General features: G+C 39.2%; 4 protein-coding genes across 8 annotated transcripts; 3 read left to right on the top strand and 1 right to left on the bottom strand.

Annotated features, from left to right (window-relative positions):
* Positions 1-24,913: 24,913 nt before the first annotated feature.
* On the top strand, positions 24,914-85,183 carry bcl9l (bcl9 like). 4 transcript variants are annotated; one of them, XM_041804419.1, is made up of 11 exons: positions 24,914-25,709; positions 35,827-35,870; positions 49,051-49,141; positions 62,142-62,216; positions 64,091-64,503; positions 73,088-73,210; positions 73,569-73,743; positions 77,111-77,195; positions 77,525-79,940; positions 80,028-80,282; positions 82,835-85,183. In XM_041804419.1, the coding sequence occupies exons 5-11, from the start codon at positions 64,179-64,181 to the stop codon at positions 84,022-84,024; spliced, it is 4,569 nt and encodes a 1,522-aa protein (XP_041660353.1). In that variant the 5' UTR covers positions 24,914-25,709; positions 35,827-35,870; positions 49,051-49,141; positions 62,142-62,216; positions 64,091-64,178; the 3' UTR covers positions 84,025-85,183. The 4 variants fall into 4 exon arrangements, with proteins under 4 accessions (XP_041660353.1, XP_041660352.1, XP_041660369.1 ...); XM_041804418.1 differs by lacking the exon at positions 35,827-35,870; XM_041804435.1 differs by lacking the exon at positions 49,051-49,141.
* A 2,491-nt stretch (positions 85,184-87,674) lies between these two features.
* LOC121517006 (C-X-C chemokine receptor type 5) lies at positions 87,675-94,347 on the bottom strand. Its single transcript, XM_041798495.1, has 3 exons — positions 94,232-94,347; positions 93,441-93,522; positions 87,675-88,745 (listed from the first exon to the last, which is right to left on the bottom strand). The coding sequence occupies exons 1-3, from the start codon at positions 94,345-94,347 to the stop codon at positions 87,675-87,677; spliced, it is 1,269 nt and encodes a 422-aa protein (XP_041654429.1).
* A 2,798-nt stretch (positions 94,348-97,145) lies between these two features.
* On the top strand, positions 97,146-116,204 carry ddx6 (DEAD (Asp-Glu-Ala-Asp) box helicase 6). The gene is made up of 14 exons (XM_041801277.1): positions 97,146-97,267; positions 98,017-98,622; positions 98,731-98,794; positions 101,130-101,234; positions 102,582-102,711; positions 105,490-105,636; positions 108,150-108,244; positions 108,378-108,500; positions 108,635-108,763; positions 108,942-109,058; positions 109,355-109,418; positions 109,990-110,091; positions 111,054-111,233; positions 113,040-116,204. The coding sequence occupies exons 2-13, from the start codon at positions 98,420-98,422 to the stop codon at positions 111,227-111,229; spliced, it is 1,455 nt and encodes a 484-aa protein (XP_041657211.1). The 5' UTR covers positions 97,146-97,267; positions 98,017-98,419; the 3' UTR covers positions 111,230-111,233; positions 113,040-116,204.
* A 2,833-nt stretch (positions 116,205-119,037) lies between these two features.
* On the top strand, positions 119,038-142,265 carry treh (trehalase (brush-border membrane glycoprotein)). 2 transcript variants are annotated; one of them, XM_041796676.1, is made up of 15 exons: positions 119,038-119,311; positions 119,813-119,913; positions 119,999-120,140; positions 120,221-120,308; positions 124,594-124,694; positions 124,854-124,946; positions 127,840-127,956; positions 128,130-128,252; positions 128,356-128,405; positions 130,015-130,215; positions 130,321-130,538; positions 137,323-137,434; positions 141,020-141,132; positions 141,217-141,270; positions 141,626-142,265. In XM_041796676.1, the coding sequence occupies exons 1-15, from the start codon at positions 119,229-119,231 to the stop codon at positions 141,761-141,763; spliced, it is 1,734 nt and encodes a 577-aa protein (XP_041652610.1). In that variant the 5' UTR covers positions 119,038-119,228; the 3' UTR covers positions 141,764-142,265. The 2 variants fall into 2 exon arrangements, with proteins under 2 accessions (XP_041652610.1, XP_041652618.1); XM_041796684.1 differs by lacking the exons at positions 141,217-141,270; positions 141,626-142,265 and having other exon boundaries at positions 137,328-137,434; positions 141,020-141,123.
* The last annotated feature ends 1,914 nt before the right edge of the window (positions 142,266-144,179 follow it).

Genomic DNA, 144,179 nt, shown 5'->3' with positions numbered 1-144,179 from the left:
GTGGACAAAATCTGCCAAATTGACAGATTTTATGTCCTCTAAGTGGGCGAAGTTTGCCGAAATTTGCCAAAGTTTAAGACTTGATGTCTTCTGACAAAATATACCAAAGTACCAAGTTTGTTGCCCTCATTGTGGACACAAGTTGCCAAATTCACAGATTTGATGACCTCAGTGAACAAAATTGAGCAAAGTACTAGAATTGGTAACCTCACAGTAGAGAAAAGTGGCCTAAAAACCTCTTAGTTGTCCTCTAAATAGACAATATTCTCCAAAGTGCCAATATATGACAACGTGTCTTTAGGTAGCCTTTTAAGAGACAGTGCATAATACATTTCCCTCCATGCTGCCTTTCCAGTGGACAATAAGTGATAAAGTGCCCTCCAGGGTTGTCTTCCAGTGAGCAGGATGTCCTCTCAGTGGATGTATCCTTGTTCAGAGGTGTAATGGGTAAAGCTTCTTAAAAATGTTACATATATCCAGATTTCTAAATATTTCATTATACATTTTTGACATATTTTTTTAACGATGGCACCCCACTCTATAAAACAGAGGTTCTTTATACCGTTCGTGCCCCTGCCCCTCATATATCCTGACTCCACCACTGCCTCAAGTTATCACAAACTCAATTTGCACAAGGCTGCTCTGAGAATTTACTAGCTTTTTTAACCCTTCTTCACAGATTAAAGTGCTGATTTGTCCCTAATATAAAATGTTGCTCTTCCATTCACACTTACAGAAGCCACGAGTGCAAGAAGAAACTTACTTAAAGACAAACTAGCAGCAGCACAGGCCCACGACTTTACAGAGGGACAGAGAAAAGAGACAGGCCAGATCACGCTCCTGCAGCTTTCTCCTCTGGCTTCATATTTTTTGTAAGGTAAAGACATTAAAGCATTACATTTTTTTTTTCAAAAACAAACTTGAACCCTAGAGTGCCTTCCCCATCTGGAAGCAGTAGAGGGCTTGTCTAAAAGATAAAAACGATATGAATCGCTGCTGGCAACTCAAATGTCCAGTCTGGGATCAATTACATAGACAGGATTCAGAGTCAGAGAAAGAGAGGAGGGGGAGGACAGATTCTATATCGTGGTCTGCTGCAGCATACACCCACACTAAACAAACTGCTCTGTGACCTGCAGCTCTGTGCTCACAGTTCTAGTGTCTGCTTATGGATCGGTTGGGACCGCATGCTGCCATGTTCCCTCCTCGCTCGTTCTGTGCATTAAACAAGCGACTGATGGCAGATCCAGACGAGGCCGCGTTCAGCCAGCTGCTCTATCTTCTGTGGAGTTGGGAAAAGATTTCAGCTTGGATCAATAGCTTGTTGTCTCTTTCACAACTCAGTGTCGCCTCATAGAAGAAAAGAAAAATGTCACAAACACTTTTATTATTGAATTTGAGGGATTATTTCATCTTCAATGTCCAAGTTGGTCTGATATTTCTGCAGCCAGGATTCTTATGCTTCAGCACCATGAAACATCTGCCAAGCAGTCCAAGCGAAATGCATTGTGGGATGTTTGAGATGGAGGGGAGGAGGGTCGTATTGGAATGAATATGAATAACACAAAGTAAAAACAGACAGCGCAGCCAGGAGGGGAGAGAGGGAGAAAGACAAAAGGATTTAATAGGATCCAGACTGTTTGGAGCTCTGGCTGTTTCAAAGAGAGACGCTGCCACATGTACGTCCACACTTCGCTGTGTTTGTTGGAGTCCTGAGCGCGTAAAAGCAGGCACTCACAGGGTCACAGCAACACCTCCAGTCCCCATAACCTCCTTTAGGGTCAAGCTCCAATTCACAAATAGTGCGGGACCTCACCTCATGTGGCCCCATTAAAGCTCGGCAGCAGCAGCGGGGCCTGCTCTGTGTCTCCCATTACAGTCATACATGTAAATACACAGAGCCACAACTGCTAGCATGTTACACAGGGCTGACACTTAGCTTTACTTTATTATGACTTTGTGTGTATCAGAACAGTCAGATTGGTCTGAGATAAACCGATTCATTAGTGTCATTAAACAAACTTATTTCAACTAAGGTCATAGGGTTTTCAGTCAGTGTTTGTAACATACAGGGCCTTTTTCACATTTTCTACTTTCACTTTACTTAATAATATCACATTTCATGCCTCTGTCTCTGTGGGTTCTCTGTGGCTCGTGTGCAGCATAGATTCATCCTGATCTTTGGTGTGGATAGTCTGCTGCTGTCAACCCACCTGACTCCAACTACTACATTCACACTACTACTACTACTACCACTAATAATATAATGATAACCATCATCATCATCATTATCATTATTATTTTTATTATTTGTAAGAGCAACAACCTGAAGCCAGATTTATTAAGCATTTACTGTATATGTTATTGTCCCTAAGTTTTACAGAGTTGCTCGGGTAAATTCCTTCGAATGTTGAGAATTGGTAAGTTTCATGTGGCGTGTTCCTTTAAGACTGAGTGACATCACAGGCTGGGATGCAGAGTTGAGAAGGGGAGTACATAGTTTTCCCTACCATGTGACAGCGTATGTTTTCAACCTATTTTAGAACCAGATTAAATCTTCTGTCATTCTCGTCAGATCCAAGTGACTCTGCTGGCAGCTCTAGGACATTCTGAACAAATGCCATTATATTACTATTATCATTGTTATTGTTATTATTATTAATATTATGGTCTAGACCTGCCCTCTTTGTAAAATATCTGGAGATAACCTCGGTTATGAATTGGCGTCATACAAACACAGACTAATTGACTTCAGTCATGTGACCATTGTGGACTCGGCGCAGGACACTGAGAAGGGGTCGCCAGATGCCTTAAAAACCTATGAATATTTTTTAAATGATCTCAAACTGTATATTTTTTTTTTTTACCAATTTTTATGAAAATGTGTGCATAAAATGAGGTAAATGTAAAACAAAAACATGGTCATTTGGTGAGATTTATACTGAAATCAATGTAATGTTTAAAAACTTAGTAGAAAGTAAGTCTGCCCAGAGGCCTGCAGACAGATTTGGTGCATTGGTGTGAGCGTCCTGAACAACAGTTAGCTCATTTTTTAGCTGAAAAGTGTTTGAAACTATTGTTGGTTTCTCATGTATAAGAATTTAGTTGTGCCACTTTCTAGCCACCATTCCCACCCAATTTTGGAGCTATTATCTACCACTTTTCATCAATTTGTCCCTATTTTTTACCTCTTTTCAACCATTTTTGCTATTTCACACCAGTTTTCATCAATTTCCCTCCAATTTTCTTGCCTCCATTAAAACATATTTGCCACTTTAAACCCATTTCAATCCCTTTTTATTCCCATGTAACCACCTTTTATAACCATTTCTTCCACTTAAAAGCCATTTTTGTCACATTTAAACCATTCCCACCTCTTTTTCTGCCCATTTTAACCAGTTCTTTCCACTTTCTACCAATTGTTGCCTCTGTTGATCCATTATTGCAAATATTAACACCTGTTCACCACTTTTACACCAGTTTTACCACATTTCACTATTTGTTATGCCCATTTCTACAACTTTCTTAATTAACCCCATTAACTATGATATTTAATCCCATTTCATCACATTTTGAAGCCATGTGTTCCACTTTAATACTATTTGCCACTTTTGAATCCCATCTTTTATCTTTTTTGCCACTTTAACTAATTTTGGCTGCATTTGGCTATTTTTGTCACTTTTATCTAAATTTTACCATTTTTAATCCACTTCTGCTACTTGTGAAATCCCATTACACCACCCTACAAAAAAGATATCTGTTGCTCTGGTAAGAGTGGTCATTATTTAGGTAAAAAAATAAATAAGATATAGTTATCTCAGCTTTATTTTACAATGGCCCATGATTTTGCTAATTCTCTAGTCCCTCAGTTTGGCTGGGCCCCAGAAAGCTCTCCCCTTTATCCCCCTTATGGGCAGCCTTGTCTGCACATGACCACTCTTAAATGTTCATGACTGTGTTCAACCACCCTCAGGTACAGTGGGGGTTCCTGCTCTCAGGCAACTTTATTTTTAGGGTGGCGGGCTGAAAAGTTTGAGAACCACTGGCATAATAAGCAGAGAGAGCTCAGAGCAGTGGAGACTATCATTGACCACTATGTGGAGCTGCAGCACCAGCTTTTTGATTTTCCATCCCTTCAAAGACAGGAAACACCTGAAGTTCTTGCCAAACTTCACTTTGGTGATGTTCACATTCCTGTGTCTAGGTATCTAGTGGAGTATCCTTCCCCAAACATCGCTGCTAGGATGGAAGCCTACAAAAGTCAGGACAGCCTCATGTATTTTTGATGTGTTTCAGTCAACGCAGCAGTTGGAGAAGCAGTGTTAATTTCGTCAACCAAAAAAAAAAAAGGACTACAAACGCCCGTTCACAAAGTTGCATGATCCTTTCCCAGCTCAGTGTTAAACGAAACATTCTGCCTTTTCTCCCAGGCTTTGCAGATAAGATCTACCAGAAGTGAAATTCAAGTTTTTCATAATCATCCAACAAAACATTCAGCAATAATCAAAGCCACTTCCTCAGAAGTACATCCCTAACTCATCAAAGATTGGACAGTAATGCAGAAAATTACCCAAAGTTACACAACAAACTCAAGACAGATGAGAGTAAGACAACCAAAAAGTAGATCTTTGATCATGAAAACTTAGACAAATCCATATATTTTTCTACTGTGTATCAATCTATCAAAACACAAGCAGAGATGAGGGGAGAGAGCAAGATTAGCACGTGTTTGTGTATAGGTTTCTGTTAGGAACAGTGACAGAGAGAGCATGAGCTGTTAGGTAGCATGAATGGAATCTCTTCTGTGTATGGCTGGGGTAGTATTTGCATCAAATTAAACCATAATGTTGTACCTGGTTGAGCAAACTCAGCTCTGCATGCTGCTGGTGGTAATATTTAGACTCATTCCATTGGCTGCAGCTGCAGGACAGTCCGCTTCATCATCCTGGTTAGTCTGGTTAGTTAAAAGTATGAATCCAGTGGTAAAATCTGTGTTGAAACCAGCAGGATAAACAAATAGTTTAATCAGGACACTCCCTTAAGAAACACACCATCTGAGGTTATAAAAATGTTACTTATTAGCAGTTATTAATTTGCATGTATTAGTGTTATATGTGTTTGGTAATATGGCTGTTCTGGGATCCCCCTGCCCTTCCATTAGCTGACATGGAAGCAGGAACAGCCCTGCCTTTCCTATGCATACAAGGAAAGCCTGAGAGAGAGGCAGCAAAAACCCAGAGCAAAGCAGGAATCAGTGACAACAGAATGACACTGATGATGTCAAAAGCAGAATGAAGGAGGAGCTGGGGTGGAGGAAGGTTGCACAAAGGGTCTTGAAGAGGGAGCAGAAAACCTTAGGCAGGCTTGAGCCGTTAAGATATGGCAGCATTAGTGCAAATAGCCAGTAGTGTGCTTAGAACGAATCAGCAGGCTGCCAGCTGATGAGGGCTTGAGATCAGCTGATATTAATCATATGGCAGTGCTTCACTCTGAGGCCCGCCTGAATTAACACTATACGCTCAGTTTGGCAAACCATAGGAGGTGACATGTTGTGTCATGCTGTGTTCAAGGTCAGCTCAGTTGAATTACAAATAGAAGACAGTAAATGAAATGTCATCATGATGCATTCAAATGTAACCTAGACTAAATAAAAGTGGTTTTGGCAAGAAAATTATATACATTTAGTTTGGAGGAAAAATGTGCATGCTCTTCAATGATATAAAAACCGATAACTTTTTGCCACCAAGCACTGACATCATCAATAAAGATGACACACAACAGAAAATTGAAAGAAAATTACTTTCGTTCAGGGGTCAGTTTCATTAAGACTGACGTACGTAAAAACTAATAAGGGGCGTAGACAACTGAGTGGTCGGGTCATGCCCCGTGTGCAAGGCCGCCCATAAGAGGGGATAAAGGGGAGAGCTTTCTGGGGTCTGCATTGACCAAACCACCTGGAGAGTAATGTCAAACTTCAGAGCTAAGCCATGATGTGCACAAACTCAAGGATGCCAGAAAATAAAGTAGAAAGAACTGATACAACTTAAGGGAAATAATTATTAAAAAGTAGTCAGTAGTGGCAAAAATTGGTTAAATTTAGCAGAAAGTGGTGAAAAAAGGCTAAAATAGGCAAACATGGGTTAAAAAAATGCAATGAGGGGCAAAAATGGGTGAAAATTGGAGAAAATGTTTAAAAAGTAGCATAAAAGTTGCATTAATGGTCAGATAAAATAGGCAAATTGGTGGGAAAAAAGTGGCTATTGGGGCAAAAATAAGCAGAAACAGTTGTAAAAGGGATTTGGAAAAGCAAAAGTTGGATAAAAGTAGCAAAAATGGGTATAAGAATACAAAAAGAGCTAAATGGGTGGAAAATAGTGAAAAGCAGTTAAAAAGTGGCAAAAATGGGTTGTAGAGGCAAGCATGGGCAAAATTGTGACATTTGTATAAAAAATGTGCATCAATGGTCAGATACCATTAGGAAGGCCAGAACCATTAGCCAGGATGCTAGCAACAATGCATTGATATCATCATTAAATCTCAAGAGGGCCCGTTCTCTTGGGTTTTACGGGGGGCCAGCCATTCTGTGGACAGGCCTGCCCATGTTCCAAGGTCCATCCCTGTGGCTCGATCTGTCCACTGTCCTATCGCCACTATAAAGGCAGAAAAGGCCCAAATTAGTTAAGAAATAAAAATAAAACCTACGAATAAGGCACACAAAACCCAAACAGAGTTACTTCATAAAAATGAGGAACTAACTGCCAGTAAATCCACACTTAGAAGAGCTATCCTTACTTCTTTACAGTCTATAGAATTTATATGCACCTAAATTTGGGGCAGTTTCCATACCAAATTGATGCATTCTTCATATTTTCATTTTTTCATATTAGTTGTTTTATCTTTTAAAAAGGTTTTGGTGGCTCATCCATCCTGAAGGGACATGATGTTTCTACACTAATCAGAGACTAAACATTTCTGTGCTGGATTGTAAATTCTCTGCCAGTTTGGCAGCAAAGCTGCAGTTTTTCCAAATCTGAAACACCTGCAGACATTTAGGCTTTGGTGTTTATATTGCTCACCTCTTTTTGTTTCTTCTGCTTTTCTGTGAGTCACACCTGTGATTGTGCAAAGCAGAGCTGCTACTAAAGAAAGGGATCAGTGAATGTCTGCAGACATGATTAAAAGTCATCAGAGAAACTCTATTGCCATCTACTGTCTGCTCTGATATTACACAATAAGAGGGATGCATCACTCTCTATATACACCTCTTCTGAGGGAAGAGAATCAGATGACTACCTCTCTGAGGCTCATCGGATCATCATGCCTTTCAGGTGAATCTCATAGAACCTTGCTGCACCAGAGGCAGACAATCAACATCAGTCACTGGACTTTGTTGTTCCAAAAGGCTGAAGTGAGCTGGGACAGAAAGCTTCAGAGATTTTTCTCCTTTTGATTGAAACAATGATGAGGCACAATAATCACCAATCACTTTATCATGTACACCTGTTTAACTGCCCATTAATGCATTCATCTAATCAACCAATCACATGTCAGCAACCAATATATCTGAACATGTGGACGTGGTAAAGATGATCTGCTGCAGCGCAAATAAAAAATGTACGATGACAACTCCCTCTAAACAGCGCTGAATTGCAGGCTACGGTGTACGCCTATATGCAAAAAATAAATGTTGTTGCCATGGTAAATAATGAAGAAAAGAAAAGACAATGCCACTGAAACTGAGATCAAGATTTCCTCCTTGCTTTTATGCATCGTCTCCATTCTAATGCTAACTAATCTTTAGCACCAGTGTTGTGTTTATCGTTATATCATTTTCTCCCTGCATTCCTATTGGTAGGTTAGTCAATGTAGGTTGTAGCAGCAGTCACAATGTGAGATAGTCATCCAAAATTTCTGACACTGTCAGAATTTGATCCCTGTCTATCTTTGCTCGCAAGACCATGACAACAGCCCTCTGTCAGCCTGTCTCACTGTAAATCATAGGAACACCGTTTTAGAGTCACGAGCAAAGATATCACCACGATTGGTATCTTTTGTCTGGGACGGCCCAAAGTCACACAGTGTTTACCAGGCTTAACATAGTTAAGTAATGGTCAAAGAAATAACAACTAGACCACAGGATTATCTACTTAGTGCTCAGTTACACTATCCCTACAGTGGATAAAGGGTATTTTTCTTAAGGCCAGTTATTGAAAAATGCATCTTCTTTTAAAGGTAGGTATTCATTTCTTTAACCTAGAGGGTTAGCTTGATTTATTTGGGTTTATACCTCTGTTACTTAAAGCTCCAAAGAAGTTTTTGAAGGCTTATAACACAGATTGATATTAGTATTAAAACCTCCACATATACTACAAATGCAATTAAGTCCACAACTTCTACATTTTTTATGTCAGTACAGTTTTTTACACCTCTGTGCCAGGAATAGCCGGGCCAGAGGCGTTATGTTTTCTTGATGTCTGTACACCCATCTGCCAATACGTCCACACATCTGTCCAAGCCAATCTTCAGAAGAAGATATTTCAAGAATGCTTTAAGGGATTTTCTTCAAATTTTGCACATTTTTCCACTCTGACTCAAGAACGAGCTGATTTTATTTTGGAAGGTGAAGGTTAAAGATCAAGATCATTAAACTTTATATGCATCTTTTGGTTGTGATCATCACATCTCAAGGACAGTTAGTAAAATTTCTTCTTCACATCGTTCAAAAAATACCAATCTGCCTCAAGTATGAACTGATTACATTTTAAAGATTATAGGTCACAGGTCATGGACATTGGGCCTCATGGTCATCCTTTGCTTGTAAACACCTGATAAATGATTTGTGGTATGAATGTCCTGTCCAGTCTATGTCGAGGATGAACTGATTTGATTTTGGAGAATGTCATCAGACCTCATAGTCATTCCTTGGGAATGCTCAAGAACGCTTTCAGGGCTCTTCTTCAAGTTTTGCACGGCTCAAGGATGCACTAATTGGATTTTGGGCATTTAAAGTCAAGGTCACCGTGACCTTGGCTCTTGTGGACACAATAATTCACGAATGCACTGACGGATTTTTGTGAAATTTGGTACAAATGTATGCTATGACTAAAGAATGAACTGATTCAAGTTTATAGGTCAAAGGTCGCTGCAACCTTACGTATTATGGGGTTTAAGTAATTTAGTGCTATATATCAGCCTCCTTGGAGCTTCACTCTATGCATGTGAGCAAATACATGCAATTTCAGTCTGGGACATAAAAGAACAATACAACGGCAACAATACTTTGCAGGGTTGCAGACACATATAACAGCTTGGCACTAGTTCTAATTTAAAGCCTAAAACTGCTTCTCAAGAGGTGGGACAAAGTGATGTACAACAACAGATACGGACTTTTAATTTCATGATAAGATATGGCTTATCATTAAAAAGGCAAATACCAGTGTTTGATTCTGTTCAAATAAAAGACATGTAATACAAGGTTCTATCACTCTCTCCAAAGATGTCAAAATCATCACAAACAGGAAGCTGCCTGTAAGAGCTTTAGAAAGATTATTGTCTACTTTTATTTGTTGTATTTGTGCCAAAACATCCTGTCTTAATAAGAGGGTAAAAAATGAACTTTTGCATTGTCCTGATTTAATGGACTCTGCTGTCTGTGTGATAATTACCACCTAAACATTAACTGGCCTCCTTCCTGGACCTACTCCAACCTAACACGTTGGCCAGTCTCCCACACTGAATTGGCCACATGGGTATTTATCTGTGCCAACAACCCTGATCACAACACAAACAAGACTGTGGAGATCGGATTGACTTCCACAAGAACCCAGATGCTCGTCTCCTCCTGGTAATCAACAATAAATCCTCGTGTACACAGCTGAGTTGATTAAATGCTGCTAAATCCTCAGATCGGAGTAGAGCATTTCCAGCCTGACTACAGCTCAGACATGATACACCATCTCTGTTCAATGAAATCTTCCTCTGCATCCATCACTGCTCAGCCTGATTCTTTCTCCTCCTTTTCTTTAGTAGTTTGTCTTTTCTGTGTCTTCTGGCTGCCCTTCATCAAACAGCTGCAGGATTTCAAAGTAAGGGTGGGAGGAAGGCATGGTTGTTGCTGACTCTGCCCATCTGGGAAACCACCTGTTTGTGATACTGCTTCAGTGCAGCAGCTTTTGCACCAGCGGCCCGATCTCCCCAATGACAATTACGCTCTCACCTAAAACAAAAACACACCAAGAGTCAGACCTACAGAACAGACGCACACATCTGCACACAGCTGCTGGTGATTATACTGTTTGTGCTATTCATCAATGTCATCCACCAAAGCACCATCTCTGATTTGTTTTGTACTTCATTGTTGTATGTGTTGCATGTTTTGTATTGGTGATGCACGTGAGCAGAAGCAGATATCAGTTTATTTGTAAAACTAATTTTGAAAATACACAAAAAAATCAATTTGTTCATTTGATACATGTAGATATGGCAGCATGTGCGGATGGCACTGTTCTCACTTACAATCAGTTGTCATCTTTTCTCTTAATCTGCCTCAGTTTTACTGTGTTAACTGGTTAAATGCTGGTTAAAATGCATTCTAGGCAAACTTCTGGTGTTGTAAAATGAAGCCACTGCAAAGGTACAAGAAAACTGCAGTTCCATGAGTGTCCACAAGGGGCACAGGACGTCACATTCACATCCTATGTTAATCAATAAAATAAGTATGTACAGCCTGGTTAAAAAAAGTAATTCAGTCTGTGTTGCACTCTTCCTTTCCAGTGTTAATTTTGCTGACTAAAACTGACTAAAAATGTTCATCGACAGCCTTTTTTCCATGATGAAAACTCGACTACAACTAGCCAAAAGCAGATCTGTGAGGACTAAAACTGACAAAAAGTAAGTTTAGTTTTCGTCAAGATTACTAAAACTAGACTAAAATGGTTTTCGTCAGACATTAAAAATCCATGATTTTTCTCCACTGTGGGTAAATCTGTCAAAAAACAATGCAGCTGTAGCTATTCTGCCTCTCAGCTGTAGAAAACAGAGACCCCAGGTTTGGCAGAGTGCATAAAACACACTACCATGACTTGTTACCAGATTTAGGCAAGAGAATAAATGCTTGGACTAAAGTAAAGACTAAAATGTGAGGACTTTTTATGGACTGAAACTAGACTAAAATGTTTTTGAGTTTTCATCGACTAAAAATTGGACTAAAATGTTTTTGAGTTTTTGTCAAGTAAAACTAAAAACGGGTAGAAATGACCATAATGTGACTAAAACTAAAAGACATGTAATAAAAAGACTAAGACTAAAACTGAAATTAAAAATAGATGTCAAAATTAACAGTTTCTTTGTAAATGCTTGACCAGGTGTGTCAACACCTGCTACTGATTGGTGGGTCAGGTTCCCACTCCAGCAAGTAATAGGCTGCAGCGTTCCCTAATGTCGAGCAACTCTTCACACCAAGCGTTGCTTTGTCTGAGAGTTTGCATTTGTTTAACTTTATGTTGGGTCTCAGTGTGAATCTTCAGTTCATTCAGTCTCATTTTTCCTGTTTCTGTTGGTTCCTCAAATAAACTAGGACACTCTTCAGTAACCAGATGGGTGACATCACTCAGGCCTCATCCAATACCTTCTCGGGGTTCTCATGAGTCCACTGGGACTGAGTAACATGAGTGCCCTCTGCTGGGGCAGACTTCAGCAAGGAAGTGTCGCCAGTCCAGCTGTCCTTGTAAGGCTAACTGATTTTTAACAGTACATCCCTTTGAACACACACTAGACCAGGATTTTCCAAACTTCTTATGCTCAAGACCCAGATGAGAAGTTTGTGCTCTCCCTTTGACCAAACTTCCAAAAAACATGCAGCTATTGTACTGAAAGAAAAACAAACATAAATAAACTAGAAAAACACTCAGAGAGCGCAGACTTGCGCCATTAGCCCTATCTCCCAATAGTTAAGAATCCTTTAAAAACATTCCTGGATTCAGACGGTGATCTGGATCACTCCCAAAATCTAACCCGCCGATTACTCCCTCCCCGGTGGGGTGGAGACACAGTGAGGCAAAGCATTGGCTTCGCTACGTGTGGACTGTCATGGCAGAGGGTGAATATTCCTCTATTCCTCCCAGCATTGTGAGTATTCTCACTACAATTTCCTGTCTTTCTCTTTGTCACGCTCCGACTCGTCTCCTCGACCGGGCGTGCATCTTTCAAACTCTATAAACTCCAAAACTTTGAATAAGTTACTCATGTCCGCCATCTCCTGGTGTAAAGTGGTAACAGCGCAGATCTCTGCCATTAGCTCTGTCTTCCAATAGTACAGAATCCGTGAAAAAATTCCTGGATCCAGACAGTGATCTGGATCAGTCCCAAAATTGAATCAGTTCTTCCTTATATCATTTCTGACATTTCTTGAAAATTTCCTGAATATCCATCCATGACTTTTGAGTTATGTTGCTAACAATGCCATGACTATTGATTTTGTTTGAAATGTCTATACTGTGCAAAATGTTTGGTGTTGTGTTATGATTGAATAAACTAAACTAAAACAAACAAATGAATAAACAAACAAACCCATCCGATCACATAACCTCCTCTGTGGAGGTAATGAATAAAATTTGCTATGGTTCTGATCATGTACTGTTTAATTCTTAATTAGGAAAGGGCTGAAATTAAGTTACTATGGCTTAAAATCAACCTGTGTCTGACCAGTTGAAGTAGACTGGCTCTGCTGGAATACTTGAGTGAGGATCTTCTTAACCAGTATCATACATTTATGTGACGATGTATAAGTAATTTGACTCACCATGTTTTTATGCATTGCTAGCTAAAATAGTAGCTTATCTTGCCTGTTAATCAGGTGCAGTTCTTTTAAAGCAACAGTTAGAATTGTTTCTGTATCTTTAGATTTCTGTTGTTATCACACAGGGTTACCACTTTATTGCACATATTGTTATATACTGGCCAGTCTGTACTAAGCTGTCCCAGTGCAATTTTGATGCTCTTTTCTGGTAGAGTGGCTTTGACAGCCCTAATGTTCTTCTGTTGTTATCAGAATAAATGATGTGCTGGTGGCAGAACGCCCGATTCATCTCACAAAGCCATACAAAACAGCTGCACAGACACATTTATAAGATAGAGATGTCATTTAAGTGAGCTTGATCTGAGAAAACAGCCTGCAGATGTTTGACACTTTAGTAGAGGAGCTCACACAAACAGACGCTCTCACTCCAGCTATTGTCTTTGGAGTACAGGCTGTTCTCAGCCCGACTCTGTTTGCACTCTAAAAGCGCTGCTAGATACGGTAGGTGGGGGACTTGACTTCCTACGTCGCTACACACAATGGCAGGGGTAGTGTTTGTCACCACGGAAACCGTCCGTTTCTTGGCAACATTCCTATCATCCCCGGATGACTCTAGAATCAAATCTACTGATGGGATGCCAGTAGTGGTCTGAAAGACAAATGTTTGTGAGCAGAGAGAAAGCGGAGAGGTGAGAGGGAAATAATGACGAGATAAATAAAAACTTTGGACTGTTTTTGGCCTTACTCAGGATATTTCTAGCAGGTGGTTTTCTCTGTTTCCATTTCCTTTATCTGTTATTTTTCTGAAATATTTATCCATCATTATATCTTATATTATTGCATAGCCAAACAGTTGGCAAACACGCTGATGTCTCATGGTGCCAATCTACAAACAAAAGGGAAAATAATTCCAAAGCCTTTTCCAAAAAAGTTGGGACATTGTGTAAAATGTGAAATAAACACAAGACAGTGATTTGAAAATCATTTTTAATCCTGATTTCATTAAAGACAGCACACAGACAAGAAACTTAGTTTTCAAACTGATACCTTTTTAAAAAATATAAATATTCTGAATTTGATGCCTGTAACATATTCCAAAAAAATTGGGATGGGGCAATAAAAGGCTGGGATGCTCAACAAACACCTGAAGCATTTCACAGTTTAGTAACAGGTGGTAGTGCCATGATCTGATATGAAATAAACACTCCTGAAAGGATCAGTCGTTCACAATCAGAGATGGTGCAAGGTTCTCCACTTAGTGAAGACTGCAAGGGCAAATAGTCCAACAGAATAAGGAAAACTTTCCTCAATGTGCAACTGTAAGATATGTAGAGATTTCACCATCTACAGTCCATGATAATATCAAAAGATTCAGAGAAGCTGGAGAACTCTGCATGTACAGGAAAAGGCCAAAATCTAACACTGATGGGGTTTTTTTCATTACATTTAGCAGCTTGGCTTATCATGGTTTCACTCAGCATGGCACGGAAGCCGTTTGAGGGAATGTCTAGAGCTGATGTTTTGAGCTGATGAATAGCTGCGCTTCAGTAAGCATTGTTATGTAGAGCTGGCCGTTGCTCCTACTTCAGTTTCTTCTTCATCTTCTGTTGGTAATCCGGCAGGTATTTTTAATTTTGGTGCAGCAGTTGTCCCTGAACGATGACGAACTGCCATGAAAGCAACTCACCTGTTGAGCCCAGCGCAGCCCAACTGGTGATTGAAAAGTAAATCAGCACGGCTTTGTACGGATCGTCAAAGTGGAAAAGCCCCATGAATGCAGAGACCTTTGATCCCTCAGGCAGCACTGAAATAAAAACAGACATGCTGTAAGGCTAAAGAGGAACAGGACCCTCCAGACTGTTATCAAGATTAAATTCAAAAGCCAGCATTTGTGATGGTGTGGGGGTGTATTAGTGCTGATGGCATGGGTAACTTGCACATCTGTGAAGGAACCATTAATCCTCGTAGTCCTGGATCTGAGCACTGCCTTCAACACAGTCAATCACAGCATTTTTCTGGATTCACTGAGGTACTGGGTACAGGTTAAAATCCTATCCAGCTTATAAAAAGTTTATTGTACCTGTTAATAACTTTACCTCTGTGTTTTCTGATGTGAAGCATGGTGTGTCTCAAGGGTCTGTCTTAGGACCAATTTAATTTTCTCTACACATGCTCACCTTGGTTCACATCATTAATAAAAAAAGTTTTGTCATTTTTACCCTAATGATACGCAGTTGTACCTGCCCATCACGGACCCTTTTTTGTCTAGATCTTTGATAAACTGTTTATCTCAGATCATCTCTCAATTTTTTTACAGTTGAATTTTAATTGGACTGCAGCATATGACCAAAGAAATACTGCCATCTGTTGGTTACTTATCAGACCATGTCAAACCAGCTGCTACAAATCTGGGTGTCTGGTTTGACAGTGATTTATACTGAGCAGCACACAACAGAGCATATACAGTCTTGTTTTTGAGCTTCTTAGATTAATATATCTAATTTTCATCTTTTTTAACTTTTAACCCTCAGGCCCTCCTTTAAAAAAATCACACTCTCCCTCGTAAAGCCCTTTTAGGACATTGGATATATTATAAAGTAATAAAAATTAATAAAAAAAACTTTTTTTCCTTTTTTTTTTTAAATTTTTGGTCCTCAACTCTAGTCCTCTTCATGAATAACAGATGTGTATTATTTTTTTCATAATTTTAACCCTATAAATGCCAGTTTATTTACATAATGCCACATTTTCTGACACAAAAAATGAATTATTTCCTACTTGAAAAAAGGAAAAGCAGATGTTTTTTGTGCAGGGATTATCAGTCTTGGATATGTCAGTGATTAGCAGCAACACTGATTTTGACATACTCTTAAGTTTTGTGTAATATCAAAAAAATAAATAAATAAAAAAAAAATCACACTCTCCCTCTTAAAGCCCTTTTAGGTCATTGGATTTATTTGGACATATTAAACATGAAAGAAAAAACTTTATTTCAATTTTTGGTCCTTAACTCCAGTCCTCCTCATGTGTAGCAAATGTGAAATCATTTTCATAATTTTCATTTTTCACCAGACTCTGACATCCATAGAATAAAACGCCCAAAGTAGTTTTAGTTGAAATAATTAATTCCACTGGCTTACAGTCACTGATATATCCTATCAGTTCAAACAAGCCCATTATCTCCCACAATGCCTCTCTGCAAACACTGAAAAATGGTGAAATTTGGCGGCATTTTTTGGTGTGCAAATAATTTTACCTCTGAATGACTGAATTACAGAGGAATTAACAGGATTTCTTATTTCTGTATTGCTATGGTAATAGAATGAAAATAAGCTGTTTGAATGGTAGTCAGTGAGGCCTAAAAGGGCTTTAGGAGGGAGAGAGTGAGTTTTTAGTCTACACAGTGGAAAATTCTGTCAACACAGTGTGGGTAAGGACATTTCAAAAATGCATTAAAAAATGAACACCTTTGTCAAATATCATCATCTTAGCATGATAACTGCCAAAGTATGGGCTAAAAATACAATCAAAAAGCCCTAAAAGGGCTCTAGGAGGGCCTGAGGGTTGACGACACATAGACAGTTTTACATGCTTTTATCTCATCACACCTTGATTTTTCTAACAGTCTTTTTACCTGCCTGAGTCAGAAATCGATAGATCGACAGACAGTACAGAGCTGCCAGGATTAACCAGAACCAGAAAGTACAACCACATCACTCCTGTTGTAGTGTCTTTACACAGGATATCTGCATGTAATTGATTTTTAAGATTTCACTGACTACTTTAAAGCTCTTAATGGCCTCAGATAAAGGTTATTATTTGTATCATTAATACTGAGAGGTACATGCAGGTTTGGAGCAACATCTACAGCCATTCAGACATTTTTTCAGGGACACCCCTGCTTATTTCAGCCAGATAATGCCAAGCATTATTATGCCCAAGTTACAACAGCATGGCTTCACGGAAAGAGCTGCTTCTAGACTGGCCTGCATGCATTCTAGACCTGACTCCCATTAAAAATGTATTGCATATTATGAAGCCCTGCACTGTTGAGCAGTTTAAGATGTACATCAAGCAAGAATGGGTAAGAATCCCACTACAAAGCCACAGTCAGTGTCTTCAGTGCCCAGACACGAACAAGGTGTTGTTAAAAAGAAATGTGATGTAGCACAGTGGTAGACGTGCTACTGTCTTAACTTTTTTGGACTATGTTCCAGGTATAAAATTCAAAATGTATGTATTTTTCAAAAAGACAACATAGTTTATCAGTTTGAGCATTAAATAGCTTGTCTTTGTGTTGTGTTTCACTAATAAAGGCTGAACAGGGAATCACTGTGTTAGAATTGAAGCATGTAATATGAAGGGGTTAAGGGGTAAAAATGATAAATAAATGATCAATAAAACAGATTAAATTATAATCAAAGAATAAAAAGAAGTTATATATCAATAATGGTAAATAATACCAGAGTTTCAATGACATTTATGCCACAGAGAATTATCTAAGTGGCATTAATGTCATCATCATCAATCTCTATCAGTCTTTCTAGACACAAATATTATCTCAAGACACTTTACAAAGTGGGAAGGTCTAGACTGTACTCTTTGCTTACTTATTAGAAAGACCAAACATTAATCCATCATGGGCTCAGCACTTACGACATTTGGAAAAGTTTCACTGACAAGGAAAACTTCCCTTTGCCAGGTGGAAACCTCAAGCAGAGCCAAACTCATGTCAAACAGACACCCAGACTGGATCTGTGTGATGTGGTCTACTTAACAGGTTTTCAAAAGTAAACTCAAACTATTTGTTGTTTTTACACAAGTACAGTGCAGATAATAAGTATTAACCCCTATTTACTGATTTTACAAATCAATCATGGTCAATATCATTTGCTTTTATGGACCAAAAAATACACAAAACATCTTTCATGTCAACATGAAAACAGATTTTATCAAAGTGATGTCAATTTAATTAAAAAAATATATGTACAGTGCTTAACAAATTTATTAGACCACCACCCAAAGTAAAGTTTATGTCACAGCTGCCCTAAATTAACAGCATTGGTAATTACCAAAATCATTTTTATGTCTCTGCAATGGTTAATACACCAATATGTAGAAGCTCTTCAACCCAAATGATATTTTTAATGCTATAATGTAATTATTATTGTTATTCATGAATTTTCAAATTTACTGATTTACAAAAAAAAAAAAAAAAAAAAAAACCTGGAAAAAACAGTAAAGCACATTAATATTTCTTGATTAACATGTCAAATTATAGTTATTTACTTGCATTCCTGAACAGAAAAATGAGTTTTGTGGTTGAATGTTATGCTTGATTCATTTCTGACTTTTCAGAGAAGCCCAGTGAGCCGGCTCAAATCTGGGTATAAAAAGGTGAATTCAGTTCGAAATCCCTCATTCCTGTTCAGAATGGTAAAACGTGGAGAGCTCACTGAAAATGAAAGAATCTGCATTAAAGCACTTCATGATGCTGGATGGTCTCTGAGACAAATATGACAGGAGGTCTGATAAAGTTGTTAAGCACTGTATGTAAAATAAGAAACTGCGTAAATATTCACCCCCTTTAGTGCAGTAAATGTGTCTCAATGTGTCTGGAAGGTCCAGTCAATAGTTTACCAGTATTCCTGGCTACCATTACAACATGACGACAAAAGAACACTCCAAGCAAGTCAGAGAAAATGTTGTTTCCAAGGCACTTAACATCCCCTGGAGGATCATTGCCCGGGTTCTTCACCAGTCAAAACTTTATGTAAGAGTGGCAAAGAGAAAGCCACTGTTGAAGAAAACTCATTAAATCTAAACAAGAGTTCGCCAGAAGGCATGACAGAGACTCCATGGGCAAGTGGGAGAAAGTTCTTTGGTCTGGTAAGACCAAATGATGCTTTTCTGGCCATCAGACAAGATGCTACAACACTGCACATCACCACAAACACACCATCCCCACTGTGAAACACAGTGGTGGCAGCATCATGCTGTGGGGATGCTTCTCAGCAGCTGGCCCTGGAAGGCTTGTAAAGGTAGAGGGCAAAATTAGGGTAAAGTTTAGGAAAATCCTGAAGGAAAATCTTATTCAGTCTGCAAGAGAACTGTGGCTTGGGAGACAATTTATTTTCCAGCAAGACAATGACCAGATCTATAAGGTGAAAGCTACACACAAATTATTTAAAGACAACAAGGTGAATGTTCTGGAGTGGTCGAGTCAAAGCTCAGACCTCAATCCAACAGAGAATCTGTGGCTGAACTTGAGAGGGGCTGTTCACACCCAATCCTCATGCAACCTGACAGAGCTTGAGCAGTTTTGCAAATAAGAATGGAGTCAAATTGCAGTGTCCAGATCTTTTAGCCTGATGGATACTTATTTTACAGTACACATGTTTGGTAGCTGACATGACTTTGTGGAAATCTGTGTTCACTCTGACATCAAAGAGTTTGTTTTTTTGTTTTTTTTGTTTAGCCAAATTTATATTGGCCATGAATGATTTATAAAATCAATTAAAGGGTAAAACATCCAAAGGGATGAATACTTTTCATAGGAACTGCACATATTTCAGCCAGTGTAACCACTGAACCTCCCCTTGAGGGATTAACAGAGAATATCATCTTTTTCTTCAGTAAATAAGCGTGAAGAGGGCTAAAATGCATCTCTGTCACTAAATGTCATCCTGCAGCAGAAGCACAGCCACAAGTTGTTTATCACATTAGAAATTCACCCACTCAGACCGACCTCTGCTCCTCTCGCACTCAAACATTTTTTAATTAGTCATTTATAAGACATCCAGCCTGAAGACATGACGATGATGTCTCCATTTGCTTTGGAAAACATGCTTCAGAGTCTCCATTTAGGACCCATTATTCCTCTCATGTGTATGTTTTTGTTTGAAACGCCTTTTTCTTGCATATAATGTTTTGAAAGTCCTCCCTTCAAAACATCTATCTGCTTATTTCTTCCCCGTAGCGCCATCACGTTCCCTAAGGGTAAACCAATTTACATTCTTGTTTTGCTCTTCAGATCCATGCCAGTTTCCATGACAACATAGTTTCACTTTCTCATCCTCTCCATCTCCCTCCTCTCTCTCTGCTGATCTCTCATTCTCCACCGCTCCTTTCTTATGTTCTCTTGACCTTCCTCCAATGTTTCATTTTCTTCCTCTCCAAATACCGGGGGTCCTAATTCCCTCCTCTCGTCTCATTTCCTCACCTAATTGAGCTCATTCCTCTGCTTGCCATAAACCAGCAGAGAATAATGGACTCGGATAAAATATATCTCACAGGGGGATAGAACTCGCAGCATCTTTTTTGCATTTCCATCCTAATAACAAATGCGGTATACTCAGTCTGCAGGCTCTTAAATACCCCCAGGCTGCTCTATTTGGCTGGAAATTATTAAATCAAAAACACATGCAGCAGACTCTTCTTTCTTTTGATTAAAACAGAGCTATCATTTTGCAATTAGTGCCTCCATACAAAAACACACATAACTCAAAGGAAAGGCAGGAGAATTAGAAACAAGATGTCTCTATCAATAACTTATTCAAGTATAAAGAAAAGCTTTAAAAATCCAGCATGAGCGTCTTTCTGATCTGGCATATCACGACAGAATAATGCACGTCTCCTCCAAATGGCATAATTAAAATCTTAAGCCGTTTAATTACTCAATGATTAAAAATGTCTGGCACCAACAGGTGTGATTGTGCTCCCTTGGCTGATTAATACCGCCTCTGTTTGCCGTGTTTGAAAGGAGAAGGTCATGAAGAAGGCGGTCGCTCTCCTGCACATCTCTGACATGTCTGCAGAGTGTCACCTGAGTGCTTCTTGATCATTTTAACAACACAAATTCACAGCACATTTGGGTTTGATTCCTCTCCCACACAGTGTAAATCACTGCAAGTCACTTCCCCAAGGGCTTGGGACTAGCCCTGCATGTGTTCTCCGCTAATATTCAAGTGGTTGCATCATTAAAAAAAAAAATCAGTTATTCAGGCTTTTAGTTTAAAAAAAAAAAGGAAGAAAAACTTCATAGTGGGTGGTCTGCAGACCTACATCCTGGAGCTTCAAGAAGCAACTGTTGCTGGTGCAAATCTGTGCAGCAGTGGAAACATCTGGACAAGAAAAACACATGACATGTGCTCTCCCTCTGAACAGTTTCTCACATTCCCTTGATCATCGTTCCTCAGTGGAACACAGCCGGGGAATAAAGACATAACCTGTGATTGGGTTGAAATGGGAAACCGGGAAGTTGTGCATGCCAAATCGCATGTGCTCCGTCCGCTTTAGAGGTGAATAATCATATAGGCATGACTTGATCTCACATTTCGCATTAAAAATAGGCTGTACATATGCAGGAAATGCCTGCGTACAAAGTTCACATGAGGGTATGTAAAGCCTCTGCTACCCTCACCACCAGGGGGCGCATTCAGCTGGGAAAAGAGCAGCAGTGCAACAACTGGTCAGGAGGAACTTCCCCAGGTTATAAAGAGGCTAACCTTACACTGTACAGCCTCTTATGCAGATTTTAGTCCAGATGTAATACGGATAAGGTGATCTGGCACTGGTTGCAGGTTCAAATCCTGATCCATGCATGGTTACTCCCCATCTTCCCCACTTTCTCTCCTTATATATTCTGTCTGTCTTTAGTTTTGATTTCAAATATAGGCAAAAAGCCACTCAAAAATCCTTGCTTATGTCCCAATAAAGAAAAATATTGCAGAGTCCATGAGAAAAAGTGAAATATGGGTGTCAGCATCAATTATTGTCAGCGGCTGGGAGTGATATGGACTCGCAGAGAAATGCAACATCCTGCCCTTCTACATCTTGAATAGTGGGAGTCATGAACCGCTGCAAGGTGACGCGTCCTCTGATTTCAACCGAAACTTCACCCTAATCACCATCTGAACCTCCGTCAAACTGCACCAGCTCCCGTCTTATCAAACATCGGGATCGGGGCCATCTTGCGCAGTGATACAAATTGTGCGTTAATGATCACGTACACATCAAAGCGTCATAACTTTACTTTGATGATAATAAAGGCAGTTAAAGGACATCTGACGCAGGACTAAAGTTTTTGTCCTTACTCAATGAGTCTGCACAGATGTCTTAAAAGTGGCTGTGACTTTATTTCTCCTGTGCACCCTCAGAAAACACATTTAGGACCTCTTTATGGTGAAGTGGTGTGAAGTTGGTGCACAGATGACAAAGAAAGAAGAGAAAGAAGAAAGAGAAGGTACGAAGAAGGAGAAAGGACGTTTTAATAATGAATCCCTTCAACTTTTACACTCTTTTATTGGACATATAGGCTGAAATACATGCACAAACAGGCTCCTATGTACATGCACTAGAGCAGGGGTTCCCCGTACTGTTCAGTCTGTTTCCTCCAAAATAAAAGTGCCAGAGATCCCCAGTGTACCTGCAGGAGGTTGAAGCAGAGTTGCATACAGCCATGCACATTCAAGAGTTAATTTTTCAAAACATTACTTAGATTTCTGCATAAATCCCATCCAAATAACCCTGCTTTATTTCACATTTAACAAGTTTATGCATGTATATTTTTACTAAAATGGGTAAAACACACAATTTAAAATCATTTAAAAATATTTTGGGGTATTTGAAAGGCATCCCATGACTCTGACTTTGGGAACCACCGCACTAGAAGAAACAACGGAGTGCAAGAAACGCCATAACAGAGCACCACCAGGGGTTCTGTGCCATGCTCTAGTGATGGGAAGTACGGCTCTTTTCAGTGATATGGATCATTTGACTCGACTTGGAAAGAAGAGCCGGCTCAAGTGCAGCCAGTTTGGTTTCATTTGACCTGACATATTTAGCAACTTCATGACATATGGTTGATATTTGTGCTGCTTTTTTTTTTTTACTCCAACTTACTCCAACAAATCACTTTGCAGGTCAGATAAAATCTACTTATTTCCTGGGCTGTTGACACCCTGGATACAAAACATGACTGTTACATCATCAATCATGAGCCCCTAATTTGTTCTTCCCTACTAATCAATCATATAACACACAGACACACACAACATATATGAAAATAATAACAGTAATAATGATATAAAACAGCTCTCAAATTTGGATCTGGATCTTATCATTTCTGTAAAAGAGTCGGCTCTTTGAACCGGGTTGTTCACAAATGACCTGTCACTGCCATGATCAAGGGAACAAATGAAGGGAAATGTCCAGACTTGATCAGATCAGGACCTGAACTGGTGACACTTCAGTACCTGACCCAAGTCCTTGCAGACTGACCTGTTGCAGTCCAAATTCATCTTTTATAACTTTGTAGCATTGCACTGTAACTTTTACTCTCGTTTTATCAAACATAAGGGTATATAAGTGTAGTTTAAGCCTGAACGAGCATGAAGAAAGAAGATGATTTAAGCTGTTGTAGTTATGTTGTCTTTTTGATATATACAGTCAATGTTTACAGCTGATTATCAGATCTAAAAATACATTGTAAGCATAAATATCATGCCAATAATATTGTGCATCCCTATTTCTTTGTTCTTTTATATTTCTAATGTTTTTATTGGCTGTTCTGAAACCTTCTACACCTTTCCTTCTATTATGTGTCTCTTTTCCCTTTCAGATTTGCTGTGAGGAGCACTTGGATTTTCCTTGTTGCTGAAATGTGCTTTACAAATAAATCAACCTTACTTTGCCTTGCATAATAATAAAAACCATGACTATCTTTTACATTTAAAAAGACAAAAAAGGCATGAAACTCTGAATTAAATCACTTGAAATTAAGCATAAGGATGGCTAACAATACTAAAGAGAGTTTAAAAATGCCGAGACGTTTCATCTAAGACGTGATGAAATTTGAAGATGTTACATATCAAACACATAGAGATAAAATGCTGTATACAGTTCCTACACATAAAAAAGCATCATTTCCCTTTCACAACCAACTTATGCTGACACAGTTCTTCAAAGGGAGACTGTCTCATGAAATAAAAAAGTAGAAAATAAAATCAGAAACAGAACACATAGACACCTTTTGTCCTGGGAAGCGAGCATCATCTCCAGATGATGGTGGGTCCTGAGGCTCCAAGGAGACAGAAAATTAGTGGGTATACTCCGTTTATACATGTGTATACCCTGCACTACATCACTGGGCATGAAGGACTGAACCCTGTCACCTAAAAATAAATGCTGTATGGACTTATGATAATAAAATGAGCTTAAATAGTTCTGATAAACTTCACATCTGGGAAGAAAAGTTTGAAGGTGTCCATCAAAAATGAGATAAAATACTGTTTTTCTCACTAAAATAATCTTAAATCACATTTTCTATATTATAACCAAAATATCTGGACTCAGTTCTTCAAAGGGAGACTGTCTCATATGAAATAAAAAGTAGGATAAAAATCAGAAACAGTGAAAGTAAAGCTCAGACACATTGTGTCCTGAAAAGCATTATAAATATGTTCTTCTCCCTCTGTTAAATATAGTTTAAAAATTCACTATATTGCCCAGTCCCACTATAATTTTGTGCACCTTGCTTTGCCTTGCATTGTAAGAGAAATCAGGACTATATTTCAAACTCATGCAGACAAAAAGGCATTAAAGATCAAATCAAGTCACTTGTAAATAAGCATAAAGATGACTAACAATGACCAAGACAGTTTAAAATGTTGAGAAACTTCATCAAAGACACAGGAATGAAATTTGAAAGTGTTGCATGTTAATGAAATATCAGATAAATTAGCATTTTTTTTCTAAAATCATCAAAAAAAAAAAAAAAAAAATCCCATATTATTTATTCCATATTACTTCCAAAAAAAAGGCAAGAAGAAATTAAATCCTGTGTCCTGCAAATAAGCACAAAGAAGGCTAACAAAGAGAGCTTAAAGTGTTTAAAACTTCATCACATACACAGGAATTTGCTGCTCCAAGTCAGTCAAATATCAGATAAAATGCTGAATATGATTTCATACACATCAAAACAAACAAATTACATTTTCTATATTACATCCGATTTCTCTGGACACACTTCTGCAAATGCAGACTGCCTCATATGAAATAAAAAGTGGAATAAAAAACAGACACATTTGGAAAGTTTAATAAAGTTGCTCAGATCCAGTTGTTGCACTGCTGCTCTTTTTCTGCCTCCTCTGTTAAATAAAGCTTAAAAACTCAATACCACTCCTGTTTTTCATGCACATAGAACTATTTTTAATTTGACATAAGGTTATGCTTGTAGCCTTTGGTTATTCATCTTTAAAGCTGACTGAGCACATATGATTTGGCACAGAGAACTTCCTGCTTTCCCATTTTACACTTACAATAAGCTACAGTATTTTTGGGCTGTCTGCTATTATTGAGTTTCAGGGAATATATATATATATATATATTTGTCATGTGATGTTTGATTGATTAGCTGATTCCTTTACAGGAAACATAAACGGTAGAAAAGGTAAAATCAGTTCATCAACATCATGTCAAAATGTCATAAATCTGACTGATGATGATAAAGGGCGTAAAAAAACTGCACAGAAGTCCAGTGTGACATATCAGCACAGTGACATACGGATGCCCGTGTGGCCACACTAATTATTGTCAGCGGCTGGGAGTGATATGGACTCGCAGAGAAATGCAACGTCCTGCCCTTCTACATCTTGAATAGTGGGAGTCATGAACCGCTGCAAGGTGACGCGTCCTCTGATTTCAACCGAAACTTCACCCTAGACACGCCGTCTTATTAATCACCATCTGAACCTCCGTCAAACTGCACCAGCTCCCGTCTTGTCAAACATCGGGATCGGGACCATCTTGCGCAGTGATACGGCGAAGGGAGCAAGCGGTGGCGGCGGCCACTCCGGGGAATGTCGGCTGGCCGTCAGTCCTGACATCGGCCTCTTGTGATCTCAGACACCAGGTACAGTACACAGCCTTTCAAAACACTGACACTGCCCTGCCGAGCTAGCTCTCCGCTCATTCCTCAGCTGTCTTCTTTATGTGTGGACTCGTGTAACTTTCCCGTCTTTTTATGAAGTCTTCGGGTCGCTAGCAAGCCAATAACAAAGTTCAAATCCCGTTAGCTAGCATTGGGTCGCTTGCAGATGTGTGCTACGTCAGTTTACAAGAGAGTCAGCTAGCGGAGACATGAATTAGCATGCTAAGTTAGCCCGTGGACCTGGCTGGCGCAGCAAGTCTCTCCACTCATGAGCGCTGGGGTTCACACCAGGGGCATGTGTCCTTAAATTCTCCTCACAACAATGCGGTGCTTGCTCAACTTTATGTTTTCTCCTTCACAGTCTACCGACTCGGGTGTTTCAATCCAGATGTGTAATTACTTATATTAGCTCGTCAGCAGGCTAATCTGCCAGACGCAGCCAAAGCAGCGTTTGAATGGTTTTTGTGCTAAGCAGCTAAACCGTGTTCAGTAGGTGACAGACTGCGTAACGATACCTGTCACTTCATCACACAGTCAGCGTGGGCATGTGGAGAGCAACATGCAGCTAATACTGCCGCTACCTAACACTGTGAGACTCCCTGCTAACACTCTAATAGGAGCGAATATCACAGTGTTACAACAAAATAGTGTATTTAAGACGGCATTTCATACCCCACTCTGATTCTCTAACACAGCAGACAGGCGTCCTGTGAGGCTGTGAAGCTACAAAATCTAGGGCTGGGAAATGCATCGAATTTTTGTGACATGTCAGAATATTTCAAAAAGATTTGTAGGGTAGGACAATATAATTTATAACAAGATAGTCTGTGTTATACAGATGGATGCACAATATTGTCAGTATTATATTGATAGCAGCAGATATTAGCTTTAAAAATGAATTATCAGCATCACCAGATGTGAACATTTCTGCCGATATTTACAACCAATATTTTGGCTATAAAAATCTGCCTGTATCAGCTGTTAATATTGGTTGTATGAATGTATAAGTTAGTGGAGTTTTAAAGATTGTTTACACAAGTCTGAAAATAGATCCATGCATTATAAACACGACAACTGTCATTTCCCTTCTGCTATTGTGCATTATGTTGGAGTAGACATTGAAAAACTAGTCCAATAGAGGTCGCCGTCTCTCACTGGGCTGTTTTGATGCTGCCATGCACGTCCCAGGTGAGCCAACATCTTTGATATGGCTGTATTTGTAAAAAAAAAAAAAAAATTGACTCAATATTTGGTGGTACATCCTCAGAAAACTTGATTAAGTTCTGCCCTTTTCTTTCTACTCTCGGTTGAACCACCATGATTAGCAGTGTTATTGCAATGTTTGATCCGTATCTGTAGGTTTAGAGAGAACGGACAAAATGAACCCGTTTGGACAGAAAGGTCAGTACGTAACTGCATGTGTTTCAAACACAGAGCATAAATGAGCCTGAAACCAACAGACCTACATCAGCCGAAGTCTTTTTCTTTATTATTATCATTCCTTGCACTTGAAAGTGTGTTTCAAAGACTGAACTACATGAATGTCTGAACCACATTTACATATCAGTATCAATTTCAATGTCAGCTAAAATTCATTTCAGAATTTGGCGTATCAGATATTTTTTAATCATACATTTTTCAACAAGCTTAGCTTCTGTTTTTTTTACAGCAAATGTTTGCGAAATGTCTGTAGAAGTCAAAAAGAAAATACAAAGGCTCTGTGGCGTACAGTTTCTCCAAAACACACACGTCTCCAGTCCCCTGTTAGCAATTAAACACATGGAGAAACCTGTAGCGCTTCGGAACGTGTCAGCTTATAAACTTCTGAAAGTGCATTTATAAAGTTTCCATTCAAATGAAACAACTCTTTTGCATGTCGTATGTGTGACTGACATTGTTTTTCATGGTTTACAAAAATCAATAAATGCTAACAGTCAGCAGAGAGCTAGAATCCTTACCTTCTCTCAATGAGAGAAGTGCAGCACTGACGTCACATAAACAACGGTCTCTTAAAGTGATAGTACACTATTAACAACACTGATAGAGTGAGCCATAAAATGTGTTTTAAGCATAATAAAATGAACATTTCCCAGTTTCTGTCAGGTTTTGGTGAAGTGTCATTGATGAAACAGATATTATTTTAGCCTGGTTACATATGGTATGATATCCTATGAATTATCAGTATCAATCGTCACATGCATAATGTTCTTTTTCTTTTCTTGATATTTGAACTAGGGATGCTCGGTGGTGCAGAGGTTAGCGCTGTTGCCTCACAGCAAAAAGGTCCTGGGTTTGCTTCCCAGTCAGGGCCTTTCTGTTTCTGTCTTGCATGTTTTCCCTGTGCATGCGTAGGTTCTCTCTGGGTCCTCCGGCTTCCTCCCAACACTAAAAACATGCTCAGTGAGTCTAAATTGGCCGTAGGTGTGAAAGTGAGTGTGCCTGTTGTCCGTCCCAGTTCAGGGTGTACCCCGCAGCTGGGATAGGCTCCAGCCTGTTGATACCTGTTTGATACCACAGGAACAAAAATAGCAGTCCTGACACCCAACGTTGTTAAATTTATGATTTGTATTATCACTAGTAGTCATGAAACTCCTGCAGACGTTCAAAATAGCACAAATTCCTTAGCATTTAGAAAGGAGGTGCATCTCAATGCAAGTTCCTACCTTTTTTTCCAGTTGTTACAAACATACGGTATTTGTGCTTTTGAGACAACGCAATCTTTGTTTTGGTTTAAAATTTGACGTAAGATCATTGTTATTGCATGGTCACATATAGTGTTTTAGCAACCTCATCAAATTTAATGTTTCCTATGTTTCCTTGGATTTATATTTGTAGTTACCATAGTTTTGAACAGGTTTCAATATTGTTTGAGTGTTTGTAGATTTACATCACTTTTATAAATCTGGTATTGCGATGACCAGTGTTTCCCATCTAAGACAAGACAGTCTGGCTGCAGGCTGTTGGTTGCTGCTTGGTATTAACCTGTTTTAGAAGTGGTTTAACGAACAGCGGCTCGCTTTAGCTTTCTTAGCTTTGGCTAAAGCAAACATTAACATAACTATGCTAGCTACATAATAAACTTTACTACATAAGCCCATGTAGCTAAGTGAGCATTAGCAATGTCAGTCATGGCAAATGTGACTAAAGCTAACTTAGCTACGTAGATCAGGTAGATTTGTAGCTCACATAGCTGCTTTGCAAGCTTAGCTTTAGCTACATTAGCTATGTAGCTGCTTTATCTTACACAGCTAACAGAGCTACATAAGGAGGACGAGCCTGTAAGCAGACTGTTTACATGGCCTTATTGAACATTTTGTTGGTTTTGCAGGTCAGGGTTTTAACTTTTAACTCTTGGTATCCTAACTGTTACAAAGCTCCGATCCTAACCCTAAAAAAAAGTTTAATCTGATTTTATTTTGAAAGTTCTAGCAAGCATTTCTATTCTGAGATATAAAGCGTCTCAGATGAGTGGTCTGTAAGAGTGGCGGTCAGAGATGTACAGTCCACAACCAGAGCCCTCTCACATTAGACGCTGTAGTTGGGAAGTGGGGAAGGCGGCTCATTTCTGAGGTTTATTTGTTGTGTTTTCTGTTCTTTGACAGCATTTATTAGCGGTATGTTCTATAAAGATAATCAAATATCATGACTCAGCTTTTGAAATGTTTCACTTCTATTTTTGGTAATCAAAGCAGGTTTTCTACTGGCTTACTGTTGATGAGATATTGCATTGCAACTATAATCCTTAAGTGCAGGAGAACAGGATGATACCAGCAGCTGCAGCGAAACAAGAAGCTGCATTTTTAAAATGATCACTTTTCAAATAGTGCGTTGATGTGTAAATGGGCAACTCTCGTATGCATGAGGGGTTGATATATATATTTTTTTTAAAAAAGGAGAAAAAAATGGTTGGTAAATAGACTTTGGTGGCAGCAAATATACCTGGGTGGCCCCCCATTCATTAATAGAAAACACTGGAAAACCACTCACCATTTTTATAGAAGAAATACCGAGATAAATAGCTCATAGTGCTCTTCAGCTACAAAATACCGACATGCAAGTTTTGGTCCATATCCTCTATCCCTAAGTAGTAACATTAAAATTAATATGTTGACATCCCTAATAGACTCTGTTATTATTAACATTTAATTTATTAAAGATTTATAGCTTAATGCTTTCATGCAGCCTGTATAAAGTGCTTCCCTTTCTCTTTCATGCACCCTTCCTCCAGCATCTCTTTCTTCCTCTCTGTGTTTGTTAGGGTTGTTACCACATCAGTATTTTACACTTTGATATGATACTAACAAAATAAAATCATATACATTCAGTTGTTTCAATTCCACGGAAATGAAAGAAGTAAAAACCACCCAATACTGGGTAATTTCTTGTCTTCATTTTTAAAAAATTGCAGGCAAACTTCACTGTCATCATTTCATCTGTGTTTTTTGGTGCGATCAGGACAATGTTCCCTTAATTTTTGATTGATTGATTCCTCTCCAATGCATCTGTCTTTAGAAACTGATGCGGTTTTATAGAGCTTTGATGCTAAGATTGAAACATTTTAAACACATTTTAATGAAAAAGTATTGAAGCTTTTGACATCCTAAGTGTCTTTTTGTATGCTTTGTCTCACCCCAGGTAGCAGATCCACTTAGTTCAGCTTGTTGAATGTTCTTTGATAATGCTGCTCTTAAACCTGTTCACAGAGATACTACAGCTTGTCTCTGTTCCTGTGTGTGTGTGTGTGTGTGTGTGTGTGCACAGGCGCTTCATACTGTTTGTGTATCTACAATATCCTGGTGAGCTATATATAGCACCTAACAGAGTTTGCAACTTGATCCGAATTGTCTTTCAGAGCTACAGTACACTGTGCTGCTGCTTTCCACCTGAGGTGAAATATCTCCTGATTCAGAGCATCTTTTACTTTTTGGACTTCTTTTCTTTGAAAACATCAGTCCTCTCAAACCTGTAGGCCTTTGTGCAAGCCTGTCAGACTTTGTGCTTTTTTTGTGAGTTAGAGGTCTGTAAAATCAGGTAGTTTTTTGTTAGTTGACAGTTTATCTAGTAGGTCAGTGCCAAATACAGTCTTGTTTTATGCATTGTTTACATACTGTAAAGATTTTTCATTAAGCTATTGGGTGTATGTCTGCACGCTAAGATTGCCAACATTTCCAAAATGATGCCAAAAGTTTAAAATGAGAATTTTTGAATATTGAATTGTAAAGTAACAAAGCTTTAAAAATATGATTTCAAATCTTTACAGTCATGGATGAAAGTATTGGAACCCTGGAATTTTTCCAGAAAATAAGTTACACCATTTCTCCCAGAAATTCTCGCAATTACAAATGTTTTTGGTATACACATGTTTATTTCATTGATGTGCATTGGAGCAACACCAAAAATCAAAGAAAAAAGACAAAATTGACATAATTTTACACAAAACTTAAAAATGGGCCGGACAAAATTTTCGGCACCCTCAACTTGATATTTGGTTGCACACCCTTGGGAAAAAATAACTGAAACCAATCGCTTCCTATAACCATCAACAAGCTTCTTGCACCTCTCAACTGGAATTTTGGACCACTCTTCTTTTGCAAGGTGCTCCAGGTCTCTCAGATTTGAAGGGTGCCTTCCTGCAACAGCATTGTTGAGATCTCTCCATAGGTGTTCAATGGAATTTAGATCCAGACTCATTGCTGGCCACTTTAGAACTCTCCAGCGCTTTGTCTCCAACCATTTCTTGGTGCTTTTTGAGGTATGTTTGGGGTCGTTGTCCTGCTGGAACACCGATGATCTCTGACCCAGACCCAGCTTTCTGACGCTAGGCCCTACATTGCAACCCAAAACCTTCTGATAGTGTCCCAGATTTCATGATTCCTTGCACACAGTCAAGGCACCCAGTGCCAGAGGCAGCAAAATAACCCCAAAACATCTTTAAACCTCCACTATGTTTGATTGTAGGTACTGTGTTCTTTTCTTTGTAGGCCTCATTCTGTTTTCTGTAAACAGTAAAAGGTGCTTTTCCAAAAGCTCTACCTTAGTCTCATCTATCCACAAAATGTTCTCCCAGAAGGATTGAGGCTTTCTCAGGTACATTTTTGCAAACTCCAGTTTGCTTTTTTATGTCTGTTTGTCAGCAGTGGGGTTCTCCTCAGTCTCCTGCCATAGCGCTTCATCTCATTCAGATGATGATGTATAGTCCGAGCTGACACTTTTGCACCCTGAGTCTGCAGGACAGCCTGAATTTGTGTGGAAGTTGACTGAGGATGTTTATTCACCATTCCAACTATCCTGCGTTGCATTCTTTTGACCATTTTTCTCTTCTGTCCACGTCCAGGGAGATTAGCCACAGTTCCATGGGTTATAAACTTCTTGATTATATTACACACAGTGGACAAAGGGATTTCAAGATCTCTGGAGATGGTCTTGTAACCTTGAGATTGTTCATATTTTTCCACAATTTTGCTTCTCAAGTCCTCAGACAATTCTGGGCTCTTCTTTCTCTTCTCCATGCTTGGTGTGACACACACGGACACACAACACACAGGTTGAGTCAACTTTTATACGTTTTCACTAGCTTCAGGTGTGATTTCTAGATTGCCAGCACCTGTTACTGCCACAGGTGAGTTTAAGTAAGCATCACATGCTTGAAAAAAACAGATTTAAAAGGGTGCCAACAATTTTGTCTGGCCCATTTTTTGAGTTTTGTGTAAAATTATGTAAATTTTGTCCTTTTTCTTCAGATTTTTTGTTCTGTTCCAATGCACATAAAGGAAATAAACACGTGGAACCCAAAAACATTTGTAATCGCAACAATTTCTGGTAGAAATGGTGTATTTTCTGGAAAAATTCCAGGGGTGCCAATACTTTTGTCCATGTCTGTAAATCTAAAGGCTGTTAGTGCTAGCTCATGGTGGTTAACGTTGGGTCTTTATAATAATACACCAAAGAGTACAGTCTAGACCGCCCTCTTTGTGAAGTGTCTTGAGATAACATCAGTTGGCACTATACAGACAATTTTGATTGGTCAAGTCATATTATAACACAAGACCGCTGTGGGCGAATGAAGATGTAATGGTCCGTTCAAATTCACAGATCAGCTGACTGCAATCAGTCATCTAATAAAGCAAAGCAAATAAAGTCAGATTTCATAGGAGGTCATAGGGCTGGGCGATATATCAAGTATACTCGATGTATCCCGGCTTTTGCCACGAATGATGTATAAAATGATTATATCGCGAACATCCGAGTATAAATGATGTGGAAGTTTTGAGCTGTCGGCGTGCATTTCTCGCTGGAGTTTTGCTTCTCCCATTGTCCTTACATGCATCTTTCACAGCAGCTCTCTCTCTCACTCCCCCACCCATCCAGAAAATTCCACACATGCACATTTTTGTATCAGCAGCGAGAGAAGCAAGGGAGAGGAAGGTAAACAGAGCAGCGTGGCGAGTTAGCGGGGAGTTCTGTGGGAGTTAGCTGAGATTTGAGACGGACAACGAGAAAGAGCACTGGATCTGTAGTGTTGAGCAGTCATTCAACTTTGAAAAGGAAGAGGTCGAACTCATGCAGTATTCGTTAAAATACGCCGCAAGATGACTCCGGGATAATGGCGGCAGTAACACAACACGTCCCTAAAGACATGAGCCCAGTGTTGTTGAAAAGCCAGGATTTAAAAAATCTCATAAAGACACTTAACCCAGAATATGAGATTTGCCTGGGCGCAAACATTTTGCTGAAAACTTCCTGCCAGAGTCGTACACGTCAGAGAGAAGACGACACAGCAGTGGACAAATGTGATCGACTTCTCCACAACTACGGAGCCTTATCTCAGCCTAACAGCTCAAAACACTGAGGAGTAGTTAAAATGTCCCCGCCTCCAGACAAGCGTTTTTCTCCCCCATGATCACACAGGAGAGTTTATTGAATAAGGTCTAAAGATGCTCTCATGTTATGAACTTGTCAGAAAGTGGTCCAGCGTTCATCAGCACAGATAAGGAACTGATATAATCACCGCTGTGAGCCTGAATGGTGGACTAGACTGCAGGCATTTGGCCACTGGCTGCATGCAGGATTGGTGAGTTTTGTAAAGGTTTGCGTCACCCTTAGTGAGGAAAATAATCATTTTATAATCAGCAATAGTAAACATAACACAGAAAACATTTCAGGACTTTCCATACACTGTAAAATACAGAGTGTTTCATGATTTATGTAGTTTGATTTATTAGTAAAAGACTGAATGAAGTCCTTTTCGAAATTAAACTGCTAAATTTGACTTTATATTGATTTTTACCCTTTCTGCAAATAATTTTATTAAAAATCCAATAGAACAGTCTATTTTAATCACCAAACTAGTGTCATTTGGAGCTGAATTTAACATTATACAGCTGCAGAGAGGCCATTTCAAAATATCATGATATATATCGTGTATCAATATATAGCAAAAATATATCGCATATCAATTTTAGGCCATATCGCCCAGCTCTTACTGGTTATGTAAACTAACATTATTTTTCATCAACTGAGATCCACATTCCCAGTGTAAACTGGGCTGGAGATCCCTGCTGCTAAAATCCACTGTAGTTCCAGTGAAAAGGTTGCAAGATTATCAGTCCAGATGTAAAGGAAAAAGTTTAGGGACCAGGATACATTGCTGTCTCTCACCTCTGCTCTCTATCTGCCTGTAATAGACTAAGATTAAGGGCCAAACCCATTTCTACCTCTTAACCCTTCCCCTTAGCCCTTCCCCTTCGTCTTCCTCTTCCTTGAAACAGAGCGGTATGAGGTAGGGGTGAAAACCTTCCCTTTTAGAAATGAGACATCACTTGATTGCTTTTCATCATCACACATCGCCGATAAACAGTGCGTCATTGGAGGTGACAATAAAGCTTAGACCATCTTGTTCATACTATGGATCTCTGTGTTAATCTTCTCCATTTATTTCTACAGTTAAAAGCCCTGGTTTACATGTGTACGTACTGAAAATACAATAAACTCACATCCCCAGTGGTTAAAGATTGAATATATGAAGAAACACAACTGTTGTGTTTTCTTTAATCATTATGCCAAAAATAATTTTACATTTATGCGTCTCCTTCGTAGTCTGTTGTGCCATTTCGCAACTGAACACAGTGCATGGAGGGAAATTCATCATACCCCCTGTTTCAAGCAATATGTAGCTCTAGCCCTTAGTCCTTGATTCAAAAGAGAACTGGGACACCCCTTTACCTGATGTGAACGTGCAAAACCAAGTGGTAGGGCTAAGATAAGGACTAAGGGGTAGAAATGGAATTCCCCCTAAGACATGCATCTTCATTAGGCGCGTACGGGACTTAATAAAACATAGCCCATGTCTCCCTGAACATGCTGAATGAAGCCCCAAACTTAAAACATCTACCAGACTGTCTACTTCTCTGCTCCTCTCTCAGCTCCGCTTGACTCAGCCTCTTTTTGCACAGCAGACATGTGGCGTTTTTCTTTTTTTAACACTGAAAAAGTTACCGGAAATCAGCAAAACTACCATATTGTGCATCCATACCCTACATAAAACTAGTCAGCCAAAGGAATGTGGAACCACATTCAGGTTAGGCATATGTGTGCAAGGAGGTTAAAAGGTGGGCTGTGCTAGGCTTGCTTATGTTGGCCACACCTGCATAAAACAATTTCACATAATTTACATGCAAATAGTATAATTCTGTAAAATAGATGTTAAAAATTAAAATCAGGGACATCCTTAACAAACACTGGCATCTACTAGTCCTTTAATGTTGCGTTCATGTCTTTTACAAACAGAGGAAGAGTTTGCTAGCAACTTTTGGTGATTAAAAACAGGAAATCTCCAATACTGGGTGCCCAGGACTCCTTTTTGATGCTAGCTCCACAGCTCTACTGTCCTACATTTGAACGAAAAGTGAAAAAACTTGATTATAAAGCATTTATACGAGGAGGCTAATATATCACAGCGTGTTCGTGCCTCTTTTGTTTTGTCCAGAGTTAATTTGAATGAATAAGCACACGGCAGCAGCTGCATAGCCACACACGCTGCTCCTCTGCATGCAGGGACAGATTTGGTGAGCCGCTAACAAAGTGCTTCTTATCTGTTTAGGTGATCTGAGAAGTTTGGGGTGAGTTACAGCGAGCGCTGCTAAGGTGAGCTATGAAAGAATAATGTGATATTGAGAACATTTCCACACGACAGAAGACATTTAAGTACCTCTCTATAGGCTGAGTGTCAGAAGAAAGGCCCTCTGTAATCTGTAACTAGAAAGCACTTATGCTAAGCATTTTATGACACTTATGACACAGTCATTACGCTTCACATTAATCTCCCAGTGCGTGTTATTCTGCGTCCCTCTGTGTGCTCGACTTTTGCATGTTTTTGCATACAGTCTTTGCAGACAAAAGTTCTCTGTTCACGCTGCTGCTGCTCCTCTGCATTTCAAATTACATTTATATACTGAAGCACACTCAGAGCACTGTGTTCAGCCTCTTAACAAGGGCTTTTTCCAGGCAGGTGAGAACAATGCCATGTGAGCTCAGGTAAGCTCCAGCTCTCTAAACTGGCAGGTATGTTGCTATTTAGTCCTTTTACAAGCAAACTGTGGTGCTGCCTGCAAGAAGTGAGAACGTAATATGAACCAACCACAGGGTTTAACCTCAGATACTGTACACAGTTTCACTGGTGCAAGAGGACGGATGTTCACCTCTGTTTGTCAGCACTTAGTTATGCTGAGAAGGCTTTGTGTAACAACTGTCTCAGTGAAAGCCTACGTTTAGATGTAGTTTCATCAAAAAGCTCTTGTAAACAGAAGAAAACATGATTTAGCCAAGTGTACCTACGTGGTTATAGTCAAAGTTAGACTTTCATTTATGAGCTACTTCTGAGCTTGTGGGATATTTACTCACAAGCTTGAAACTGGTCTGTTTTAGAGACGATGACTCAAACAGGAAGATGCATCAAAAAGCTTTCGGATATTAACCAGGTGTGATCAAAGACTTTACAACCAATGAGCCTACGTTTCTTTATAAGGAGGCCTGAGCTCTGATCATACTTAACAGAAATCAAAGGTTTTTCACAGTGAGAATTAAGTAAGATAAAGGCTCGTGTTCTCCCTTAAATTATGAAAATAAATACAGATGCAGATGTGTCATATGCCAATATTTCCAGACTCATTTTTAGAGATGATTATCGAAATCTGGTACCAACACATTTGATATAATTGCAAAGCAGATGGATTCACCCATTTCCGTATTTCTCAATATCCTCTTAAGAACATGTTAAAGGTGTTGTATAGTTGTAGTGATAACATGGTTGTACAGATTCTCTCTCTGACACCTAGATTTACTTTTGAGCCTTGCCACACCATTTGAAAAGCACAGTCTACATGATGACCATCCTGTGAGGATGAAGGCTTTCAACAACTTAAAATGAAGAGCCTGACACACTGTAGCAATTAAAATATGAAGAGATGCTGAAAATCATTAACTTACTTCCTGGTAATCAAATGTTTGACTCTCTCACACATTTCTGGATCTTTGTTTGAGTTGCATTGCCAGCTGTATAAAAGCACCTTAGTATTTAATGCAGGAATGCAGCAAGGTATGAAGTGAACATTGGTTTTGGTCGATGCTGGCCCTGTAGACAACCAGAGCCACTAGTGTGTCTGTTGAGTTTCAGTTATTGTGTAGAAGTAGTCACCTGTTTGACATGCTCATTGGTTTTTACTTCAAATATACGCCTACCGGCCTCTTTCTTAGGTACACCTGTTCAATTGCTTGTTAACACAAATAGCTAATCAGCCAGTTACATGGAAGCAACTCAATGCATTTAGGCATATAAACGTGGTCAAGATGACTTGCTGAAGTTCAAACCGAGCTTCAGAAAGGGGAAGAAAGGGGATTTAAGTGACGGGCCAGATGGGCTGGTCTAAGTATTTCAGAAACTAGTGATCTACTGGGATTTTGACCCACAATCTTCTCTAGGGTTTACAGAGGATGATCATATAAAGGGAAAATATCCAGTGAATGGCAGTTATGTGGATGAAAAGGCCTTGCTGATGTCGGAGGAGAGTGGGCAGACTGGTTCGAGATGACAGAAAGGCAACAGTAACTCAAACAACCAGAAAGTACCATCTCTGAGCGCACAATATGTTGACCCTTGAAGCAGATGGGCTACAGCAGCGGAAGACCACACTGGGTGCCAATCGTGTAAACTAAGAGGAGAAGACTGAGGCTACATTTCACACAGGCTCACCAAAATCGGACAATAGAAGATTGGAAAAACATTGCCTGGTCTGATGAGTCTCGATTTCAGCTGCAACATTCAGATGATAGGATAAGAATTTGGTGTGAACAAGACTAAAGCATGGATCCATCCTGCCTTGTATCAGTGGTTCAGGCTGGTGGTGGTTTAGTGGTGTAGGAGATATTTTCTTGGCACACTTTGGGCCCCTTAGTACCAGCTGTGCATCATTTAAATGCCACAGTCTACCTGAGTATTATTGCTGACCATGTCCCTCCCTTTCTGACCACAGCGTACCCATATTCTGATGGTTACTTCCAGCAGCACCATGCACAAAGTTCAAATCATCTGAAACTGGATTCTTGAACACTACAGTGAGTTCACTGTACTCCAGTGGCCTCCACGGCCAACAGATCTCAATCCAGTAGATCACCTGTGGGATGTGGTGGAACAGGAGATTTGCATCATGAATGTGCAGCTGACAAATCAGCAGCACTTGCATGGGGCTATCATGATATAGCAAAATCTCTGAGGAATGTTTCCAACACCTTGTTGACACTGTGCCCTGAAGAATTAAGACAGTTCTGAAGGCAGATGGGGGTCCAACGCCTTACTGGCAAGGTGTACCTAATAAAGTGGCTGGTGAGCGTATAGGGCATGTTGGCAGGGTGGGAGCACTGCATTGTCTCTGAGAAGAATCAGTGTGGGAGACATGCTCAAAAGAGGGGGGTCTACTGATGATGGTTTTGATAGATGTAATCACATAGCTCATTTGAGAACAGATGAAGAATTACTGGTTTTGGCAGTTGGCTAATTGTTCCTCTAAACATCTGCATCTGCCCAGATTTTCACAATCAATGCATCTCTAATTTGATCAGGGTTCAGGGAGTAGTATGTGCCATTATTTCTTCTGAGTTGCGAACAAATCCTTTTGATTCTGCATCCAGATGCATCAAGTCATCACGTGAGCATCATAGCTATGTTATGTTAAAGTTAGATAACAACAAGTTTGAGAAAATCATTTTAAAATAAAGTTATTTTTACATTACAGAAATGTGCATACAAATGCCAAACATAAACAGACACTTTATGGTCTGGAGGTAATTTCCACTGTATTAATGTCCACTGAAATGTATATTCATTCCAGTTGAACTGTCCCTTTTTCTTTGCCCTTCTTTCATCTTTGGGTCCATCTGAAGTTACCCACAGCTTGCATCATTGCTTCACTTCAGGATGACTTACCTCTCACTCTGACCTTCACTGAACTCTCCTCAGTTTTGACCATCTGCTAGGAGCCATGTGTGGGTTTGGTGTAACTTCAGTCTGTTTTGATCTGGCTTTAATTGTAGTCCTTCTGTTCTCAGGGTAATGTGAGGCTGAGTGTCATGTAGTTCAGGTCAGGTTATGTTTAGGCTGAAGTGTTTGGTCTCTGTTTATGTTTAATTCACTGTTGTTTTGGGAAGATGATGCTGTGTACAACCCCAACGCTCCCCAGAGGAAACACAATTCCTTTTTTTTTTTTGTTCTGTAAGTTTTAGTTCACAGAATCTGTGGAAAAAAGGTCCAAAGAGAAACTAAGCAAAACAATTCCTGTGCACAAAGTGCAGATAAGTGCCGTCTAACTCCTCCTGACCTGTGGGAAAACAAGGCTCTGTGTCTGATTGATCACTCCGGCCATCCTCGGTTTAGCAGACTGTTAGGTTTGTGTTAAGCTTGAATTGCTTCTGTCCATCAGCCTGCTTTGTGCTGTAATGCCGTCTGTCTGTAGTGAGGCTGCAGTTTGGTCTTTTTCCTTGTTCGAGTTGGCTTTCTTCCCAGAATGTGTTGGAAAGGATGCAACCCTTGACCCTCTGTACAGAATGAGTCCACTACTTCCCTCTTTGTGCTGAGACTAAAGCATGAACGAGAAGCCTGCAGTCTTTTTTAACACTAAATGTTCAGAGGAGGCCTTTATCAGACTTGTCTGGAAAAGCCAATTAGTCCTGTTAAACTGGCCACATTTCAGTAATTTTCAGACTAGTCCTCCAGCTCAGCACCTGGGAAGAACATGGAGTTTGCAAACATTTGTAACGTCATGGTCATTGTTTAATGAAGTTATTTAATTAGGGCTTTCAGCCTTTACATGTGAACTGCAATATGATTGATTGATTTATTTGGATCCCCATTAGTCACCACTGAAAAAGCAACTCAGGCAAACTCTCAAACCCACATAAATCACTTTATAAAAGTCCAAATAGAAAAAATGTAGTTATGTAGAAGTAAAAAAATCACAATATAAACAAAGGCAATGTTAATAGTTAGAAAAAGTATTAATCAGACCAAGATTAACTCACTGGCAATCAAGAATATAATCTCTCATGTGCTCAAATGTAAACAAAATACAGTTTGAAAGAAGAAGAAAAATGGCTATTGAGGTCCAAAATGAATGCATTCAATTTTTGCAATCACATTGATTACTTGCTGTTTTGCCCTTTAAGCTACTATAGTGGGGAGGCAGCTGGATACTCACTATAGCATCTTCCTGCTTTCACAGTGCAGAGTGTATAGAAATGACACCACTGCCTCGCTGAATGTCTATCAAATATTTAACTTTTTTTACTATTCCCTTTCACTGTTTTTGTTTACTTTTTTTATCCATAGCAAGTTCTTATTTTCAGTAGTTCCTTATTTTTGTTTAGAATTAAAGCAGGTTGTTTTTTTTTATCAGAACAGGAAGCACTCTTAGCTGAAGAATGTAAACATTACAAAGTAAAAACATGTCAAAGAACAGTTTCTTGAGAATATCTTGTGCTTTTATTGTTAACCTTATACATAGAAAGCAAAAAGGTATGTGTGATGTTATCCTCATATCAGTGTTGGGTGATACCAGTATATTGGTTTATAAATAGCTGTACATATGAATAGGGATGTGGAGTTTAAGACAGGGCCAGTAGACCTAAAACACATGAAGTCTTCCTTTATTCATCTTCATTTATTTCTACATTAGAGTTGTCAATAAAAAAGGCAATACAAGTCCTAGCAAGGTGAGATACTAGAGTCACACGCTGTGGAGCGCCCCAGAAGTACTGGGTCTGAACTACATATAAGTGTCGGTACTGATATCAGTGTTTGCTTGTGGTGATTCTTGGCGTATAATTTCTCATCTGATGAATGCAAAATATAACCGTGTTTAGCTGCCTAGTCTAGAGTCAAATAAATCAATTCTGTAAACCAACTTCACACTGCAACAGTAAACAACATCACACTGTAATGGTGCGAAACTGTTTTGCAGAATGTGGCTAATGTTAGCAGTGCTAGCACCGCAGCTCTTCAATCTTCTTTGCAGGTTAACCTCCACACTTTTGAGCTGAATATTGTAACATGAGTAAATCTTATCACAGCCTCAGGACAACTTTTTGGGTGACCTAAGTAGGGCTGCAACTACGAATCGATAAAATTGATTCGTTGTGTTGCGCGATTATGGCGTCACTTGGCGTGACATGGAGCTGTTTATGTCACACGCAGACGGCTGAAAAACTTAACTTTGGCTTGGTTTAGTAATTCTCTGATTATAATCCTGTAATAAGCGGAAAAATTAAGTAGATATATTCATCCTCAACTGTGTCTCATGACAGAGGTGAGACGCAAGCGATCTAAAAATAATTCGTTGTCGTTAAAACTCCGGCGGAAGTTAAGTTTCATTTCTGTTACGATACGAGACTGGATAAAAACTATTGCGCTGGACTGTCAGGGGTTCATGTAATCCATGATATTTGCCCCGCTTTGTGTTCTAAATGTTTGCTAAAACAGGAGAGAGGAGGAAAAGCTTGAGCTGCAGTCACATGGCTGTTGGGTGTGTGTGTGTCTGTGTGACCGTCCTTGAGTGCAGCTCGGTCGACAACAAGCATGAACGAACTAACGTTAGCTTGTTGAATACGTGAGTGATAAATGTGTATAAGTCATCATAATATCAATAACTTTTATAGGCTGAGGCTGACCTTTGGCTCCTCTGGGATAAAATAATTGCAAGAGGATGCAATAAAAGCAGAATCCCACTATAAGAGTCTGTCATTCAAATCACATCCTCAGGCTGTTGTCATCAGTATGATCTTAAAGTGTTTATGTATTTTTGTAAGGAGGTAGGCAAAGTAATAACACAGAAAACATAATTTAAATTTTTTTTTAATAAATTATTTTTAAAATAATAATAAAATCATTTATTATATTTTTTGTGTTTATTCTGTAGAATGTTCAAGTTATTTAATTTAACAAAACTCAAAAAATGTTCTGTTTTAGTTTTTAGAATCAAGACATTTAACTCTTAACATTATTATTATTATTTTTTTTAAGATTTATTTTTGGCCTTTTTGCCTTTATTTTGATAGGATAGTGGATAGAGTTGGAAACAGGGGAGAGAGCGGGGAGAGACATGCAGGAAATAGTGCCACGGGCCGGATTCGAACCCGGGTCGCCTGCGTATATGGCATGCGCCTTAACCACTCGACTACTGGCACGCCAACTCTTAACATTATTTTGATAGCTTTTGAATATCCATGTTAAATTTTTAAATAAGGGACCTCGCCCCCCAGGAAACCTCCGATTTATCGATTTATCGAGAAAGTAATCATCTGATTCATCGATGATTGAAATCATTGTTTGTTGCAGCCGTAGACCTGAGCGACAATGAAAGCTTTCTGCGACAGAAAACGATGTTGTTGCTCTTCTGCCGACCTGCTTTGGCATGAGTATGTGATAGTTAAGGGGGAAGGGGTTAGAAGTTGTGAGTGATTGTATACAGGGCCTGCTAGTGGAGTGATTAGCTAGGACTCAGCAGCAGCAGCGGTTTTGTCTGAACTGGATACAGGATAAGCACTTGGAAGCTGTCTTCGACTTCTAAGCCATGATTTCAGGTCACACTTGTGTAGCAGTGCAGCACTCATTTAGATCATTAAAATAACAGTAAATATCCTAAAATGCAACTCTCTTCTCATTTGATTCACAAATCAAGGCACTGATGAGAATGGCTTCACATTGTCTCTCTTACTTAAGAAACCTTTGAAATGTAAAATAATCACATTTTTAAGATGCTATTAATCCAGTTTCTTCACTGCCTATCCCGTTCGGCAGGGTATGCCCTGAACTGGTCGGCAGTCAATCACAGGGCTTTCATATAGAGACAGACAACCAGGCACACTCACCTACAGCCAGTTAAGAGTCACCATTTAACCTAACAAGCATGTCTTTGGTGGTGGGAGGATGCCTGAGTACCCGGAGAGAACTCGCCCTGACCAGGAAGTGGACCAGGACGACAAGACCAGGCAACGGCGCTAACCCCTGTGCCGCCATGCAGCCCTATCAAAATTCTATTACTTGTATATAACTATCAAAATTCAGTAATTAAGATAAAATGATTTGACAGCTTTATATTTAATATCTTAGCTCAGATGTCTTTCTACCTCCTCTGCCTGTTTGGCTCTTTTCTCTCAGGCTCATAATGTTTTTTCTTTGGTGTGAAAAGAGAGCTGGATCTCAGGTCATCTCTTTTGTCATTACTGTGCGGCGAGGTCAGCTGCCTTAGAAGAAAGCAGTGCTTTGAGATCTTTACAAATGTTTTTTTCTTTGGCCTTTGCTGAATCGAAGGGCCGCCTCTCTCTCTTTTTCTGCACATCGCCTACTGGTTAGCCTATATTTACTCAGCCTTGTGACATGTTTTGTTGCCACAGCAACCTGTCACAACCCCCCATAGTGTGCTTTTTGTTGGCTGTCACCTGTGCTCTGTCCCACAATGCATTGTGTTAGTATTAGAAATGAGTGCTGTGAAGGCAGCTGTGAGGATCTAAGTAACACAGCCCCTCCAAATTAAAACCGTTTTTCTTGTTCAAGGCTTCCACTGAATCTTTCTTGTTCTCAGATGTTTATAAAATGGATGCTGACCTGCAGTAACCCCTTGTTATGCTTGTAGAGTAACACATTCCTACTACAGTAGGCTGCAGAAAAACAGAGTGCATGCTGGGAGAAGAGAACAAGCGTGTGATTGAAGAAAAAGTATAGGAAAGAAAAAAAGTTTGTATCAAGGGCTGTTAAAGGCAAGAAATAGATCAGTCTGTCTAAACGGCTGAATGTGGTCAATAATCATGAACAGGGTTTCCTGTATGTTACACCCTGACCTGGAACGCTGAGTGCTCCGACCAAAAAATCCCAAACATGTATACATGTTTTTCTCCTGTAAGTCTGTCCAACAAGCTCCAGTTGTAAAGTACAAACATTAAAGTTTTTAATCCACAATCTTAGAGGGACTCCAACACTTTTGATTTCTCAAAGATGAGCGCCAGTTCTCTTCATTAGCTGGAATCTGTCGCTATAATAACCAACATGAGTGGGTGGTGCTTTCCAATTAAGTGACCTTTCAGAGATCACATTGTTAAGATTCCCACGAGGGAAATATTTTTAACATCTGAAACGTCATTCTTCAGAGAGTCTGAAGGCTGTAATGTAGTGAGTGCTGGCACCAATAATCCCTCAAACTCTACTGATGGCTGTCACTTGGAAGTGGTTTCACATTATTTGTCTCAGTTGGTTTTCCATCACTAAAAGTTGGCACAGGCTTTAGAGCCAATTTAACATCTTTAAACCTGCTAACAAAGCCTGCCTGTCATCATTCTTGTTTATTTTCCTGTTTTGTATCGTTTAAGTCACTGTGGCTCAAAGTTTGCTTTAAATTTAAACTTATATTTCAGGTTTTAATTTAGCCAAGAACATTTATGTTTTGAAAGTCCAGCTTTCTTTTATTTGCAGACTTTTGCAAGTTTCTCTCTCTCTTAACATCCCGTTTTATACTTTGAAGTACAGTAATGCTTTAGTAGACAGTTGGATATGACTGTCAGGAAAAACAATCTGCTTTATTCTCTACTCAGACTCTTTATACCAACAGTATCCTTGAGCTGTTGGCGTTTAGCACCAAATCAGTTTTATCTTAAAGGGGACATATTACCCTTTTAAGACAAGTTTATATTGGTGTCAGAGGTCCCCAAAACATGCCTGCAAAATCTGTTGCTGAAAAAACACTCCAGTACTGGGGTTTCGTACATCTAAAACCCCTCAGTTTCAGCCCAGCTCAAAATGAGCGGTTTCTGTGTCTGTAGCTTTAAATGCTACCGCAGTCTAACTCCTCCCCTGACCACGCCCCTCTCAGGAAATGGATGTGGCTTTATGGATGTGAGAGGCAGATCAGGAGAGGAAGGCAGAACTTTCTACCAACCAGGGAGGGCCAACTCAACCTGGAGGCGGGTTAACTCCCCACATGACATCATGAGGGAAAAATCTGAGAACGGCTTCAATAGATTTTTCTGATTCTTGAGGGGATTGTGGACAGGCCAGGGGCACATATTTTTGCTAGAAAAGCCTGAAAAAGTGATTTTTGCACAATATGTCCCCTTTAATTTATGTAGACATCTGATGTGGCCATAAAGTTTCTTCCACATGTTGTGACCCTCCCTTTTTCAAATTACAACAGTTTCTCTCAAATCTCATTTGGGAAAGGGAAAATATCGATACAGCAGTGAGGTTTTGTGCTACCTTATGAGAGACAGTTCTTAGGACACGGCAGCTGCCAAAAATCCATATTTTAAAATTACTAGAACTTCTAACTGGTGGTTTTATTCCTACATGATGTACACAGTTAACTGGTCAGTGGAAGTACAATGGTGAGTCAAGCTAATGTGTACAAAGTAGAGATGCACACAGTGGATTTTTGCCGATATTTGCAAATTCATATTGGCCGATACAGATATCAATATCAATATTAAAATGTAGTTAAGACATAAAAATAAAGACCATAGAACCCCCTGTAAAGTTAAACCCTCCCAGCCTGGTGTTGTCATGTATGACATGAGGAGACACAGGTTGTTAAAAGTTTAGTAACTTTTGAATCAGAAATTATAGTGTCTTTCTTTTTTGTACCATTGAAGCTAGCTGTTGTGCCATTCCAGTGATGCTATCCAAGCCTTTAAATCCCTTATGGAAGCGTTTCCAATGATCCTGAAACTTGGAGGACTCTTCAGGGTCTTTACAGATTAAATCCACACCGGTAAATCTGATATTTAACTTCTTTTTCATCTATCTTTAATCTATTCTTCACCTTAGTTGCTAATGCTAATTGTGATGTTGTTTTCCCAGAATGCTTTGCGAGGGGCTGTCAACCAGTGGCAGGCAGCTCCATCATCACATTATGCCTAAACACTTGGATCATGCAGGAGACGACCTGAGTAGCTCATAATAGAGAGAAAGAGCAACAGAGAGCCTGTGACGTGGCCCGCTGTGCCACTGCAGACAGGAACTGCTTTGAATAATCACACAAAAACAGCTAATGTAAAAAAGCACAAACACTTTAGTTGTTTAATATACACAGAATGATTATTTTTTAAAACTTTTTGCTCTCCAAGAGATAGAAGTCTAAGTCATAATTTTTTGTGTCACACATAAAAATCCTTGAGTTTTAATTTCTGTTTATTTTTTTCTTTTGTCTTTATAGTCCTGTAACTTTTTTTTTTTTTTTTTTTTTTTTTTAATTCAAGCACCATTACTGCAGCACACATATTCTTTAAGTCTAGGTTGCCCTATGTTGTTGGGCTCACATGATTTGAGGTCAGAGTGACCCTGACCTTTGTCATCCAGTTTGCCTTCAGTTCATCCATGAGTCAGAGTAGGCATTTATGCCAAGTTTGATAAAATCCCTCAAGTGTTCTCCATTTACAATCACAAGAATAGCCTTGAATGGGGGTTAGGACACATGGAGGTACAGATAAATGTACATTTGTTTGGACACCCAGAAAGTAGTTCATCCAGCCGTGGCTGTCACTGGTACAGACATAATAAATATGGTCTTCTAAACAAAATTGTTTAAAACTTTTTACTTATCACAACACTGCTTCATGATCCCTAAATAAGGGTTGAGGTGAACAGAAGTTGATTGGCTAGGGTAGAAAAAGACAGGGTGATAAAGAAGAAGGAAACAGCTGTACAATGCCTCACAGTAGTGACTTCCTACCTTTTTCCTCAGGGCCCCTGTATACCTGTATCTAATGAAGGCTAGGGCCTCCAAGGACCAGCATGGAAAAATTATTTTAGCTGTCTTAATGATAAAATCCCTTATTTAGGTCATTGTATGGCTGTCAGTGTTTGTGTCAGTCATAATTAAATGATTACTGTGCCACATGCTGTATTAAACTCATGTTGTCCATAGGTTTATGTCATGTGATAAATGTTTCAGTATTTTGGCCATGAAAGTGATTGTTTTGTTCATACATTGTCATGGTTTGCCATTTTGTTATACATTTGTTTTTTTCCCAATCATTTATATTTTTTAATTGCTTGTTTCTCAAAGTGTCAAGAGTATTTAGATTCGATAAATGATGTAATGCAGATGTTTTAAAATCAAAGAGTAATTGTATTCCATAATTGTGATCTCACAAACTATGGAAATAATCATAATAAGGATTTTTGCCTTAATCAAGTAGTCCTTCACTGTAAAACTGAACAAGTTGAAAATACTCCAAATAATTGTTTGAATTGATCACATGAAATTTTTCATGTGGTAAATTAAAATATGTAGCTAATCCACACTGTAATTCTGATGAGTTAATAGAGCTCAAAACATTAGAGGCAGCTGATTATGTATACATTTTTAGTAATACTCGCGGACAATACATTATTTATTTCGTAGCAGGTACATTGTCATTTTAAGTTGCATCAGCTCAATTTGTACATTCATATTTGGTTATTTGCATTTTTTTTTAAGGTTAAACTACAATTTAAAACAACATTCAAGTATTTTTAAAGCTTTATGTTCTCCATCCACTGCAACTTTCACTTGTATCTTGTAGTACTTCAGTCATATTGCCACTCATTAACTGAAAGTTGGACACTGAACCAGGAAGTCCTCTTCCATCATGTTCAGTATCCCATCCATTACAGGATGTGGTTTCTCCCCACAGGCGGGACTTCTCCAACTGAGTCAGTAACTTCACTCATGGTGCAAAAGTGTCTAATACCCAAAGGCATTCTGGGAAAACAATGCAGATTAAGGGATGAATGCCAAATAGTTTAAAAGTGTTTACTTAAAACAAAAAAATGTGTTCAGTCAACTCAGAAAATGGAGCTACACTGTAAAAAGAGGATTGTGAAAAAACTTAGTTAACAATTTAGAACTGGGTTACGTGCTTGCAACTTGTTAACTTCAGTTGAATGAACTTAATTCAGTTTCTTATTGAAGCAGTTATTCATAGTTTTTTTTAAATTTTCTTTTAAGAATGATGCATTTTACAGTGTACCATAGCTGATGTGAGCTTTTAAGTTAACACACCTCAGTTTTTTAAAAACCCTTCAACTATTCAGTCCTAAATTTCTCTCCCACAGAATTCAGTATTATTCTTGCAAGGTTGGAACTGATCTACACAGGTGGGACTTCTCTAACCAAGTCAGCAACTTTGCTCATGGTGCAAAAGTGTCTAAACATGAAGCAGTCATTGATCCTTTGGTTTGGATGTAAACTTTCAGGGGCCAGGAGCCATCGCTTTCTCTATCCTCTGTTCTCAATCAGTCTGTAACAGACACTAATGTTAACTTGGGCATGTTCTAGAGATGTTATAGAGTCTTCTCCTGTGGACTGATGAACAGTTAGTGAGGATAGAGACTGTGATGAAGAGCACCAGTCAAATGCAGTCCTTACTCTTCCTTTGTGTCTGTGCAGAGGTTTCGGTGTATTTTTAACTTCTTTAGAGCGTAATTGCTGCAAAACATTTAGGAAATAACATCCTCTCCCTCCATATCGCTACTCTGTTTTAGCAACAGGACAACAACGCTTGCTCTCATTTGATCGCCCATTTCTGCTCTGACTCTCTCTCTCCCCATGGCATCTTGGGGTTAAAACACAAATTGACATTTGTTTTTCTTACCAAAGTTTCCAAATTAACAAATTCTTTCAGACATTTTTCCAACATTATATGATCCCTGTGTAAGATAGAGGCAGATGAGGGAAAACCTCATCAGTGATGTTCTTTTAGTTAATAGAAAATTTTTTATAATGAACATTAAACTAAGTTTCCATTACAGGAAAGGCAGAAAGATAACAAGGAAGGACCACAGCCTCTTCACTTGCTGACACTGTGGACAGATTGGCATGCTGGAGACTATCAATCACAAGGTATCCACACTAGAAAGCACACCCTGCCGTGTTGTGTATTCACCTAAATTGGAGCATAATTTACAAAATGAGCTGCATGCTGTTTTGAAGAAGACACAGAATTAGCAATTAAGACCATAAACGTATTAGGAAAATGTTTACTGAGGGAATAAATCAAGTGACAAGTTCTTTCATAAGCTTTTAAGCAGACTGGTTCTAGCATGCAGAGAGTCCTCTTATTCTGTTAGCAGTCATACATGTCGTGTTATCCATGGCCTTGTCCTGGATCAGAGCGTGGAGTAGCTGAGCACATTTAACTCATTTTCCTCCCTGGCTGGCGCCATGTGCAAATGCAGTTTGTTAAGCTGAAGTCAAAAAAAGAAAATTCTTGACTGTGAATCTGTGTGTAGTTGTGTGCTGTTCTGCGTCATACACATTATTCATTCATCAGCACTGTTAAACAGTTTGGCCTCAGTGTTTACTGCTGCCGGCCCACAGAGCTGCACTGTGGCATCTGTGTTTTGGACTTGGCGTCGTATTTTGTTCTCACTGCCGGCTCTGACTTCTCAGGGCTCTCGGGCTCTATTAATACCAGCTCGCTCTAAAAATACAGAGTACTGTGTGACCCACTGGGACTAAATAGGAGCTCAACCTCTTACCGGAGGCATACTGACATACACTCCCACACACACAGCAGTTACAAATTCACATTTTCTAAGAATTAAGCATCACATAGAACATCAGTATTTTCTGCTATCAAAGGAAATTAACTTCAGGCAGATTACTGTAAATCATTTAAACCTTCAGTCCTAACAGAGGCTCTACTGTTTATCTCCACTGATGGTGAAAGAAATTAGACATGTGTGTTTCCTTTACATGTGCAGATGTACTCATCATCTCAGCATTAAACATACAGACCACGTGTTTCTGATTTTAAACCCACTGAATTATCTCCATCATTTGTTTGAAGCAGTCGATGTTGATGCAGCTGGAAAAGATCCAACTGTTAAATCCAATCTGTTTCCCAAAGTACTCATGAAAATGTCAAATGAGAAAGGGGAAATAAAGAATATTTAATGCCCAAACATGCTTGGAGATTGGATAACAGCTCACCTTGTGTAAACATAAACCCATCTGATATCTGCACCAAAGGAGCAACTCAGCAAACATAAACGTGTTTGATTAATGGACCTAATAATTATCTGACATGATTAACAAAAGTTAGGGTAAACCACATCCAACAGAGTTGGATTATTATAAAACCAGACCATGTATTTTCCCTCTCTTTGCTGCCTCCCTGTCTCATGGGAGCACAACAGAGTGATTTCAAATAAACCTAAGAGATCAGACAGTTTGGTAATTCCTTTCAGCTACTTTGGTTATGAAAGTTCTTTAAAAGTTTAAAGGAGTCCTGTACCCAAAGAAGTTAGAAAGAAATCATATCTACAATCTGCTTCAATTTTTTTAAACATTGTTAATGGTATGATCCCTGATTCTCACAAAAATGGGTTAAAAGTGGCAAAAGTTGTCTGACAAAGAGTGGTGAAAAGTGGTTATCTCATATTTAATACATGACAAGTTTTCTATCGCTTGTAGTTGTAAACACAGGTTACAGAGTGGCAAAATGGAGAATAATGTCCAATTTCTTTGCTTTTTAATGGTTCAGACATATTTATTGCTTGCCCTGAACCTTTACCAAGAACCACAACAGTTCAGGAGGAATACAAATTCCGGTCAAAGAGGCAGGTAAAAGAGGGAAAATGGAGTAAAGATCAGCAAAAAATGGGTTAAGAATGGCAAGACAGGAGCAAAAATTTGTAGAAAATTGTGGAAAGTGGTTAAAAAGTGCCAAAATACAAGAAAACAAAAACTGTTACATTCCTAGTTAAAAGAGGGAAAAACAGGATAGAAATCTGCAAAAAATGGTTTAAGAATGGTGAGAAAGGAGCAAAAAATGGGCAGAAAATTGTGAAAAGCAGTTAAAAAGTGGCTAAAAAAGGTTAAAAATTGTAAAAGAAAAAAAAAAAAAAAAAAAATATATATATATATATATATATATGTATATCTGACAAAAAGTGGTGAAAAGTGGTCACAGAGTGGCAAAAATGGGTTGACAATGTCACATTTGTTTGTTTTTTTTAATGGTTCTGACATACACATCACTTGCACTGATCCAGCACCCAAAACCATCACAGTTGAGGAGGAAGGAAAAATACCACAACACCGCTGACAACCCTAGTTATAAGAGGCAAAATGAGATAAAGCTGCAAAAATGGGTTGAGAATGGAAAGGAAGGGCCAAAAATGGGGAGAAAATGGTGAAAGGTAATTAAACAGTGGCAAAAATTGGTTAAAAGTTGAAAAAATTGTCTGACAAAAAGTATAACTGGTTACAGAGTGACAAAAATGGTTAGAATGTAAAACTAGAATGTAAAATTTGTTTACATGTTTACATTTGTTTACATTGTTGGTTAGAAATCTATTTGTCGCTTAACCAGATGCACTGAACCTTAACTCCCAAAACATCACAGTTTAGATGGAATAAAAATACTGCAACGCCCCTAGTTCAAAGAGGCAAAATTGGGTAAAAGCTGCAAAAACTGGTCAAGAATGGCAACATGTGTGGAAATGGGTGGGAAAACAGTGAAAAGCAGTTTAAAAGTGCCAAAAATTGTCTGACAAAAAGTGATGAAAAGTGGTCACAGAGTGGCAAAAATGTGTTCCTCTTGCGATATTTGTTTGCTTTTTTTTCAGTGGTTTGGACATATTCGTCATTCTTCTATGTGCACTGAACCTTTACCCCAAAACCATCACAGTTCAGGAGAAATAGAAACACCACTCCCCTATTTAAAAGAGGCAAATGGGATAAAACTGCAAAAATGGGCAAAAATGGTGAAAAGCAGTTAAAAAGTGGAGAAAATCAGTTACAGAGTGGCAAAAATGGGTTAATAAAGTCACATTAGTTTGCTTTTTTCACAGTTCAGACATATTTCTCATCAAAATAGGGGTGGGTAAAAATATCGATTAATCGATGCATCGCAGTATTACCTCCCCCAATTCAATATCGATTCAGCAAATCCTCTGAATCGATTCACCTCCTGGCCAGTGGGGGTCGCTGTGTGTGTGATTTGCGTTGTATGGACGGAGGCCATACTCGACCAAACAACAACTAACCATAACCATGTTATGTGAGGTTTATCACAATTTCCAAGAGGACAGAAATATTAAGTTTACATGCACTTTACTTTTTCAGTGTTTATACAGAACTGTCATGTTTTTTACTTTTGTACTCTTTATGTACAAATAAGTTATTATTGTGCAAATTTTTATTTTCAGATGTTTTATTGCTCAAAAATGTAAGGTGACTTACCAAATATGCTCACATGGGCATGAAAATGATTATTAAAAAATCGTCAACAGGTTATTTGTGTATTTTTACTTCTTACTGAATCAACATTGAAGCTTTTAAATCAATATCGAATCGAATTGCTACCTAAGGAATCAAAATCGAATTGAATCGTGAGGTTCTTAACAATACCCAGCCCTACATCAAACCTTAACTGTAACACTGTTACACTCCTAGTTAAAGGAGGCAAAAATAGGTTAAAAGCTGCAATGGGCAGAAAATGGTGAAAAGGGGTTCAAAAAGGGTTAAGAAAGGCAAAAAACTGGCATAAATGGTTGGAAAATGATGTAAAGCGGCTAAAAAGTGGCAAAAATTGGCAAAAGTGGCATACAATGGTTAAAAGAGGCACAAATGGGTTAAAGGGGGAAAAAATGTATAAATGGAAGGAAACAGTGATAATAAGGGGTGTTTCTCATTTACTGGTCACTGCAGAAATTACCACCTACCATACAGCACTTGTAAGAACAAACCAGTATGTTACTGGCAGTCCTTTATCAAAACTGGTTTCACATTGTATCATCTATGAGTTTATTTTTTTATCCAGCTGTCTTTAGAGCAGTGGACATCTGAGTCCATCTTTAAGTCAGTCCCGACTCAAGTGTTCATTTTAAAGGAGTGTTTATTTTTCTCAAAGCTTCATATGCTGTTTGCCAGTTTTGATGAAGCCTTGATGAGTCAGCCTGAGTCCACATCAGGTTTGTGTCATTTGTCAGAGGAGCCAGTGACCTTTCCATAACAAGATTGACTCTGCTTTTTACTTTACACAAATGTGTCAGCATGTTTTTAACATACAACAATCTCTTGCTGCTTGTCTTCTTAAAAGTGTGGTTTAAAAGTCTTTAAAACGAGTCAAACTGAAATTTCAGAGCTTCATATATAAATGTTGGTGAGCGATTTACCTCTCTGTCCATTGAGAAGCTGTCGCAGCATAAATAAAAAACTGCATGAGTGAGACCAGATGGAGCGATGCAACCAGTGGACTTGAACTCAAAGCTGAAAAAGGAACATTCAAACCTGCTTCAGCAGAAACAGCTTGACTGGGTAAAGAGGAGGGAAAGTGGGAACACCTCCCTTAGGGGACATTAACTCTGATTTTACAGCCTTGATTTTATTGCAGATTAATTGCATAGCAGCCGGGCTGATTTGATTTAATTCCATCATTCAAATGTCACCATAATTAAGCACTAATCATTTCTAAACCTTGCCTGTTAAATGACTTGTTACGTGCGGGTGCTGAGGTTGGGCTGTAATGAAAGCAGATGACACCAATTAGGCTCAGTGTTGGCACTTTAGGTGTGTCTGATTAGTCAACACCTTTTTTATCAACGGAAATGAGAGCTGCTGATGAACATACATGCCAGAATGAGCAGAACAGCTGCTAAATAAACATTTCAGCAGTTTTTAACTGGTCTGATTCTCTGCACGTGCTTCTCTTTCCTTTTTTTAGAGGATAGAAATGGATGTAATTTAGCTTTTTTGATGCTGATCAAATAAAAAAAAATCAAAGAGCAAACAAATCATCACAAACTGAGCTAAATGAGATACAAATATTCAATACAAGATGTGAGTACTCCAAACTCTCAACAGTGACACTGCCAATTTAGCTTTCATCTGTCTGCATAGGTTAATAAAGGGCACACCAGTTTCATTTTTGAACCTGCCTCTTCATGACTCAGGTCTGATTGAAAACAGGGTTTTGAAATTTTAGTGTGCAGTTTATTTTAATCAGGGTAGCTTCTCCTGTTTGCAGCAATAGATTAAAAAGGGTTTAAGGTTTCTCCAGATGTTTGAACACAAATTTGATTCAGAAACTTCCAAAATAAAATAATTTTGTTGTCAAAAATGGAGCTTTACAGATAGTTTTTGTTAGGTTGGATATGTTTTTAATGTTTTAGTCTAGTCTCCACTAGACAAGCATGTTCAAATTGAGAATATCCAATCAATTCTGAATGAACTAATTTACTTGCTATTTAAAGAATTTGTGATGTTTTTTTCTGGCTGTAGATGCTACCTCCATGCAGATAAACTCCTTTGTCCGGACTGCTAGTTGCCTTTTAAATAACTCGGTGTGATTTTTATTTTTTGCCACCATTTTTTAAAGTAGGGGTACTCTGACTTAATGACAACTGCTCATTATTGTCAGATTTTAAAGATTTATCATTTTATGCCACTTGTTTTGATAAAGAAAAATGTACATAAAACACAAAAAGGAAAAAAAAAATGTTTACATAATGTGCATTAAATCACAGCTGCTGCTGCTGCAAAAAAAGTGTATTAAACTGGTATTATGACATATTCTAAGTTAAAGACCCTGTAAAGTGAAAACAAATCTTTTATTTAGGTTTGTTGTATGACAGGTCACTGTGCTATGAACCCCTGGGTCGAATTTCAGTCAGCTGAAACATCTCTAAGTTTTTAAAAAATCAATCTTGAAAATCATGAAAAATGAGGCAGTGAAATCTGCTCCAGGATGGTGTGGGCGTGTCTGTGGAATGAGCTGAAGCCACGCCCACTCAGGAGAAATATGGTCCTCTTGAATTTTGAAAATGCTGCAATCTGGATGAAGGAAAGCACTCATGTGGTGTTCTTGGCCTACGTAGTTTTGGATGCACCTATTCATACAATGACTTAAATTGTTCCCTTTCCATATAGACAAATGTGTTCTTATGCCTACTTAAAAAAAAAAAAATGCTGGAGATGTTTGCCTATAAGCAGCAAAAATATAATTGGGGTGTCCCTACCTTTTTTTTTATCAATTTCTTCTGATTTCTCATATTCCCTGTATTTTATTTATTTCTAAGTGAGATGATTGTATGGTGCAGCTTGTGTATATAACAATTCTTGGAGATAATAAAAATATCTTTTATCCTTTAGAAATTCAAGCCCACTTAGATTACACTATATAATATTATAATTCAAAGGATCTGCTCAAAAATCAGTCAGGACCTGATTTATTCTTACTTCATAGAGCCTGAAAACTCTGTGTATCCAGTCAGTGAAAGGCGTTAGCTGCTCTGAAGTCGCTGTAATGGTCCTTGTGGGTTGATTACATAAATTTAGACTGCCTACACATGGAAAAGAGTGGGGATAATGGCAGTGTAAGGCCTGACTTAAGGTTAACAAATGTTAAAGTGAGACCTACGATACACCTTCTTCACAGTTCTTCACAGTCCATACTGAACCTGTATAACTTCCTCAGGCCTTCCCCTCAAGCCACTTTGGTGATCAGATCTACTGGAGCAGAAATGACAGTGAGTGTCCCAGATATCCACCAGGCTGGTATTCACTTTAGATAGGCCTATCTTTCCTTAACTGTCCACTGGAAGGTCAGAGACCCAGCATATGATTAGGCTGCCTCCACTTTGAGTTGCACAAAGCGAGTGAGTCACACATTGTCAACAGAGCGATGCCTGACTGTCCCTGTTTGAGTTAATGAGTGATGAAGTCCCCAGCTAAAGAACAAGGCTCTCCTCTGTGCTGACTCCAGCCCGTGTGAGTTAATGACTAATTACAGCATTGTGTTTACGGTTACCTGTCAAGGTGAGGGAGCGGTGCAGATGGTTGTGTTAGAGCGGGACAGCTGACCCGACTGGCTCTGCTGGGATTGTGTCATCGGCCAAAAATGGACACCAGTGGACATGTTTACATCAGACCCTCATTGCATCTGCTAAGTGTCTCAGTTAGGTGTTTTAGGAACTGAATGTGATTGATATTTTGACTAGACAGCTATAGTTCTCCGGCATTAGGTGAGGAGTGGTCGTGTTGAAACTTGCAAACACTGTAGAACTCTTTCAGTATGGAAAGCTTTAGTAGGTACGGTAGTAGTGATGCACAGATTGGGAATATATGAGCTAGTACCGATATTTAAAATAACAGCGTAGCTGATTTCTGAAACTGATGTTCCTCTCTTCTTTACGTATCAGAGTTTGTCCAACAGGTGTTTTCTTCTGACCAGTTAAAAAATCTCTCATTTGGTTTTTAGTTTAGTATACAAAGAGCACCTTTCAGTTTATAAACATGAACTGCTGCTCATATTGTAACCTTGCAAAGCAGAGGGATTAGCTAGATTCCATATCTGTCATTGGGCAAATCCTTCTTACAAAGCTCCGATCTTAAACGATTGTACCCAGTCAGAATGACCAGACCAATCAGCGTGATCTGAGGAGAAAGAGGGGGTACCTATGGGCAGGTGGACTGCAAACCTGTAAACAATGGTGGTCGGTAAAGAGATTAGCTGAGATGTAGCCTTAGCAGCAGTTTGTCAAAACTAGACATTTCTATCTAGAAAAAATCTTTTGTTCGAAAAATATATTTTTGCTCTTCTCCTGACCAGAGAATTTAATTTCTCCACTGGCTCCACTGAGAGTGAACAATGATAACGGCTGCCTGTTGAGTTTCCATTATTCTCTGGCATGGTATTACATTATTTTTGTTGTTGCTTTGATAAGCCCATAATGAATGTGACAGAATATTTGCCCAATCACCTGCTGAGATTTTTTTCAAGGGTTTCTGCCCTTCCCAAACACCATGTATGGGCTGTTGCCCTGACGGATGTGAAACCAATGTGAGACAGACCATCCAGCATGCTAGGTTACTGATATAATAATTAGATGCCAGTACAAAAATGATGCATCCGTTCATGGCTGGTAAGAAGAAGAGTTTTGTACAGTCAGTTAGAGATAGGGATGAGAATCATAATCTGGTACCAACACATCTGATATCATACCGCAGTACAAGACAGATTCACTCCAAAGGAAGTACACTATGTAAATAAAGTGCACCCATTTCCCTTTACCTATTTGTTCCGTTGAGATTTATTTGTTTATTTATTTATGTATTTAACCAAGGCGATTTTTATTCAGCTGCACACTTTAAAACACATTTTTATATCGGTTAGGGCACTGGCAACTTTTAAAAAGTACTGATGTACCACCAGTATTGGAAAAAAACATCCAAACAATAGCTAACCCTATAGCAGGGATCAGTAACTACATTTGTATAACAGCCAGATTTTCCTTGACAGGCATTTGAGGGTCAAACTCTTGAATAAAATATAATAATAGTTTTTAAAAAAAAGGTCTAATTAACATATTCTTGTTTATTTATTTTCTTTTTTTAGCCTCTTACAGTGATATCAGTTCCTTGAAGGGGACATATTATGCAAAAATCACTTTTTCAGGCTTTCCTAAGAAAAATATGTGCCACTAGCCTGTCCACAATCCCCTCAAGTACCTGAAAAATCCATTCCCTCTCCCCTTCTCTTTCTCCACCTTTCAGAAAATGTGTGCTGAAACAAGCCGTTCTAAGATTTTACACCTAGTGACCTCACATGGAGAGTAAGCTCCTGCCCCCAGGTTTGTTTGGCCCTCCACCACTTGGAGGAAAGTTCTGCCCGCTTCTACTGATCCTCTCAGCTGCCAGCTAAGATGCTGGATAGCTCAGTGGGTTACCCTGCTGACTATGGTCCTAGAGACTGATGGTTCGAATCCCATTCAGGTCCTAAACTTTGGATAAAAGTGTCTGTAACATCAGGAGTGCCACATCAATTTTCTGAGAGGGGTGTGGTCAAGGATTGAGTCAGACAGCTAATCACCATTCAAAGCCACAGACACAGAAACAGCTCATTCTGAGCAGGACTGAAACAGAGGGGTTTTTAGACATGCAAAAATCCAATATTGGAGTGTTTCTTCAGCAATAAACTTCAAAGACATGTTGTGGGGACCTCTGAGACCAACATACACTTGTCTTCAAAGGGTTAAATATGTGACCTTTAACTGCTGCCAGCCACTAGGGGACGATTGAGATATTTCAACTGCATATTTCTGGAGGTGTCATGTCCATCACTTGGTTTGACGCTACCGTGCTGAGTGAAAAATCTTGGCAGGAACAATACACTCCCAAAACACCTGAAGCCACAGAAAACTGCAGCTATAATAGAGAATGGACTGGTAAATATCTGTTTAACATGCAGCATATTTGCTAGTAATAGCAGCCAGGTGGAGTTTTTTTAATTGGTGGAGTTGTTTTTAGCTGTAGGGAGTTATGAGAAACTATCCTCAAAAAAAAAAAAATTCTTTTGGTGAACACTTCATTAATTTAATAATGTTCTAGGATGATGTGGGGGGCTGGATGTGGACCCCAGACAACCAGTTGATGACCACTGTCCTGTAGGGATTTGAGATATAGAGAGACGATAAAATGTATACCATTTCAGTTTATGTTGATTTAAAAGATGTATAGATATGAGGCAATGCTCAGTGAAATGTTGTTTACCGTAAGAACCACTGACTTTATTATGTTTATTGACCACAAAATGGATAAGTATGATTTTAGCTAATTAGTTTGATTTAGGAGCTCTTTGTGAAAATCTAATGATGCTGCTGTCTGTTTGATACCGAAACAACACAATAAAAGTGTTACACATGCAATACTGGGAAATCACTGATTTTAATATTTTTAAAAATGAATAAAGCACAGAAATTTGCTTGGAGTGAGAGTTCCTCATTAGTTCTGCCCACTTTTTCAAATGTTGCTAACATATTTGTGACAGTTCTCTCTGTCTATAAGACTGACTATCATTAGGTATCTGTGTTTTTTTTTTTTTGTTACCAGCAGTTAGGGTTGACTCATATGTCCTAGAAATTAATTCTCTTATATGTACACAACAAACATAATTTCTTATTTCTGTCTGTTTTCTTCCCTGCTTAAAAACAACAACTGAAAATAAATGACTCAAACAAGTCCTGTTTTTATTTTGTCAATAACATCTAACACAAGTTGAGTGAGTTATCCCCTCTGAGGTTAGAGAGTAAGCTTTAACCTCAGATGGCCTTAAAAGTTTATTATGTAGTTTCAGGAGAGGGGGAGTTATTTACATGAACAAGCAGAATCTGAAACCATCATCTGCTTTAGAAACAGACTGAAATGAATGATGATGAATCTGTGGGAAGCAAACAAGGTCTTCAAAAGAATACTGATGTTGTTTCTGTTTGTGTTTAATTGCTTGTCATCTCTTTCTCTGTGTTTATGCCAGATGACAGTTTTACACCAGTTTGAACAAAAGTCTGTTTCTTTTGTAATTTAAAAAAAAAATCAGAGTGATTGGCATGATTGATTAATTATTAAGAGTCAGCTTTGATTAATCAATAAGTCTTCTCTTGTAGTTTGAGATCACTGATCATTCATGAGAAGTTTATAGATTAAAAATGTTTAATTTTATAAACAGTGGTCCCCAAAACTAACAAACAATAAAACTGACACCTTTAACCTTTTGGCAAAACAGCAGGGAAGTTAAAAAGAAGATGTAGTTCTTAGATTTCTGCAACCTTGATATATTGGGGATGTTTGGTGTTGTATTGTTGCTGATATCTGATGTGCCAATATTTACGGATTGATCTTAGCTGATACCAATATTTAGGATGACCAGATCCCAACTCACCAGATGTCTAACAATTCTGTTCTCCCCCCTTTGCTCATGTAATTTTTATGCTTTCCTAGTGTGTCAATCACAGTGCAGGACAGTGTCTCAGTTTGCAGGACGTGTGAAAGTATTGAAAATGCGGGACTATCCCACACAAAGCTGGACATCTGGTCGCCCTGCTGATACCGATATTTAAATGTAGCTCAGACCTAAAACTTCAGTCCTTAACAACACAGTTTAAAGTTTAAGGATGAATAGATTTCAGTCTTCAAAGCACACTTTAAAGTGTAAGGAGTAATGATGTATAAAGACAAAGGCTTCAGCTGACATAGATCTGTTCATTCAGCAAAAATAAAGGCAAAATATCAGTTGTTAGTATCTGCGGAACTTCAAAGCTAAAATCTGCTGATACTGATATCATGCAGATAATATTGTGCATCCCTGTAATTTTGTACAGTTTTAACCAACCTGTAGTTTGAGTATGATGTTGTATTATTGTCGATATCCAATATGCTGATATTTCCAGACTCATTTCAGATACAGATACCGATATCAAGATATACAGCCCTTTTTTATTGAAAAGAACACCGAGTGTGTTGTGCAAAGAGGCTGAGTCAAGAGAGGCGCGAGGTAATAGACAGTTTGGTAAATATTTCATATTTGTGACTTCATTCAAAATGTTCAGGGCTCACTGTGAGCCCCCTTGTTGGTGTGGTGCCCTCGGCAGCCACCTATATCTGATGGTACAGTTGAACATTTTGCTGTCTTTAGGGCTGATATGTGATTTATATTGCCAATATGTATTGCCATTGTATCTGTTGTATATCAGTGGACATTTTCATATCTGATATTTAGCTTTCTAAACTTAAATCTGCTGATGCCAATAACACCTGCATCTCTATTTAGTCGGGGTGGAGCCAAAAAATCGATACAGCATAGTATCGCAGTATTTTGCACTGTGATATATCGAATCGGATCTTCCACCAATTATCGATTTTATTCATATTAATTGCTGATATGAATTGAGGTCTATGATACTGGATAAATAGCATCAGTGGCATTTCTATCCACTTAATGATGCTGTTGCGCCCTTTGTCCAGTGAGGTTGGCAGAGGCGACGGTCATACAGCAGGAGTTACTGCAACCAATATGGCAGCACCAGGAAAAGGACATTAGGAATGCAAGCATGGCAAAAACAACATTGGCATGACTCGTGGGGTTAACAAGGAGTGCCGCATGAATTGTGGCATAAGTATAGTGATAATATTGTATCGTGGGGCCACTTGTGATTCCCACCCCTACTATTCAGAGCATCTTTATGTTACTCTGGTATATAACAAGTTTAAATATTTGATTTTTACACATTTTGATTTTGAAATCAACCATCCCCACTTTCTATCCATGCTGAAATTCTTCGCCACAGAGAAACAGTCTAGCAGCAAAGGTTAAAATCAGAAGCTGGGGGTTACAGACACAGGCAGGTGGTGGTGTCAAAAGGGCGTCAGCTTGCACTTGCAGCTATGGACTTGAACTCAGAATGAAGTCCCACGTACAAGGAAGTATTCTCCAACCTTAACGTTGACTCAGAATCCCGCTCAGTTTGAGGCTTTGTTTATTCCTGACCTTTACCAACAAAGCCAGACTCAGATATGAGGCTTAAACCTAGTCATGCTTTCTCTTAAATCACGCTAAAATCAACAATAAACAGAAGCTGGGAAAAGCTGGAGGCCTTTCGTTGTATCCTCATGCCTAAATGAAAACTTTTAGGGAATGAATGTTCGTCAGTTTGGCTTTAAATAAGAGAGAAACAGAGAGAGAGGCTGTCTCTGTGAGTGAGGGAGAGACAGGTATTGCTTTAGAGTGTGTTGTGGAATGTGTGGTGGAGTTTTTGTGGTTTGCAAAGTGTTTGGTAAGGGGAGGGACTGAAAACAGTGCCGAGCTGCTTCTGAGCTGCAGGTCCCTCCCCAAGAATGAACTTGCTCTTTGCTCTCTTTCTCTTAAAGGAACAGTTCCTCTGCAGCGTGTCTTCGGCCTTGGTCTCTTATCAATCTTGTGCCTTCTTCTCTGTTTTCTTGTCTTTGCTCACGAAGATGATGTTGACCCACAGGCTGAGGACACACACACTGACAGATAACACTGACTGTAAAGATTGTTATCTGTCTCTGCTGATGTTATTACTCTGTTGGTTTCCCCCAGGTCCAATGTGTGGTCAGTGAAGTGTCCTTAAGAGCAGCATGGCAGTGTATCAGTTGAGCGTCTGGGTGAGATGAGGTGAGTCAACAGGCTGAAACGTTTGTTTTTAAAGGCCTTCACCAGAAATGAAGCATGTTGCTTATGATCCACTCAGCACAGGCCAAGTATAAACTGATTTTTCAGACAAATGTTTTCATAGATTCAGCCAAAAATGCATGTATAAACTCTGTCCTTTTATTTTGCATCTCTGAACTGCTACTTGTCTATTTTCCTGGGTAATTAGAAGATTCAAAAATGGGAAGTAAAAACGGTTTCTTTCAACTGAGCTTGGCTCAATTATTGATTTTTGATTCTGTGTGATTTAAATGATAGTGTATCTGCTAATTTGATGATTTGCAGTATTTAAAAAGTACCAAAGCTTTATGACAAATTATTCTGAAGACAAGTTTGTAGGAGTGGAACAAATCTATTGAAAAATAAAAATGCATAAAAAAGAACCAGGTTATTCATATGAGATGCTATCAATGCTATCAGTTAACTGTTGTTTACATTGGATTAAATTATGGCAGCGAGGCACTAGTCATTAAGAACAGCTAAAGGGGCGACTAGTGATTCCTTCAACTGGGGATCTGAACATTTTAGTTGGCTCATCGTGTGCATACCTTACCTTAATGCAGCTGCCTTCCTTTAGTTGCCTCTGTAGCTGTGCTTAAAGGCTAACACCTTGCTGCCACAATGCTCTTTCAGCTGATGTAAACAGCGGTGAACTGATAGCACTGGTAGCATCTTGTAGCAGCAGTGCAGTTTAGCACTATTTTGTTATCAAAAATGGGGATAAGGTTGATATAGGCTGTGACAGGTATGCGGATGTTTACATGCAAAGAGCAGGAAAAGCCCACACTGCTAGCACTGCTAACTAGTGAAGTGTGTGGTTATCCAGTTGAACAGTTAAATTCGTATATCAAATCAGCCAGCGCATGAGTTACAAGTTGGTTAAACTCAACTTTATTTGTATTTTTCAAACATAAAGCATGTAGCCCAAAGAAACAGACTTACAGAAAATTATACAGACACTGGATAAAATCATAAACCATGACAATAAAAATTAAGTAATAAAAGTTATCAATACAATGAAAGAAATAAAAGTTATTATTGTTGCATGGAAAAATTACAAAAAAGGTAAAAGTTTAAGAAGGAATAAAATGAAAATATTCAGAAAGATACAAATAAAAATCTATGAAAGAAGCTAAGCAGTTAGCATGTCATAGGAGCAGTGCAGTATGACAGTTTTTTAAAGTAGAAAATGAAAATAAAGTTGAGTGTCGGCTGTCGAAGGTTATACTCTTATATAATTTCTCAACCTAGGTGACAAGTAAGCACATAAGCATGATATTAATCTGCAAAGAGGAACGAAGGCTAGCGAAGCTATCTGCTGATTTTAGCCACGCTCTACACAGTTTATCGGGCTCACATCATGCTTGCTGACACAACGACCTTGACATGAATTTGACCGTTCTCTTAGCATTTTTTCCACTTTAGACTAGGCTGTTAATCACTATTTATATGGGTGTGTAGCCAAATAGAGAAATAGACACTTAACTGCTAACTTTAGCCTCATTCTGTAGACTAGCTTCACACTGTTTACCAGCTGCCGCTGTAAAGTTGTGGATAAATAGTGCTTAACTGTATGTTAGGTGTTTTCTTGATTTAAGATTAGTTGACTAATTTTAGTTTAATCAGATACTAAATTATTTTGTGTAAACATAATACACAACATTGGTGACGAGGAACTCTACTTTTATCACCCTGGTAATGAAGCAGGTATCAATATAATTTGGTTTCACTCTTATGGTTTCAAAGTTTAAAAAGCTGGTGTCATGACAACCCTACTTTCAGCCTTTTTCACAATATTTCACTCTAAAATTCAGACTGATTTTTCTTTCTTCCTTCAGTGTCAGCTTTAAGCGATGTGAGCTCCACTGACCAACAGACACAGCTTTTCTCCAACCCAGACCTCCACTTCAATCACCAGCCAATCAAATGCACACAGACAATAAACTGGCCAATCATGGCAAGCAGGTCAGCAGTGACAGCCGATCCCAGATCCCCATTGTAAACCAGCAGGCTCAGCAGCAGCAGGGAGCAGCCGCTCACCTGGGTCCAAAGGGCGTCAGCGCCGGGAGCCATGGAGTCAAAACCAACCAGATCTCCCCAGGCAACCCTGGACTGAAGGCCGTCAGCCAATCAGTGAGCGGCGTCGGAGGGATGCTGAAAACCAAATCAAAGCGGGAGCGGAGTGTCTCCATCGACTCCGGTGAATCAAGAAATGCCATTCCCCCAGCTGTGGAGACAGATGCCAAAGGAGGTGAGGCACTCAGAGGAAACTGTGTCAGCATCAGAGACATACACGTGGTCTGTTTCTGTTCTAAATATGCAGAAGTTCACTTCCTTTCTCTTCATATCAGCCCAATCTCAACCTGAAATACCAGATTACGTGTGTTCACCTCCTCCACAGCAGGAAGTGAATGTAAGGACTGAGAGGACAGAAGAACTTGTTTTCTCTCCTTCTGAAATGCCCTGACCTTTCAGTGAAGCGCCAGAATTTCCCCTCTGCTTTTTGATAGTGTGTGCTGTGCCCGCGCTGCAGTGACGTGTCTCAGAAAAAGCATCTTTGCTTTCTGTAGAGCTCAGAGAGGGAGCCAGGTCAGGAGGTTGTGAAAACTAAGAGGTTGTTATTAAAGCAGGAGACAGTGAGTAGGAGGGAAGACTTGGAACATTTCTCTCTGTGTGGTTCTGATGCGGTTAAATACAAAGTGTTTGATTTGCATGTTTCCAGCGCTCATGTGACCACGAGAGTTAGACTGTAGGTGGCATTAATATGATTTTATGACACTCAACTGGGCTTCCTGTACATGACTTAAGCCATCTCTTTAAACACACACACCTTGACACACAGAGGGGGAGGTGTGGTTCAAACACAAAGAACGACGAGCTGAAAGAGGAAGAGAATAAAAGCTAGGGTGGATCGTTTCGAGGGAAATCTTCTCCCTTCATTTGACCTCCTACCTTCCCACACGCAAAAGCACATGCTCACAAATAGCACTATACACTCTCTCTCTCTTTCAAACCTGCCTTTTCTTCTTTACATCAAATGATTCTGCCACCAAACCTTGACTCCTGTAGAGAGGCAGACAAAAAGTCTGAACATGTAGCAGATGAAGCTCGATAACTGCCTTTTTTGTCAGCATAAACCACGGACACGTTCACTGAAGAAGAGAGATCAGCTCTTTCATACTGCTGCTCTGTATAGAGGTAGCAGCCCTCCCTCCACTGTCTTTCTCTCTGAATTGTCACAACATACCTTCTTCCTTGCTGTACATTCAACCTTTTATGCATGCGGTTAGCCAAGATCATCTGATGTGTGTACTGTTTGGTAGTTTTGTGCCTCCAAGTCAGAAACTTGTTAGGAAAATGATCCTAGAAATTCTGCTTTAGTTATTTATGAGGACTCTAAATATGTGACAGTCATTGAGGATACTGACAGTTTATTTTGATTTGAAATCACGTTTTGGTTCTGCAGCTCCTTTGGAAAATGACCCTGCAGATTTTTTAGAGGTGTTTGTATTCACTGATGGTTGGTAGTTTATGCATTCAGAAAACCATAATTATAAGGGTTGTCTAAAAAATAAAATGTTTAATCCTTTTTCATCTCTGGATTTTTATAGTTATTCATAATAATCTTAGAGCTGGGTGTTATAGCCTAAAATTAATATCACAATATTTTCAGGCTTTATTGCACAATATAAATGGTATTTTGAAATCTCCTCTGATTCAGTAGTTCTCAACTTTTTCAGCTTGAGACCCCCAAGATAAAGGTGCCAGAGATCAGGGACCCCCACTGTACCTGTAGTTGGCTGAACACAGCCATGAAGATCCAGGTCTAGTCATGTGCACACAAGGCTGTCCCCAAGGGGGGATAAAGGGGAGAGCTTTCTGGGGCCCAGCCAAACTGGGGGCCCATGTGGGACTTTTCCATTACATGGCGCGGCGCGGCTTGACTCGGCACAGCAGCCCAGCGCAGCAGGGGGCTTGCTTTTCCACCACAACCAAGCTACCCGTTTGAGGGCACATCTAGAGCTGATGATGCAGTGTTTTAAGCCCTCCTCAATCTTGCTACACTTTCTGGTCTGAATGACTTTACATGGTTTTAAAGCAAAAAAATTAAACTATGACAGTGCTGCAAGCTGCTCTTCTTACATTCTCTCTCCCCGTCTCTCTTTTCCTCTCTCTCTCTCTGTCCGCGATCAGTAAACAAACAATAGTTCACACTTACTATCAAATGAGAGAATTTTCCTGTGTTTAAGTTAAATAACAGTCTCCTTATTATTGATTTGTGGGTCTCTAAAGAGCAGAAAATGAACAAAATCATATTTTTGGATTGGGCAGTGAGAATGACATGATTTACTAGCCCCAGTGGCTCGCCGCGGCCAAACTGGTGATGGAAATGCAAATCAGCGCGGCTTGGTTTGGCTCTGCGCGGCCAAAAGCCAGAGTGGAAAAGCCATAATGGAGTCAGTAAAATCATTATACAATGTAAAGTTAAGCTGCCATAACCATATTTTATTTCTTTACCTGAATAGAAAACACTCAGCAACCACTATCTTTTATTATTCATTTGTGCCATAGAATCCAGCCTTCTTAAAGATGTAAATCCTTTTTCTTAATAACTGAATTAAAATGGGTGAAAACATACTGTTGGAAAAGGTGGGGAAGTCAGATTTTAAAAGTAGTTAAAATGGGGTAAAAATGGAAAAAAAAAGGCAAACAGTTGCCAAAATGGGTTAAAGTTAGAAAAACAGGCATAAAAAGTGGTTAAAAAAGGTTAGTAGTGGTAATATTGGCTTTAAAGTGGTAGAAAGTGGCAGAAAAGATGTTGAATGGAATTAAAAAGCAGCAGAAATGGGCTTAGAGTGGTAAAAATGGGTGGAACAGGGTGTAAATCGGATTAAAAAAATGGATGAAATTGGTTTAACCTGGCAGGAATTGGTTAACTAAGGCCGGCCACACACTACAGGATTTCAAGCCCGATCTGAGGGGCCTCCCCTGACGTGGGGGCGTATCATGAATGGCGCCTGTCACAAACAACTATTCTTCTAAATAGTCTGCATTTGTGTGGTGTCAACATGATTATTTTGCTGCTCCAAATCGCATCGTAGCCTCCCAGACCCTGAATCGATTCTAGGTTGTAGTGCTCTCTGACGGAGTACCCACAACAACCAATGAAAGCAAGCAGACGGGGCAGCGTTATGAGCTGGATCATATGTATTTTCAACGCTCATAACCATAAACACAACTTTAGCTTCATTCCAGCCAGGATTTTCACCCTGAGTCTTTCCCTTGTTTTATGATTTCTGCTACAACTGTAATTCATGCCAGTACAGCCTGTTGTGGAGGGACAGCAAGAGGATATATATCGACAGACAGCAAAGTTTGTTTTTCTGAAGTCACGTGATCACACAAGGTCGCTGGCAGGTCGGCAGGTGTTTGGTCTCCAGTTATCTGACAGTCTGGCTGACTTGTTTAGTGTGTGTGTGCAGACAATTAAAGATGAAAAATTGTTTGAAATTGTCCTTATATCTGTGGTCTCCCACGTTTAAAAATTGTTTAAGATTTAAAAATCATCAAGTGTGTGGCCAGCCTAAGGCAGAAAAATTGGCAGAAAGTGGCAGAAATGTCTAAACTAGCCAAAAATGGGCAAAATAAATATGAAAATGTCCTAAATATGGGTGTAAAAAGTGGTGAAAAGGCATCAAAAGGCAGAAAGGGGCAAGAATTGGTTTAGAAATGGCAAAAATGGGCAGAAAAAAGTGGTTGAAGGGTTTAAAAGAGAAAAAAATAACTCAAAAGTGGAAGAAATGGGCATAAATGGTGGTGAAATGGGATTAAAAGTGGCAGAAATGGGTTTTAAGTGGCAACATTGGTGTGAAGAAGTGCTAACAGCTGGTTAAAATGTGGCATAATTGTTGTAAAGTGGAAAAAATTGATAAACCGAGGCAAAAGTGGGCGCCAAAATGGTGAAATGGCAAATATTATTGGCAAAATTGGGCAGGGAAGGAAGTTAAAAAATTGTCACAAATAAATACTTTCAGCATTAGAACCCAAGAAAAGTTTGGCACACTTTCCAGCTCAAAAATGAGGTAACTGTTTGCCAGATTTCCAGATAATTTGCCAGATAAAACACACTATTATCATCAATAAATCATAACTGGGGAGAGCCAGTTGTCAGGGTTTTCAGGGGCCCAGCTGAATCTGTGTGCAGACTTACTTTTTACGCCTTTTTTAAACATTACTGCTTACAAATTACCGTGCTTTGTTTCAGCATCTTTGGAACCAAATTGTCTGTCTCCGTCTCAAAACGACCATCTCTCGCTTACTTGCTTTGGCTGTTTACTTACTTTTTCCACTTTTTCGTGCTTTCCTGCCATTCCTTTTGGTTCAAAAATGCACGTGATGAGAGTTTTCTGAATGGACAGGGGAGTGTGCTCTCTGCTGTGAGAGAGGTGTGAGGAGACAGTGAGAGAGGGGAAACTCCAGATAGAAATGCATGTTGACTGCTCAAAACTGTGTAATTTATACTCAGTGGTGATGACATTGTCCTTTCAAACATCTCACGTGGCACTAGCTGTGATACATTGAGTAAACTTGATGCATCGCCCACCCCTAATCCATCTGCTTTTTGACACATTTTGAAATGATACTTTTTGGGGGTTTTGCAGTGTCTCGAACTAACTGACTTCCTGCTTGGATGCAGACTTGCTTTTGTCTTTTATGTTGAAGGATATAGGGAAGATGAGTCAACCACAGAAAAAGGAACTTGTTATGGACTGATATTTTTTTTTCAAGTGAAATGAGGCATTAAGGTGCAGTTTTGTTTTAATTTTACATCACTCTAGCTGGAAGGAGACATTTTGGTATGGAGCTATTGTTGCAAAACTGTTAGCAAATGCGTACAAAGATCTCTACACAAATCTGATGGCTTGTGAATATTTTGACAATTTAAGCAAAAAAGAGTTAGTTTTCTGAACCAAAATAAACCAAATCCATACTTGGAAATTGGTCTACACATTTGCAGATTTGTAAACAGATCTTTGTATACATTTGCAAATAGTTTTGTAACAATAATAGCTCCATATTTCAGTGCCTTAACCAAAATGTGCTAAATGGGACAGTAAAGCATGCAATTAATGTGATTGATAAAACAAATGCAATAATTTTCAATCTTAAATTGCATTGAAAGTCCTAATATCTGTAGTCTGTAGTTAAAATAGTGTGTTTCTTGCCACATTGTCTGCCGGGACAGAGTTGCCATGACAGACTTGATCACTGCAGCGGAATCGTGGATGTTATGTCAAAGACTCTTACACAAGGAAGCATGAACAAGGGATGCAGGGTATTAGATTTTTACTGATATCCAATATGCCAATATTTTAAAAATAATTTTAGCCAATATTGATATTGATGTTTAAATGTAGTTCAGATCTAAAACTTAAGTCCTTAAGTCACAGTTTAAAGTGTAAGGAATGATGACTGTTAAAGAAAAAACTTCAGCTCAAGTACATCCAACCTAAAACCTTGGTCCAACCTAAAACTCCACTAACTTATTTGTTCATATATCCAATATATACAGCTGATATAAGCTGATTTTTAAAGCCAAAATATCATGTTAATTCACTTTTTAAGCTAATATCTGCCGATACAATTATCATACCAATAATAGTGTGCATTCCTAGCATGAACTACAACTAAAGACTGTGGTTTTGTTGCTGTGTCTCATTCATGTTTTGTGATACGTACTTGTGATAGACTACAATTATTCTCTGTGATCAGCTGCATGTTTTGTCACCAAAACGCCCCCGCAATGTGCTCTTACCCCACCTGTGTAACGTTGTGACCTCACTTGACATTTCCAGGTCGAGAACGGATGTGCTGCCCATCTCTGCTGCTTGCTTCTTGTTTCAAAATGAGTACTCTTTTCAATAAAACTACACTCCGCAAGGTGTTTTTACAGCAGAGATGTACGCAAGTCATTTTTTGCAAGTCCAAGTCAAGCCTCAAGTCTTTGAGTGGCAAATCCAAGTCAAGTCTCAAGTCTTTGGTCACGAGTCCAGGTCAAGTCTAAAGTCTCTGATGGTCGTATTGAGCGTTCTATGATCTGCCTCTGACGTCCAGTCTGCTTAGACCACTGCATTGTTCTACCTGAGGAATTTAAATCCTGTACTGTGTTATCACCATCAGCAGGGTGGGGTATTGTCTGTGGCCAGCTCACCGTGGTGTGCGCATGTACACTTACATATGAACAGGGCTTGACATTAATTTTTTTTCGCACCAGCCACTGTGACTAATGGCTACTAGCCACTCAGTGTTTCCACTAGCCACAGTTCTGTTGTTGGGAATGTATTTGCTATTTATCATATGTACCTCTTCTTTAAGATGAAACACATGCTCTCTCTTTTTCCCTCATCAACATGATCAATATCAGCTCTCGTCTTAATAAAGCTTCTCTCTGTGTACATATGAAACACTACATGAGTCATATGGAGACAGACACTGAGACACAGGAGATTAAATGTTCTTGTTATTTGTCAGATATAGTTCTTTAATGTCTGTAATTTTATACTAAAACAAAAACACTAACTGTTACCGAACTGTTTATTCTGAAATAAAATTAAAAAATCAATGAGCATTTCTAATTCTCACTAGGGCTGGGAAATAAATCGCAAATAAGATTAAATCGCAATATGGCCTGCTGCAATTTTCAAAGCGCAGTAGGTGAAATATTTCTCTAACCTGAAATTTGTGTCAAATACCAGTTTAGACATTTTTTTGCAGCGGCAATGCTATACATTATATATCATGCAATCATTCTTGTGCCATATTTTAAGAATAGTGTACAAAAAATCCTATTTTCTTCATTTTTGTATGTTTTTTCTTATCAAATATGAGAATTATATAAAAATTACCACTTTACTTTAATACAACAGTTCATATGAAATTTACAAAATGAGTAAATAAATCATCAAAATTAGATATTTTTTAAAACTTGTTCTGCTCTACTTTAATCTTATATTGTCAGTTATAGTATAGAATGAATTATTGCTTGTTTTTGTTGTGAAATGCGTGAGATAAGGAACTTAAGAAATATTAAATCGCAATCGCAATGTTGGGTAAAATAAATTGCAATTACATTATTTTCCCAAATTGTTCAGCCCTAATTCTCACTCACACAGATCTTCAACAGACTATGCAGAGTATTTGTCCCTCCATTCTCCTAAAGAAACTGCTGTCATCATTTATTGTGTAAATTTCTTTATATGGGAAAAAATCAAGCAAAATTTTACTTTATTCAGCTGAAATCTCCTGGACTCCTTAGTTACTTATTTATCTGTTTCAACTTCGTATCTGTCTCCGTTTCTGCCTCCATGAACCATATTTAAAGCTTTAATGTTCCTATCGTCTTTTATGTCCATTCATTATCAATAAGGGGCAATGTAGAGATTCTAACATTAATATGTTCCCCATCAACGTATGATATTAAGGGAATATTAACCAAATAATATTTGCGCACTCCCGTGGCTCACGCGGGCGACACAAAGACACACACAGCTGGGGCACACACACAGACAGTGCTGACGCTGATCCTCCGTGGTCAGAGAGGAGCTTTAATGTAGGAGGAAAGAGTTTAGGTATTCTGAAACTTTGGCCCTCAGTAGATTGAAGCCTGAAGTCTGCACTACCAGCGTTTTAGTGTGCATTTCAGAGTAGGTGTGTGCTTGACTATCACGTTTGTATGTCAATGTTATGCAGCATGAAAGAAGATGAGGAAGAGAGGAGTGCAGCCAAGATGCACAAACCGTCAAACAGAAGGGGAGGAAAGGGGAAAAGAGTAACAGGGGGACAAGAGATCATAATGGAAAAATTAAAAACCGAAGATTGTGCAGGAGTCCCAAATCACGAGTCCGAGTCAAGTCTCTAGTCTTTTGCGCACGTGTCCATGTCAAGCCTCAAGTCACCAAGTCCAAGTCATGGACTCAAGTCACCAAGTCCAAGTCACTGAACAGTAAAGCACTGTTTTCATCTCGTGGATGATTTTCACATAAAGAGGGAGAAAAGCTGTTAAAAGTCGCTCTGCTGGTTAATGCTATGGTCATAGAATGAGCCACTTTCAACAGCTTTTCTCCCTTGTTAAGTGAAATTGATCCATTTAGGATAAGAAGAAATCATTGGAGCTGATCAGCTCATCTCTAGTTATCATCTGTTTCTGTTGTTTTCATTTAGCCCCCTCTCAGTGGCTCAACTTAAATTCTGTGTGCTAATAAAGGCAGTATGTGTTTCAGTCATTTGAGTTTTTCTCTTGTTTAGTCATGTCCTACACAAAGAGCACATTTGCATGTAGGTCATTGCTGATGGTTTTAACAGCTTTTCCCATAAAAGCACAAGAATGTGAGAGCAGAAATTAAGAGCATCATTTCTGGTCACAACAGCAGGAGCATGTCAGCAGATAATTGTTCAAACATGGGTGCCATTAGCAGAGTTTCACATTATACTGAAGGTTTCCAGTGATTTTTAGAATTTGGCTCTGATAATGTGGCTTTTTAACGTACTCCATAACTTTTAAATGACATGACTGTGTGCTAATCTGACTTAATAATGCATGGGAATATTGATTTGCCATCCATTATCCTTTAGAGATTTAAAATGATGAGATAGATGCACAAAGGAAGCAGTGGGATGGTTGCTACAACTTCCAGTAAGTCAAAGAAGCTGTGGAGGAGAGAGCTGTACATTTGTTGGGTTTAGACCCAGACTGTTCAGTTATTAAAGCAAAATTACGTATATCTTAGAATTTGTAACTACCTCTCTGATTTAAATGTCCGTGTTTTATCTTCCAGAGGGTGTTATGCGCAGTAAGCGGCGCTGTGTTCTGGAGAAGAAACAGCCATACAGTGGAGATGAATGGTGCTCTGGACCTGACACTGAGGAAGATGAAGACAAGCCACACACTGCGACCCCACGTGAGTCTGACTGCTGTCTGAATGTACACCCTCTCACCAATAATAGCTTTATTCTGTCCAAACTGTGAAAGCTGCATGAATTATTTGTAGGAATCCCCTGTAATCTCTCAGTAGGTTTTCCGTGAAAACAAGAGGTTAGAGTTATGAATTATCCATAAATGTTTTCAGATCTTGTGCAAACATTGAAAGGAAGAGGATGTAAGCTTTCAGGAGTTCACTATCCCTTCCCACATCTGACTTTACATGTTTTAGCTCCATCTAGTGTTAAGATGTTGAACCCCCAGTGGATGTGCTTGTATTCAATAATGAATCAGGATTCTATTTAGAGGATTTAAACTGGTGTGTTTCTGTTTTTCAGGAGATTGTGGGCTGGCTGGTCCTATCCAGGGGCTCTCTGAACGTCTGTCTGCAGGGCCGCTGTCTGAACCTGGAGGTGCTGTGATGGGATGTAGCGTGGGTCCAGGGCTAAAGGCAGAGCCACCGCAGCCTTCACAGCAAGTGGTGTATGTTTTCACGACCAGCCTAGCCAACAGGTAGGAGTACTGTTAGAAGGCCTAACATGAAAAAAAAAATATATATATATATATATACATATAATTATTTTATTTAACCAGGAGTATTCCCACTGAGATACAAAATTTCTTTTACAAGAGAGCCCTGGCCAAGACAGCAGCATAAGTTCCACACATGACAAAAAAAACAACATAACTACAAAGGTTGCAGCAATCAGCAGCTTTCAGTAGAAAAACATACATACACTGGTCAAATGATCCCTAATTCTAGCTTTAAAATCTCTTGAACTAATACAGTGCTCAAGCTTAAGATGACCATGTAAATCAGACCAAGATGACAGAGCAAAAACATTTAAAGCTCATGATGTTTCTGTGAGAACAAAGGTCACAGCTGCTAAGTTTTGGGAGGTCATCGAGAACAAAGAGAAAAGGGTAATTCATGTGAAATAGCGTGCAAAAAGAGATATACCAATGCGCCAGCCTTCTATTGTATAAGGAAGACCAACCAGCCAACTTTCTCATACAAAACACAATGATGTGTGTGAAAACCCAGACCAGAGACAAATTGCCAGGCATCATGGTACACTAAGTCTAAAATTTTCAGAGAAGATGATGTAGAACTTCCAACATAATCAATTACATACAAAAATGTTGCTTGAATGAGTTTCTTCCTTGCCTTTTTTTTGGTTGAAGAAGCCCAATTTCACTCTTAGTTTCTAAGTAAGACAATCCATATGTTGACTAAAAGACAGATTTTCCTTAACTAAAGGGCCGAGGTATTTGTTTGAACACTATTAATTGCCTTGTTATGAAAGGTGAAGATCTGAAACCTTGAGAAGCGCAATATTTTGGCCTTGTTTGCATAAAGTATGAGCCTTAAATAGGGCTGAACGATTGGGGAAAATAATCTATTTGCGATTTTTTTTTCCCCCAGTACAGCAATTGCAATTTGATATGCAGTCATTTCTTAAGTTCCTTATATTGTGTTTTTTCAAACAAACACAAGCAATAAATCATACTATATTATCGCCAGCACAATATTAGATAAAACTAGGGCTGAACAATTTTGAAAAAAAACAAAAAAACAAACTTGTAATGACTCATATTGCAAATTGGATAAAGAAGGGAGTTATATTTTTTGTCATTCTCATATTTAAAAAGAAAAACGTACAACAAAAATAGGATTTTTTTAGACTATTCTAAAAAATTGCCTGTGAATGACTGAATGATCTGTAATGCATAACATCTCTGCTGCTGCAAAAAAAAGTTTTACAGTGCTATTTGACACAAATTTCAGGTTATTCAGTTCAAAACTTTATTACAGACTCTATGTCCAGAGAATAAATAAATATTGCACCTACATGATAATCATCAGAAATGACCCGATGTAATGTTACTGAAAATTCAGCTAGAGCAGGGGTGTCTAAACTTTTTTCCAATGGGGTCCACTTACAGAAATATATAAGGATGGTGGGGCCAATTTTATATATCTCACCTTGATATTAAAGTTAGTAAAACCAATCTAATGTTGGATAAGATATGCTCAGTGACCATGTATGCTTAAATGGCTAGTTGATGGCTTACAAGGCAAATTGCCAATCATTTTAAGGATTTTGCAGAGGCTAATCGGGTTTCAGGGGCCCTAGTCAGCTCTGGCTACCACTGGCCCTGCCCCTGGAACATCATTGGTGCAGCTATTTACGGCTGTAACCATTAGGGTGTTATAGATCAAGATATCTTTATTATTTTAATTGCCAACATTTTTACTATTTATAGTGTCGTCTCAATCTAGTTCTGAAAACACAGCTATAAATCCTTGTCAAAATGTTTGTTTACAGTATTAGCATGGTAGCACTGCCTGGTGCTGAAACTAAAAAGAATAATACAGTGTAGCACAAGCTTCATGCTCTGTTGAGGGCCATTTTTAATTTAATTTAATTTAATTTAAAAATTTTAGGGGGGGGGGGCAATAAAAAATGGGCTGCAGGCCACATGCTTAATCACGTTACAGACAAATAAAGACAATTTATAACTGTTAGCCAATCCTCGCAATGTGATGCGGCTTGTAGAGTAGCTAGCATGGTGGCAACATGCTACATAGTAAGTCACACACCATGCCCTGCTATCCATGCCTTAATATTACAGAATGTATGAAGTATGAAACCTTACATTTTTCATGAAAACTTGTATCCACAAAACAGCGGTGTCATCCCAAGCTAGCAAAAGCGTGAAGTCATGCTACTTTGCAGCTGCCTTTATGAGCTGGGTTGTGGCAGGAACAATAATGAAGAAGCTTACCCGTGCACGCAGCAGACTCATGACCCCTTTCTTTAAGCGTGTTTGTGAGCAAAGACCGTCCCCTCTTCAGCATGGTGGTGAAGTGAAGTAGCGAGAAATAAGCAAGCGACTACGAAGCAGCAATACTGCAAAACCCTGTGTATAATGGGGAACTGATGACTTAGTAGAACAGCAAAAGGGAAAGGGCGGTGCCACGAAAGCCACCCGTGGACGGGAAAGAGGAACAGGGAGAGAAAAATGGATGCATTACAGGGGGAATCCCCTGAATGATGACTGCACAACATTTTAGTACTGAATGAAAATATGTACACATTTATGATTTCTTATTGCACCAGTTTCCAACCAGTACACCCACAAAATCTTCTGAAATGTAACAAGGACAATTGGAGCAATGGTGGCACAACATTTAAGGATGTTATTGAAACTCTGTACATATTTCTGAATTTTTAATAGTACCAGGTTGGAACCAGCACACCCAAGAAGACTTCTGAGAGGTATCAAGGATAATTGGAGCAAAAGTGTGGCTTACAAATCAAGACATACAGACAGACAAGCCGCCAATTATAGCAGTAAGATGATAAATAAAATATGGCCTGATATGGACCCTTGTGGGACACTATTTTCGACAAAAACTAAATAACAGACCATCAACTACAAGTACTTTCTTCCACTTGAGTAATTTGTAAACCATCTTAATGCTGTTGGGGAAAACCTGATATCAGCTATCTTTTGTTATAGGACAGAGTAGTGAAGGCCTTTGATAAATCTAGAAATAGTGCAACACAGTGTTTATTAGGATCATTGGCATTTATGATATAATTTATGACCTCTGTAGCTGTACTGTTTTTTTTCTGAAGTCAGACTGTAAATCATCTTAAATGCCATTTTGTAACAAAACTGCTTTAACTGTTTGTATATCAGCCCTTCCACTGCTCATGCCAAAACTGACAGCCTAGAAATTAGCCTAAGTTATCTGATCTATAGTTATTTCTCTACATACTTGTTTTGTGGTTATAATGGCTATATCAATTGTTTTTAACTCAGTTATGCGACTACAGTGTCCATTTAATTTTCTCTTTTTGTTTTACAGTGCTGCAGAGGCGGTAATAAAAGGACAGGCTGATTCCATCCTTCTGTTTCACCAGCAAAATGTTCCACGCGCCAAGTTGGAGCAGGTCAGACATCCACAGCTTAGCAGCAAATTCAACAAAATGTCAAACGTGTTGAAGCATGACAGAGTCAAAGTGGTTTTTCCTTGTTAAGACTGAGAGTGCTGAGTGTATCAAAAGGTTAATTTGTTTCATTGTGTTTGCCACAGATGGCCTCTGTTTTATTTCTCTTTACTGCAGAGATTTAAATTGAAAAAGGGATTTGCATTATTTTTGTCTTGGAGATTAAATGACACAGTGTCAACAGTAGCTACTTCTTTTGAGAAATGAGATTAATGTCCAAGAGCTTTGAGGTATCATTTGATATACATTTTTTCATATTCTGTCTGTTGCAGGGCCACCCATCAGGGAAGCTTCCTAACCTACCTGAAAAGGTAACCTCCAGCAGCTCTCCACTCACAGGTACCCCTAAATCCCAAAGTGGAACTCCAAGGCCAGCCTCTGCAGGTGTTGTTGGCCCATTGCATCCTGCAGGAACGCCATCATCAGCAGGACACTCAGATAATGAATCCTCTCAGACCAGACCTGGTGGAGCTTCCAGCAATAACAGCATGATTGCCCATCGATCAGAAGGAGGAAATGCGACCACATCAACAGGCCCAGCACCAGGACCTGGAGATGGGGATGCTGCAGGGGGTATGACTCTTCCAGTTGCTACTGTTTCCCCATCTGGGAGCCCTTCGATCCTGTCTGCGCACCTTCAGAGTGATGCAGGCCTGAGGACCGGTCCTGGGAACTCTGATTGTCTTTCCAAAGAACAGCTTGAGCACAGGGAGCGTTCTTTGCAGACACTCAGAGACATAGAAAGGCTGCTTCTGCGCAGTGGGGCGAGTGGAGGCCCTGGAGACAGTGTAGGTGCCAACAACAATGGTAGTAATAACACCTCCAACCTGAATAACAACAATAATGCTGAGAGGAGTGGTATTCTTGAGGACAATGATAACGGTACTAATAATTCTGGAAACCTCAATAGTGGAAATATGCTCTCGTCAGCTTTGGCAGCGATGGGAGGGATGAAAAAATATGATGAGCCCCTTCAGTCCATTATTTCTCAAACACAGTCCCTTGGCGGACCTGCTCTTGACAGCCCTCAAATGGACTCTCAACACAACCTGCCACCACACCCCCACCACCAGCTGTCTTCACCAGGGGTTGACATGGGTCCCTTACTTGGACCAGAAGGGATGACACCAGAGCAGATGGCCTGGAGGAAACTTCAAGAAGAATACTACATGGAGAAGAGGCGACAACAGGAAATGCAGCCCCCGACACATCCCCAGCACTTTAGAATGATGAGTGAGATGGGCATGCATGGAGGTCCAGTGATGATGAGAGGCCCTCCTCCTCCGTACCACAGTAAGCCCGGAGACCACCAGCAGTGGGGTCCTGGTAATATGATGGGAGGGGGAATGGTTGGAAATGCACGATTGATTGACATGAACCAAGAAGGACCCCGTGGCCCAAGGTTCCTTGGACAGATGCAGAGAGGACCCCCCGGTGGAGGTGGATTTCCTGGTAATACAGGGGGAGTTTTATCAATGGAAGGTCTAGGACCTCAAAGGCCAACCAGACCAGGGATGATTTGGATAGAAGACATGCCCAATAACATAGGGGGTGGAGGTCCATTTCATGGCTGCTACCCAGGTGGACCTCCTCAGCACTTGCAAGGTGACCCAGATCATTTATTATCACGTGAAGAGATGTGCCGCATCATTGAAAAACGGCAGTTACAAGGGCTTCCCAGGTTTGAACTTGAAAGACTAATCAAACAGCAACAACAGGGAAACCTTGGGTCAAGGGGTATAGATAACTCTGGTGGTCCAGAATTTGCTAATTTAGGCATGGGCCGGGGTCCACCCTCCAACCGAGGTGACCCTATGGACTTTCCTGGCTCACGGGATGTAATGGGCTCTCCTGGAGGTGGTCCTCAGATGAGAGACTTGGTGGATTCTCCTTTAGGGGGCAACCTGTCAATGAACATCAACCAACAGATGAATATTCAGCAACAACAGCAGATGATGCTATCTCAGAAGCTCAGAGGGGGTCCTGCAGGAGGGGGGCCTCTAGGTGAGATGTTCAGTCCTGGAGAAATTTCACGAATCAGGGCTTCCCAGAACGGAAGAGGAGGAAATAAGGGCATGATTCCAGGACCTGATGGCCCTTTCCAGTTTCCTAATCAAGGGCCCTTCTCTGGGGGACAGGTGGACGGACCCTACCTTCAACAGCCTGGACCTGAGATGTTTGGGCCTGACCAGCAAGGTCCCAATCATATGGGAGGAACATCGCGGCTTAGTCATATGCCAATGACTGGAGGCCTCAGGGGAGCAGACCTTGGTCCTCGGCACCCTCCTGATTTATCAGTCAATGTCAACGCTCTGACCTCCCCTTCAGTGCCTCCTCCTCATCAGCTTAAGTCTCCATCCCTCAACCAAGAGCCTTCTCCTCTTTTACCTTCTCCCTCAGCTCCAGGACTGAAGTCACCTTCGCAGATCTCTGCAGGGCATCATCCCCCTCTTCCCCCTGCGTCTGGAGCCGGGACGCCTTCCTCTTCTTCCATGAAATCTCCACAGGTAATGGGGTCTTCCAACCTTGTGATGCACTCTCCTTCCGCCTCTCCTGGACGACTTAAGTCCCCAGCAATGGCCATGGGCTCTCCAGGGTGGGCATCTCCTAAAACTGCTCTTCCAAGTCCGGGTGGTCCCATCGGTGGGAAGGTAGTGGGCAATGGAGGAAGTAGTTCTACTGAAACAGGTAAAACTTAAAACATGTTTTCAGAACATTAGTAATGCTGTTGCCTGTATTTCTGTGGCATTAATCAGTTTTTGCTGCTCTTTGCAGGCCAGTCACTTCCCCCCAGGAGTTCCAACTCTACCCCCATTAGCCAGCCTGGATCTATGAATCCAAGTATGCCATTTACTTCCTCTCCAGATGCCCCACCATCTCAGAATCCTTTATCCCTCATTATGTCTCAAATGTCCAAGTATGCCATGCCCAGTTCTACTCCTCTCTACCATGATGCAATCAAAACAATTGCCACTTCCGATGATGAGATGATGCCAGATCGACCTCTTCTATCTGGTGTCAGCATTGGAGGTAAGAAAACAGTACTGTGAAACAGTCTACCCTCTTATCAAATCTGGCAGTAAACAGTTAAAAAAAACAGTAGAGTGGGTAGTATATCTTTTGCTGATTTTCACACTCTGATGGTGAGAAGGAAATTGTTACAATGAGAGAGTTTGTGACCAAAATGGCAACATACATAAATAATGATTAAAAATAATTTATATTAATATGACTTCCAACTTTTTCTGCACTCATTTTTGATAAAGGTCAAACTTGACCATAAATACCAAATATTTATTACTTTTTGAGAATGTTACTGTTTTTGTTATGTAAAGACACAAAAATTTAAATATTTTTCGTATACTACATATAAATAGGATTTTTGTGAAGGGGATTGTGAAAGTATTAGATATGTAAATAATGAAAAATGCTTTGAGATATATATATATATATGTATTTTTTTTTTTTTGCTGTTAATTTTTCAAATTTTAAGACTCTATAAATAGTTACAGCAAGGGTGTTTGTGACCAAAAAATGGACATCATACAAAACACAAAAATAAAATACTATGCATAAAAAATTCCCTTTCTAGCTGTATTTTTCAGTCAAGGTCATACCTGGTCATAGATGTCAGATATTGATTATTTAAAAAAAAATGTAAATGCCAGGTTAAGTGCAGAAAATCTCTATTTGTCATACTGGAAAAAAACAAAAAAATGACATTTTATCATGTACTACATGCAAATAAGATTTCCTCAAAGGGTATTACCACAGCCTTGAATATGTTAATAATGAGCAACAACTTAATTTTTTTCACTTTTTTGCATAATTCTTCTATCAAGACCATACCTGGTGACCATACCGTCTCTCAGAAATATACCTTTCAGTGCAATTTCTAAGTGGAAAAAATCCTGATGTTTATAATGTAACGATAAACACAAAAATATGACAAATTTTGCCAGGATTACCTTGGCTTTGAATTTGTTAATAGTGTGCAGCAACTTTGATTTTTTTTTTTAATTTTACCTTTTTTTTTTTTTTTTTTTTAAGATTTGAATAAATTGTTACTGTCAGGGGTTTTGTTTGGCCAAGAATGGACACCATACACAAGTAGAAGTAAAAAATACATTTGTATAGAAAAAAATGTTACATTGTTTTGGCAGTTATTTTTCTGTCAAGGCCATATCTTATCTTAGATATCAAATATTGATTAATTTTAGGAATGTTATTCTTTATATGCCGACTTAAGAGAAAAACACTGACGTAAAAAACACATTGAATTATTTTTTCTCATATACTTCATGCAAATTGTATTTTCTTGAAGGAGATTATCACAGGCCTGAGGATGCTAATAGTGAACAACAACTTTGATTTCTTGCATTCTTATTTATTTTTTAGTTCAAGATTTGAATTTGCAATATTTAATAATCTTTGATTGATATTGATTGATTGACTGATATCTTTATTTCAATCATGTAAATGACAACTTAAAAACAGTTAAAAATAAAAATAAGTGAACATCAGAAAATGAAACAAAACAAGGCAGTAACTTGGATCTGCCAATTCTTAAGCATCTCAGTTTACATGAGCGAAAAGGAGTAGGGAGAAGAATAAACTTATCTAATCCTACCCCCTTAAATTTTACTATAGTTCATAACTGAAATCATAGTTAAATTTATCAATAATTTTGAAACCTGTTCAGTGAATATACAATGTATCACTCTTACAGAAAATATACAATCATTGCTTTTTCATTTATATACCTTCTTCACAAAATAAATGAACCCTGCAGAATTTTCATCCAAATAACAAACAAGCACCTTGTGGTATTTATTCATCAATGTACCTCTGGAAAATAATTTCAAACAGAATTATGCTCGAAATTTGTTTCAGTTCTGCAAATAGTCTGTTCAACAGTTTAACTCCACTAACAGTGATGCAGAAACTTTTCAATGTTTTACACACACTTCTAACCTTTAGAGTTGAATTTTCCCTTAAATTATAACCCCCCTCTCTTTCATTAAACATTTTCTGATTGTTCTGATGTTTTTTGGTAGCAAATTATTCGTCGCTTGTATAATAGTTAAGCTGTTTTGTGCTCCACCAAGTCAACAAATTTTAGAGTTTTGGATTTGAAAAATAAGTAATTTATATTTGACTGAAAATCAACAGCATGCATTTCCCCCTTATGCAAAATATGGGAAAATTGATTTCATTTGATAATGATCAGGAAAAACTGTAAAATTTGAAGCACTTCTAGAAAGAAAGCCTAACATGATAGAATGCATGTCTTTAATCGTGGTTTTAATGGGTTTCAGTGGGGCATTTTCATCACAATACTGAGTGTATACAAAAGCGTAGAGAGCTTATTACTGACCTGTTACAGGTTCTTGTATTACAGTTTCAAAATTCTTTCGAAAAAAAAGTACCCAACAAATTTTGCATTTTTAACATTAACAGTCAAAATAATTTGAAAAAGAAACAATTTTTTTTTTTTTAAGTTGACAGCCTCTACTGGTTAATATTTCATCGAAATAAAGACTGAATAGTGTTTTTACATGTTGGCCTTGTTTTGTCAACAGGAAACATGGGAAACCCCCAGACCTCCCAGATCCTTGTCTCTCAAGGCTCAATAGGCCCCCACAGTGATCCGCAAAGCCCTATGGGTATTGTAAGCCATGGTCAGCAACACCTGTCCCATGATGCCTCAGGACCTGTGCTCTCATCCCCAAACCACATGGGCATGCCTGCCATGAACTCTGCCATGATGGGAGGCGGTGCTCCTGATGGAATGGGACCATGTAATGTCTCCCCTATGTCACAGAACCAGATGGCAGGATTTCCCCGTATCCAGCAACAATCTCATGGGCCTATGCATTCACCTATCGGAGGAATGTCACAGAATTTCTCTCAGTCTAACGAGGATATTCTGCCATCTCAGCAGTTACACCTTCTCAGCAAAGGCCACCCCCACCAACGCCCCTCTCACCCCTCAGACTCATTTCCTTCTTTGCCCATGGGGGATGGCCCGGATCTTAGTGAAGTCATACGACCCACTCATTCAGGAATCCCTGAGTTTGATCTCTCCCGTATCATTCCTTCTGATAAACCCAGTAGCACTCTGCAGTATTTCCCAAAGAGTGAGCCACTTCAGAATCCCCATCAGGGACCCCCATCTCAGCAGCCTACTCCACAGCAGCTTCTAAAACAGCTGTCATCTTCTGGACCCCCTCACAGTAGCGGCCCCTCATCCAACCCCCACCTAGCAAACCTACAGAATATGATGGCTGAACAGCAGCTGGCCCCTCACCCCTCTCTTGGTGGAATACGCCAAAGCATGGGCATTCCTCAAGGGGCTTCAAGGGGTATGGCCCCTGGCGGGGGCATGGGCCCCATGTGCCCCCCTGGACATATGATGGGAAGGACAGGCATGGGGCCCCAACAGCTCCAACAACAACAAGCCATGATGGCAAACAGCCTTCTCCACCATCCCTCCAATCCTTACCCTGGCATGATGTCGTCGCAGCAGCACCCACACAATCTGATGGCACAGCAGAACATTATGATGATGCAGGCCAAGCAGCGGAGCATGTCGATTCCAGGGGATCCTTTTGGACCCCAGGGACCTCTAATGTCCCCGCAGGGTCCTATGATGGGCCCTTCCCACCCACAGCCTGGTATGATGGGCCCTCAGACTCTCAGACAGCGTGGAATGTCTCTGGACAGTCCCATCGGCTACGGCCCTGGAGGGATGGCAAACATGCCGTTCTGATCCAGCCTAAAGAGACTGTAAAAATGTCAAAAAGGTAACCTTCCCATTGTGTCCAAGTTTTTCATTAACATTATTCCTGCAGTTGTTTGAAATGAGGAAAACAGTAATTCAGTGATACTCCTCAAGTTTTGGATTAAAAAAAAGTTGAATATTTAAAAGCACTGTTAAACAGTTCAATAATAAATCTGAAGCCATTTTCTAAAATACTGTACATGTGTATATTTAAAAATGTGTGTATTTGTTGTGGGAAGAGAGTGGCAATCAGGAGAGGAGTGCCTCAAATTTCTATTTGTTTTAATATCATTGATTTATTTTCTCCAACTACCAAACTGTTGTTCAAATGAATTATATATATAAATAATATATACTTGCTGTATATAAGATGCGATTTGTGATTGTTTGCAGTTGTTCTGTATAATTGTGTTTTAATAGAAGTCTAAAAATAGAAAAATACCGATCTCTAAGGGGGTTTTATTTTGCTTATGGTGGTGTCTGTTATTTTTGAGGTGTAACACTGACAAGGAGACACAGCTGCTTTATACATGATTTTTTTATTATTAATTTCAGTCAGCATTGCTTAAGTGCAGGCAAAAGTAAGGGTTTAAGCAAATACATTTTTGCTTGACAGGGAAAATAAAAGTTCTTTTAAATGCAAACATTGCAGTAATGGTTACAGAATTGTCTGAATAAAGGTGCTTTTCAACCGCAAGACCTTTCCCCAGGATTTAGGGGCCTTTTGAGGAACTTTGTTCTTTTTCACTGCAGGGACAAGGGTCTTAGTTTAGTTCTGGGGGTAGAAAATCTACCCTTTTAAATCACATTTATAAATGTTGCGTACGCACAAAATGGGGCCTGAAGTTGGATTGTGCTACTTCTTAAATAAAGTATGTGATCTATAAAAAACAGACCTGAGTAAAATGTGCGCACCTGTAATCTCTACGATGAGATGGTGAATTGAAGCCAGATTGACTCACAACAAACAATTAACTCACTAAATACAAAACTTAATTCCACTATCCACATCATCATAAGCAGACTGTTTAATTTTATGCATGACTAGTGAGCCATGTTGTACTTCCAGATATGAAAATATATACAAATATACGTATATAATATAAACTTTAAAGGAGCTCAGAATTGTCGATCATACACACGTGGACAAAATTGTTGGTACCCCTCTGTTAATGGAAGAAAAACCCACAATGGTCACAGAAATAACTTGAATCTGACAAAAGTAATAATAAATAAAAAATCAATTAAAATTAACCAATGAAAATCAGACATTGCTTTTGAATTGTGGTTCAACAGAATTATTTAAAAAAACAAACTCATGAAACAGGCCTGGACAAAAATGATGGTACCCCTGGAAAAGATTGAAAATAATGTGACCATAGGGACATGTTCAACCAAGGTGTGTCCTCTTATTAGCATCACAGGTGTCTACAAACTTGTAATCAGTCAGTCAGCCTATTTAAAGGGTGACAAGTAGTCACTGTGCTGTTTGGTGACATGGTGTGTACCACACTAAACATGGACCAGAGGAAGCGAAGGAGAGAGTTGTCTCAGGAGATTAGAAAGAAAATTATAGACAAGCATGTTAAAGGTAAAGGCTATAAGACCATCTCCAAGCAGCTTGATGTTCCTGTGACTACAGTTGCACATATTATTTAGAAATTTAAGATCCACGGGACTGTAGCCAACCTCCCTGGACGTGCCCGCAGGAGGAAAATTGAGGATAAATCAAAGAGACGGATAGTACAAATGGTAACAAAAGAGCCCAGAACAACCTCCAAAGACATTAAAGTTGAACTCCAAGATCAAGGTACATCAGTGTCAGATCGCACCATCCGTCGTCGTTTGAGCCAAAGTGGACTTAATGGGAGACGACCAAGGAGGACACCACTGTTGAAAACAAATCATAAAAAAGCGAGACTGGAATTTGCCAAACTGCATGTTGACAAGCCACAACGCTTCTGGGAGAATGTCCTATGGACAGACGAGACAAAACTGGAACTTTTTGGCAAGGCACATCAGCTCTATGTTCACAGAAAATGCAAAATGCATTGCAAAATGCAAAAATGAAGCATACCAAGAAAAGAACACTGTCCCTACTGTGAAAGATGGAGGAGGCTCTGTTATGTTCTGGGGCTACTTTGCTGCATCTGGCACAGGGTGTCTTGAATCTGTGCAGGGTACAATGAAATCTCAAGACTATCAAGGTATTCTAGAGAGAAATGTGCAGCCAGGTGTCAGAAAGCTTGGTCTCAGTCGCAGGTCATGGGTCTTGCAACAGGATAATGACCCAAAACACACAGCTAAAAACACCCAAGAATGGCTAAGAGCAAAACATTGAACTATTCTGAAGTGGCCTCCTACGAGCCCTGATCTAAATCCTATTGAACATCTGTGGAGGGAGCTGAAACATGGCGTCTGGAGAAGGCACCCTTCAAACCTGAAACAACTGGAGCAGTTTGCTCATGAGGCGTGGCCAAAACACCTGCTGAGAGGTGCAGAAGTCTCATTGAAAGATACAGAAATTGTTTGATTGCAGTGATTGCCTCAAAAGGTTGTGCAACAAAATATTAAGTTAAGGGTACCATCATTTTTGTCCAGGCCTGTTTCATGAGTTTTTTTTTTTTTAATAATTCTGTTGAACAACAATTCAAAAGCAATGTCTGATTTTCATTGGTTAATTTTCAATAAATTTTTATCTATTATCACTTTTGTCAGATTCAAGTTATTTCTGTGACCATTGTGGGTTTTTCTTTCATTAACAGAGGGGTACTGACAATTTTGTCCACGTGTGTATAATATAAGGTACAGGCACAAGAGAGTAGAACAATCCAATGTCTTCATGCAGGAAGGAGCTGAAAAATGAGCGATGAGTGATGGCGGTTTGTTTACAACATAGGCGTAGAAGATGACTTTCGGTACGTTTGACCAGTGGGACAATTCAGTCAGAGCAGTTTTATTCAGATTGAATGTATGACCGAGAGAATGCACATGAGTCAGATCACATTTTTTTTGTGTCCATGAGAACAGAGAAGATTAAATCTCCGATCAGGGTCAATTTAATCTGATTGTGATAAAATGTCTGCTTTGGCCACAGCTAGTTTTGTCTAACCACCCTTTCATCTGCAAACACCTCTATTTCCATGTCAGAAAGTTTGTTTTCTTCAACTTCCTTCCTGTCGCGTCGTGATTCACCACCGAAACAAGTTATTTTTTCTGGCGCACATGCAGTATGGATTCTTTGCACTGTTTTATAAATGAGACCCCTGATACCTGCCGGACTGAAAAACAACACAGATTTTGATGCTGCCTGACAAGTTTACAGTCAGTCGGGGCTTGTGTTCCTTTCTAAATCATGTCATATTGATTTGATTTACCACAGGTGTACTCCAATAAAAGTGTAGAAACATCCCAGCAAAGATCCAGAGAAATAGGAGGATCCTGAGAAAAATTTCAAGTGTGTTTGCAAAGGGTCTGAATACTTGTGTCACATGTGACATGTAACTACATGGACCTACATGGTTCCTGTGGTACTTTGGGTTGAAAAGCACCTTTAGCCATAAATGACATCAATTTATTTTCAAAAACACAGTAAACAGAAAGCCTTTTAATTACAGCTTCCATAATGTAAGAGCTGGTTAAGTATGCATGGTGGTGATGGATGTCATTCCCTCAGAAGTCGACGGTTGACTGTGACGCCGAGTTCTTATCAAAGGCATGAAAACACGACTGCAGCCGAGTCGACAGAGTAACTGTATGAGCTCCCTGCGAAACCGCACCCCTACAAAAGCATACAAGAAAGGATTGAGGCAGCAGTGAAAGAAACCCAGGCTCTGTGTCACGTCTATGGCTAGCTGCAGTTGAACATAAGAGTCACAGTTTTCATATAAGATTACCTCCAGGTCTACCAGAGTCTTTATCAGGATAGTGATGTTATACGGCAGCCAGCAGAAGCAAAAGACCAGAGTGACGAGTAAAGCCAGTCGGATGGCACCTTGCTTCGCTTGGCTTTGCTGGCTGTGGCACAAAGTAAGGACTACCGCTGTGTAGCAGTAGCTCATGACAACCAGAGGAAGGAAGAAGCACGCATGCTCTAAGACTCTGCTGGTCAAAACCCAGTTGTGTGCATGGATCTCGTAATCATGGTAGTAACAGGAGAGCCTCGAGCTGTTTCTCAAGTCCTGCTTCACAGTGAGAAACACAGCATTGGGTATTGTAAACGCCAAGCAGACCAGCCACAATAACATGCATGTGAGGTGTACTGTTCCCCGACGCCGACTTTGCAAACTGGGAATGGCGTGAACGATAGCCAAATACCGATCAAAGCCGATACAGGCCAGAAGGAAACTCCCACAGAGGAGGTTCAGGTTTCTCATCAGACCCCACAGCTTACAGAAAACCTCCCCAAACAGCCAACCAGCAACATTGTCTGCAACACTGAAAGGAAATGTAAAGAGGAGCATTAGATCAGCCACGGCAAGGTTCAGCAGGTAGATCTCGGTGATGCGCATCAGGCGCCAGCGACTCAGGAGGACCGTGATCATGAGGCCGTTCGCCGCCACACCAAGCAGGAAGGTCAGGATGTAGAGCAGGGGTTGGAAGACGGCATTAAAGGTCTGCAGGCCCTTCTCCTGCTCCTCACACGTGTAGGTTGTCAGATTTTCATAAATGTAGTCCGATATATTATAGGAGTCTTCGAGTTCTAGCAGCTGTAAAATACAGAGAAACAAACAGTTCGGTTCAGACTCAGGATGTTTAAGGGGCAGGAGTGAAAATAATAAAAGGGCACTTGCTGTATGGGGGGGGGGGGCACACTAAAGTTTCATTTACAATGAAACAGACAAAAGATGAGGGATTATTAACTATTCAGCCAATAATCTCACAAAAATATACAAGTGAGGATATCAGTGGAAATAGACCTCATGGACCTTAATTGCATTTTCTCCACTACTGGACATAAAGGGTGCTCTATCATCCACTGAAAGGGTACTTTAATGCATTCTGTCGACTTAAAGGGCATCCTAAATGGCACTTTGTCAAATTTTACTCAGAGGGGCCCAAAGCGGGTTCTTTCTCAATTTTTAGACCAGAGGGCACTTTGTCAACGTTTTTAATTAAGAGGGCACTAAAGTAAGACCTTGTCAAATTTTGTCCACTTGCAGGGTACCTTAAAGGGCATATTGCAAAGTTTTGCCCACTTACATGGAACCCTAAATGTTGGAATGTTTCCACCAGGATAGCACCAAAGCAGGCACTTTGTCAAATTTACCCCACTAAAGGGGAACCCTACAGGATTTTGTCAACATTTTCCAAGCAAGAGGACACCAAAGGCTCATGTTTTGACAACTAAGATGGCAACTTGAGGGCATATTGTAAATTTTTGCCCACATACATGGAAACCTCGAAGTCCCCATTGTTGAATTTTGCCCATTAAGATGGCACTAAAGCAGACACTTGGTCAAATTTCCTCCGCCTACAGGACACCTGAAATCTTCCCATTTGGATGGCACCAAAGAGGGTACTGTGTTAAATTTTGCCCACTTAAACAGAACCCTAGAGGGCACTTTATCACCATTTTCCAATAAAGAAGGCACCAAAGGAGACTCTCAAATTTTGCCCACTGAGATAGGAACTTCAGGGCGTATTGTAACGTTTTGCCCATGTACATGCAAACCTAGCTGGCCCATTGGGGAATTTTTCCCATCAATGAAGATGACACCAAAGCAGACACTTTGTCAAATTTTATCCACCTACAGGGCACCTCAAACTTCCTATTTGGATGACACCAAAGAGGGTACTTTGTCAAATTTTCCCCACTTAAAAAGGAACCCTACAGGACTTTGTCAAGAGGACACCAAAGGTTTGACCTCTAAGATGACAACTTGAGGGTATACTGTAAATTTTTCCCACGTACATGGAAACTTGGAAGGCCCGTTGTTGAATTTTGCCCATTTAGACTCCACTTAAGTGGGCTTTTTGTCAAATTTTCCACTTAAAGGGCACTTTAAAGTGCCCTTTGTCAGATTTTGCTCACTTGGCGGGCTGCTTAGAAGGCACTTTTACATTTTCTTCCTCTTGGATAGCGCCATGAGCGTACTGTGTCAAATGTTACCCACTTACAGGGCATGTCAAAGGACATTTTTTGACCTCTTAGAAAGCAACCTTGAGGGTACATTGTCAAATTCGACAACTAAGACAGTACCAAAGTGGGCACTTTGTCAAATTTTATCCACTTTCAGGGCACCTTAAAGTGCACTTTGTCAAAATTTGCACACTTGGAGGGCAAAGAATGCAGTTTGTCAAATTTTGCATACCTTTGGCTGCCTATAGGGCAGTTTTTACCTTTTTTCCTCTTGGGTGTCATTAAATAGGGCACATTGTCAAATTTTACCCACTTATAAGGCACCTCAAATGGGCTTTGTCCAATTTTGCCCAATTAGATAGCAGCCTAGAGGGCACTTGGTCAAATTTAGTCCACGAACAGGTCACCTCAAAGGGCACTTTTTGGAATTTTGCCCACCTAAAGAGCCTTCTTATGCTTATTTACCATAAGATCATCCAAGCAGACACTTTCAGAGCATTTTTATTTTTTACATTAGGGTACCAAGGGCTACCTCTGAGTCACTAGTGTTAAAGGAACCTTGCATATGAAGACATATTGACCTTAATATTGGTGTTTTTTATATGTAAAGTATGTGTCTTGATTAGTAGAGTTGAAAAACAGACTTTCATGTTGGTTGCCATTGTTGTGCAGTACACCCTGTAGTGATGTCTCATGGCTGCATTTTTCTTTCACGCCTTTGTAGTTGTACTCACCTCGATCTATATTACAGTAACTTCCTCTTAGTTGTCCTCTCCACTAAAGCTGCGTACCAGTTTAATATGTAAAATGCTTCAAAGATGAGTCACCATGGTAGGAGAGCATTGCAGCTGTGTGACCTCATGCAATGCACATACATATAAAAGATCCTTATGCTACTCCAACAAAGTCAACATTTCTTGATATGCTGGGTTCCTTTAAAGAAATCTGTTCAATAGCAAAATAAAGCATGTTATGTTTAATTAACCCTACAATGTCGGTGGATTGGCCAGATCCCATGGCAGTCATCAGGCAGATCCATCTTCAAACGCTCCAGACTGAAATGGTTTTGCCTGGTCTTAGAACAGATAGACCAATCAGAGGAGAGCAAGGCGGTAGCTACAGGGGGTGGGGTTTAGTTGTGCTGATGGAGCGACTAGCCTGGATATAGTTTTTATGGGAACTTGACAGCATTTCTTTTAGCAACAAGAGCAAAGAACTCCACTGAAAGCATTTCTAGGCAGAAAAGATGTTTTTGCTCTTCTCTGGACCAGCTTCAGTCTGAATTTTTTGCACCAACTGGCTCCACTGATAGCCAGCGTCACAATAGCAATAACAATAACTCCAGAGCGGTGCATGCTCAGTATGTCATATGTTTTGTTGCTCTTATTGGCCTGTAACAAATGAGACAGACAGAACATTCATCCAATCATCCTTCAAGACATTTACAAAGGTTCAGCCCTTCCAAACATAGACTCTGGGTGGTTCCTCAAATCCATATGATATATATCTCATGCAATGGACATCTGAAACTAAAGTCTGAAGGTAATGTTTAATAGGTTTGTCTAAAAGTTTTTTTTTGATTATATAAAGGACATCGTCAAAGTAAAAAGCTTTAAAATAAATGTATATTATTCCCTGTAGGTTTCAGATTTACATCACAAGACAGGAATAACTAAGGTGTCAGACATTTTCACTTCTCCTTTTTGAAGCAAAATAAGCCAAAAACAAATGTATTTGGTTGTACTGACGAGATTCAAAATAACACTTTTCTCCAATCATGAACAATCACATAAATATTACATCTGTTGAGAATGAAAGTCAGCGATATGAACAGTGAGGTTTGACACAGGGTACATAAATAATATGTCAAACAAAAGGCCTTTGCTAGCACATATACCCCCTGGTTTAATAAAGTGTTAAACACACATTTATAGTGAAAAAACATGGATCAAATACAATGTTGTGTGATTTATAACCTTTGTTGAACTTGATAAAATACATGACTTTTAAAGTACTTTTCTTTCTTAAAAAAAACATATAAAGTAGGAAGTATTACAGCCGATGTTTCCACTCTGTATTCCCTGGTGAGTTGACAGAAAGTATTTATGCACCCGATGCAAATAAGCATGTGTGTGGTTTTCTCAGTGGACTGATTTGTGGTTTGGTTTCAAAAAATTAAAATGTCAAAATTAAAGTTAAATAGGAAAAAACTATGTGCAGACATGTTACATTTAAGACTGAATTCTGTTATCCCAAATGTGGTCAAAGCCGAAAGGATTCAACTTAACCTGTTGTTTACTTTGACATTTAAATTGTACAAATCGCTGAGTGTCGGGTCATAACCTCCTATCTACAAAATCACCACTTTAAAGGGACTGAAACAAACGCTTGATTTTTAAATTAATTTATAATAAAATGGTCATAGTGAGCATCTTTTTGACATTTTTATTAGCTTTAAATTTGAAAAAAGCATGAAAGATTTTAAGGTGGACCAATAGCACTGATATATGAAAAATAAGATAATGATAAAAGGATACAGGAGGTAATGCCCCAACGTCAGCGAGATATAATTGAACATGCACATTTTAATATCTTAAACCAAAATTTTACCACTCATATATGTTAATATTAATAAGACATTGAGAGGCAAAATTTTATAGAACTTCCACAGCCATCAATTATGCAATTCCCGTATTGTCGATGATTTCTTACCTCAGAACCTGTAAATATTTGTGTAACAGCCATGAGGGTAAATCTCGATCACTTCAGTGTAGATCTCACGCTGCCAGAGGAACAAGTTATTAAACTTCCTGTTTGTACTTGCTCTATATTTGCTCTGCTGATTTCTTTGTTTGGGATGTCCAAAACTCAAAAACATCCAAGCATGCAAGAGCGGTGAAGCAAGTCGGAGGAACTGCACCCTGTTTTATTAATATCCTAATTAATGAAAGAGGTTGCTGTGCTGCACTGGCCCCATTTATGTGACGATTCTTACAACAACATGTAGAGGTCTTTTCTGTTTACCAGCTTTTTTCTATGACAGTGTTTCAGTCTACTATAAATAATATAAGCCTGGAAGGAGCGCCTTAACCTCCTTCGCATAGGCTTTCATTGCACGCTTGGCCCCTAGGCCTCTAGTGGCTGTCTTTTTTAGTAGCCATGCATCCATAACTGTGACTTCAACTCCAGCAGCTGGCAGAGCCTTGTTTGTGTTTTATTAAGGTAGAGAGCAAAGAAATTCTGAAAACTCATTTGGCAATCCAAAAAATTCTCTCGTGATCCACCCACGAGTCCTGACCTAGAATTGATTGGCCTAAGGTACTGGCTTAGCAGGTGGAAGGGTTGCCACAAGTCCCTGGTTGTGCCGTGGTAGTCCAAAGGGCCTGAAAACCACCAGCAGGCTCCTGGAGTTACCAGCATGAAAAGGTCATGATAAAAGGGATGCCATCGAGCTTGACCTTGGCTGTCGACATGTGTCAAGCATGTGTCAAACTTGCCCCAGTTCATCCGGTTACCTTTTAACTAGCTATCGAGTGTAATTGCACTTTTTATATGCAGTTGTACAGTTACTGTTTTCATATTGTCTCAGTACCTCCTTAGACAGGTATTTTGAGTGTAATTCATCTGCCAAAAGAGAGAACACAACATAAACAAAGTTAAAGATAAATTTGATTGATTGTCCCATTATTATTTAAATTTTTATTGATATTATGATAATATTGTTCTTGTGACATTTTTTGCCCACGATAATTGTGAAGTGAAAATCTGATCATCGTGACAGCCCTACTTCACACATCTATTTCTCAGGACAGGTGCGTCGGAGTCCAGGGTATCCAGCAAACATTTCAAAGACTAACACCTGCACACTGTCCAACTTGCAAAGAAAAGGAGTATTTATTTGCAATTTTTCGGTACTATACCTTTTGCCTGATGAAGGTCTAGTACTGAAACATTGCAAATAAATACTAATTTTCTTTGTAAGTTGGACAGTGTGCGGGTGTTAGTCTTTGAAATGTTTGCTAAATCCTCAGGGCCCTACATGCCTCAAACTCATGCACAGGGCGGTATAATCTCTCCAGTGAGTTCTTGCCTCGCCCTTGGGTCTTCTCCTACTTGTACATAACCGAAAGATCTCCACAGAAAGGCGACCTAAAGGTATCCTGATCAGATTCCCGAACCACCTCACCTGGTTCCTTTCCAAGGTCCCTCTGGATGTCTTGGCTCCTCATCCCATCTCTGGGGCTGAGCAAATTTCAACCAATTGTATCTCCTTTTTTTTTGGTCACCATTTAAACTCATGACCATAGGTTAGGGTTGGAACAGATATCAACTGGTAAATTGAAAGCTTTGCCTTCAGGCTCAGCTCCCTCTTCACCACGATGGTCATATTCAACGCTGCTGACACTGCACTAATCCGTCTGCCAATTCAGTCGTGAACAAGACCCTGAAATATTTCGACATGGCAACAACAACTTGGCATCAGTTTTGTGTTTTTAAATTCACTTTATGAAAATATTGGGACAGGGAAAACACAGTTAGATCAAGCTTGTTTATAATCTGACTGACGTTTTCCAGTTTCATGGGGGGAAAATGGGCTTTTAAACAGAATAGCTTATTTGTGCTGTTGTTGGTTCACCAGATTATTAGATTCAGAGAAAGGCATTTAGAGCCCTAAAGCAAGCTGGTTGAAAGGAGACTGTATTACTGTCAATAATCAACCTCTGTCTTAATACAAGGGGATAAAATGAAGTTTACAGATTACCAGTTAATGTTGCATACTCATCCAGATTCAAGTCTTAGCAGAGTTGTCAAAAAACAACATTATTATCAAAATAGTGTAAACATGACCCCCGATCTGCCCTGTTGTAGCATAGACTGATGCTGATTGAGTCAGCTGTTGAATTTTTTCAAATCATGAAAAGTCCCATTTATTTTGGCAACATTGCCCAGAATAACAATTATCCTCAGAGAAAACACAATAATCCTCCGGCCCTGGATGCAGATCAAGAAAACAGTCCCTGAATGGAATTGACAAGGAGGAAAATGTGAAGGAAAGCTTTTGGAAGAGAAGCAGAGAAAGAATACATGTATAAAACAAAAATCATATGTTCAGACTATGAAGGCTAATTTACAGAGAAATTGAAGGTGTAAACAAAGGCTAAAGATACAGATACAGGAGGCCTACTGTATCTTCAGGTCTCATGAAATTCAAAAACAGAAAAAAAAATCTGAGATCTGACAGCTTCTAGCTCATGTAGTGGTTTTATTGATTGATATTGATATTGAATGCGGAAATAAATTAAAAAGGACAAAAAAAAGGCTTGCATTGTGGAACATTTACCTACACTGCATCACTAGCACAGTAAAGTACATCTCAAGAAGAGAAAGGTAAGCGGTAAACTATAACGTTTGTTATTGTCCAGGGACTCTGTCATATCAACCAATATGATCCAAAAATGGCTGCCAAATATTGAAAAATTTGTTGAGGCTGTCCATCATGCCATACCATATCTTCTCCATGTGTAGTACACCAGTGAGGTCAGTCAGCCAGGTCGTAAACTTGGGCAGTGTCTGATTTCCAGAGATTTAGTATCAGTCTCTTAGCAATGACCATTCCATACATGATAGTGCTCTGCGCTAACCTTGCAAAGCAGATGGAGATGGCCGTTTCCTTGTTTCTCACTGGCGAATGCTGGCAAAGCTCCCGTCTGAACTGTTTGGACCCAGTTAAAATTGATTTTATCTCAAAGTTTTGACTTCTAACATCATAATAACTACTATCTTGTAATTTTTACTTTTTTTCCACCATATTTTTGAAATTTTCTCGTAATTTTGACTTTAAATCTACTTTTAATGTCATGGTTTTAGTTGCCTACAGTGCAGACTCTATTGATAGAAACAGTGCAAAGTCACTTCCTTCCAGAGTGGCCACGCCCACTTTAGGGTGAAAACCATCAGTGTGTTTGAATGGCAGTGTTTTGGGAAACAGCAGTGGCAAAGTGATTAAGTGCTATTGTGCTGTGTTTTGAGCATCTAAGAATTAAAAAGCCATAATTTACTACATGTTTTTTTTACCCTTTATTGACGAAGGAGAGAAAAAGAAGAAATCTGTGTCTTTGGGCTGAAACTAGAGAGGATTATAGTAATCAAATGCTGGACTTTCGCTGTGTTTCTAATGAATTAAGCTAGAGATCTAGCCTGCTTACGTATAAACAGATTTTTTTTACACATTTACCAGTATGTTAATCACATTTTAAGAGTTGGGAATCAACTCTTTTGACATGGTTAATACATTCATATGTCTATTTATGGCATATCTGGTCACATGATGGAGTAGTTTGTCCAGTTTAAATGAGAGAGTCTGAACAGATACCCATATTCACCTCAAAATTTGTTTATTTTAGAATTTTAAGATGCATGACATTTCAGAATCATTCCTCTGAAATGTCATATGTGGGGCACCAGCGGCCAAAAAGCTGTCAAACATTTGTCCACATAGAGGGAAGTTAAAAGGGTTCATTATCAAAGTTTGTCCACTTAGGGCTCTTTGTCATTTTTATCTACTGTGAGGTCACCAAGAGTGTTCCTTATCGTGTACATCTACCTATAGGGGCATCAGAGAGGGTACTTTAGTGGCAATTTATCAAACATTAGGGCACCAAGGGAGCAATTGCCCCCCCCCCCCAGAGTCCACCAGTGGTGGCCTGTCATTTTTGTGACATAGACCTAATATCTCATAATTTTGACTATTCCCCCATAATTTCGAAGATTCCTCATAATTTTGTCTTTAAATCTCATTTCAATGTCGTCTGCCAACTGTGACGTACCTACTAGCTCATAATTTCGACCTTCTCACGTTTATGGCTTTCAATGTCATAACTCCGACTTGCCACCTCATAATTACAACAAAAGGGAAAAGGGGGCCGGTCTCTATAAAGTGATAGCGTTAACAGTCTTAAAGTTGTCTTTCTACAGGGGTTAAATCGTTGATTTGAAATGGAATCAGCTGATAAGTTGGCTGGGGGCGGGTTCAAATACGAGTGGAAGCCATCTTGAACGGTTGGTTGACATGACTCTTTGGCAGTCAGCTAAAAATTGAGTACACCTTACCAACACCGCTTAGAGAACCGCTAATTTCAGACATTCAAGGTAAATGCATGCTTATCCGAACAGCTTATACCCGTTTATCTTAGTCAACAAGATAAACCATGATTCTGTGGCGGCCTTACCGTTTGTGTTAACTTTTCATGTTATTTTGCCTTCGTTGACCAGTTCAGGTTAGCTTGCTATCATCCTAGCACGCAGTCGCTTCTGCTGAGTTAACGATAGCGTATACTTTAATCATTTGGCGGTGAATTTCCAGTTTTGTGTGTTCGGTTACAGTGGAGAATATTGTCAAGTAGTGAAAACACCACCGTCATACTAAATCGGCTGTATTGAAGTGTTTGTAATCGGGTATTATATCGGTGGTTACGGACAGAGCATAACATTAGCATGAGGCTAAAGCTTCATGTGCTAGTTAGCCAGCTGCGGCAGCTAAGGAGCCGAGGACTGTCGTAGCTCCCGTCTAGTTTGGCGACGGAAAATACTCCTGGGCAGTCCTTTATTTAGCTGTTAATCCAATACAAATATGCTACAGATTAATTCGACGCCTTTTGATATCTACAAGGTAATATAGTTGCCAGGGGGTGACTAAATATGAACATAACGGCTGTTAGTCGGCTAACTTTTGATATTAGGCCATCATCTTCGCGAGTTATTGATCAGTTACATATCCAGTCTATGGCCCCCGCAACCTTCAAAATGTAGCCTCTTTTTCCTACATGGTCTTATTTGATTGTTTAGTCAGTATTTTATTGGTAAATCTGTCATATAATATTTTGCCTTGTATGTTTCAGGGTTTCGGAAAGACCGAGAAGGACGCAGCGGCGCAGTTAAGCTACACAAGATGGCTAGCTAAATAGTCGGCCAGTACTTGATAGCTAGCTAAGCCCTCCTGGTGTATGGTTTTCTCAACAACTACGGGATTAACATCTATGCCTAGCTCTTAATTACTTAAGAAATTAGAGATTCAAAAAAAAAAAAAGATTTAAGGGAGGATAATTGGGTCTTTTGGCACTTGAAGTCTCAGAAACGAGAATCTTGTCGAGGAGCCTGCTGAGACGAAGGATTTGGACAATTTTTGAAGCCACAAGAGAGGACAATCAAGCTCTGAGGTGTCCCAGGAAAGCGGACTCTTATCATCTAGAGACTTCTAGAGCTTTCATTATTATTGGAACAGAAAACTCGAACTAAGTAAACATGAGTACCGCCAGGACAGAGAACCCAGTGATTTTGGGCTTGTCAAACCAGAATGGACAGCTAAGAGGTTCGGTGAAGCCTGCTGGAGCACCAGGTGGAGGTGGTGGAGGAGGAGGGCCTCAACAACAGCAGCTTAACCAGATGAAAGGAGCAATTAACAATGGTAACTCCCAGCCAGCCCCTACGACTAACGCTGTCATCAAGTAAGTAAAAAGATACAAGGATTTTGACTCAATGCCTTTTGTCTATTAGTGCATTTATCACTCTAAAGTCTTTGTTATGCTTATTGTTCACATAACTCTCTTCCACAGGCCTGGAGATGACTGGAAGAAAAATTTGAAATTGCCACCAAAAGACATGAGGATGAAAACTTCGGTAGGTAGAAGATGGCTCCCCTTTCAATGAGCGGAAATTCCTCAAACATACAGTATTTAACATTCCCCCACCAGGGGGGCTCTCAACCAAAACAATAAATCTGTACGACGAATACAGGCCAGGGCTACCCAGCTCTGCCAATCTCTGCTGTTAACTTCTAGTTTCGACTTAAGGACTCAATAAAAACTGCATCTCATAGGCGGCATATTTACTAAAGATAAAACTAATGTTCTGTTTTCATTCAGAAATTTTTCTTAAGGGAGAAATGCCCTTAAAGTACACTTATAGGCCATTTCCACCAAGCGGTCTGTCTCGGTTCGGTGCGGTACGGCGCGCTTTTTTTGGCGTTTCCATAGAGAAAGGGTCCCAAAAAACTGACCCGTACCATCCCACTTTTTGGCACCCTTCCGGAGGGGTGCCAGTCTTACCTAACCGTACCAAAAAGGTGGAGCTACACACACAACAATAGGGGCTGCACTGACATCACGTCAGCGCATGACTCAGCTGCTGGCATCCGGGCTTCAAACAAGGGAGTCTGCGCTGTGAGAAGCGGGCGAAAACGGGAGAAAAATGGACTAATATCTGCCTAAATGGGAAATATTTGGACTCGACGGAGATCCAAACTGTTTCCTAGTCTATGGATATTGGTATCTGGCCACAAATCAAGTTTCCTGACGTTTATCTGGATGATTTTAAGAACACAAAGCAGAGCCCAAAGGCTCACATCAGCCTGATCCATCCGCGATGGATGAGAAACTAGATTAATGCAGAAGTTTTGTGAATACGAAGCCTTAAAAAAGTTCATTCTCATCTTTAACTAGTTATTAATCAAGTTCTTATGTTAGATAACCTGTGAAAACATTGCTCTATGGTTGTTGAACGGGCTCATAAAACTTCAGGCTGCAGACTATTTTAAAACGAGATCAGCGCACCCTGGATTTCTGACTTAATCTAGCTTGATTTTAACACCAGCTGAACTTTTACTTTGTTTTTAATACGGCGAATTCTCACAGTACAGCTCTAAACTTTTATATTTTGTCGTATAAACTGTTCTAGACTAGATATATTCACATATTAATGTAGCATTACGACTCAAACCGTCTCTGTACTCGTATTCCATCAGCTGTGGAGCTGTACTGACCACGGTTAACATCATTAAAATGTATTTGTTTTTTTTTTAGAAGTACTTTCAGCTAAAATAAAGCTGTTTACTGCTTTTTCCCGACTGATTTCTGTCGCTCATCCTGTCTACAACTCTGCTGCTGGAACAGCTGACTCGCGCTGTCTGGGACATGCATGCTTTTACAGCCCTGCCCACCCAAGTGAGAGCACGGGTGTCTGTGGAAACGCAAACTATTTTGGGGTTTAGCGTACCAAACCATACCAAAGCTAACGGAATCAAACCAGACCCCTTGATGGAAACACGGCTTTACAGTTCACACTGAAAGCAGTCCCAGAATGCACGTGATCTGGCGGTGCTTCCAGCGTGACTGCAGAAATGCACTTTGATGTGCATTTCCCCCTCATCAGAAAATTTTGACTGAAAACAAAATGTCTTCTTCTGTTTAGTAAATGCACCTTGTGATGCGAGTCCTCGATTCTAAACAAGAAGTAGTACCATGAACCTCGGCAGCGCTGAGCAGTTCTGGTCTCAACTTGCTTTAAGTGCCAGTTGTGGAGGGTTTACATCTTAAGTGAATTGGAGCAATTTCTGTATAAGGAAACTTAAGGAAATATTTGAGTTACTGTAAGATCTCAGTTTGAAAGATATATAACATAGGGATGGTCGGTTTTGAATTAATAAAGATATTTCAGTATTAAATAAAATCTACAAATTGTATCTTTAATGTTTTCTCTTTTTATTGAATATAATGAAACTTACTCTGTGTTGTCTTTGATAAAATATTTTCATGGGCTCCTAGCTTTGATTTGATCTATTTCAGATAAATGCCAGTAATTTCCCTGAAAACACTTGAAGAAGTCCTTACAACCCTGACTGAATTGTGCACACTATGAATGTGAATTGTAAAGCTATACAACTTTGCCTCTGCTTCTATTGTGTTGCATTCCAAATGGAAAATGCACCTGCTTGACCATTAATTGATGCTAGCTACTTAACATTGCAATTTAAACATTATGTATTAAAGATATATAGTTTTTATTTTTGTCTACCAGTATTTTTTGGATGCAAAATGCATTTTTAAATGTAAATATTCACACTTATCCAAAGCTTTTTTTCTGTTATCATCCTACCTTTCATTGTTGGTGGGGAATGAAGATGCCACCCTATGTTCTGAAAAGGTCTTAATGCTCATATATCATTGTATGATTGCAGGATGTGACTGCAACAAAAGGCAACGAGTTTGAGGATTATTGTCTGAAGAGGGAGTTGCTTATGGGAATCTTTGAGATGGGCTGGGAAAAGCCATCGCCAATCCAGGTAAATGCTCACAAAAAGGGCTTGTCTCTCTTCTGAAAACTGGACAAAAGTGAAAATGTGATAAAGAAAGTCAGTGTTTTAATCATTTCCGTTTTGATAAGGAAGCAAAAGCTGCTCAAGTAAGCTGACCATGACACGTAAATGTCTCTTTGATACCTTTCTTGATTAAAAATTTATTTTTGCTTTTTTTTTTAAATATCAACATGATTGCTGTTAAATAATTATGGGCTTCAAATGATTATTTACACGGCCTTTAATTAAAATAATTTCTGGGCTTTGATGTTAGTGCCAGGATCAGGCTCTAAGTGTTGCGCAGTGTAAAACATACCCTTAGAAACTTGGTTTGTTTTCAAGTCAGAGTCAGATGATGCAGCGCATTAAGAAGAGCCTTCAGAGCTGAAGTTGAACTGGTTTAAGCTATGCTAGCAGCATGGTGTGAAGGTCACCAGGATTCCAGATAGTTGGCTGCTCCACAACTCTGACCCAGGCTGAAAATCTTCACAGCCATTAGATGAATAACTCTGAAGGTTCATATAAATTTGAATTTACATGCTAACGTCATTAAGGCCAAAGCACAGCTGGGTGTAATTAGAACACAACCCTGGTTGAGAGGGGGCATGTAGAGGGTTGGTTGATGTGATCAGATAAATTTCTTTTGCTAGTTTGATATGTACACCAAGCAGCCTGTTCAGGGTAAAGTGAGTTGAAAACTCAGGGCATGATTTTTGATTCTTACGCAGTCAGTTATGCATTACCAGATTACCAGTTTACTGGCATAGAGGTGTAATACATTAGAAAATGTCAGTAAATGTACAGCTGATATACTGCTGTGCCTGTTTCAGAATGTGCAAATTTATCATTATCAACATTCAAAGGCACATTTTATTTAATTTACTACAGAACTGACTGTTACGTACTCTTTGTAGCTCTCAAAATGGCTTTTTTACTGTTAAAGGATATTAAAAATAATTTTCATTTAACCCAAAGATTGTTTCCATTACTGAATAACTTTATATGGTAAAGAATATGTAGTTAGAATATATGGAATCAAATGTTGTCTTGTTTTAAGACTTTCTAAAATATGACCATCAGTAAGACGAACGGTGTAGTTCTAATACACGAGATATATATATTAGTATCAGCAATGATTTTCAAAATACTAGTTCAATGTAAAAAACAATTGTGCCTCCTATGGACTACTCATTAATGTTACCAAATGTTCAAATCTACAGTTGTAATGTGTTTTGTTGGAGCATTGATGGTCTAAATCCTGTCATAATTGACTAACTACAACCAGACAGAAAGTGTTTCTCTGTATTAATCTGATATCACTGCTCTGTTTTAAAGGAGGAAAGTATTCCCATCGCACTGTCAGGGAGAGATATCCTGGCCAGAGCCAAGAATGGCACGGGAAAGAGTGGTGCCTACCTCATTCCCTTACTTGAACGTATTGACCTGAAGAAGGACTGCATACAAGGTGAGCAAGCTTGTCTTCTGCCACAACAGGTTTCAGTTTCAGTCATGAAAACACTATTATTGTGGCTAAGCAGTTAGTGTTGAATTGTATGTCCATAGATGCTATTGTTATGTGTGGTAAATGGAGCACACCCTCCCTTCCTTTACAGCAAAGGGAGCCACTGCGTATACTCCATTTAGTTTGAAAAGCAAGAAAGCTAATGGAGACAGAAAAGCTGCCGTTAGTTAACAAACTGTACCACTCTGCTAGAGGAGTCAGACCTGGGATAATGGAAAATAACATTCAGAATTTGCTTCCCAGTCATGGCTGCCCCTCAACGTTCAACACGGCCCTCTCAGTTATGTCTTGCAGTTGTCTTTTTTATACACTAGTATTCTGGGTTCACGTTACTGTAAACCTGCCTGCATTTGTAGGATTTTTTTGCTTGACTTCTGCATTGAACATAAACACTGCATTTTCTGTCAAACTAATGAGCAGGGATTTGCAAGAGCCTCTTATGATCTTGTTTAGAAGTCGGGGAAAATCCTGACTTTTGTGTCATTCAGGGCTGGTTTGGATGGCACAACTGCTAATCAGCCTGGTGTCTTGACAGGTGTAGATGGAGGTTTGTGGTGTTGCTTTAGTATTTTACCTAGGGATGCACCGATATGAAGATTTTGGCCGATAACGATATCTGATATTAATATTGCTGTTATGGCTGATAACTGATATTTACCAATGTCGATATTGGTTAAAAAAAACACAAACAAAAAAAAAAAATCTGAGATGATCAAATTTTGTATATACTGAAAATCGTGCAAACTGAATTTTTGAATATCTTTCTTTATTTTCAAAACTTGTTTTACTTCCAAATAAGCAGGTGACAGGGTCACCATAAAACAAAAGTAACAAAGTGTTACTTATAGTAGGGATGCAGGATATTGGATTTTTGCCGATATCTGATATGACGATATTTTAAAACTCATTTTGGCCGATCCCTATACTGGTATTTAATTAAATTTTTTCCACTGTAAAAATCACCAATTCCATCCTGGACTACATTTTCTTTAAATATTGGTAGTCTATTTTTGTAGAAACTAACAAAACATTTGATTTTTCTCAGAAATGAATGATATGTTTTTTTGTTTCATTTTGTTTTTGTCAAATACAGCCATACAATAATGAAAAAAACTTACAGTAATGTCTTTGGGTTACTTGTGCATTACATGTTACAGCCAAAGTCATCTGCATCTTTGAGGGCAATTAACAGCAGCAAAATAACCTGCTGACACTGCGGTCCACAGTGCAAAACAGAAATAGCTTATAAACTTAGACTGATTCTCCTTATTACTCAGCCGGTTTGCAGGATGGCTCCCTGAGATTCTCCTGACAAAGGGCTTTAAATAACAACAACTGATTCTGCTTTAAAAAGTACAAACTAACTAAGCAGCCAAGTTTAATGGGCATTTCACTGTAAACAGCTCTGTAATAACACAGTGACACTGACATCTCCAGTGCTGGAGACACCTTCGTGCACCTTCGAGTGTGCCCGGGAGACTGCACACAGAAGTCCGTCATTGCTTTTGCCATGTTTCGCGCATGTCGCGTAGCACGACACGCACATTCTTCTCTATTTTCCATATCAGAAACATGTTATCAGAAGTGGCGTCAACTGCGGCTGCTGCACTCCTGTGAGTGTAGGACAGGCTTTTTAAGCGTAAAATCCTCATCTATCCACTCAGGCAGTGAAGCACAACATGCTAACAGGATGGACACTTGTCCATATATCCGTGGTAAAGCTAACATGTTTATGCTTTGACAAGGAACTTCTCTACATAACTGGCAACAAAGTTTTGCAGTTCAGGTAAATGCATCATTAGCCCGTAGAAGCCCGTTTATCACACAACACCGAAAGGCTGATTATCAAGAACTATAAATTCAATGATTTTCCTGTTCAGCTCCTTACCTTTGGATGGTCGCTGCTGTATTTTTCAGCTTTGTCAAATGACTGAAGTAGAGGCTGTGGACGAGTTTTCCCTGGTGCGAAGTTTTGTCATTGTTTATATGAAGAAAGTCTTTGTAGTCATCAGGTTGGCGGTTTTTTAGAAGCAAAATTAAACTGGTGGTGTTAAAGGCATGTTGTCGAGCTCCTCCTCGCATCACACGTACTTTACAAGCAATGCAAACAACAACTTTGCTGTCTTGTTCCCACACCTAAAACTTCTTTCACACGGCCGACATGTTTGTTGTTGGTGCACATCCGACGTCATCACTTGCGCTTAATTATAACGTCACATTATTGGCCATACATATCGGCGTAAGTTTTACTATCGGCCGATACTGATAATTGAGTTTTTGAGCTACTATCGGCCGATACGAAATACTGCCGATAATATCGTGCATCCCTAATTTTACCATTTTTCAAAGCTTGTATATGGAACCCGAAAATAATTCTCTTTGCTTTCAGTCACATTAGCTCTACATGGACTTTTTCTGCATGCCATCTATTTATGTATTTTTTTCTGATGTATGTGCTTTGTCATGTGGTTTAGGATCGACTGTGATCTATTGGGTTTTTGTGTATTTCATAACTGCTGTCACAGCATTTTTGCCCATTTTGGTGCTGTAACATTTATGTCAATGCATGTATTGGTGAGGAGTACATAATGATACTGTTATGTCAGTTTTGTTTTGTTTTGTTTTGTTTTGTTTTTTTTTGTAGCATAGGTCTATTTAACAGTTGCTTATCTGACTTGGTTTTAATTTGTGCTTTTTTAACGAATGTTTCTTGTTTTCCAGCTTTGGTCATAGTGCCCACCAGAGAACTGGCTCTGCAAGTAAGCCAAATATGTATCCAGGTCAGCAAACACATGGGAGGAGTGAAGGTAATGGCAACCACAGGGGGAACAAACCTCCGTGATGACATCATGAGACTTGATGAAACAGGTAAATCTTTCTTATGAGGACATGCTTTGCTCTCCATACAAAAACATTGTTTTCAGTTCCCTCTCAAATGACTTCTGAATGACTGAATAATTAATGCTGATGCTAGAGCTTTCATTGTGGTCCTTTATTGTGGGAGAGAAGCTGGCTGCTGCTTGTGTTTTGTCTGTTTGTTGCATACTATTAAGATAATAATCAAAATGATTTATTCTTTTCAATACAAAAAAGCCCCATTAAATAATTTTAAAGCAGTAACATCTCTTTTTTGCTACACAGAGTTTTATGCAGAATGTTGTAAATAAATCTGAGGCCACAAAGTAATCAGTCTGGCTCATGCATTAGCAAGAAGTCTGGATCTGATCCAAGTATTTGACAGTGATAGTGAAGGGTCTTTGTGTTTCGATATTGGCAATCTGTTTATGTGATATAGTGATGTTTGTTTCTTTGGAGCCATGGTCATTGCCTACACATTTTGTTACTATGAAGTACCAGAATATTTGTCTTAAAGACTAGAAAATATAATGCCAGCCTTTTTTCTAAATAAATGCCTCTTGTGGCAGTAACAATAAATTCTTGGCAGACAAGGGTTGTTGATGATTGAAATATGGCATGTGGTCAAAACACAAGCTCTTTGGTTGCATGAGTACTGCCAAATGATTCCATGAGAGTTTGGATACAACGTTTTGTACTGCAAACTCATTCGTGGCTCAATATTCCAAATTGATCAGAGATGATTGTGCAATGTATTTTATTATTTTTGTACATTGTCTTTGAGTTCTTGAAAAGTGCTTTATAAATAAAATGTATCATTATTATTATTATTATTATTATTATTATTATTATTATTATTATATTATTATGATCTGACTGCTTGGTGTGTAACGTCCATCAACGTATATTGGTACATTAATTGGAACGTAGATCTCCTCCTTCACTTTTAAGCTATGCTTTTATTGTGAAATCAACCTGCACGCCTTTTGACAGTTTCCACCCACCAGCAGCGTACTCAACAAAGTAGAACTAGCAGCAGTTGCTTCATGTTTTAACCTGAGGGAAAGAGGACATCCACTCTTCTCTCAGCTGTGTGGACATATAGGGCTGGGCAATTAATCAAAATTTAGATTAAATCGCAATATGTCCTATTGCAGTTTTCAAATTGCAAGAGGTAAAATATTTCTTTGAAATGAAAAATGCGTTAAAATACCAGTTTAATAAACTTTTTATACAGCAGAGATATGTTCCTCCCATCATGCAAACATCTAGTTGTTCTGAATCAGAATGACTTGAAACTTATCATTGCTTTCAATACAACAATTCATACTGAACTTGCAATATGAGTCAAAATAATTGCAATTACATATTCTTTCATAATCATTCAGCCCTAGTTTAATTTATTTAATGTTTTGGCGGTAAAAATATAGAAGGATTTTCTACCCATGTTTGTTGAAAATACATAAGATGTGTAACTTAAAAAATAATCACACATTAAATTGCCATTGCAATAATTGAAAAAATAATCTACAATTAGATTGTTTTTCCTAATCGTTCAGCCCTAGAAAAAACACTCCTTTGATATGCTGATTGAAGCCCTACACCTCATATTAGATTTATTACAACAATAAAAGCTGTCCAAACTAGATGTGATTCAAGCAGGACAGCTGCTCTAACCTCTGTATCAAAATCAAGATTGTAATTAATCAATGTAAATTCATCACTATATCATGTTGCATGTGATCAGAGTACTTGAAGAAATAAATATGTTGGTTCTTAAAAGTTTGCAATTATTAAAATGGCATGTTTTACCACAAACATCCTTATTACGCTCTTAATCTAAAGGAAATCAGGGACCCCTCAATTTTAAGTAATTAAACAACATTTACAGCATTTAAACATGTGACTGTTGTGAAATGTAGGGCTGTCTTTAATTGAATTGCAAAAACTACTTTTTCTTGTAACTGTGTGAAATTTGGTCATAAAATCTTATTTTGATTGTAGGCCTCTATGAAATTGTATAAAAATGTACTGTATTAGATTTTGTTTTATCAGAAAACATTGATTTGCTGTCCAAATTATCGACATATATTGTGATGAAACTAGTGATTTACACTAGGAATGGGCGGTAATACGGTAATACCTTTATGACTGGGTATAGCTTCGATTACTGTCATCAAGACGGGGCCATGTAATGAGTGCATGTTTGAAACAAATGCCTTGTAAATATGTGTCCCTCTCTATCATCAGCACAACTGCCACTGTGTGAAGTGCTTTAACATAAGTGAAATCTTGCTCATAATTTCATTTCAATTTGGCAAATGAAGGCACTCAGAGCTATACCAGAGGGTATGGGGAAGGTATAATGGTATTAAAAAGTGGATAGCGCCCAATCCTAATTTACACCCCTACTAACTGCTAGGCCATCTGTACCCCAGAGCTTTGTGTTTTGTATCCATTGCCACATTTTAATGCAGTCCTGTTTGTGAAATGAAGAAGACAAATATATCATTGTTGTTTTTCAGTACATGTGGTCATTGCCACACCTGGGAGAATTTTAGACCTCATCAAGAAAGGAGTGGCCAAAGTCAATCAAGTGCAGATGATTGTTCTGGATGAAGTGAGTAAAATGTTATTTTTGTTTCTGTTTGAACCTTCTATGATCTATCTGAATGAATCTGTGTGACATGTAGTTAAGATTTCTGTCAGTCAGCTCTAAATGTGCCACTCCATCATGTTTGTTTACCCTACAGGCTGACAAACTTCTGTCTCAGGACTTTGTGGTGATGATGGAGGAAATTCTGGGCTTCTTGGCCAAACAGAGGCAGATTCTGCTTTACTCTGCCACCTTCCCTCTCAGTGTGCAGAAGTTTATGGTAGGTACTTTCTTCTCTTGTTTGATCACACAACTCAGGGTTGCGATTCTTCAGGATTTAATCACATCCCTGAGAGCTGAAGTCATACTTTATCAGCAGATAAACATCATCTCCTGTCTTCATATTCTTTGTAGAATGCACACTTGCAGAAACCTTATGAGATCAACCTGATGGAGGAGCTGACACTGAAGGGTGTGACTCAGTATTACGCTTATGTAACCGAAAGGCAAAAAGTTCATTGCCTCAACACCTTGTTCTCCAGGGTAAGTATTGACTTCAGCTGCCATGAAGACTAAAATATAAAAGTCCAGCTTGAGTATTCGAATTCTAGAGAATGGATCAAGTGATCATAAGTTCATCTTACATTTTGTTTATAAGACAGGTCATTAGATGTATTACTGGTTGCATCAGTGCTCACTGTTTGTTCTCTCTGTTTTTTAGCTCCAGATCAACCAGTCCATAATTTTCTGCAACTCCTCACAGAGAGTGGAGCTCCTCGCCAAGAAAATTTCCCAGCTTGGTTATTCATGTTTCTACATTCATGCCAAGATGAGACAGGTCAGCTCAGAGAACGGCATCAGAATTACCAGACACCAAAACATCCAAAACTAGATTGTAGTGTTTGGTTTTACAGTTTTTGTTGCACAGAAGGTGTAAGGTTCACAGGCTGTAACAGCAGAGTTGCACAAACAACATGGTGCTATTTCACAACTAAAAGATCAGAAAACATTACCCTCCATATGTCAGCTTATCTGAGGCTAAAATAGCTTGTTATTGCTTGTGTTTATGTGACATTGAGGTCTGCATGTAAAGAAATATTGGATTGTATGACATTTTCCTCGTTTGCTCTCCAGGAGCACCGCAACCGTGTGTTCCACGACTTCAGAAACGGCCTCTGCAGGAATCTTGTCTGCACTGGTAAGTGGCAGGGCCATGTGCATGTACATCTGCTTGTTTTACGAACTGAGTTGTGAGACACTCAAGAAGTTGTGTTACAGCGAGTAACTGCTTTGAGACTGTTCACACGTTATCGCCACCACTAACTGTCTTTGTCTCACCTTGAGCTGATCTTTCTAATATAGAATCATACTGTTTTTGTAGTTGGGTAAGTGCAGTAAATAAGTTATTGGCATGACTGAGTTGAGCTAATGGACTGTATTCTTTTTACAGACATTATTGAGAATAGCTCTTAGAATTATCTTTCTATCTGTTGCAATATTGTGAGAATTAGTGAGGCTTCTAGATGCTTCTGGATTTCATGCACATAGTATGGCAGGGGATTACTTACCAAACCATAAACCAAAGAAAAAAATGTAATGAAGCTGGGCATAGTAATCGAGCCAAATGGTGTTAAAGATAGATGTGCTGCCTGAATTGCAGTGTTGGTAAACTTAACTATTGTTGAAATTAATGTTTTCATGCAAGTTTTTAGATTAGTGCATTTTAAGGTCTTCTGCAGATTATTAATATTCCCTTTCCTTCCCTTTAGACCTCTTTACAAGAGGAATTGACATTCAAGCTGTGAATGTTGTGATCAATTTTGACTTTCCCAAGCTGGGAGAAACATACCTTCATCGCATTGGCAGATCTGGTAAGAGCCCATTTTATTTGATTGAGTGTCTGAATGAGTGAGGCAGGCTGTACAGACTCTTAAAGGGGCAACTATTGCAAAATCTGGTGTCTAAGACACTTTTAATGTGTTTTTTTGTTCATATAATGCTGAGATGCATTCTGAATAACTCTGCAACCAAAACACCAGTGCTGAGACATGTGCTATCATTATAGCAAGTGCAGGCACCATCACACATTGTACATGACCTGAAACTATTTAAAAATTCCCATCATTCATTGTGTATTGTAAGTTGCCACTCTAAGGCTCGCAACATACACAGTAAAGCAGTCTAGGTTGACTGAGGCTGGCAACTTGTTTTTTTTTTTTTTTTTAACCATCTTTCTGTCTCCTTCAGTCATATTCATGTTTATCTTTGTGTATGCTCCCTAGCATTATTATATTCTAGTGAATGCTATACAGATTGGTGCAGTGTGTCCAAGCTCATTAAATATTATGCCTGGAATTTTTTAAATTTTTCTTGACTCATTGTGTATCTTTGTTTTTGTTTTGTCTGTTTTCATCTTATGTAAAGCACATGGAGTCCACATTTTTATGAAATGTGCCATAATTAAAACTGAATTGAAAATAATCCTGCATTTAATAGAAACAGTGGTAGACTTTTGAATAAATACACCTTGTTGAGTGCTGATGTGATTAAAAAGACTCCTCAGCAAGCTGTAATACAGTAGTTAATAGTTTAACTATGTTACAGTTTACAAGAGTCCAAACTCTGGATGGTGAAAGCAGAACTACAAGAGCTATACGGCCACACACTGTGGACTTTGCTGACTTTGTGATTTTGACCCCCCCCCCCCCCCCAAGCTCCCAAAACAGGCTGTGATTGAAATACCATGTGACTTATAATCTGGATTTTGCTGTCTGCTCTGTAGAGAAAAACAATGAAAGAAGTGTATTCAAACTTTACATTTGTTGATTTCCAGGCCGCTTTGGACACTTGGGTCTCGCCATCAACCTCATCACTTACGACGATCGCTTCAACCTGAAAGGGATTGAGGAGCAGCTCGGAACAGAGATCAAGCCCATCCCTGGCATCATTGATAAGAGCCTCTATGTGGCAGAGTACCACAGTGAGAGTGGTGAAGAAGTCAAGCCATGAGCCAGTGAGTACACATATTTCTTCTTCTACCTGCTTAAACATGCCAGAATAGACATATATTCTAATTAAATATATGGCAGCGATCACTGTTATTTTGGTGCTCTGTTTGGCATTCTGCACCACTGGTGTAGCTTACCGGCAGCTCTGTTATTCAGATTTTACAATGGCTTTTTTTGGTCTGAATGCCTCTATTGTTACTGTAAGAATACAATGAAATCTCTGGCTGGCTGCAACAGTTGCTGATGTGATAGAAAATGACCGGAGAGTCAAATTCTTGAAATGAAAGTGACCTGCTAGATTTTATCTGTAGCTCCCAGCAAATGAGTGACACACCTGATGTGTTCATTATCCACTACCTACAGGGTTGCAAAAAAATCTCTCTGTATATATATTTAAAAAACCTTAAGCCAAGTGCTGCTAACTTTGTTTTCTTTCCTGCCCTCCAAAGCTTAATAGTGGGCAGATACTTCTGTTAGTTTGAAGGTTTCATTTTTCTTTCCCATACTCCTGTTAATATGCATATGTGAGTAAAAATGAGACTGAAAGAGAGTCATGAAGGTGAAACTGGCACATGAAGGGTTGATTTGTCTGACAGCTGTTTGTAAACCTCAGAGTTTCAGCAGAGGTGAATCTACCCTGGAATATAAAAAAATACTTTTAGAGCATCATGAACAGCACTAAGAGGGGGACAGATGATACACCCTCACTCCTTCCTACCGTCCCCATGAACCACGTCATTCAGTGCTGCTTTTGCAGATGTGATTAGTAGCCTTAATGTCTCAGCAATCAAATGTAGACTTATGAGCTAGAAGTGTTGTAAAAGACACAGCTTTTATCATCAACTTTGTTTTAAGAAAAAAATAGTTTATTTGCCATCTAAGTTAAAAGAATTACTCTGCCCACAATCCTAGAGTGTCCCAACAGTGTTTCTGATTGGTTGATCCAGCTTTTATCTGTAAATTTCATTTAACTGCTGCTGCTTATGTTCACAGTTGTTAAAAAAAATCAAAGCGGTCCCACTGTTGAGCTCTGCAGTGGTGAAAGATGGCGCCACATAAGTCACTTGCTGACCAGATCTGCCAGTAGAAAAATTCAGTTGCAGTAGCTGGGTTTCAACCTACAGAGGGCAGTCACTATGCACATTTCTTCATAAATTAAGAATATGAAGCATTTCTAAGTAAACACAGTTAACCTTGCAAAGCAGATGGATACGCTGGTTTCGGTTTCTCACTGGCAAATCCATCTTGGAAAGCCAGTTTATACAATCATAAAATTCAGAAATCTCATGCCAGTTTTGCAAAAAATGTATTAATGTTCTCACTTCAGGGCTCAGCAGATTAATTCAGAACACTTTGAAAAACAAGGAATTCATGGAAAAAAATTTAGCCACTCCAAAAAAAAGAACACAAAAACTTATTATACTTATGAATAAATGAATCAACCATGTTTTTAAGTATATATGATGTACTGTCGTTTGAAAAACACAAAAAAACACTTAAACATTACAACACATGACAAACTCCATGAATAAAACACGCACATGGCATGTGGCTCAATAATTGTTTATCATAATTTTGCTTTTAGGGATGCTTGAAGCCGACTTGTAACTGAAAGTAAAAGTCAGTGAATTTCTTTGCATTACTTTGTAGATATTGAGATTTGGACCAGTAATGATCTACAATGTTGGTGAATACCTGTGTATTTAAGGTTTCCAGGAGAATATAATGATCTAATGGTTTAGTTACTCATGCAGTAGAATCTTTTCAAACCTAATTTCACTCTCCTCTCCTCTCGCTTTCTCTCTATACAGATCAGTCCATCCTCCATTTCCCCCTTTGTACCTTTTTTCACCCCTCCCATCCCCCCCTGTCTTGGAGTTCCTTTTTTATGTACAGTTTCTGTCTTCCTTTTCTGGATGCCACCATGAGGAATGTGTATTTTGATGGACGCGTTTGGGAAGAACTCATTTGCCTTTTAACTGGGCTCTGTGCTGCACCATCACCACCACCACCACCGCCCTGAAGACATGAGCACCTGGAGGAAAGCATGGGACCAAGTGAAAAAATATTGATGCACATTGTGACTATTCATATCCACCGATGACACAAAGCCAGCACCAACAGACCGATTCATGTCGCCCTCCACTCTCCATGTTTTATTTTGGAAGTTTTAACCAATTTGTATCAAGTGCCTTAACAAGCAGCTCAACTTGTTCTAAAGTAATAACCCTTCATTATCCTCCATTATCTCACTCACCTCATACCACACACTCACTTTCACCTAATTGAAAATTTGTCACACTAATTTAATGTCCGATGGCGTAGGTGAATTCATCACAGCTTTTGGTTGGGTCATCTGTTTGAAAAGAATGGAGATAATTAGAAGGGAGACTGGTCTGAATTATCTTTCTGCTGGCTTAGCTGCACTTGAGTCTGGCTGAGAAATGAGGACAAACTTGGATTTTCCATGGACAGAGATGCTGGATTTTTTCCAAGAGACAGCCAGACTGTCCAGCTGCTTGTGAAGAAGCTTGAGCTTCTAAAAGACCCAGACTCTTTCCTCCGTCTTCAGCATCAGAACACTAAAAACGAATGAGCAGCCTCTCAACACCAAGAGTCATGAGGATTCCTGTTTCGGTGGAGTTAAATTGTAGGGAACGCTTTTTTCTTTTACGTCCTGTGTTTCACCTTCCTGTGGATGGCCATACTAAATTCTGCGGCGGACGTGGGGGGCACCTCACATTGTGTATATACCTTCATTTTAAGATTGTTTTAAACAAGTTCAAAAGGCTGGCTGACAAACTGAAAAGCTTTCCCCCCTCGCTCTCTTGTTAGCACTGGAGACTGTTTCCTTAACTGCCAGTTTGTTTGTTCTGCAATATTGGCCTGTGAATTTATTTATAATTTTAGACATTGCAGAATTTATACGGATTTGAAACGTTGAAATGACCGTGCGCATGAAATGATTTGAAGGCCGAGTTCACCACTGATAATCTTTTAACCCTGACAAATTTGATGTCAAGTGGAATTCTTGGAAGCTGCACTTAAACTGAGAGTTGAAATTGTGGCCCCTTTTCTCCCGCTCCCAGTGTTAACAAGTGTTCAGTTAAGACGGATGACTTTGTTAAGCTTGTGCATTTGAGTAATGAATTCTTTGTTGTCACCAGCCTTAACTTGTAACCGTGACTCTTGAGACACTCTCTAAGATCTCAAGTTACAATGAGTGTTATTGGAAGAGAAAATATTATATCATGTAGTAGTACTACTCGCTGCAGTGCAGCTGAATTGGCAGAGAATTCGTTTTCTGGGGGAGGTATTTGCTGTTACGTTGATCTATGTGCTCTTTAAGCACAGCTACATTATTTCACTAATGTTGAGCAGGGAGCTGTGGATTTCTTTTCCCCCGTTTGAAGAATGTCGGCCGAATGCATCAAAATGAACCATCTGACCTAAAATGTAGCAGGAATTCATTCTCTGTGCATTGCAAGTTAGCTGGCTTTCTGAGTCCAGCTGACAGAAGACGCCTCACTCAAACAACCTGAGCAGGTTGGGCTGCACTTAGCACACAGAGAGATGGGTTCAGGCAATAACACTCACTGCACTGCTTTTGTACACTCGTGCTGCCCCAGTGAGAGAAGTGAGGTGGTGCAGAACCTAAAAAAGAATTGGCACGGAGGGGGAATGGGCATGAAGGATTTAAAATTTCTATCAGTCGGACTGCTTGTTTAAAAAAAATAACTTTAGCATCTCAGGCTGCTGAGTTGATGGCTTATTTCTCTGCCCTTTATGCTTTGATAGTTGGGGTTTGGGTTATTTTTTTGCAATTTTTTGCAACTTGAAAACCTTAGATTGCACAAAGGTCTTCTGAGCAGGCATTTGCAGTGCTGAAGCCTTTCTGCAGATGAGGTTCCCTTTGTTCTGGTCAGATGCTCTCAACCGTTCGAACAATGAGAAGTATTATTGCACATTTAATTTAAGCTCTTTTTAAAACTTGAAAATGATCAGTTCGTGCTTTGCCCTTTTTATTTCTCATTGTTCCGGACTTTGATCCCCTTTCTCTCTGCTCGATTGTTGTCCCTTTAAAACGTGCTCATCTGATCTGGCTCATTGTTTGGGTGGGAGGGCTGTATTTGTTTAAAAATCTAAATTAAATAGAGCATTAGCTGAGTGAACAGGGATCAAACTGTGCAGACACTTGGCAGCTGTCTGTTTATAGTGTCAGCCCACCGGTAGTAATCAGTGAAGCAAACACTTCCAAGGCGAAAATCAACGTCCTTCAACATCAAGTGTTACCTGTAATGGGATGCTGCTTTACTGCCTGGGGCTGACATCTTGGAAACCTTAAAGATTGAGACAAGAGCATCTTTCCTCTGATTGGATAAATAATTGGATTGTTATCTGTAAATAAATTGTCTCATTCTTTACGGGCTTTTTAAATTTGTGGGGTGGGTAAATTAGTGTTTCTGCTGCCCTGGTGCACATGTTAATCCTCTCCTGATACCAGACAAATTACATTAAGCACAGCTTTTGTGTCTGATTTGGCCTTTTTGTGGAGGAGGATACAAGTGGACTACTTCAGAGATTTCTTTGAAACATGTGCATCAGAAAGACAACATGGGGAGGAGCCAAAGGGCTTAAACAAAAACAGGATATGATCTAAAGATCCAAAGTTATGGAAACGGGTATGAAAAGAGTTTGAAAAAAGTTGCCCTTAAATTTGGATTTTTGTTTTTCTTTAAATGAAATGTTCAAGTGGAGTAACCCTGATTTCAAAAGTCTCCAAATTTAAGTGAAGAATTTAAAGCCTGAGTTCATTTTCTTTTTTATTTGATGGAAATTTGGTCGTTATTTAATTGGCAGATTATTCAGTGGAGCTAATTTTACTGTGAAGTTAAGTTAAAAAAAAAAAAGGATGTCATCAGTATGATTGGATATGATTGAACGTTTGGTTGGAAATAAAGCTCACTGAAATTTAATGTGTGTACACTTTGTTTTGCTTGTCAACATTTCAGAGCCTTTTTACACAATTATTTCAGATCAAGTGTCTAATATCTTAACATTACAGCCTTAGTGCACTTATGAAATGGGTAAGATCCACATGAGTATGACAGTTATTTACGTCTAATAATCTTGAGTCACGAGCTTCACATTATGCCAGAACAGTTGTCAGGTGTCCTGAGATCCCAATAATCTTAGGTTTAATCTTTGGATAAAGGATCTAGTTAGACAACAAGAACACAGATTATATAATTGAGCAGTCTTCAATGTAAGAAATCAGATCCCAAGTTAATATGCATGTTTTTTAGTTGGTTACCCTCTAAATCTAAAATTATCTATTATCTTTGCCAATATAGATGGTTAAAGCTACTGTGAGTAACTGTGTTTTGGCGCTCCCTTGTGGATGAAGCAATGCTGGTTTTGTGAAGGTAAAATTTTATTTTTTAAAATCTCATTCTCCTCTCTGTCAACGTCAGCTGTATCTAAGTATAAACAAAAAACAATGTTTTTCTTTTTGCTAAATCTGGCACCTACCCCTCTGCAGCAGTTTTAAACAAAATGACCAATCTTGACATTGATCATCTTGTTTGCTTTGTGACTTGGATACAGATCTGATCACATTTGATGACCAGTTGATGGAGAAAACTAGATCTTTTAAAAGGCTTCATGTTTTCTTGCAACTATATTTGCAATATGTGGGCCTATCAGGGTATCCGCAGGGTCTTGAAAAATATTAAAAGGTGATAAATTAATTTTGGGAAAATTAAGACCCTTAAAAAGTATTAAAGTCTCATCACGACTTTATAAAGTCTTACATTTTGAAAGTATTTTTTTCTGAATTAGCTGTCTGTGAATAAATTCACAGACTTTTACAATGTTTTTGGGACTCAAACGACTCATAAAATGTGTGAATTTATTCATTTTTATTAAAAAACAAAGATGAAGAGGTACGTAAAAAAACTAGGCTATTGGCGGTGCATTCTTAAATTGTCTCTGAGAGCGCCAGAGTGAGATATATCACTGATATAAATGGTTACAGCTTGAAGTGGCAATGAGGTATTAAAAAATATTGAGAAGGTCTTGAAAAAGTCTTAAAAAGGTATTAAAATTAACTTAAAGATTCCTGCATATACCCTGATCACACCTCTCAGCCAGGAGTATGAATACTTTTAATTAGCATCAACAACCACAAAGTTTTTCCCTAATCGATCCCCTCATTATCACACCCTAGTCTCAGGCCTAGTGGAGGATGGTGGATGGGGTTGGAGGCGGGGAGAGGCATGTGGTGGGGGCCTCAGGCTGGATTCAAACCCAGGCCGCCCGCGTACATGGGGTGCGCACTTTATCCATTCTGCCACCTGCACCCCCAGATCATTTTATTTGTGCCGTAGTATGTAGCCATATAAAAAATATAAAACCCTTTTCCTGAAAATAAATTAATAAATAATTAAAATAGTAAAAATTTATTAAAAATGGCAAAACTGTCAGACAGGTGGTGAAATGGGAGTTTTAAACGTTTCATAAATTTATTAAAAGTGGCAAATCAGATAAATGTGTCAAAAAGTAGTCAAAATAGATTAAAATGGCAGAAACTGGCATAAAAAGTGGCAGCAGGGGTTAATGATGGCAATATTTGCTTAAAAATGGCAGAAATAAAAAAAAAATAGAAAAGAAGGTAAAATGGGATTAAAAAGTGAGGAGAAAGAAATTTAAACTGATAAGAGGCCAAATGTTTAAGAAAAATAGAAGGCAGAAATGGCTTAAACTGGTAACAAGAGGCATAGCAAATTGTGAAATTGTTAAAATGCCTGTAAAGATGGTGAAAATGTAGTTATAGTGGCAATAATGGGTCAACAGAGGCATCAATAGACAGAAAGTGGCAGGAATGGGCAGAAAAAGTGGTGAAAAGGTTTTACAAGTGACAAAAATGGCTTAAAAGTGGAAGAAAGGGGCAGAAAAGGTGGTGACATGGGATTAAAAAGTCGCTGATAAATGAAATATGTTAAACGTTGGCGAGAAAAGTGATGTACACTGGTTAAAATGTGGCAAAATTGGTAGTGGCAAAACATTGGTAAAGAGAGGCAAACATGGGCACAGACTAACGCAAAGTGGCAAACAAAAGTGGCAAAAAGTAATTAACAAGTGGCAACAAAGACAACATTATAACCCAGCAATAGTTTGAAACACGTTTTAGATTTAAAAAAAGGTAGCTGTTACTCAAGATGCTAGCACCAATGCTACTGATAAAACACATGCTTTGACATCAATAAATCATAACTGGGGAGGGCTCTGGGTTCATCGGGGCCCAGCCTAATCTGTGGGCAGACAGGACTTATTTTTTTTACAGATTTTTGAAAAAATTACTTTTATTTCATCTTAAATCTCCCCAAATGACCGTGTTTTTACTTTACATTTAACTAATTTTATACATTTTTTTTAACAAAATAGGTAAAATATACGATTAGAAATCGTTCAAAAAATATTCTCGGTTTTATCTAAGGCATCTGGTGACCCACACATAGACCAACTGTGTTATTGGCTACTGTCACCTGCTTTTAACCCCCCTCTCGTTAAGCGGTGGGAGCCGACAGTTTGTCGTATTGCAATATCTACTTATCAACTAGGAATAACATTAGACTGTAGAATAGTAGTTTTCAGTGTAGTTAAGGCCTGTTTTTTCATTCTACACCACAGTTTGACGTTATTTCAGTGCTGCAGAGGCAGATATGCCAATAGTTCAGACTGTCAGCGGTGGTTTCTGTTATTTACGGAAGAAGCGTCATGTGACGCGCGCTTTTACGTGAGCGCGCTCAGAGCCCAAAACAGAAAGTTAGCAGAATCTTGAGACCAAGTCTGTGTTAGATCTGCCCGTTATCTTCATCTGCACTTTCAGGCTTAAGGCCAAGAACACCGGGATATGTAGACCTCGGTTTTCCCCTCTGGAGTCCCCTCACAAACAGGATACCTCAGTGCGTTCACCTCAGTGTACAGCTCAGCTCAGGATGAAGAACATGAGGCTATTTTTGCTTCCATGTGTGACTTTATTCGTCTGTGTGCGGAGTGCTTATCCACCACCATGTGACAGGTGAGATATATGACTAAAATAGGTTTTTAGGAGGAATGTCTTACAGGTGGTAAACGTCACTAGATGGCTGCAGAAGTGGCGAGTTAATTTGAAACCTTTTTCTTGGACCTTGCGTCAATCCTGAGCCCTAAAACATTTTCTATTAACTTCAAGTTGTCACCAAAAAGTTAGTTTTTATGCTTTTAGTGAGTCAGGTTTGGCCTTGAACTCAATTTCCTCCAGACAGTGTGAATTTCCTGCCTCATGTTGGCAGCTTGAGTTTTTGTTTACCAAAATGTTACAGTGATAATAATCCTGAAATCCTGGTAGGGTTGATGTCTTTGTGAACACTGAAGTGGTCCTAACAGCAGACATTTCTCATAGTATTTGTGCTATTGTGAGGCTGTCAGCGGACCTTTGCACTTTGTGACATGGGTTTATTGCTTTAGGGCTCTGTTTATTTATATAAATTGCCCTTGTCTTATCTGACCAATAACATACAGCTCTATAAATTAATTTCAGTGAGATTTACTGCTCAGGGCCCATCTTGCATCAGGTACAGGAAGCAAAACTGTTCGATGATGATAAGTACTTTGTTGACATGAAGCTGAAGGAAACTCCTGGTGAGTCTGAAGTCTGTTAATCACATTTTTATGGCATCGATTATGTTGTTGCATTAATTGCTCCCTTTGATTGTATCCCCTGCAGATGTAGTTATTTCAGCTTTTAAAAACCTCTCACAAGAATCTCCAAACATCCCGCCTGCTAAACTGCAGGAGTTCCTCAGCATGTACTTTGACAAACCAGGGACTGAGTTTGAGACATGGACACCTCCAGACTGGCATGAAAAGTGAGGTCTTTTAAATATTGAGGACTCATAAAAAGATCTTTAATTTGCTCTTGGTTGATGTGAATTTTTAATTTGTGCAGCCCAAAATTCCTGGATGGAATAGCAGACGAGGAGCTGCGTAAATGGGCTGTAAAGATCCATCAACTGTGGAAATCTCTCGGAAGAAAGGTGATGAAAACAGAGCTCAAATGATGCATAAAGTGGTCAATTTGCAGCAAATGGATCCCCAGCTATTTTGCAATTCAGTATACACTGATTTAATTTTTTTATTAGAAGATTCTTTCCTTCCAAGTGTCTTAAATGTTAATTTTGGCCAAGCAGCAACCTCTGTAGTTTAAAGATGAGGCTAATGCTGAAGTATAGAAAAAAAAAAAACGCACTTCCTTGAGACTGACTGAGGCCCAGAAATCACATACAAACCCCATATTAAAATGTTGATGTCATCATTAGAAATAGACATGTTTATAGCCTGGTTCAGAAATGGTTGTGCACAGTCACATGTGTCTTTTCAAATATTTATATCTTTAAGCTAGGGCAGAATGATGTGTTGTTTTGAAACTGTGATGGTGATGTGTGCACGCATAATAGTCACATCACAGGATGTGTGATATTAGTCATGTGATCTGAAGTGTGTCATGCTGCCACTTCTGTGCTGTTTGATAAAAATCAAAACTACAAGTTTCTTGTTATGTGACTAATTTACATCAAAATCCTGTCAAATATCACCATCAGTAGTCAGAGAACTGAGCACTGCTTGCATACAAGCTACAGGTGCTGCCTTCACAGATACACCTGCATGATGCTCCAGGCAGATGCTCAATCATGCAAGACCAGTCTTAAGTCAGTATTATGTCGCTGTCAGCAGCACGTCAGCCCAGTTTGCACAAATATATGGTCTATAAAAGGCACAGATTTGCTGATAGTTGCATTGCACTATATTTTAGCTCAATGCAGTGAGCTTTAATTTAACTAGGAGTTTAATTTACTGAGCTGATTATGTTGACTAAGGCTGGCCACACACTAACTGATTTTAAGCCTGATTTAAGGCCAGATGTGCCTCTCCTTAATATCGTGGGGGCGTATCCTGAATTGAGGCTCATCACAAACAGTGATTTGTCTAAAGAATCCTAAAGTGTTGTGTCGATGTGATTATTTTACAGCTCCAAATCACATCAGAGCCTCCTTGACCTCGAATCATTAATATTAAACACGTTTGAGATTTATTCCGGGTTGTAATGCCTCTGAAAGAAAACCCACAACAACCAATGAAAGCAAAGACCGAGCAGCACCACAGCTCACAAACATAAACACAACTGTACTTTTATCTCAGCTCTTTGCTGTTCCTTGTTTTTTGATTTTTGCTGCAACTATTACACACCAGGACAGTCAGCTGAGAATTTCTATTATCCACCACATTTGTTTTTCTTTGGAAGTCACGTTTCTTCATGCAAGAGTCTGTGATATCTCGTGTGTGGTCTCACAGTCTGGCCAAGTCGTCTAGTGAGTGTTTCTCAGAGGATTATAAGACAAAAACATAAGTTAAACCATCTTTTCTATAGTTAACATTTAATTGCATTGTTTGTGACATCAAGTACGATTATATTATCAGTTAAATTTGTGTTAGTATGCACGATAAAAGGAAAGAAACATATCAGAAAATAATCAGAAGAAAAGGAAAACAGGTTTAACAGACCAAGAAAAAGAAAGAGACAGTGAACAGTGAATAAATTAATAGTAAAAGGTTGCCTCAGAGCTTGGCAACGTCAGACACATAGGCTTGGTATGGAGTAGAGTCAACACTTTAAAAAGGGGGTACTGGACTAAACCTCTCCCATCCCCACACCTCAGTCTGCACCGTTAAGCTAAGACAGGCATCACTCCCATTTCAAATAACAGTTTTCTGTTTATAAGTCTAAATGATGTAACAGTTTTTACGTCTGTGGTCTTCCACATCTTTGAAATGTGAAGATTGATCAGTGAGTGGCCAGCATCAAAGCAACTTTTAATGATGTTAGAAATGGTTAATAAAGCAAAGTAACAAATAAGCAGCATGTTTGCTTGTACAAAGTGTTGCATCATCCCATTTCTCTCCTCTTTTTCTCCTCCTGCTCAGTGTGTGTCATAGCTGCCCTCAGAGGCCTGACCCATGTGCATTGAAAGGCCCTTGTTTATCAAGTATAATTTCCTTTTTAAAAATGTGCAACATATATCGCAGAAAGAAAGCATATTGCAATGTAAACTTTCTCCAGTTCTGTTCTGCCATAGTTTAAACTAGTGGTTCTCAACCTTTTCAGCCCACAACCCCCAAAATAAAGGGGCCAGAGACCGGGGACCCCTACTGTACCTGAAGGTGGTTGAACAGCCAGGAACATTCAAGAATAGTAGTGTGCAGACAAGGCCGTCCATAAGGAGGGATAAAGGGGGAGGTTTCTGGGACCCAGCCAAACTAGGGGCCTGTGGAGGTCAGCAAAACCATGATCCATTGTGAAGTTAAGCTGTAAAAACTGTATTTCATATTTGACCTGAATAATAACCACTCTTATCAAAGAAACAAGTGGCAAAAACAGGCACGAAAATGGTAAAAGGCTATTAAAAAGTGGGGGAAATGGCTATAAAGTGCAAAAAATGGTGGAAATTAGGGGAATGGGATGAAAAATTGATATAAACAGGCTAAAATTGGTTAACTGTGGTTAAAATGGGCGAAAGGATGGGAAAAAAATCAATTGATAGTGGCAATAATGGGTCAACAACAGGCAGAAAGTGGCAAGAATTGGTTTTGAAGTGTCAAAAACCGGTAGAAAAAGTGATGGAAAGGGTTTCAAATTGACAAAAAATGGGTTTTAAGTGGAAAAAAATGTACTAAAATTGGTGTTAAAAAGTGATGAAAAAGGGTTAAGATTTGGTAAAATTGGTGTAAAGAGGGACAGCGTAATTTGAAAAAATATTCTTCGATTTTTTTAAGGCATCTCGCGACCCCCTCTCAGTGTCTCATGACCCCCAAGGGGATCCCAAGGTTGAGAAACACTGGTTGAAACTATGTAAAAAAAGGTTTACGTGTGATGCTTATGTCTCAGCAGTCATAAATAAACTCTTAACCCTTGTGTCCCTCTCAAATATTCTACATATATATATCTGACACTACATAAAAAATACTAATGCAATCAAATCAATTTTGTAGCTAATCTTTGACATATCTAAGACTCTAATCACCACCAAGTCCATCTCTCTGCTATTTATTATATGGAAAAAAAAATTTTTTTTTGTTTTTAAATAAGAAATAATCAATAACTTGAATAAGTAAACTGGCATTTAAATGATTAAATACTGAAATTATCTAATGTTTGGTAGTTTTGAGCAAGTTTTAAGTTGTTTGCCTGATTAATGAAAAATAGCAGAAAAAATATGGATGTCTGATGATTTCATTGCAGTTTTTTGTAAGTGTGAATTTTTGCCTCGAATGTGTCCAGAGGGTGCCCTAATTTTAAATCAGACACTACATGAAAAATGCTAATGCAATCAAATCAATTTTAGTAATTTTTTTAGATAATCTTTAACACATCTAAGACACTAATCACTCTTAAAGCCCCATCTCTCAACTATTTAGTATGTCGAAAATTATTAATTACCTTTTTTTGAGGCGGGGTTGTTTTTGTTTTAGTAAAAAAATTAATATTTAAAACAATTAAATGGCATTTAAAGGGTTAAAATACTGGGAATTATTTAATGTTTGGCAGAAATGATTACATTTGAAGTTGTTTCAGAAATGTATGGGAAAAAAGCAGAAAGAAATATTGATTTTTGATGATTAAATAACAGTTTTTTTGTGCATGTGTATTTTTGCCTCAAAGGTGTCCGGAGTTTGCAAAATGCATCACTCGAGTATAAATGCAGTGTAAGAGTAAAACACATTGGTTTTCAAAAATTTAACTAGAAAGAAAAGTTCTTTCAAAAATTCATGCCACAAGCTGTTACACAGCCAAATGTACAAAAATACCTGAGGGGGCATAAAGGTTAGTGGAGACTGGGCAGTGTAGTTGCATATTTAAACATCTTTTTGGTCTATCACCAGTTAATCCAGCACCAATCAAACTGTCACCGAGGCTTCTGCATGTGTATTGACACTGAAAGCTAATGTTAAGAGTAAACATTAGTCAATGTAGCTGGGAATCACTCCCATGAATCTCTGCTAACCTTAACATCATTTTTGTAATTGTTTTGATTGAGAGACCCTGAAGATGAAGTTTACATAACATGGGTTTAAATCAGGTCTGAAAAAATCTTGATCTGTATTTTTCAAACATTTCTGACTTTTTAGCTTCACCGTCAGTCAAAATAGTCATCTACTGTAATCTCACCACGCTGATCTTCCTTAGCTCGTTAGTATTATCTATTTCCAAGCCTCCATGCATGTGAATTCAGAGTCCATAGACATAAAACATGACTTGTCCTTCAGATCCGCTCCAGTGTTAAGGATCACCCAGAGCTCTACTCTCAGATCTACACTCCTCATCCTGTCATCGTGCCGGGGGGCCGCTTCAGGGAGCTTTACTATTGGTGAGTGAGTGATGAGGGCCTGTCTATCAGCTGTCTGTCTGAGCGCTGTAGGAGTCACAGTGATGAGAGATCACAGCTAGAACCAGGCAGAGGTCTCTGCAGAACACACACCGTGGTGCCAAGTACGGACAGTGATGTGAGCTTCTCTGCCCCCAACAGGGACTCCTACTGGGTCATCAACGGGCTCCTGCTGTCAGAGATGACAGACACGGCCTTCGGGATGATTCAGAACTTCCTCTACCTCGTCAACAGGTGAACCTCAACGACTTTTTTATCTTCATGTACAGAGAAAGTCATGGTGGGGTTGGGAAATATAACAAGTTTTTGAGATTTACTGATATTTTTTTCAATGAGGTAGTATTTTCTGTATGGATATAGTTTATGTTGATTTGAAAAATGAAATTGAAAAACTTTCCACCGTGTTACACTGTGGGTGTGATGCATCTGGCATCAAACCGTTCTCCAGCTTTCAAACATGACCATGCTGACCGAAGAGTTCAGACTTGAACCTCATCCATCCAGAGTACCTTCTTCCATTCATCAACAGTCCGGTGTTTGTGCTGTCTGGCAAATCTGAGGCATTTCTGGATGTTTGGAGGTCTCAATAATGGCCTCTTAACACCTGTTCTTCCCTTTAAGCCTTGTTCCATAATTTGTCTGCTTATGGTCATTCTGGAGACTTTCTCAGACTCTGATCTAGAAGCATTCATCTCTACCTGAAGATCAACAGTGGTCTTCCTTCTGTCTCTAGTACTTGTGTCTGACATCTGCTTCAGTTAACTTTTCTGCCTCTTCCTTGGATCCTTTTCTAAGTACCAGTCACAGCACTTGACTCCAAAGCATACCCGACCACACTATGAGAACTCTTAATATCTTTCCCTATTTCTCTCAGAGACTCTTTCAATTTCAGTGAGCTCTCCACGTTTTATCATTTTGAACAGGAATGAGGAATTTCAGACTGAATTCACCTTTTTACATCCAAATTTGAGCTGGCTCCCTGGGCTTCTCTGAGAAGTCAGAAATATTCAGGCATAACATTCAACCACTAAAACTATTTTTTCTCATCAGGAATGCAATTTAATAACTGTAATGTGACATCTTAATCGATAAATAATTCAGTTTGTTCGGTGCTTTTTTTTAAACTATAAATTTGAAAATTCATGGATAAAAATAATTATTTTGTTTCAACATTAAAAAATCATATTGGTTAAAGAGCTTCTTCACACTGATTTATTAACCATTACGGAAACATTAAAAAAGGCTTTTGTAATTATCAATGCTGTTAATTCAGTGCAGCCTTGGCATTAAAGGTCATATATTTTACCCCTTGAAGAAAAGTTATAGTGGTGTCAGAGGTCCCCAGAACATGCTAGTGAAATTTGTTTCTGGAAAAAAAAGAACACTACAGTATTGGATTTTTGCATGTATAAAACCCCTCTGTTGAGCTGCTTGAGCTGTTTCTATGTCTGTAGCTTTAAATTTTACTGAGCTGTCTGACTCCACCCCTGACTCTGCCCCTCTCAATAAATGGCTGTGGCTTAATGGATGAGGCTCTCCTGATCCTCCTCTCAGCTGGCAACTGAGAGGAGGATCAGGAGAAGAGGGCGGGACTTCATTCCAAGCAGGGAGGGCCAACTGAACCTGGGGGCGGTGCTAACTGCCCACATGACATCATGAGGGGAAAATCTGAGAATGGCTTGTTTCAGAGGGAGAGAATTGTTCTGATTCTTAGGGGTAATGTGGACAGGCCTGGGGCAATTTTTTTTTTTTTTTGTTAGAAAAGACTGGCATGCCTGCTTTAACAATAAGAAGAGGCCAGTATGTTTATTTATTGATTTATTTATAAAGCACTTTTAAAAACTCTCCTGCCTTACCTCTCCAATCTGCTCTCTGGTAACATGGAAAACCTCCATACTCACTCCAACTCATGGCTTACCCTAAAGCTTCCCAAAATTGACACAGAGTTAGGGAGATCTGCTTTTAGTTATTATGCACTGAATACATGGAATTTGCTTCAGAAACATTTTAAACTGGCCACATTAATACCACTGAGACATTTCCAGGCTCTAACGTCAGATCTTATCAATTTCACTTGTTTCTGCTTTTAGTATTTTAACTGTTTAACTGTTTTATGCCTTGATCTCTTAATGATTCTACAGTACTAGTTTTATTTAAAATTATCAGGCTTTGCCTGTTTTATGTTCTGTTGTTTTTGTTGTTGTATTTGTTTGATTTCTCTGTATCTGCTTTGTTGGACACCTCGACACCACTGAAAATGAGGCTTGTCACTCAATTTGTTTTCTGATGACTTAAATAAAATGAATGAATGAATGAATGAGTGAATGAAAAAGTGTATTTTGCATAATATGTGACCTTTACCCTTACACTGGGTGGCGGACTAATCATGTTAAGCACTGTGTGTATATCAGGTTCCTGCAGATCATGAGAAAGTCTTAAACAGTCTTAAATTGCACATTTGAAATTTAAGGCCATAAAAAGTCAGATTTTTACCTGTGAGAGGTCTTAAATTTTAGCAAGCACTTTGATTCAGACATGTCCTTGTCCAAGGAGCAGGGGACATATCCACTTACTAATATCCACTTTAACCAACTATTCCAGATGCTGCTTATGTGTTCGTGCAGTTTGGACAGTGCTTCATCTCTCTTTTGATTGAAAATAAGACTGAATATCATTAAGCTGTGAGCTTTTTGATAACACTGATCATAAAAATAAGGGAGATTTAATTCTTTGAAGCACAACCACAGTATATGGAAAAATTACCATTTTTGACCAGTTCAGACAGTGTGAAGGAGTTTTCTACAATTTTGATAACTAGGAATGAAATGATTTTTTATCAGGTGTTCAGGGCTTAAACATTTGTTACTGTGGTAACAAACAGGTTTCAGTATTACTACATTTTTTAGATCATAAAAAAGGTTATAATTTGGTATTGTGGTAGTGATTTGTTGTGACTTTATAGGAAAAAAAAGACTAAGATATATAACATGATTCACCATTCAGCTAAAAGAAATGAACATATGACCTTTGGTCTGCATGGCCATGGTCTCAGTTATACATATGTTTTAATTTCTCAGGGGTATTTTTAGTTCTGAGCAATAAAATATTTTTTCAATTACTCCCTCAGATATGGCTTCATTCCAAATGGTGGGCGGATTTACTATGAAAGGCGAAGTCAGCCTCCGTTCCTCACTCTAATGGCGGACAGCTACTATCAAGCAACCAAGGATGAAGCATTCCTCAGGTGATATTTAGGCCTGGGCTGATGCATTAGTATCCTCAGCTGCATCTCCTCTCCTGCACAACAAAGAAAAACCTCTGTGCTCATGCCTCTCTGTGTCTCCTCAGTCTCAATCCTGTGTTTAATGATAATAAAGAATGTAATCACTGAATTTTAACACTTTTTGCACTGTATAGAGCTGCTTTACCCACTCTGGAGACGGAGTATCAGTTTTGGAAGCTGAACCGATCCGTGACTGTGACTGTAAACGGGACAGAGCATTTACTGAACCGCTACCATGTTCAGGTGGGCCTTCCCAGGTACGTCTCCATATAAAATACTGTCAATTTACAATAAGTAAATACATGTGCAGATTGTAGGGTGCACCTTCATTCAAACTAACTTGTCCTTTACTCTGACCAGGCCTGAATCCTATACTGATGATCTGGAATTAGCCGAAGGACTCACCGACGGTAATGGCTTTTTAGCGTTCATCTTCTGAATGGCTGAGTATTTCCCCCTTTATGAGCAGCAGAAATATTACCCCGCTACAGTCATTTTATTCCATGCGAGAAAGAAAAAAGAAAATGAATGTTCATAATTGCTCCTTAGTAGAGAAGTGGAATAAATTCCCTCAGATTCAGGGTTCATCTGTGCAAAATAAATTGCTCTGAAAGTACCTCGGTACCATGTTGTCATGAATATTTAATTTTAAACAGCCTGTCTTTTGTACAGTCCATGAACTGTTTGAGCAGGATTGGAGAGGGAGCTGTTTAAGAAAAATACTCTGTTTTTATTCACTAAATGTTTCATTTTTGTTATTACATATTTGTGAAACAAATAGATGAGGGCCTCCTTAAAGGTACATGTGTAGATTTTTTGCAGTGAATGCCCACGTAAATCAAAGAAGGACTTATCCTATGTCATGTTACAGTGCCTATAAAGAATAATCACCCCCTTGGATGTTATACCCTTTTATCTATTTTATAAATCAATCATGATCAATATACTTTGGCCTTTTTGACAAAAAGAACTCTTAAATGTCAAAGTGAGAACAGATATCTACAAATAATATCAATTAGATAAAAATATTTAATGCAGAAAAAAATTCAGCCCCTTCAAGTCAGTATTTAGTAGATGCACCTTTGGCTGCAATCACAGCACTGAGTCTGTATCGATAAGTCTCAGTCAGGATGTACAACCATTCTTCTTTGCAAAATTGCTTAAGCTCTGTCAGGTTGCATTGGGAACAGCCCTTTTCAATTCCAGCCACAAATTCTCCATTGCATTGAGGTCTAGGCTCTGACTTGGCTACTCAAAAGGCTCTGTACATTTACAAGAATGCTCATAACACAACTAGACACATACACAATCCTAAGGAGAAACAGCAAGCATATCTCAGACTTAACAATGTGGTCCCACTAGACATTGTCATGTCATGTAGAGACATGCTGCTCAGCTCCACCCACTTCTGTTGCTTATTCCTTGTTTTGAATTGAAGAGTCTTTTAATTTGAAGGCATAATGCTAAACAGTAAACCAACATTTTCTTCTCATGGATGAATTTCAAATTATGAGGGAGAAAAACTGTTAAAAGTGTCCTTCCTCGTTAACACTGAGCAACCCTAGAGTGCTTTGTGAATAACTCACAGTATTAGCGAGGAAGGCTGCTTTAGTGGCATTCCCCCCTCATTATCTGAATTTCATCCATGAAACCAAAACAGTAGTTTACTTTTAAATACACCTGTAGACCAAAGCTTTTATTGCACAGAGTCCTCAATTTAAAACAGTAAGTAAGGAATGGGTGTGGGCAGAGCTGACGACATGTCTCCACTCATCATCTTTTGTTGTTGTTTTGATCGAGACCCCCTGGCAGCAGAAGTTACACACTGTGCATCTAAAATACTTTTATTTTGTTCTGCCTGATGTTTTCATTATGAATTCTGAAACTAACATGTTCTCCAGAGGCTGCATATTTTCCCCATATTCAGCTTAAAAATGAGACATCCATGAATAAGAAACCAAATTTTAAATGCTGATTTGTTGTGGCTCTTCTGAATTCATGTTTTGTTTCTCGCCTCAGAGCAAAAGGAGCAGCTGTGGATGGATCTGAAAGCGGGTGCAGAGTCTGGCTGGGACTTCACTTCACGCTGGTACACAGACAGTGATGGCCACAACAACGGCACCCTGGGCTCCACCCGCACCAGTCAGATCCTGCCGACTGACCTCAACGCGCTGCTGTGCCTCTGTGAGAAAACTCTGGCTTCTTTTCACAGGATACTGGGTGAGTGAGGGAGCAGCCTTTGGCCTTGGTGCTAACTTTGGATCGCACTCTGCTTTTAGCTCCCAACTGGTTGTTACATAACGTTGATGTGCTGTTTGCTGACAGGTGATGATGACTCAGCTTCCAAGTACGAGTCGGCTGCAGCCCTCAGACTGCGGGCCATAGAGGCGGTGCTGTGGGATGCTGAGAGGGGAGCGTGGTTTGACTACAACCTGGTGACAAAATCCAAACACTCTGAGTTCTACCCCTCCAACCTGGCACCTGTCTGGGCTCAGTGTTATTCTCAGCCTGAGATGGGAGAGAAGGCGGTGCAGTATCTGAAGGTGGGCAATCATGCAAGGCTTTGTGTTTGTCTCAATGCACAAATCGCCTCTGTAGTCAGTGGTTCTGTTCATCCAAAGGACAAAATACATTATTTTCACCACTTACCTTTTAAGACATGAAGCTTTGCAGACACGCTAGATTTAGTTTTGTTGGAACAGGTGTAAATTCTTTGTCTCTAGCTCAATACTGACCATGCTGATGCTGAAAAATGGAATAAGATAATACTGACTCAGTTAAAGGTCCATTAATCCGTGGACTGTCATCATGCATAGATTCATTATATCAGCAATGCAAATGTATGGATAGTACATCATGCAAGACTTCCCATAAAGAGGAGAGCGTTCCAGGGCCCTGCTAGATGGGGGGCCCATTGAGGTCAGGATAATCATGCTTAATCCCATTTTATTTTAAATTAAATAATAACCACTCTTATCAGAGCAGCAAAAATGAAATTTATTTATTAATGTTTTAGTGCAAAGTAGCCCCTTTTTATAACCCCTTTTCTTAAAACAGAATTACCTTTTAGGTAATGAGAACAATGTGGATGGGCACACTGAGCTAAAACATTTGGATAGTTATCTCAGATATCAGGAAAGTAGAAGAAACTGGAACATTAGTGGAAAAATGATTCAACAATTACAAAATGATGCAAAAATGTGTGACAAGTAGGGGTGTGACGAGACTCGTATCTCACGAGACGAGACAAGAATTGTTCCCATGAGACAAGATTTTACAATTCTTTTTAAATTTTGGAAAAAAAAATACATGAGTGGAAAATGTGTCCTTTATACGGCTGCAAGTCATTATTGCAAAGCATTCAGGTATGTTCAGAAATGTTTAAACTAAGTCCTTGTACTAAATAGGTTATCAGTGCTTACACAGTTTGTCTTATCTAACTCTGACTCAAACTGTTCATTTAAATGCTCTTCAAATCAAACCTTTCATTTTAATAGTCGGCTACATCTTTATTTTACTACACTATGGACTCATTGCTACAATTACAATGATCATAATAAAAGCATTTAAATTATTTTGAAAGTACTTTAAATAAGGTTTACAACAGGCTGAAATATAAAGAGCTGCATCAGTAAAATTAAACTATTTCTCAATTTTTCTATTGCTCTTAAAGTACATTCAAAATTAAATCTTTCTGTCAATAACACGTTAGTTTTTTACAGTTAGTAAGAGAAATAGATCATTCTATTGTTTTGTGGTCTTTTTTCATATGAGTTTTGACATTGTTGGACACGATACACAGATGAGTGTGTGTGTTAATGTGTGTGCGTTGGTGAGCGAGTGTGTGACTCTGCTCTGTCTGCTGTCAGACAGCAAACAGGGATCGTTTAACTGGAGCTAGAACTTCGGTTTTTGGTCTATAGCGCTCAGACTGAGTTTGTTTTGCTAAGTTTACCACTGCAGTATACAACGGTCCGCTGTGCTACACATGTTGAGCTTCATGATTGATGATACGCACAGCCAACAGTTGATAGATGTGTGACTGACCGACGGTGAGATGAGGAGACATGACGAAGCAATGACTGAATCAAAGTAACAAAGTCCCAAATGTGACATTATGAATGAGTCTGCGCACATACACAAACTTCATAAACTGTATTCTCCTCATGGAGACTGCACAGGTTTCAAGCAGCAGCGTTGAATCATTTCGCCGTGTTATGTAGAACTTGTTATGCAGCGGCAGATCATGTGCGGCTCCAAGTAGCGCACGCGGAGGAGGGGGTTGAGGTTGGAGCGGTGATCACGGATCAGCCCTGTTTCTTCGTTAGCTGCCAAACCAACAATTTTAAAGAGTCCAGGGCATCTTTGTGATCTTTTATCATTTCCGTTTAGTATTGTCGTTTGGTATTGTTTTCTGTAAGGTGAGCTTATGCTCTCGAGATGATTTGCTAAATGAGTTAAAGGTGTCAGAACACTGGTTTAAATGGCTAAATTGATTCTTGTTTTTGATTTGTGTGAGCTGTAAGCTGTAATCATCAAGATTAAAACAAAAAAAAAGTCTTAGAATATTTCACTTTGTATGAGATGAATCTAGAATATAAGGAAACTTTATGAATTAATTCACAGCAAATAATTAACTGTTTGTGGTATTCTAATTTTTTTTTAGAGGCACTAGTATGATGTCAGCCATGAGATACTATTGGAACTGACACAGACAAAATTAAATTTATTTGCAGACTTTGGAGTGAAGTTCAGAAAGGCATTTCTTTGAACAGTCCAGAAGTTTGTGCACACAACAGGCAATACTGGGAAGACAAATCTAAAGGGGTAGGCAGAAGGCTGGATCAGAAGCAGGCAGTAATCATACATGACAGCGCAGACAACAAAGAACCTCAGAAAAAAGAACACAAGGAATCACCATGAACTGGCAGCATGAGGGTAGGAAAGATGTGGGTTATACAAAAAACACCGTCATGGGGGACCAGAGGTGGGGAGGACAGAGAAAGTGGGACAGTGAGGAGCAGGCCCTGGAAGATTGAGACCAGGGTTAGTAAAATAATACAGGACATACGAATAAAACCAAAATAATACTAAAACATGACCTCAGGTAATTTGATGAGGTGTTTCAAATATATGTGCATAACTGATGTTTCAACATGAATTCATGCATGAATTTATGATGTTTTTCATGCATGAATTCATGATGATTTTTCATCATTTGTGGACCATTAACTAAAGTTTCACTCAGTAACTTATTTTACCAGGTGCAAAGTAACTGAAGCACACTGTCAAAACTATTAATGAGAACTGCTTATTAGGAAATCCATTAAAAAAGACATCAAAAGTGGATGATTAACTACCCTACTCTTCCTCTGAGTTTAAGTGAAGTATGAGGATGTCAGAGCTGAAGGGGAAAACAGGGGATCAGAAATGAACTTTGGTGAGGAACAACCATGAAAATAGTCTCAGTGGCCAACATCAACTGTTTAGGTACTGGATGATGTCTGAGTGACACTACCCATTTGGTTATTGAAGCCATGGTTTAAAGTCATGGCAGTGTCCATGAAACACTGTCTAAAGCACTTTTCACATGGGCTCAGTATTACCTTTGGACCTCTGATAATTTAAGAAATCATTGAGATCATGTCACCTGTGCATATCTGTATGAAGAGAGACAGAGAATCAAGCATCACTCTCATCTATGAACGAGAGAAGCGAGATGTCTTGTGTTAAATATGAACTTCTCCTGTCAGTGTCAGTATTTTATGCATTGATGCTTTGGATGTTATTCTGCACTCTGTTAATTTGGGATCATGATGCACCAACAGCAAAGATCAGCTGTTGTAGCCTGATGGCTGAATGCTGAGACATTACCAAATGTTAATTGTGTTATCTGTGAAATGTACCATACTCGCACAAGATCAAGCACTTGTAAAGAGAAGCTGGAGGAGGAAGAACCAAAGCGCTGTGTGTATTAAGAGAGCAGCGGTGCACGCACATAGATTTGGACAGTAGAGTTTCAATAAAAAAGTAAAATAAAGTCATTTCTGAACATAAGATGAAATTAACTGGCAGAAAAGCACTTATAATAACCTATATGTGTCAATTTTTTAACAACCTCCTGAACAGCCTCTTTTATTTATTGTTTGATCAGAAAAAGCTGCATTGACTGTAAAATATACATAATTACCATCTAGATTATAGAGATGCTGATCCTGTGGACCTGTGTGTGTGCTGAAATATGGCTGGTAATTTGCCTGGGAATTTTTACTCTGTAAATTGCAGACATACTTAATTCACTCAGGTTCACTATTCTGTGTGATTATTACAAATTACCAGAGGTCCCTAGGTAATACTAATCCTGTATAAATGTAAATAAGAAATAATTCAGCCTAGAAACAAAGGGCTTGAGCTGCTTCTGGACAAACAGATACAACAGTCTGGCTTGCAGTTATATCAGTCATGCCCCTAATCATGCATAACTCAAATCCTTTTAAAACCATAAAAAAGAAGATATAAAAGATTCACACCCCATGAACTGCAGGGAGTTTTGGACCTCTGTATTGGTTTTATATCTGAACACCAGAGGCTGCTGCTCTGTGGCCACTTAACCAGTACAGCTGCATCAGCTCTGTTATAAATAATATGATTTCAAAGTTATAATGTTGAGTAATGTATGATCAAGACTTTAAGTTACAGTGCATTAAAAGAGGCAGCTGTTGATCAGTGGTAGAGGCAGGGTGTCAGCTGAAAGGCCAGGGCTTCCATCAGCAGCTTTTGCAGCAACATGTTCAAATGTCTTTAGGCCAGGGCTGCCCATAGAGTTGGCTGGGCCCCTGAAGAACCCAGAGAACAGGCCCTCGACAGTTGTGACTGATTGATGTCAATGCATGGGTGTTGGATGCCACTTTTTTCCCATTTTCACCAATTTTTGCCCCCTAAAACCATTTTTACTATTTTTTTTGGTTCTGTTTTGTCACTTTTTACCCATTTTTGCCACCCTTTTATCACTTTGTGACAATGTCTGTCACTTTAAGGCCTTGTTTTCCCATGTTATTCCCCTTTCTGCCTGTTTTTGATACTTTTCTTCCACTTCTAACCCATTTCTTCTGGTTTTACACTTTTTTGCATTTTTTGTGCCAGTTTAACCATTGTTTGCCTTTTTTTTGTTAAGTAATTATTTTCCTTTACACTTTTATGATTGTTTTTACTTTTATTTTCTGGCATCCTGACATTCTTGCACATCACAGCTTAGCTTATAAGTCTGACAGTACTTTTCAAATAGTTTAGTAGTTCAATGCGCCCATCTGTGTTGTTTGTGACATACCTCCACTAGTGCTGCAACCTGGACACATCATCAGTGATGTTACCTGGAGTCGTCAATTGTTTCGGGTCTTTTGAATATCATACGCTGTCGTCCAGGTGACCCAGCTGAGGTTGATCAAGCTCCAGCTTGTGTCCAGGTAGCGCTACCACACGCACTGATCTCCTCTCTTGATCCACAGCCACCTTGAGGCAGCCTCAACTGACTCAGTAGCCTCTTTGATGGCCTCCTGGCCCCAGTGATGCCTAGGATGTTGTAGGCCCTGCAGAAGGCCTGGCCTGCAAACCACCTGCATCCCACTTTCACATCTTGCTCCCCACCCATTGTGTCAGCACTCCCATCCAGCTCAGCATATTTGGTCCTCTTCCTCTCATTGACCTCCTCAGTGCAGTCCTCCTAAGGGGCAGTGAGCTCCAGGACAACTTGTTTGGAGGTTACTGAGATTAGGACCACATCTGGCCTAACTGTTGTTGAGGCTCCAGTCCTGAGCCTTTGCTCCCAGGACAAAAGAGGTGGTTCTGGCAGCAGCTGTTGGTTCCTCCCTGGCACGGGCAAAAGCGATGGTCTTCTTCACTGGGCGTAGGTGCTTGGTGTGGTCAATTCCACTGCAGATGGCTTTCAACACATGGCTTGTTAACATTACCAATAATAAGATGATTCGGTTTTAAGAAAATGGGTTTACACTTTGAAAAAGGCAATATTGTACTACAGCATAAAAAAATAAAATTAATTTCTTGTCACTTTGATGAAAGTGGCAATTATCGAACTCCATTAATTAACTTTACATTGGACCATGATTTAACCCTGACCTCCATGGGCCCCCAATTTGTCTGGGCCCCAGGAAGCTCTCCCCTTCATCTCCTTTATAGTCGGCCTTGCTTTAGGCAACACTGAACCTAAAATTGCTCCCAATGCTGCATCAGTGGTGCGTAAACCTCGGTGAATGGGATTAGTTAATGATGAAAACTTTACATAGTAGCCTCTGCCATCAGGGTGGGAGTGAATTAACGTTAACTGTAGTGTATAAGAGAGCGAAGAGCAGTCATAGGACTAGAAAAGTGCTATACGAGTTAATCCATTTACCATAAGAGGGTTATATGATTAAAATAATGATGATAAAAGATATATTTAATGTTTCCAAGGTTGAGTCAAGGCTGATCTTTAGCAGCCTCCACTGAAAGACCCATTGCACAATTAACCTCTCTGTGAGAGTTTGATTGAAAACAATAGACATTTTTGTTGTTGAGTAACACTATAACATCCACAGCAATGGCTGTCAGCTCTTCTATGACGAGTTTGTTATTTTTCTCTGCTGAAGGAAAAATATCTGCCCTTTTAAATCCATTCTATAAAAATAGAAAATGAAAAGAGAGCGTGTTATATGTGATGTTTTGTTTCATGATGGCACCCTCTTGTTTTGCATTAATTTCACAGTTGGACATCTGTCTATGTAGATATGAGCCTTATTATGATACAGCCAATCAAATCTTGCACCGAGCACCTACGACATAGTTTTATCTCGAGCAGAGCTGACGGTCATACTGAGCAAGACAGCAGCTACACAAAACAACAGCCCACATTAGCTTTCCTGTATAGCTCTTTTTCTTATCAAACCCAGATGCATGAGCACATGTTGTCCTGCACCGTAGCTTATCAAATGAGGAGGCAATTACACAAAAAAAATGCTCAGGTTGCTTCAGGTTGTATCATTATCAGCTAGATCTGCAAATGTTTGATTGCATGCCTCTAGAGCTGGCTGAGATGAAATAAGATTTTCAGAAACATACAAAATGTAAAAACTGGTGTGATTTGGACGTTTTGTTGAAGTGGTGTGGGGAGTCTTTAAAGGAGGACAGATTGTTCATTCATTCAGCCATGAGCTCACAGAGAAAGATGTTGCGTTTCCTTCATTAACAGTGATCCAGCAGATGGCGCTCACACTCTACACTGGCTCCCCCTCCCCACTCTCTGTGTTTGCTCTCTTTTCACGCCTGTATGTACAGAGCAGCGGTGCCCTACAGTTCCCCAACGGAGTTCCAACGTCTCTGAGGGAGTCTGGGCAGCAGTGGGACTACCCTAACGCGTGGCCTCCTCTGCAGCACATGCTCATCGAGGGTGGGTGGTAAAACACTGATCTTTCACCACGAGAGTTTCCTGAAGCTCTAACTGATGATTCACATGTTGATCAAGATGATGCTCTGTCGTCTTTTGCATATTAATCTCTGAAAATGCACAGGAGGATTTTACTTTGTTATGCCCTTGCATTGAACTGCATCTTATAGATTGTTTTATGCATCAAAGCAGGTTAAACTTCTGACCTTCAGGTGTATCTGGAGGGTGTTTACATCAACACTCTTTAAGTTTCCCTGTGGAGCTTCTTTAAAGCAAACACGAGCTCTCTGGCTGAGATCAAAATGCATTTCATGCGTACATCTCAAACAAAACATAAGCCCACTAGTGGTCTAAAGTCCCCCTAAGACACCTTTAAAGAGGGAAGAAAGTAGAACAAGTTAGATAAAGTCATTTTAATTGGTACTTCACTGTAAATCCTGCCACCCACAGACATCTGCCCTGGAGAGGCTGTGCCAGGCTGTTCCACAGCCAGATTCTCTTTTTGCTAATTTTTAAGGAATATTCTCCTTTTTCAGGTCTTAAAGGAGCAATGTGTAACTTTCCACTTTAAAGCAATACTTTTAAAGTAGAGCTGTCAACAATAATCACATAAATCATGGTTAATTAAGGTCCATAATTGGACTCATTTGTAAAACTGCAATTAATCACATGATTTACTGACTCTTCTGGCAAACTATTAAGTCACTGCAGCATCTCCCTGCAGCCACATTTGGGTAAAATAAGTCTACCACTGCTTCATAATGCCTCATTTCAGTTTAAAAACTTGCAGACAGCTTTGTGGACAAGTCAAAAGTCATCTGCACCTTGTTTTATCAAACATTTACCTTTTTCTGTGCACTATTTCCTTTTCAAGCCATAACAAGCTCCTTTTTCCATGGTTAAGTTCACATTAAAGTCTTTGATCTCCCTTCAAAAGCAGGTCCAAATAGGAAGTCAATTACCCTTAGTTTAGGACAGTATATAAATCCAAAATGACAAAAAACTAGGGATGCACGATATTATCGGCCTGATATTGGTATCAGCAGATGGAAAAATTTCTGCCAGTATTTACATCCGAGGATTGGCATATATCGACTGTAATATTTGGTCATGTATACTAATAAAATAGTGGAGTTTAAGGCTGAACCAACAGACTTATGTAAGTGAAGATCTTTTTCTTTTTCATCCTCATTCTTTAAACTTTAAAGTGTGTTTTAAGAATAAAAAAAGTTTGTTCATCCCCAGACCTTGAATTGGGTTTAAAGGACTGAATTTTTATTTATGTAAAACACATTTCAATATTGGTAACGATATCAGTACTGGCTAAAATTAATCTGTTAATAACGGCATATTGGATATCAGCAAAAACCCAATATCGTGCATTCCTGCAAAAAAAGAGTAAGTACAGAAATTCTAAGATTAATCACAAATGTTTTTTTTTTTTTCTTTTTTCTTTCGACAGCCCTACTTTAAAGTCAGGAAACTAGTACTTAAATTTCAACACTAAGAAGCTGGAAAACAGATTTGCTCGTTTGAATGCTTCTCTCATAAGAAGTGCATCACTGGTTCATACACCTGTATCAGCCCAAAAGAAGCCAGTTAGCTAATCCCTGTACTGTTTGATACAAAGGCAGAGACTTAGGGTGCATTCACACCAGAGCTGTTTGGTCCGCTTTAAATAAAACTCTGGTAAGTTTTCCCGGATAGTCCAGTTCATTTGGAGTGGTGTGAAAGCTCATACGAACTCTGGTGCGGACCAAACAAGCAGACTCTGGTCCGCTTGAAAACAGGGGGTCTTGGTCCACTTCCAAAGGAACGCTGGTGCGGTTCATTTGAGGTGTGAAAGCAAAGCGGACCAACTTGTGAACCAAAGATGATTAATGGATTTATATGTGGTTTAATACACTCAAATACATGTCGGTATTTCACTTGCTGTCTGTGTAGCCATAGCAACACGTTGTAGTCTCTCGCTCACATGTTGGCTCGCCTTTTTCATTGGTGCTGATTTATTCGTCTCATGTAAAGAACGCCATGCTGGACAGCTTGTAATGCCCCAGTGCAAAAGCAGAAACCCCAAGACAACGTTGGAACAATGTTGCAATTTCAGTTCTAAAACAGACCAAGTCCCCCGGACTATGTGAAAACGACCTTAGACTCAGAAGAGGATGTCAGCGGATGAAGCTTAAAATAGAAAAAGAAACCCAATTTATATTGCCATTTGTGACATTTTGCCTTTAATATAAATGTCACGGAGGCATCATGGGCGGTGGGGTGATCCCCAGAAGTGGTATTAGAGGCGTTACAGTGGTGAAAAAAGGATCAGCAGAGCCAGTGAGATTGCAAAGTTAAAGTGGGGGTATTATGCCTTTTTTCAAGGCTTTACACCATCTCTCTGTTACACACGTAGTAGCTTTACATGGTTTACAGCTCAAAAAACTCCTCATCTTTCTCACACTGGCGTCCTGAAAAGCCCTTATTTTAAACTCTGTCTGAAACGCTTCGTTTTCGCTGCTGTCCACGGACTTGCTTTCCTCTGATTGGCCGATTTTCCCGGAGGCTGGCCAGCGACAGGACTCAATGTTTTGTGTCCGCCCCCTCCGATGTGGCTATATTGTTAGGCTAGTACTTGTAAACTTTGAATGAACCGGTCCGAATGAGTAAATTATGGCGAATTTTGCTATGTGTTAGAGTCTGACCCTGATAGTTTGGAGAGAGAAGGGGAATAAAACCAGCAGCAGCGCAGGACGTATCTGTTTGGTAAGTGTTTAACTACTGTGTTGCTGAATGCTAAATGCTAAAAGGCCTTGTGGGGGTGGTCTGTTCCGCTTTGCCAGCAGCACGGGTGGACCACGAACCAGTCAGGAGATCCTATTGTGATGACCTCATCAGTTGGGCTCACTGGAAGAATCTCAGAGAGATTTTCAACGAACTGTTTTCATCAGTTTACACATTAATTCCAAGATTACTGCCTCATATGTTTATCTTGCAGTTTGAAAATTTGCATACGTGAAGTATGGACATCCAACATTGTGACTTGATATTTATGTTTTAAAAACCGGAAAAGTATAATACCCCCTCTTTAAGCTCCTATAGTGCTGTGTTCTCTAATGCTGCTGCAAAGCTTAAACACATGGGAAATAACAGGTAGGGCATCAAATATCACCCTAATGTAGGATTAAAAAGTGTCTCAGAGCTTGATCATGACTCTGTGATAGAATGAAGTGTGAAAACACCTAGAGAGAGCAGGTGAGCGATGCTGTAAGATACAGTTTTGATGCTCACATTCTGTTAGGACACGGTGTTAGGCTGTTTCTGTAACAGTGTCATCATTGACTCATGTTTCTGAGTCTCCACCCTGGAAAGAGTTTTCATAAAGGTGCAGTTTCGTTGACCTAAATGAGGCTATGATTTACTAGAGATCTCAATTATAAAATCCCCAACCTTCCCACACACTAGTTGTTTAATTCAAATCCACCTGCTGGAGTACAGTTTAAAAACATGTCACTTAACATGTTTTTGCTTTGCAGCCTGAAATTTAAAGAGACTGCCTTTGTTTTCTTGACTGACTGAAGTCATCTTGTTCTCCAGGTTTATCCAAACTGCCTTCAGAAGATGCTAAAGAGTTAGCGTTTGATTTGGCTCAGCGTTGGATCAGGACAAACTGGTTGGCGTACACCAAGTACGACGCCATGTTTGAGAAGGTGAGTCCTGTAAGGTTGCTGTGTTCCTGCTGCTCAGTGATAACACAGCTGGCTCTGAATGTTTAATTTCTTTCCTCCTGACAGTATGATGTGAACGGAGATGGCAAACCTGGTGGTGGAGGAGAATATGAAGTTCAGGTATTTTTTTCCACGCCGTAAAACTAATGTGCTTAGAGTCACACACGTCTTTCTAATTTCATGCAGAACGCTGTCATTTACTTTACTTCACTTCAGCGTCTTAACTTTAACTCATTTGCATGCTCATGTACACATAAACTCCCACACCTCCTCTCTTCTTTGTCTTCTTCTTACTTTTCTTTTTCAGAATTTTCTACCCTGTTGGGGGTTGTTATCTGTTTTACACTATTGATTTATTCCATTTCCATTTCCTTGTTTGTACTTTATCACTGGATTTTGTCACCATGCTTTACTGCTTTGTTGAAATGCTAAATAAAAACATCCTTATTCATGGCCATGTTATCCCTTTTTTAAGCTTGGATTTGGATGGACCAATGGTGTTGCCCTGCAACTCCTGGACCAGTATGGTGCGACTCTCACCTCAGGGAGCGGACGTGTGTCGTCTTTCCTCCTGCTGCCTCTGGTCATCTCAAACGCCCTCATGCTCCAGTGAATCAGAGGTGACAAAAGAGCCTGACTGGAGGCTGGATTTATTTTTTCTGTTTCCACCACCCTAAATCTTTCCCATCCTCCACCGGAGCTCAAACAAACATGCACTGACATGTAGAAAAAGACTTAAGTGTTTATCTTTTAACAAGGTTTGATGTTCCTCTGAATCCCATCTGATCATTTTAATTAGCAGAAAAAACAGGGTATGATTTATGATGACTAAGAGTTCCTTGGATGAATATTTTAGTAGCTATCCTCAGAGGTAAAAAATCTTTAATAATATCAGAAGCTACGGATCATGTAGACGCTCCTGGACTCTCTCCAGTATCGCAGGCTGTTAGAGCTTCATGCTGCTCTGATCACTACATTAACTTGTTCTAGATATTGAACCGATGTTACAATTGTTCACATAATCAAATAAAAAGTTTAATGCCAAACTCCCTCTGAAGCCTCAATATGAATGCAAGATCAACTTGAAATGTGAACATGTGAGGAATAAAATATGAAAAGAATGTTTCAAACACAGCAGTCTTTCTTACACCCCACTTCTCAAGACACTTTTATCATATTACATGTTCAATAAAGAGATGGATTCCTGCACACTGTCAGCACATTTATCTCTGAAATATTTTGGTCTAAAGCCTTGACAGGTTTAAAGGTCACAAATTTTACCCCTTTAAGACAAGTTTATATTGATGTCAGAGGTCCCCAAAACATTCCTGTGGAAAAAACCAGTATGGGATTTTTACATGTCAAAAAAAACCTTCTGTTTTAGCCCTGCTCAGAACTAGCTATTTCTGTGTCTGTAGTTAAAAAATTAATGAGCTGTCTGACTCCACCCCTGACTTTCATCCAGGATCAGGAGAGGGGGGCGGAACTTTCTGGGAGGGCCAACTGAACCTGGGGGCGGGGCTAACTCCCCACATGACATCATGAGGGGAAATCTGAGAACGGCTTGTTTCAGCACACATTTTCTGAAAAGTGGAGGAAGAGAGTGGAGAGAATGTTTTTTTCTGATTCTTGGGGGGATTGTGGACAGGCCAGGGGCACTAATTTTTTTTTTTTTTTTTTTAGGATAGCCAGAAAACGTGTTTTTTGCATAATAGGTGACCTTTAATCTAAAGACTTCGACTAAAATTAAAAAATAGCTGTCAAAACTATCAGACAGATTCATTGGAAATAACTACACAATACTAAATAAAAAGCCATTTAATTTTTGCTCAGTGCTAACAGTGTGTGGGAATTTAAAACTTTATCCAACATGATTTCAAAGGTCTAATCTGGAATTAAACTTTGTATAGACCTCTTTTGAAAGGGACATTTTATGCAAAAATCCCTTTTTCAGGCTTTTCTTGCAAAAATATGTGCCCCTGGCCTGTCCACAATCTCCTCAAGTACCAGAAAAATCCATTCTCTTCCCCCCTCTCTTTCTCTACCTATCAGAAAATGTGTGCTGAAACAAGCCATTCTCAGATTTTCCCCTCATGATGTCATGTGGGGAGTTAGCCCCGCCCCCAGGTTTGGTTGGCCCTCCCTACTTGGAAGAAAGTTCCCCCCTCCTCTCCTGATCCTCCTCTCAGCTGAGGTGAGAGGAGGAGCCACATCCGTTTCCTGAGAGGGGCAGAGTCAGACAGCTCATCAACGTCTAAAGCCACAGACACAAACGTTTTGAGCAGGGCTGAAACAGAGGGTTTTTTTTAGACATGCAAAATCATATACTGGAGTGTTTTTTCACCAACAAACTTCACAGAAATGTTTCGGGACCTCTGAGACCAATATAAACTTGTCTTAAAAGGGTAAAATATGTGACCTTTAATAAGTAGTTATGCGAGTAGTGGCTGGCTTTAGCTTTGTTAGCTATAGATAAAACAAACAAAGCTTTCCTAATTACGTAGTTAATATTACTCCTATGCCAATGTTGCTATGTTAGCTTGAGCTTTAGCAACGTGAGCTACAGAGCTGACAGAGCTGACATTGATAATTTAGCTCTAGCTGATGTAGCATAAACTAACCTAGCTAACATAGCTTCTTTAGCTTTAGCTTAGTAAGCTACGTGGCTGTTTTATGTGAATAAATTATGAGTTGATGAGATTTTCAAAACTGTTAAAGGTATAGTCTTCAGCATTGTTGCCTACGTAGCTTATGTAGCTGTCATGCCTTTGTTAGCTATAGCCATAGCTACGTAGCTGTGTTAGAGTGCTCTCATGAGGACAAACTTTTGTCCTGTCAGCAGACTGTTTACTCTACTTTATAAAATGTTTCATAATCAGGTTTTGCAGGTCAGGTTTTTGACCTATTACATTTGGTATTCTCACCCGTACTTTCATTCTATAAAGAAGTATCATTCAATGTTGTTTTGAAAGTTTTAGTGTGTATTTCCATCCTGACAGTGGTCTGCATGAGGGGGCGTGTGAGAGCTG

This window comes from Cheilinus undulatus, linkage group 2 (genome assembly GCF_018320785.1).
Source record: "Cheilinus undulatus linkage group 2, ASM1832078v1, whole genome shotgun sequence".
Taxonomy (NCBI): Eukaryota; Metazoa; Chordata; class Actinopteri; order Labriformes; family Labridae; genus Cheilinus; species Cheilinus undulatus.
The sequence above is the reverse complement of the archived record's forward strand: the minus strand, read 5'-3'. Positions and strand labels throughout refer to the sequence as shown.

Bases quoted from the DNA above. Each gene is read 5' to 3' on its own strand.
- bcl9l (XM_041804425.1), top strand. From the start codon at position 64,179: ATGCACACAGACAATAAACTGGCCAATCATGGCAAGCAGGTCAGCAGT. The intron at 64,504-73,087 runs GTGAGGCACTCA...TTTATCTTCCAG, and splicing joins GGAGACAGATGCCAAAGGAG to AGGGTGTTATGCGCAGTAAG. The intron at 73,211-73,568 runs GTGAGTCTGACT...TCTGTTTTTCAG, and splicing joins GCCACACACTGCGACCCCAC to GAGATTGTGGGCTGGCTGGT.
- LOC121517006 (XM_041798495.1), bottom strand. From the start codon at position 94,347: ATGAGGAGCCAAGACATCCAGAGGGACCTTGGAAAGGAACCAGGTGAG. The intron at 93,523-94,231 runs GTAGGAGAAGAC...TGGTAACTCCAG, and splicing joins GATCTTTCGGTTATGTACAA to GAGCCTGCTGGTGGTTTTCA. The intron at 88,746-93,440 runs GTACCTTAGGCC...TGTATTTTACAG, and splicing joins CCCTTCCACCTGCTAAGCCA to CTGCTAGAACTCGAAGACTC.
- ddx6 (XM_041801277.1), top strand. From the start codon at position 98,420: ATGAGTACCGCCAGGACAGAGAACCCAGTGATTTTGGGCTTGTCAAAC. The intron at 98,623-98,730 runs GTAAGTAAAAAG...TCTCTTCCACAG, and splicing joins ACGACTAACGCTGTCATCAA to GCCTGGAGATGACTGGAAGA. The intron at 101,235-102,581 runs GTAAATGCTCAC...TCTGTTTTAAAG, and splicing joins AAAAGCCATCGCCAATCCAG to GAGGAAAGTATTCCCATCGC.
- treh (XM_041796676.1), top strand. From the start codon at position 119,229: ATGAAGAACATGAGGCTATTTTTGCTTCCATGTGTGACTTTATTCGTC. The intron at 130,216-130,320 runs GTGAGTGAGGGA...GTTTGCTGACAG, and splicing joins TTCTTTTCACAGGATACTGG to GTGATGATGACTCAGCTTCC. The intron at 130,539-137,322 runs GTGGGCAATCAT...CTGTATGTACAG, and splicing joins AGGCGGTGCAGTATCTGAAG to AGCAGCGGTGCCCTACAGTT.